This window comes from Acipenser ruthenus, chromosome 3, assembly GCF_902713425.1.
Source record: "Acipenser ruthenus chromosome 3, fAciRut3.2 maternal haplotype, whole genome shotgun sequence".
NCBI classification, from domain to species: domain Eukaryota; kingdom Metazoa; phylum Chordata; class Actinopteri; order Acipenseriformes; family Acipenseridae; genus Acipenser; species Acipenser ruthenus.
The window spans coordinates 76,971,973-77,116,151 of record NC_081191.1 but is presented as its reverse complement, the minus strand read 5'-3'; the positions used below and the strand labels follow the sequence as shown (position 1 = coordinate 77,116,151).

At 39.1% G+C, this 144,179-nt stretch overlaps 2 protein-coding genes across 4 annotated transcripts; both read right to left on the bottom strand.

Annotated features, from left to right (window-relative positions):
- Window positions 1-22,813: 22,813 nt before the first annotated feature.
- Window positions 22,814-99,564, bottom strand: LOC117394400 (chromodomain-helicase-DNA-binding protein 7-like). 3 transcript variants are annotated; one of them, XM_059017115.1, is made up of 39 exons: window positions 99,180-99,564; window positions 83,393-83,432; window positions 71,737-73,668; window positions 60,374-60,777; window positions 54,161-54,296; window positions 52,908-53,048; window positions 52,685-52,747; window positions 51,304-51,359; window positions 50,751-50,862; window positions 49,403-49,486; window positions 49,039-49,176; window positions 48,807-48,928; window positions 47,714-47,957; window positions 47,265-47,441; window positions 47,030-47,173; window positions 45,987-46,266; window positions 45,105-45,315; window positions 44,458-44,653; window positions 44,184-44,351; window positions 43,534-43,713; window positions 43,222-43,332; window positions 42,683-42,888; window positions 42,129-42,328; window positions 41,317-41,476; window positions 34,796-34,885; window positions 33,946-34,049; window positions 31,953-32,082; window positions 31,787-31,859; window positions 31,649-31,706; window positions 30,606-30,831; window positions 30,124-30,332; window positions 29,078-29,779; window positions 28,780-28,940; window positions 28,047-28,274; window positions 27,385-27,825; window positions 24,901-25,128; window positions 24,595-24,735; window positions 24,333-24,437; window positions 22,814-23,980 (listed from the first exon to the last, which is right to left on the bottom strand). In XM_059017115.1, exons 3-39 carry the CDS (start codon window positions 73,468-73,470, stop codon window positions 23,024-23,026), a joined length of 9,120 nt encoding a protein of 3,039 aa, XP_058873098.1. In that variant the 5' UTR covers window positions 73,471-73,668; window positions 83,393-83,432; window positions 99,180-99,564; the 3' UTR covers window positions 22,814-23,023. The 3 variants fall into 3 exon arrangements, with proteins under 3 accessions (XP_058873098.1, XP_033848525.3, XP_033848528.3); XM_033992634.3 differs by lacking the exon at window positions 83,393-83,432; XM_033992637.3 differs by lacking the exon at window positions 83,393-83,432 and having other exon boundaries at window positions 24,595-24,702; window positions 99,180-99,523.
- A 7,174-nt stretch (window positions 99,565-106,738) lies between these two features.
- LOC117394683 (ras-related protein Rab-2A) lies at window positions 106,739-143,943 on the bottom strand. Its single transcript, XM_033993117.3, has 8 exons — window positions 143,702-143,943; window positions 132,759-132,830; window positions 128,729-128,796; window positions 118,945-119,027; window positions 118,276-118,368; window positions 117,804-117,915; window positions 110,731-110,799; window positions 106,739-108,066 (listed from the first exon to the last, which is right to left on the bottom strand). The coding sequence occupies exons 1-8, from the start codon at window positions 143,745-143,747 to the stop codon at window positions 107,971-107,973; spliced, it is 639 nt and encodes a 212-aa protein (XP_033849008.1). The 5' UTR covers window positions 143,748-143,943; the 3' UTR covers window positions 106,739-107,970.
- Window positions 143,944-144,179: the final 236 nt, after the last annotated feature.

Sequence of the window (144,179 nt, the reverse complement as noted above, 5' to 3'; positions counted from 1 at the left end):
GCTATAAAATGTGTACATGCAGGCGGTGATGCAATGCGTTTCTAGATGTCAGGCATGATAATATATGTGTGTGTGTGTGTGTGTGTGTGTGTGCGTGTGTGTGAAATGGGAAAATTGCAAGGACCTTTCAGGAGTACCCCTGTTTGTTAATCTACAGGGATCACTGGCAGCACAGCTCATAGCCACCCTATCCCACCCCTCACAGCCTGGAGCGGGGGATGGGTGTGCAAGACATAATGAGTTCCTGGAAGGACAAGGAGAACCGTTATCCACAGGGAGCAGCTGTGTGTGTGTGTGTGTGTGAGCGCTGCTGTCTTGTTGCAGTTTGCAGTTTGTAGTTTATGATTTGCTGTTCACTGCCATCAATGTTGTATTGCATTCAGGGCCCAACAGCCACATCTCACAAAATGGTTTTAATTTTTATAGTACAGTTCCTGATGATAAATAACATACTGGAAATTACTGCATCATTCTGGTTAGCTCATGTTGCCATTTCAATGAATTATTCAGTGATTCAACTAACTCGTGTGGCCACATCTCCATTTTGTGAAAATGGCAGTTTGGCTCTGGGGTGCAGTATGTGTAGCTGTACTGTTATTATGTTGGAATTGTACTTTGGTGTTTATCAATTTGTCTTAATAGAATTAGCCAAATTGACCATTTGTTGTGCTGAAGAGCGCAATAGATTTCACCGTGGTACCTAATCACTCACTACCTGTGTTATAAGTCAATTAGACCAATGGTGAAAATCTGAGGAAATTATCAACATATATTCAGCAAATTATAATGGAACCCAGTGATTGTAGTGCAACTAATGGATTAAAAAAAAATACTATCACAAAAATAAAACTTGAGTATGTATCTATTTTTTACAGTCACTTGTGAAATATAGTTATGACTGAATGTATGTACAATGGCCTTCTGAAATCCAGGTGGTATTAATAAGGAATGTGTCTAAGTAAAGTCGTCCATCAAGGATAAAAATACAGTACAAAAGCAGTTCAGAATACAACGTATAAGATTCAATGAAAAAGATCTTACACATCACTACCACCACTCCATTGTTTCTACTCATTAGTGGCTCAAAGTTTATGTATAATAATGGTACCTGAATCTATTGACAGAAAATGTATTTTTTATATCTGGCATGCTTCCATCCGTACAAAAAATAATTCATGCTCCAAATTCTGACCCTTTCAAGTCACTGGAAAAGGCTCCTGTTACATCCTCTGGAAAGGCAAATAGTCACAAATATTGATTGTTGGTCATTAATTGCTGTAAATCCCACATTTACTCAAAAACATATTTGATACTCTGCAGTGTGGTGGGCTGTGTTTTAGCACAGGGTTTTTATTGTGGCTTAAAAAAATAGGTGTCTTATCCATGGGTGGCACTAAGTCAAGCTGTCCCAAATAGAAAAATTGGTGTCATGAAATAGGTTTTAAATATCACCCCATGATAGGTACCAGCAGTGAAGAGATAATATTCCTCCAATCATGTCCCTGCATCTTGCTGGTTTCAAAGGAGGTCTAGTCCCATACCGGCAGCTTGGTTCCCTAGCAGCAAAGGATATGAAATCAATCTCAGGGATGAGATAAACAAATACTTTTTAATGTGTATGTTCTAGAGATGCGGTCTCCAAAACTGCAATGTAGTTTTGTAGCGTGGACAGTAAAAGTAAGTTGAAGAGAAAAAAGAAGACCTAGTCCTTCAAAAAACATCATGTTCATCTGCATGAGCAAATGTTGTTGGGAAATGTAGTTAGAATGAAGTGTACTAGGATGTGGAAGAGCTTCCCTGCCATCTCAATGAGTTTGAGAAGGGATTAAGCTGTGGCTATACTACCTCTGAAACTGGGTTCTTCTGGAAGAGACAGGAACAGGGAAGTGAATCCTAAATCACTATCCCCCCTTACATTTCAAGTTCAGGTAGTTCATTTTAAAAGATGGGCTGATGGATAGACGCAGATGAACAGAAGCCATGTAAGCAAGCGTTTTCAAACCCCTTATTAAGGTGGTCAGTGTTGTCTATCGAAATTGCAGAGTAAAGAGCTTTGCAGATCAGTGAAATCCTAATGCAATGGTACACAGAGAAGAAGCTCTGAAAATACAGCTTTATAGGGTTGAAGGGCCTGCCAGTTGAATAGTGGCGTTCAATAGATTTTTTTTTTCACAGTAAGATTAGCACAGAAATTGCAGGAAGAATAGCCAGAAAGTACAACATGACAGAAAAGGTAATTGAACAACTGGCTAATTATGAACAAAGATAACAAAAAGGGTATGAATCTGTCCGTGGTTCTGTATAACACGAAAAATAAGGCCAAGTATAGTATCCCTAAAGATTTCAAGGTTGCAGGCTTGGGGACTAGGGATATCAACGCAAGGCGAAGACATCCAGAGTTGGATTCAGAATTAAAGGTAACAATAATGAATGTGCAATTCATTACACTAAAATGACACTGCAGTTACAGAGTTATTACTGATCCTCCTCTTATTATTGTTATTATCATTATTATTATTATTATTCAAAAAGCATAAAAAATTGCTTAAATTTCAAATTAAACTGCACATTTTCTTGTCAGTTTCTTTTAAAAGGGTATCCTTTACTGATGTTTTTTCATTGTTGGGTTTTTTGTTTTGTTTTTTGTTTTAAAGTATTCTCTTTTATTAATAAGTAAAAGTTTTGGGTTTCATTTGTTGTTGTGGTGTTGCTAGAAAGTGTATTTTGAGACGTGAAAGCCTGTTTAGCACGCATGTGGTACTTCAGATTAGCCTACGTTTGTGATACCGAAACTCAACTTGAGAGTAGATATGATAGAAAGTTTTTTTTTTTTAAATACATTTTCCATTCACAACAAGTTCTTCACTTTTAGTACTTTGCTCCATACTGCAGTTATATGGCTACATTTCTATTGAAACACTGACTGCACACATTGTGTTTCACACGCTCGAGTATATTATTAAATTTGTAAAGCAGGGAATAATTTACATATGCTAAGAGGGTCAAGACAGAGGAGTGTGATTAATGTGCGTTAAAAAAAAATAATCTCCAAAGAAATTAACGCGTTAATCGCAGAAGCTAACTGCGATTAGTTGACAGCCCTAATATATATATATATATATATATATATATATATATATATATATATATATATATATATATATATGTAGGAATTATTTTCCTTTAACTCACGGAAGCCTATCTATTTTTTATAATACATGGCTATTAGTATCTGTAATAAAAAAAAAGACAAAAAACAGGTGTTAAGGTTCAAATTGCACGTAAATTTAATTAATAATAATAACATACATTAAGTCAATATTAAAGAATCTTAAATATCATTTTCTTTTTGATCATTCAGGAACGGTGAATTAAACTGGGTAGATAATGAACTGCAAAAAATAACGTATCTTTAAGGAAAATGTGTTTCAATGGGGTATGCTTTTTTTTTTTTAATCAGTCGCTGTCAGAGTCGAAGATTTGTGTCGCTCGGTTGGTGAAGGATGATTGTAAATCTTCATAGAGACATGTTAGAAGTGCCTAAAAAACACAAATTGTGGGTGTTTTCGAGTGATTGAAATTTTGAAAGTCATTGACAGGAATGTTTTTAATTTCCCGTTCCTCTCCAGTTTCTCTGAATTACAAATGTACCAGCTTTACATAATTTTTTTTTTTTTGAGCATTAATGAACATTGCTCTACTGTGGGTGTTGTTGAGTGATTGAAAACAATACATTTTGTGTTTGAATTGAAAGTGGTCTCGAGGAGTCGAATGAGTCAAAAGTATATTTTCCTCAGATGAATGATGACGTTCTGACGTCACTACTGTGCTATTATGCCTTTTTTTCGAATGGCTCAGGATGCAAATATAGCCTTCATCCATGTATTTTATATATATATATATATATATATATATATATATATATATATATATATATATATATATATATAGAGAGAGAGAGAGAGAGAGAGAGAGAGAGAGAGAGAGAGAGAGAGAGAGAGAGAAGATAACCTTGAAAAAGACATCTTGTTGAAATGTTTGTTGAATAATTAATTTTAGCTTTACTACAAATTCTACCATTGAGAGTTTGTATAGTTGTGGATGAGGGCCTCTTTTGAAGCCATGTATGGCCTCTGTTTTAATCCCAGTAATGTTATGCAAGTACATAATATCCACTGGACACGTCAGCATTACATAGATTAAAAATAGAGCCATGTTTAGCACCAGCTTAAAGTATTTGAATACTGAACTACTGCCTAATCAAATCCCATTGTGAAAATGTATGTATATAATAATAGGTGTGTGGTCCAGTGGTTAAAGAAAAAGGGCTTATAACCCGGAGATCCCCGGTTCAAATCCCACCTCAGCCACTGACTCATTGTGTGACCCTGAGCAAGTCACTTAACCTCCTTGTGCTCGGTCTTTCGGGTGAGACGTAGTTGTAAGTGACTCTGCAGCTGATGCATAGTTCACACACCCTAGTCTCTGTAAGTCGCCTTGGATAAAGGCGTCTGCTAAATAAACAAATAATAATAATAATAGGTGAGAAATACAAGTAATTATAAACTAAATTAGTAGATTTTCTTTGATTGACACAACTAGTATAATAAATCACTATGGTGATGTCAGAACTACACAATTATGACTTTTTCCCATGGGCCAGGCAATCCACAAAAATGATCTGGTTCCAAATGATATAATGTAGTGTTATGCGACAGCCAATGTCCATGTATGAGGCTGCTTTATTATTATTAACAACATTATTTGTTTTCTTTTCATGATTAACCTTTTCAGTCCATTTTCATTGTAAAAAGGAAAAAGGTTGATGAAGAGAATACCGGTAAGTGGCTGAGATAGGTGGCCAAGTGTGATGTCACCGTTTTTTAATTGATTTGTTAAAGCCGATGATGTCAGCTGTACCAATTATGAGAATAAAGCACTGTAGAAACTCAATATGGTATGGTTACTGTTGAGAACTGTGTTTGTGTTGTGGCATAGAGCAGTAAGAACACACACTATGATTGGCCAAAAGCGCCTCAGCAATATAATATTTAGTAAGATTGTAGGAATTCTATACATTTGTGAAACAAAACTGTATAGAAAAAGAAAGACAGGCTTAGTTAATGTTTTCAATGGTTATCTGGCTGCATTTTGAGCATAATGAAAGCTTATCTCAAAAGTTAAAATGACCACCCACTTATGAATGTATAGTACCAGTAGCTACACTGAATTTAGTTTTATATAATATATTTAATAATATATTGGCACAGGGTTAACTAGCAATGCTTCTTCAAATTTTGTATGTGGAAATAAAACACAGACTTATTATCATCAGGCATGGATTACTTTTACTTAATTTGAATTGTTTAATTGTTACTTGTGAAAAAAAAGATATATTTTGAGAGTAGGTTCTATAGGTCCAGATTTTACTGTACTCCATTTAAAAATGTCTCTTTTACTAAAGACATTCGAAAGGTAAATTTTCAAGGGCGAACCAAAAAATGTGTAACACAAACAAACAGGAAGGTTTAGATAAACCATCTACTGCTTACATGTTCACTCAGTTGTGTTTCAGGAATGTGTGCTTCTTTACAGGACAACAGGTTTTCATTTTTTCAGATTTCCTGTAGAAGCAGGTTAAAAATTCGACAAGTGTCAGTCAGCATGCTCATGTGTTCACTGTGACACATGCGGTGCTCTTTTCCTGACATTCATCAGACAGGCCCTGGATTGATGCTGCGTCTTTTACACCTCAATGTCACACACAACGCAGCAGTCTCTTGGGGAAAATGAGGCAAGGTAGCATCTGACAGTTTTACATTCTTGCAGGTAGGAAAGGAGATCAGGGCTGCGACTGCTGATGTCTGAAAGGCTTTTCTCTTTGTCAAAAGCATCCATGATTAATCATGGCTCAAAACAATATCACAAGAATGTCTAGTCTCTATGTGAATGCCCAAAAGCAGTTGGGTTTCACCTAACTACGTCCAAACGGTGCAAGATATGGATCTGAAACCAAAAATGGGTTTCAAAATAAGACAGATTACAAACCATATCAATCTTAACTGGACATTCAGAGACCCAACATTTTTTTAAATATTTATAAGTGTTATTATATTTTTGTACCACACCTTAGAACGTAGTGAATGGTAAGACAGAGAAAATAACATCTACAGTATAAAGATAGACAAAGCTCTTAACCAGAGAGGCAAATTGCTTTAAACTGTGAGTCTATTCTGCTGTAACACAATGGACAGTAGATCTACTGAAGTGCAAAAAAGGTTTTCTCCATTCAAATCCCTGAATTCCATGGGAAACTCTAATTCTAAAACCACCCATGATGGTGACCAAGCATATCTGCTGTCACTGTACTGGATGTATGTCTGAACATTTTGTTTTTGCCATTTTAAAAAGATGTGATCAAAACACGGTACGTGGGTATGTGTATAGGAGTAAAAACACTTAACACAGATAGCGCATGTCAGTACTTTCTTCACTTGTTTTCCTGACACAGATAAACGTGACTGGAAGTAACCACAGAACACTATATTAGGAGAATTATTATGACTAGTTCCCCTTTTTGGTCTCAAAAAGTTTTACTTTTGCTGCTTATTTTTTTTTACATTTTAAATCAGGATACACAGATTTATTAAGTAACAACACTGTAGATAAATACTTCTTCCCTGGTGTGCCAGAATGTAGACCATTGGAGTGAAACTGAGCTACAACACATATTGATGTACAAAATACAACAAATAACCAAAGAAGTGATACAGATTGCTAGAGTTTATAAGAGGTAAGAAGTTTGTTCTAAGCACTATGCAATGTAATAGCCATCCTTCTTGTTATTCCCAAACTAAACTTATTCTGTCGTGAGGAGGGTGGCCTAGAAATGTGTTGATATTACTGGAATTATAATGAAACAACTTATGCAACAGCAGCAGCTACATACTGCAGAGCGTACACAAACAAACAAGCTGGTGAAACTAAACAGGCACATAGCCAGTTGCTTTCACAGTGTTACATCATGCACCCAGGCAGTTCCTGATGAGCGGTCTCACCAGGACTCGTCCCTTATCACTGCACAAGCCTACCACCATTAAGAACAAGTTCCCCAAGGAGAAATGTGTTTTTTTAACATTGTGGTATAATTAAAAAAACAAGCCTTATTACCATAGATTTGGTGAGATCATCTGATCCAGCTGTTTATTTACACAGGTCATCCACTATCATGTATCGGGGAACCATTTAAAATAATATAAAGAAATTGGAACGCTTTTTGTTATCCAGGCAACAATTACCAGTAATTGCAATTGTTAAAGGATATGTCATTTCACATTATTTCATTTTACCATCATTAACCTTTATTCTTAATCCTAATCTAAGATATGAATCCATGCCTAAATGATACAAATAAGGATGTATCCATATTACTTCACTTTGTGACAACTACTAATTGTACTTATTTGGCCCGCGCTGTTTTTAATAACAATGCTATTGGGGGATCAATACGTTTGAATCCCAGAGGTAAAAATAGAGCAGAAATGATGAGAATATACACTCTGTGTGAGTCCTGACGTGCTGTGGCACCCTGCCTTCTAAAGAGGAAACTGTTTTTCAAAAAGGCTTAGTGCGTGTCTAACAAATGACATACCCCACAAGTGAAACAATTCTTCAGCGCTTGGCATATAGAGCATACTTCATTTTCAAGATTAGATTAATAAAGCAGCAAAATAGGCCACTGCCTCATGGCTGAAACACTTGGCTTCTTACTATTTTAACCCTATAAAGTTTTTTTTTTATACAGATAGCATTTTATAACGTGGACGACCTATGAATTAGCTGCCATTTAACCCCCACTATCACTTCTGATAAGTCAACAAAATAGGCTGCTATAAATGTCATTTGATGAGCCATTGCTATTAATACACAGTAAATAGCTGCAAATTCCATGTGAGTGCCTCTCTGTTACAGCAGCTTTTTTGGGAGGCTCTATCAAATACTGCTACAAACAGCAGTGTCATTAGCTCCACCAGCAGCTCCACCTGGAGCCAAAATTAAAGTATTAATGGGATGACAGTTACCTTAGCAACCTTTTTCAGTGGAGTGAAAACAAACACATTTAAGTTTGGTTGTGTCCTAAGGGTAACCTGACTTACTTGTTATGTTTTTTTCCACAGGTGCAAAATGTTTAAAAGGTTACGGCGCGTATATTATTTTATTGAAATCAAAATAGTGTATGTCCAAAAAACCCTAAACTGCATAAAAAAAGATAGAGACAGATGGCAGGACTAGTACACCCTGCAAATTAAATTTCCAGGGTGGGGTTATTAAAATGACAATACATGGCAGAGAGCCCTCCCTTATCCTATGATGCAGTTCTTCTCTTATTTTATGAGTAATCCCTATTAATATTCTGCTCCTTACCACGGTAACAATACCATACATATAAGATGACAATAACAATATCTAAGATGCTATATCTTGTTATATTTGATCCAAATTAACAATGCAACATTTGTCAGGGTGACTCTGCTTTGCTGTTGCCCCTGATCATCTGACCCTGCTCAGAATGCTGTGCAGTATTTGCTGTAAATCTCATTAGTTTTGCTTATGTGCTGCTGTCAATAAACTCTATCCTGGTAGCTTAGCATTTTGCATGTCTTACCAAGGTACAGGTTAGACCTGAGCAGCTAGTTAATTAAAATAGTTGTGAGGCAAAGTGGAGCAGGGTTACGTCAAGAAACCTCTCAATGAAGTGGGGTATATCTTTCAGCAAGAATATTTTCAAGGCAATTTGCAGCTGTCCGCTATAGCAGGTCACATGGATCTATGAATATAAATCAAGATTGAACCAAGAAAAAATTGTTCTGGGAGGCAATCACATTTTCAACATTCAAATTTACATTAAAATAAATAAATAAATAAATAAATAAATAAATATGGTGTATTTATTTAGGTTAACATTGGGGTTTTAGAAGGTTGCCTAAGGATGCTACACTACTAAAATTAATTATCAGCCTCTGAGCACATCCTGGTGTAGGTCATGATGGGTCATCAGAACACATTACTGAAAATAATAATTTTTTGGAAAAAAAAATGTAATAATGAAAATCGTACGAAGTACAGATTCAGACTGGCTGGTGGAAATTCTGACAGCAATATACATGTACCAAGAAAAATTAGTTTTAGCTCTCCATCACCGTAACATTTTCACCCTGTAATGCACACTGTGTTGCAAATACTTTGTGTTTACAATCCACCCTCAATAAACAACACAATACATGCTGCCAGCCATGTCTTTAATATTGTGTTAGGTAAGGGAATACCATTCACAATACAATACAATATACAGGTAGATAATATATTTTGCACCTTACATAGACAGATGTACCCGCACAACATTGCGTTCAACAAGCTGGATTGACGCAAGAGGTATCATCAAAAATGGAAAGGTTAATATCCAAGGAACTGCAGCTCTTATTATGCAAGGTAATAAATCAAAAAGCCTATAGGTTAAAATTCTACTGTGACCCAAGATGTAATGACAGTATAAGAGCTGCATAGGAAATTAGTTTGAAGGGCTTTTGAAAAAAAATGATGTATAGCAGATAGGCAGATTAAAGACTTGGCTGTGGTTCTTAAAGCAAAAGCACCACTAACCTGCATGTGTCATTTCATCCTGTATGCATACAGCAATCTTACTTGCCTCCTTTTTATTGTGTTTGATTATTTGTTCAGTTTTCTGGTTCTACAGCTATGTCCAAAGGTTTTGCATCACCTAGAACTGAGACATAAAAAAATAAGAAAAAAACGATATGAACATAATTGAGATATTAACATCATGTAATCAAAGAAACTACAAAATGATATCGCTAAAGTCTACCAGAAACCATAATAGTAGCACAGTATTTAATGTCATTTGTTTCATTAACTTATATGGTAAACTACATTAGAGAGGGATTGCTCTTTTGTTTTGTTTTTTTTGTTTTTAGCAATTATACCCCCTACACAATTTGAAATGCTTACTTTGAATGTGCTACTGTTGCCATCCACTTCCTGATCAAGAGGACTCAAGACCTACCCTAAGAAATGGGTATTACTATGCTGCTAGGAAATGTCTGCCTGCACTTGCAGGGTGGCTGACCAGTATGCTCGGTGAAGTACTGAGGTGAACTAAACCCATCTGACCACCAGGAGCGCCTTCCTGATCACGTGACATCCCTAACGAATGCAGTAATGCTGTACACTGGATGAGCCACAGGGGACAAATCAGAAGAATCCTGCTGCAGTGTCATTAGTTTATATATCCTAAGGCAGCAATATTTAAACTAGAAAAAGTGTGTCATCCACCACAAGTGGGCAACTTGAAAATGCTGCTTTATTTGGCTCCTTAATGTTACAGTTATCAAATATACACTGCTTCTCAGCTAACTTAACCCCACTTCACACTTCACCTTACTCCCACATTTTCCTTTACCAGGCATATTCTTCTTTGAACAGTTAGGAAGTGCAGAACTTTAAATCATTCAAACGTTATTCTCCCTGAACTGTTAAACAATACAGGTTTTCTACTATGGTACTTAATATTTATTAGAAAATGGAGATTTCCTTTAACCTGGTTGGTCAATATGAGGTCCTTAATCTCTGGTAAAGGACCTCAAATGTTATCATTCAAACTATCCTGCCCAGTCTCCCGATTTCGACATGAGACTCCCGATGTAAGCGCTTGATCGCCCGTCTCTCGGTGAGACTTAAGAAACACCTGATAATGTAGATTGGCAATTGTAATACATTACCTCTGTGCTAAGAATCTCTTAATTTATGGGGCTCACATCATGAGATCCTAACAACCCCCCACCATAGCCCCCCTAGTATCGGCCTTTCCTCCCACGCTGCTACTAGCGTTGTGTAAATGCCCGCAAAAACTTACGTTGCAGCCTCTTTCCAGTGCAAATGAGAAGCAGACTTGCCCTGTAAAAAACTCTTAAGCAAAAACTAGCTACAATTTATTTCTATGTATATATTTATTTCATTTTAAATACACATTTAAAATTAATTATATAAATGAATTACTATATGTGTAAGACGTATTGTACAATAAAATGCTTATTGTCAGATGTGCGAACTGTGTATAATAAGTCTAGGTATAGTGACCCCACCCCTCCACCCCCTTTTAAGCCGGTTTTAAAGGCAACTAATACGGTTTAAAGGCATAATATGGACAGGGCCTAAGTCTGTTTCATCACTGTTTTATGCATTTAATCCAACTATTTAAATTTACAGTGTTGTGGCAAGATGGCGAGTGGCGTGACGTCAGGCAGGCCAGAAAGTAAACTAAGGCAAGGCAGCAAAGGTAGGTAAGGAGAACGAGACGCTCGGCTTTTAATAATAAATGAAATAATACACAAAACACTTTACAATACACAAAAGGGCTCTCTGGCCAAAATAAACCAACAAACAAATACCGTGTGGTACAGCGGTAGCAGTTGCTTCGGGTGTATTCTCTCGCTCTACAGTTCTCCCTTCTTTGGCTCAAAGGAAATGCCTCGATTAGCCTGGAGCGGGTTATTTTAAGCTGTAGCTGGAGCCTTAATAATGAATAAAACAATTACCTTAGGGTGACCATACGTCCCCGTTTTCCGGGACAGTCCCCGGATGAGGTGTCGTGCCCCCGGGCAAATAATGTCCCCGGAACGGTCCCGGTTCATGAAGCTCGTCCCCGAATAAACGTACTATTAATTTCTCGCATTGGTCTAATGTAATAATGTAAATGCGTTAGAGAGAAATATCCATGTTTCTATCATTAAAGTACACTCAACCGCTTTATTGATTCATCACTGACATTCCTAGTAACCAAACAGGTTTTGAGTTTAGTTGACGATCCAACCTCCGTTTAAAAATATAAATTAAAAAAAGTTACCGTGGGTTGATTGACAGAAATTCCCACTTTGTTGTGCTTCCATAACAGTCTCTCACCGGATTTGGTTTACAAAATATGCTCACCCTTAATTACCTTGTTGAGGCTCCACCCACATTCTCACAGATTTTAATTAAAAACAAACAATAAAACATGGCTTTTTCACCATCATAAATACAAATATATAAAAATACAAATCATAATACAGGGGTGGGGTGTACCCCGTCTCAAGTGTATAGCAAGTAAAGTTTAAAATCATGGAGAATAGTGTTTGCTGTCTGTGGCAATACAGTAACCACAATTCCAACTAGTCTCTGGTTTGAATGACAAGTTAAAGAAATCAAACAATTGGGTGCAGTCTGATTTCAGCAATGTTATCTCAGCATATTACAGTAACAGCACAGGACAGTGCTCTCTTCTCTAACAAAGCCAGGAAGGAGTCTTTGAATAACCTTTAAATACACTGTGAACAAGTTACTGAACAAATAGCACGATCAGCATTAACACATGTAGACTACTAGATATTTTTAATTACTAAAAATGTTGGGACCTAACGGTAGATTAAATACTGAACCTTACACAAATACACAAACCTGCACTCAAATCCTAAAGTTACCGGTACGTTTATTTATTTACGTGTTTTACAACCTGTTCGCAAACCATGTTTGCTTTTGTGTACCTGAGGTACCTGAACAGCTCCATGTAAGTAGAAGATTTTTTTTAGTGTTGAGTTATTATTTACGCTATTGGAAATACACAGGACGCGACATAGCCCACCACCGGGATATTGAAGCCTGAAGGCTACCAGAGCACACATGGCATTCTAAGCAAACTGCATTACTCATGGAATATTGAGGAAAATGTTTGTATTCATAAGCAACAGAAATTATCTAAAAGCAATAGAACCCTCATAAGAGGATTTTACCGTCTGGTAAGTCCCATCTCGTTATGTTAAATACCCTCGGGACATTTAACGGCACGAGGCATCTTGATGGTAAAGCCCTCTTCTTCGGGTTCTATTGCCTAATTATATCAACTTCAGCAAGCCAATTTGCTTCCTTTGAGCCAGAATAAATCTGTCAGCCAATGCATTCCACCAACAAAGTTCTACAATATTTTCCTCTGTCTTCCAGCTAACCTTGGCACTGGTCTTGCCAATCACTTACTGGTCAAAAAATGGGTCAGATGCACAATAGCAGGGTGCTTTAATTAAATAACTTTATAAAGCAAGTACTGTAGGACTGTAGTAATCAAATATGACAGTCATTATGCACTCAGTAGTAATATATGACCAAAGTTTGTTGGCTATAATATGCACCCTGTGTATAACACACATGACTGAGCTGCCTTGGGTTATATTTATTGTATAACACACCTATTAAAAACACCATAGTATACTGTATAGTGCTTGTGTGAGAGGTGGAGGTTGATGGTGGAGGTAAGCCCTAACCCTGGATCAGAGGACTAGTTCCTAACTGATCTTCTTGTGGCCCATAACCAACTCTCCCTGGGCCAAATTACCCACATACAGGGGAGTACCCAGTGGGTTGATACAGTAAAACTCGAGATGGTGCCCAGTCCCGCCGATCTCAACTAGTCCACATCGCGAGCTGGACGGCTAGCATCTGGTTGAACTGCTCAACATACCGTTGCTCTGTGGGTGAAGAGTGGTGGTGCGGGTCTTGTAGATCCCCAGCCTCTTGCACAGCTCCCCAAATACCTGGGACTCAAAGTTGCAGCCTTGGTCGCTGTGCAGCTCTTCTGGCATCCCGAACCGGCAGAACATGCCCTCCAGCAAGGAAGTATCAACGGTGGTTGCAAACTGATCTTGCAGGGCATAGGCCTCAGGTCACTTGGAGAAGTAGTCCATGGCAACCAGGACAAACTTGTTTCCTGCTGTGGACTTGGGAAAGGGGCAATGGCCACCCATTCCAGTGGTGCGCCCACTTGCTAGCGCTGAAGAGGGGCGCGTGACTGTCCAGGCGGGCCTTTCCGAGCAGTGCAGACGTCACATCTCCGGACATGCGTCTCTACGTCCCTCCGGCAGTGGCCCAAATAGCAGAAGGCCCTCAACCTCTGCAAGGTCTTTGTCACCCCGAAGTGTCCCGCTGCTGGTGCCCCATGCATGGCCTGTAACACCCGCTCCCTCAGGACAACGGGAACCACCACCTGCCAGTGGTCCGCAGACGAGGCCGGGTGGCGCCACAGACGGCAGAGGGTCCCGTCATGCAGGTTCAGCTTGTCCCACTGTCCTACAAGGCCCTTTACCTCCTTGGAGAGGGGTGCCACCTCTTCTTACGTCGGCCGCCGGCTTTCACTCAGTCTGGTCAAGATGGTGCCCAGTTCTGGGTCAGCTGCCTGCAATAACAGATTGGAAATAGGAGTGTTTAGCAGAGGAGAGAGTAGAAGAGACGGAGGAGAGGTGGGAGCGGTAGAGGTCTAGGGCAGTAGGGAGTTTGGTTTTCTTCCATTTCTTTTCAGCAGAGCGCAGTTCGGTTCTTGCCGAGCGGAGCACAGAGAGCAAGGGTTGGGGAGGGGAGGGGAGGGGCGGGCAGGTCGGGAGGTTAGGGAAAAGAGGGAGTCGAGGGAGGAGGTGAGGAAGGAGAAGAGGGTGGAGGTAGCAGAGTCTACAGAGAGTTGGGAGTCGATAGGGGGAGGTAAGAGAGAGCGGTGGAGTCAAGGAAAGAGGGGGAGAGAGAGCCGAGGTTATGGCGAGAGGTGACAGTGGGGGTAGGAAGAGAGGGGAGAGACAGAGAAAAAGAGATGAAATAGTGATCAGAGAGGTCCAGAGGGGTGACAGAGAGGGTGGAGGGGAAGCAGGCCCTGGAGAAGTTGTCCAGTTGACGACCAGCTTTGTGGGTAGGAGGGGATGGAGAGAGAGAGAAGTTGAAGGAGTGAAGGAGAGGAAGGAATCCGGCAGAGTGGGTGGGGTTGGAGAGATGAATATTGAAATATTCAGGGGTAGACAGAGAGAGGAGGGAGGACAGGAGATAGTCAAGTTCATTGAGAAAGTGAGTGAGAGTTCCAGGGGGATGGTACAGTACAATTAGCAGGAGTCGACAGGGAGAGGTTAGTTGGACAGCGTGAAATTCAAAGGTGTTAACAGAGAGTGAGGAGAGGGCAGAGGGAACAGAAAAGAGTAAGGAGGGAGAGAGGAGAAGACCAGTCCCACCTCCAAATCCAGTGAGATGCAGAGTATGGGACAGGGTGTGGAGAGAGGACAGGGCAGCAGGAGTTACAGTGTTATCAGGAGAGAGCCAGGTTTCAGTGAGAGCAAGGAAATCAAGAGAGAGGTGGGAGGCAAAGGCAGAGATGAAATCAGCTTTGTTAGCAGAGGAGTTCCAGAGGGCACCAGAGAGAGTGGGAGGGGGGAGAGGCAGAGGGATGAGATTAGAGGGGTAAGGGGAGCAGCGGTGGAATGAGGACAGAGGATGGGAGGGAGAGAACAGAACAGGGATGTGAGAGACAGTCATAGTCGGACAGGTGAGACAGGGAGGTGCAGTAGTAGTGGGAGGGTACAGATCTGTCTAGTAGTTGGCGTCTTCCAGAGCGCTGCTAGCTTCAGATTTTCTCCAACAGCCTCTCCTCGCAACCTCACTTTGCAAGGGAACTGGTTAACAGCTGCTAAACTGCGCTAAGACAATACTTAAGCAATACAATAGTTTCAATGCACTTCAATGGGATCTCACAACTACAAAAGCTGTGTGGAAACCGATCAAATTGCAAATCAACCTCTATTCAATTTAACCACACTCACCTGGTACTAATCACAACAGTGGATCACCCACTTAAAACACTACCTTAATATTATTATTATTTATTTCTTAGCAGACACCCTTATCCAGGGTGACTTACAATTGTTACAAGATATCACATTATTGTTTTTTTACATAAAATTACCCATTTATACAGTTGGTTTTTTTTACTGGAGCAATCTAGGTAAAGTACCTTGCTCAAGGGTACAGCAGCAGTTTCCCCCCCCCCACCAGGGATTGAACCCATGACCCTCTGCTCAAGAGTCCAGAGCCCTAACCACTACTCCACACTGCTGCCCTAAAAATGTTACTTAAATATAGCTAATGTAAAGAGTTGGAATGAGGCCTCAAGTAGCCACTTGGAGAGATTTGGAAAAGGTCCTCGCTCTGACTGCCATAGACCAAAGTAAAGGGAAAATATATTCAGGAAAATTCAAAGATTTTAAACAAAATAAGTAATAAGGAAAGTTCATAGGAATTAAGACAACACAGGGACTAAATAAAGATATCCTGAATTAAACAAATCAGTAATAAATAAGAAAATGTTAAAGTTAACTAAAATGAACTAAATTAAAGCTCTGATCTGCCTGCATTAAACACTTAAATGTTTTATACCAAAAGAACAGAGATGAAATCTGTTGGTGAAATCTGGGCCGATTCTATCTTGCATATTTCCTTCAGTTCAGACACATTGGATACACAATGCTTGGCTACAGCTTTTTCAAATCAGTCCAAAGCATTTCTATTGAATTGAGATCTGCTGATTACGAAGGCCATTCCAGAACTTTTCTTTGTTTTCTTCAAGAATTCCAGTTGACTCAGCCATATGCTTTGGGTGGCTGTCATGTTGGATGATCTGCCAATCAGCCTATGAGCAGATGGTATCATTGTACTTTGTAGAATGGTTTGATACATGGCTGCATTCAATCGATCTTCAATCACATCAATGTCTCCAGTCCCTGAACTACTAAAACAACCCATATCATAATTGAACTACCTCCATATTTAACTGTAGGTACAAGGTTTCTTCAGATTCCTGTTCATATTTCTTGGCTTATTTAAGAAGTTTTATGACATTTCTTTAAATGTTGTTTTCAGTGAGGTCTTCGTGCATACAAGTCTTCTGTGTTCCGAGTCCTTTGTATTGTTCTTTCATGCACTATTATGTCCGATGCTTCAACATTTTTCTTTAATTCCTTGGATTTGAATCTTGATTTATTTTTTTAGCTTAGCTCCTACCTGCTATGCCAGTACTTTTCTTTGGACGTCCACTTCCTTTAGCATATTTAAGTTCTGGTCACAAGTTAAAGCCTTGAGTTTGAGTCACCAACTGTCCCTAACTCAATGCACTTGATGTTCCTGCAAAACTGCCTTTTTGGCAGAGTGACTAGCCACAGCATACAATTATCACAGTGACAGATTAAACACCCTCTCAGTGGTTTCTGCCTCGCTTGGATGGATGTAAACCACAGCTGTGGTGTGACCTTAAAAGCAGCTGACATACTCAATAAGCACAGTTCAATATCGGCAGCATGACCTTAACAGAACTAAGCCCTAATGGGATGAACAGAGTGGTTCAGGTAATAGTTTGAATGTTAGTTTTGAGAGCCTTAGAATTTCAGTATCTCCCATATGATATTTATAATGCACATTTTTATTGCCTGCGTACAGTACCTTACACTTTTCTCTATTAAATGTCATTTGCCATGTGTCTGCCCAGTTCTGAATGCTGTCTAGATCATTTTGAACGACCTTTGCTGCTGCAACAGTGTTTGCCACTCCTCCTATTTTTGTGTCGTCTGCAAATTTAACAAGTTTGCTTACTATACCAGAATCTAAATCATTAATGTAGATTAGGAATAGCAGAGGCCCTAATACTGATCCCTGTGGTACACCCTTGGAAAGTAGTTAATAGGTTCTAATAGAAATGCTTGGAATTTCAACTTAGGGCTTTGAAAACTAAAAAAATGTGGGAATAAATATACAAATAGTATAATCATTCATGTAGGGCATGTTGCTTTATTTGAAAAAAAATACAGACACGTAATCTAAGTAATTACTTTAAGACTGCAAATCAGAGACACTCTAACTAGTTTTTCAACAAATGTTCCATAATCAAGGTAATTTATTCAGGAACTAAACAAACAGTAAGACTTAACACCTTTACTTCAAAAGAGGGTCACTTTGCCAACCCGATAGAGGTCCAGACTTTCTGGCCCCTCTGGGGTCCTGTGGGGGCTGATAAGACCAAAGTAAAGGGAAAATATATTCAGGACAATTCAAAGATTTCAAACAAAATAAGTAATAAGGAAAGTCCATAGGAATTAAGAAAAAGACTAAATAAAGATATCCTGAATCAAACAAATCTGTAATAAATAAGAAAATGTTAAGGTTAACTAAAATTAACTAAATTAAAGCTCTGATCTGCCTGCATTGAACACTGATTTTGTACCAAAAGAACAGAGATGTTATAAAAACATATACATAGACCAGATAAAGTACGAGTGATATGGCAAGTTATATTTCCCTTAAAAAGTGCTAAGCACTGATTTTAAAATAATTCTGAAATTCAGACACAAAGGAGACAGTGATGAACACCTTTAACACGAGGGCATGTCAACTCTGATATGAACTAGCCAATCAGAAACTTCCTCTAACCTCCTTTCTTCCAAAATAGCCACTAAAATTTGTGTTCAAAATGTCTTCCAAGCTGTTTAATTGCACCACTGCGAAAATATCTTAAATGAGAAACTACAAAAGAGTTACCATTGTATTTGTTGTAACTAAAGGTACCCATGGGCCATGGCTAAGTCATTTTTAGAGAATGTCGTAAATGTGATATCTTATAAGTTACTTTGTCAAATATTAGCAAAGAATATCTTAGATATGGAATCAGATATTTCAGGAATGGAGCATTGCCTTTTAAGAACCACAACTTCATGTGTGTTTCTTGTTTTGTTTAGTTTATGAGGAACTAGGGAAGAGTCCTCATTGTAATTGCATGCAATTTACAGTTAAGTGAAGTGACTCTGAGAAAATCTGTTATATGTAATTCTATAGAAGTTGCTTTGAGTAATTACTCGACTGCTATTATTGCTTGTTTTGTCATGTATGAATAAATCATTATAATTTAAAAACTAAATTGTCTCATTTGCAAGCTTACTCATAATATATAAAACATGCTGGAACTTGAATCAAAGGGGAATTAATAGCTTACTATTGGTTGTATCATATAAATCTGATGTTATCTGATGACAGCACAAGGGATTTGTATACTGTAATGAATACTAAAGGTTAAATTCCCTAATAATAATACAATTGAAATATAACATTTAGCTATAGCTATCCCCCCATTCATATAACATAACAAATTGACATCACAATATTTGTATCAATAATATACAATTTATACATTTTGGTCACTTTTCAGGTGTCTCTTAAATTTATTTTTTTAACCCAACTAAGAAGGTTTATCATTTTCAGTGGGGCCACAAGTTCACCGTTTAATTTCTATAACTGTGGGGCAAAGAAAAAATAACAAAATCCTAAAATGAATGAGACATACATTTAGACTACTACAACCCCCTACATAAAACTTTAACTGAATTAACTTTACTGGTGTGATAAGAGCTTTGAAATCTACCCCTGTATGTTTTTTATTGATTGTGGAGTACCGTACTAAATATGAACCAGTGCTTAATCTACATCTTTAGTGTATAGATCATTCCTGCCCCTTTTGGAATATAATAGATGGGCTTCAGTGAGTTACAGGAAAATAATTCCATCTAGGGTTTCTGTGATGCCATAAATTACAAGACCGAAGCAGCAAGCAGACCATTTTCCAAAGGTTTTAGCAGCAGGCAAAGAAATGACCCTTCCATCATTGAAATCTGCCTAGGAAGCTAAACAAATGTTAAAAAAGGAGGTTGTGTTTTTATTATATTTATAACATTTTACAGACACACAAATATACCGTAGATAAAATGGAGATGGTATTTTCAAAACTGGCTTAAGTCAACAACCTTCCTGAATATTTTAAACTATTTTTTAAATCACTGGGGTCACAGCACTGTTCAATAGATGTGACCCCGGAATAAAAAAAAATAAAAAATCTGCCCATGTGTAAATAAAGGAAATAGAATCAAGACGGTTTCTACAAATAGAAACCACAGTGCTGTAAATCAAAGGGAAAGCATGATCAATTATTGAGCCCCTGGTGTTGCATCCAGCCTGTGATGTAAAGGGCCCGACCTGTCAATCTCCTTTTTTTATTTTTTTTTACGTAAGGTCAAGCTATTGAAATCCAAAACCTCTCATGTCTGGGTTCAGTGCCGATAGCACAATAAGACTAATGCCCCTAACGTGGAATATGTAATTTGAAACCGAATAATTAAGTAACAGAAACCAGACAAGCTCTTGGGTGAGGCCTAACAGATTAATGCAAATGTCTGACTGAAAAAAGGGTCTCTCATTGATCCCACAGACAAGCGTAACTATTTACTGGAATTCAAAAAAAAAAAAAAAGTCACTTTGGAGGAGTCCGTCTGTGCATTTTTGTTAACATTATTTTCCAATATAATTTTTGAAGCAGAGGTACCTGCAATGAAAACATCATCATCACCTCATTAAGAAACTGCAAATTGAGGTCAAAGGCCAATGCCGCAGCAGCATGGAGACATAAGGCCATCCCTCACATTACAGAATGAGTAATGATGTCAGGAAGTACAACATGATGGCCTCACATTTCTATAACCCAACTATTAAAATAGGAGAATCTTTTCACACAGATTTTCCAGAAGGCTCTTGCAATTTGACAGACTGAGATTGCTTTGAAAGTTCTTTAATCCATTATTAAAATCAAATGCATCCGTGACTGGTCTCTTTAAAAGCCAGAAAATAATGGAAGCAGTAGAAGTTACACCACAACAATTTTAATATGCTGGTATTTCAGTGGTTAGATAAAATAAATTGGAAACCCCTTTCCATTACACATTCAATAGAACGATGACCATAATATAATATTCAAGTTTGAAATGCTGTGCAATAACACACGACTAGGTTAGTCAGTGACAGTGGTGTGTTACATAGCAATCATTGTGAACATCAGTTCCAAGTCTTGATAGCACTTGACAGATTCCAGCCAAAAAACAAAACCCTTCTGCTTGAAAAAGGCTGCTGCTCAGCACGTAGGCCTGTTGGTCTATCAGGACTCTAAGGTTAAAATCTGTCTGAAAGTGGCAAGGGGAGCACAGCCAATGCTCCTAAAGCGAATAAAGGTAGAAAATATCTTTTTTATATGGCAAGAATTTTAGGATGATGTGGGCATTAGATACTAAAACAAGTTCCCTAACAGCAATCTTATTGATGGTGAGGTTTCCAGATGTAGTTTTTGTTTGCATAATCCCCAACACAAAGCTAATGTATGAGTAAAGGTGAAGTTTGAGTTGGGTTATTTGCTACCCTTGTGACCATATGACGGATTGGAAATCTGACTAGAGAAAAAAGTCAGAGGTTAGATAACAGTATTTCCGCATGGAGCCCCACCTAGCTAGGCTTTTCACATGACACAAAAAAATGAAATATTCAAAGGCAATTAAACAGCAAAAAGAGGATTGTTCAATTCCAAATATCTGACAGTAGGAAGGAAAAAGCTTCTTTAGGATGGAAAAAAAAAGCTTTACAAACCAAGATGTCTCAAATCCATTAAAACAGGTTCAGAACAAGAAAAGTAAAAGCCAAAACGTTTATTCTGTAAGCACTTTATTCTGTGTGTAGGTAATCTTGTTTGACATATTTACATCACACATGCAGCCACATACCAAGTCACAAATCTGCAGGACTGTACAATGCTCCTCAACTAAAGTACTGCAGAACGGCTGTGGGCAGGTAATTATGCAAACCTTCCCTTTACAATAGACAGATTGCATCAGTGGTGGCTCCAGTGCAGCAACTTTACTTCTGTTAATAAAATCCAAACGCTTACACTACAAGCATATGGCATGGTTCAAAACTTTGGGATATCTGAAGAAAAAAATAAAATAAATCAAAACCATTTTTTTCAGTAACATTTTATTGTACAAAAGAAATCTATTCCCTTAAGGTATTTAGTATATGCAGGAAACAAAACAAAAAACAAACACATTTACTAGCCTGATGCTTAAAGCAGTATGAATAACCTGTAATATATTGCTCTTATGAAATTGTTTATTCCCTTGCCTGTGATGTGAAACTCTTATTTTCCTCACTTCTTGTCTCATACATACATGAAAAGGGGCATCAGAAATGCTTTTAACAAACACTACAGTTTATTACAAGAGGCTAGATCACAATGAGTTTCCAAGAAACCTACATAAAGACCACATACATTCTGATTTGGTTTCCTAGACGAATATCAAGAGTCACTTTTATTAAAAGCATCATTACTACAGTTGGCAGCAATTTACATCTCATCATACATGATAGTAAAATAAAATAGAACAAACAACATCACAAAGAAAGAAAAAAACAAACATTTACAAAGTCATGTCTGTAAACTTCAAGGCTAGATAGAATTGAGGTAATGGTGTTTAGCTTTGTGGCTAAAGTAACACAAGGCCTTTCATTAGGAGAAATGTACCTGATTTTTTTATTTATTTTTATTTTTTTATTATTATATAGTTTATACCAGTGCATTAACAATAATGAGACAAATTGACTGTAGTTTTTATCTTATGGTCACCCTTCAGGTGTGTTATTCTGAGAATAATCTAACATTCAACAGCTGCCTTAGTTATTGCTGCGCCTCCAGGTCGAGACCTTCACACTTCTGTTTAGATTGTCAGCGTGAAACTCAAGTCAGAGTCTGTAGGCATGATATGTATGAATTTCATCCTGATCTTCACAGCAAAAAAAAAGTTAAAAAAAAGTTAACTATACATCTTCATTTTCCTTTTCAGCAGCAGTTACTAATGCTGTTAAAACTGTACGCCACTGGATTAAATTGCTGCTCGTCAACATAATACCAATGGTAAGGGAAAAAACAGCAGAGCTTTATTATGACAATTTCCTAAAAGATTTTAAATTTCATTACTCTCCTAGGATAACAAGTAATGCACTGCACAATACTTAAGGACCAAGAAACAAGTTTAACATATGTGCAACAGGACTTCTCGTTTTTGCTACACTTGTTAGACAGCTTTTCTGTTCGTTTTTTTTTTTTTGCTTTTAAAAAAACGAAGATGCCAATAAAGCCAAAACATAAAAGTTTTGATATTTAATTGGCATGTAAACAGTAGGACTAACCAATTGTCAAAAAGTTTAAAACACTTCTTAAACAGAGAAGCAGGAGGAGTGGGAAGCTCATGCCTTTTTTTTATTCATCATTGACATCCTCTTCCATCTCCTCTGCACCGTCAAGCGAATCCACCTCACCCGGGCCCAACTCATCCTCCAGCACCGAGGAATCCGCAGTTTTGTTCTGGCTCTCATCCGTGTCACTGTCTTCCAGGGCGTTTACCCCATCTTCCTCCTTGGTACCAAGATTGGCATCCGTGTCGGCTTCTTTATCCTCGCTTCTACCACTTCCGCCCATAGCATTCTGCAGTCCAGCCAGTGTGGCCTGTGAGAACCCATGTAGGGAAAGCCCTCCCAGGCTGGGGGGCAGAAACATCGAGGGGTAGAAGAGACCAGGGGCCATAGTGGACAGCAGGAATGGGTTAAAGGCTAGAGGGCTGGTGGACATCGCAGCTGCTGCAGCAGCAACAGCAGCAGCATTAGCAGAGCTTTCGCGGTTTGTTTCACTGGAGACCTCACAAGACTTGTCAGATTCCTTATCTTCACTCTCTTCATCCTTCTCTTTGATCTTGGATGTCCCTTCCTCTGCCTCACCTGTTGTGGAGGCAGTGCTGGAAGCGGCTACTGCTGCAGCAGCCAGGTTGTTGTTGAAGAGCCCACCCAGTCCAAACATGTTGGGCAGCCCCGCCATGCCAGGTAGCATCAGCGGCAGCATGGCGGCTGCATGCTTAGCATCACCTCCCCCTCCCACAGAGGCTGTGGCAAGGCCAGACGGGAATCCCATGAGGCCGGCTAGTTGCAGGCTCTGCAGGTTTTGAAGGTTCTGCAAACTGGTGAGGTCCATCCCTGCGAATAGGCTGTTCATCAGTAGGGGGTTGATGCCTGAAGAGGAGGCTGTGGCAGCTGCAGCCGCAGCTGCGTGTGCCGCCGCCTTGGCAATTTCACTCTTTGGCCTTCTCCCTCTGCGACCTGTTCCTTCCTCTCGCATCACCGGTCCAGTAAGAAGGCGGTCATACATGGACTCTGGAAGGAAGCCCTGTGAAGAGGAGGAGAAAACACATTTAAAATGTACAGACAATAGTGGATAAATCATCCTGAACCTTCCTCTTCAGGAATTTCTCAACATTCTTGCAAGCTACAGGAGAGCGTCAGTTTGAAAAAAAAATGCATAATTGGTAATGTTTAAGGAATTCAAATACAATATAAAATAAACTTTACATATTAAAAGTGTTAATCTGGTACATTCCTACATGGTAACAGCAGCACACTATCCTATAGTTTCATTGACCCCAATTAGCACTTATCTTCGATCACCTAATGGAAACCTTAGGAAAAGTAGTTCAAGACTAGTGTTAAGGATCTGTGAAACTACCCCTATGTATACGCACCGACTGCTTAACGATATCTGTCCAGTCAGGTGCAATTACAAATTCTGGATTTTCTTCAAGCCACCTTGGTAGGTCTTTCATTGGAGGTGCCATAGCTCCACCCATCTACAAAAGAAATCGCATAAAACAAGTTAGTCTCCCAGCGTCTCAACAAATAAAATCACTCATTTACCCAGAGTAAGGGTATATGTATTTAATGCCTTCTTGGTGCAACAAATCTGAACTGCACCCAGTCTTCAGAAGGTGACCAGTCACTACATACCTTTTTTCCATTCCTGCGGTTTACTACAGGCACCCTCTCCTCTCCTGTCAGGGTGTTAATATCTATCTTATTGGGGTTTCGACACCGATGTCTCTTCTGCTTCGGCTTCTGAAACAGAGACATAAATAGATCTTCATTCTTCTGCAAGAGGCAAAGGTTTAAAGTTAAATTTAAAAACAAGTTGAAAGTTTTAAACTGCAGCAGAACAGATTTTAGGTCAGATGTTCACAATCCAAAATATAAGTTCTAATTAAAAACATGGACGATGCTCAGACATGCACAGGCATTTTTTTTTGGTTTACTTACTGGTAAATAACTTGGCATGTCAACAGTGTAAGTGGGGTGCTGCTTTAGCCATTCTACCAAGTCCTTGTTTTGGGGAGCATTTTCTCCCACCAGCCTGGTCCCATTTTCTAAGTTAATGACAGGTATATGAGCATTCGGGTCCAATTGACCAGGGGATGGAATGTTTCTCAGTGGTTGTGGTGGGGTCTGCACTCCCTCCTCTAAAGCTTTGGTCACTTCTACATCCTCCTGCAAAACAGGAAATAAATGGCTTAGTTTATTTGTATTCCTTTACCTCCCTCTAATGCCGCTCTGTCTCTTTGTGCTAACATTCAAGACCTCTCTTCTCAAACCCTTGCCTTCTGTTATCACCTGCATCAAACTAACCCACCTTTTGTGCGGACCCCTCTCTTCTAATCTAATTTTGTCCTGTCCTTATTCCCCCTCAATCCTCTATCTTGCCCAACCTCCTATTTCTCCTCCCACAAGTACTTCCTAATTTCCCCAACTGAAATGCATACAAGCCTTATTATATTCATGTATTGTACTGTTTTATAATAAGGGGTGTTAAGTACCACAATGTATTATACATTGGCATCCTACACTTTATAAGCATGTTAAATACAAGCATTTAGTTATTATTGGCCACCCATTAATATGACAAAGACCACAATTTCTGGTAGTAGTGTTGAAGAACGTTTTGGTAACAAGACAAAAGTAGTTGGATTCACATTTGAGAAAAGCACTTGAAGCAAACTACAAAAGGAAATAGCTACAGAACAGTATCAAAAATATGTCTAATACCAAAATCCACAAATCAGAGCAATAAAAACAGAACAAATTCAACTGAAAAGCTTGAAAGAAGTGTACATCCAAACAAAAATTACAGGTTCAGCAGGTAGGAGAATCGTCCGAGCAGCTAAAACAAAACAAGATTAGATTAACAGCCAAGGACTTAAAATAAAGATGAACCCTTAGCGGTCCATTTATTCAGCGTCTGTCAGGCGTGTCAGGTCCAATTCATTTTCACACGAGCAGTTTATTTTAGACGCGCTGTTTTTTTCACAGTAAAACAGGTTTTAAAGGCACTGCATATCAACAGGACACTCAGTACTGCATCTCCAGCCCCGCCCCACCCCTTGTTCGCTATATTTTTCAAATGCCTCAATAGTACATAAATAAAATTCTCTTGATCACTCGTTTTATCACCAAACTCCTCAATAATGCGATCCAAGTCGTCATTTTATTACTATAACATCTAAAAAAAGCTCTGCAAATGTCTGTGATATTCTTTGAGCGTTGGATGCGGAAGCAGCTATCTTGTTTGTTTATGTCTGTATTATCTATGTGGTGTCGGGGCTATCAGTATTCATGAGTTACGCCCTTTTTTTTGGCTTCTCTCGGCTCCTATCGGTCTCACTCGGCCATTGAATGGTTTTCTCGCCTTTTTCCGGAGAAAAAACAACTAGAGACCTGGTTTTTGCGTCTTTTTGATTATGTCGGACAGGGTCCAACATTGGACCGGAAAGGGAAAATTGCGATGTCGGACCAGGTCCGACATAGGACCGCAAAGGGTTAAGCAGCATTAGGCATAAAAGGAACTGTAAGAAGCATCAGGCATAAAAGGAACTGTACACAGAAGAGTTGTATGCATGTAGACCACGCTGCAAACCACTTAATTTGCCAAGAATTAACAGGAATCTGAAACAAACAATTTCTGGTCCAATGAGACAAATATAACTTTTCCCCCAAAAATGGACCACAGTGCTCGGAGGGAGTGTTTTGATCATGATATTGGGTGTTATCATGGGTGCAGTTCAGGGAATGGAGAAGTTCATGGAATTGAAGATCGAATTAATGCAGTATCAAAACATTCTATAGAAGTACAATGATACCATCTACTTGTAGGCTAAAATCGGCTGACAGTTTCTTCCAAAATGTCAACGACCCAAAGCATACGGCTCAGTCAACTCTGGAATTCTAAAGAAAACAAGAAAATAAGTTCTCGAATGGCCTTCACAAAATCACCAGATTTCAATCCAAAAGAAATGCTTTTGACATCTGAAAAAAAAGCAGAATCCACTGTGTAGCCAATCTGTCTGAGCAAGACAGAATGGCCCAGATTTTTCACCAACAAGATTCAACATACTGGTTAAGAATTCTCATAAATGTCATGCAAAATACTAAAGTAGAGATGCCAATACTTTTGTCAAACAAATACATTACATGAAAAGTTTCTTTTTTGATAGATAATTTGTAAATTAGTAGAAATTGTGTGTTTTGCTTTTTGTTATTAAAAAAGTGGTTAAAAAGTTTATTAAATGCTTGTCATTAATCTCTTGCCTTGAATTGGTATAGCATAGGGTGTCAACATTTCTGTCTTCGACTGTGTGTGTGTGTGTGTGTGTGTGTGTATAAAAAAATTAACTATTTAAGCTTCACAGGGAAACACTGCTGTCTATTAGTGTGTGGATTCAATATATTTTCCTTGGTTACTAAACTTACAGCACTTAATGATGCCCTCTTGTTGGCCATGAAAAGTAGATCAAGACCCTCAACATTTTTCCTGCGGCCTCTCCTCCTCTTCGTGGGTAGGTCCCCATCCAGGATGGAGCCATTCATCAGGGGTCTGGTGGGTGTGCCTGAAAAGCCAGCTTGCAGCAAATCCAATTGTGTTTTAAAGGCATCAGGAGTAGGGGTGGAGGCATTGGGCAACAGAAACTTGGAAGCAACAGCAGACAGATTTGAGGTAGAACCGGTTGCTTCTCGGAAGGCCTTTGATAAGTCCACAGCTTTGTCATGGTTCTCTGAGGCCACGTGGGACTCTCGTAGCTGGGCCACCATCTCCATCAGATTCCTCCTTTTTACAGCCCGCTCGGCCTCAATTTCAATCTTCCTCCTTCGTCGCCTGCGCTGCCGAGGAACAGGCATGCTCAGTGCATCTTCCTGCTCAAAAATAAATAAATAAATAAATAAATAAATAAATAAACTTGCCTAGACAATGCATCCTTTCATTTAAAAAAAAAAAAAGATTTATAATATGAAGCCAGTAAATGTATTCTGTCATTACTTTGAAAGTAAACAAAAGCAAGTATTAACATTGTTATTCTCAGCTCAAAACCCTGTTTGATAACATTTCTGTACAGAGAAGAGCATTTCAGTCTTGCCTTTGAAATCTGTGGAGACTGTGCGATGTCCTCACTGCCACTGTAACTGGCCTGGCCCACCATGGAGAGCTCAGCAAAGCTCCTCCTCTGCAAAGGGCTGTCTATAGCTGAGGGAGTGTAGCCAGGGAGCAGGCCTGGGAAATCAAACAGCTGACGCCTGTTAACAGGCCACTTCCCCTTCACCACTGTCTCGCAGACATTATCCAACCGATTGATCATTACCCGGTCCTGTACAGCAGAGGGGAAGATTAGAAAATCATTTTCAGTAATGAGCAGTGGAACATCTTCTGACAGTTGATAAATGAGTGCTGGGAACATTATACCAAAAATAGTCAAATAAGTTGGTCATATGAATGAAATTTGAATTTCACTCACTGTAGCTGCACTGCTGACTTCCTGTATTGTTTAATACACTAAAATGGCCTCCATCTGGGGGATACCTAATGAACAATTTCCTCACACCAAGTAGCGCAACAAGGAGTACAAACATGCAATTTCCTATTTACATCTTCTTTAAATTGTGTTTAGTCTATGCCCAAAGAAAAACAAGTTACAAGCAAAACAAGATCAATGTGTGCATACCAATTTCCACAAAAAAGGCAAGTTATTTGGGTTTCCAATTAAATAATGCATTACAGTCACATAACAAAAACATGGGCAACTAAGTTCATTTCACAGGCGATAAGGTGGCTTTTCAGTTTGTGGGACCTAAACAGTGAATACAGTAACTAACCTTAGGCCAGAAGGAAAAGGAGTACGATCTTTCGTGAAGAATTTGAGCCATCGAGGTTTCCCCATCCTCGGCGTAGAAACCATCTCGAGTCTCATCGCGAGCTGTGCTAAGGGATGCATTGCTCTCTTCATCAAAGTTCTTAACCTGGGAAGCCACACCAGCTGCAAAAGAAACCACGATAGTTAAATAAAACCACTACAATTCCAAAATTCCACACCCCACTATTTTGGCAGTAACTATTTAAAACAGACAGGATTTTTTTTTTAATCCAATATTGAAACCTAGTCATTTGAAATACCTTCAGCCTGGGAGGATTCCTCAGATTTATCATCATCCATCTTATCCTCATCTTCTTCAGAGCCCTTCTCAGAGAGGGATTTTGGCCCCAACTCTGCAAGTGCTTCTGGGTCCTCCGGGGCTGTCTCTGTTTCACACGTGACTCTCTCAAGAGCAGATTCTGAATCTTCAGAAAGCACCCCCTCTCCATTACTTGCTTTTTCATCCCCATTCTCCTTTTCCTCCTTTGCCTTTGGTGATCCTACTTCAGTTTTGTTCTCATCCAGTTCCTGCACCTCAGCCCCCTCTAGCTTTATGGGCTGGTCTTGGTCCTCTTCCTTTTTGCTCTGGGATGCAGGTGTAGATGGAGCCAGCAAAGGGGCCTGGCTGAGTAGGGGAGTGCCGCTAAACTGGCCACTGCTTTTGTTCTGAGCAAAGTTCTTGTGGGCCTTCAGGAAGGAAAGCTTAGGGTCGTTCAGGATATGGTAGTCTGTTCTGCTTACTCCATGCTTGCAGGCACCGATCAGCAAGTCCTTGTCGTGGCGGCCACTCTCCCACCACTCGGGAAGGTCCAGGCTGGCCTGGCACAACTTGAGCCGCTCTTCCAGCTCTGGGTGGGGAAGGACCTGCTCTCGTATCTTTCTCATGAGCTCAATACGGTACAGAGTCCTGGAGGCACGCTCCTCTGTGATAGGTTCAATGATGATTGTGGGATCTGGTGGCTCTGCAAAATGAGGCGAAAAAAGACAAGGTTAGTATTCTTTTTTAAATACTATTTAAATAATATTTCACTGTTCAGCATTAATTCTTCAGAAATGTAAACATATTAACCGCCCCCCACCACAAGCTTTTTGAAACAGACTAATGTAATAATTCACCTAGTACATGAATCAATGTAACTTCTCAGCCAACAAATTATCCTTTCGATTTCATTTCATAATGCATCTTCAATTGTTTCCATTTAAACAGACCCAGTGGTGTTTAGGAAAGAATGCATATCAATTCTAAATGTACCCCTTTAAAATAAAGGGGGGGTTCAGTGTAACATATCCAGTCCAGGAAACTTGCCTTCATCTGATTTCAGGGTCATACGACACACCCTTCTGCACATTGCCACAAAGGAGTAAAAGTACTTCTCCAAACTGTCATCAGTCTTCTTATCCAGTCGTGCAAAGGCTCGGAATTGGTTCCAATCAAACCGCTGCTTGTTTGCATCATACATAACACCAAATGTTGACACCACACGATAGAAATCAGATTCCTCTCTCCTGGTCCACCTGCAATACAAAGAAACAAAGTTAAAAATGGTGCTATCCAGAACAGTCAACCCCTAGCCCCGAATTTAAAGTCAACATTTTAATAATGGTTACTTTGCAGCAATTCAAAACCAATGGTATCAGTTAGTGGGGGGGGGGGGGGGGGGGGGGAGTTAACATTTCCACCTTTAATCTTTGACCTTAGATACGTCATTAACCAGCAGTTTTGTCCTGCTTTACATACACCTTGAAATTTTGCAAAACAGAACTTAAGCATTTAAAAAAAATTCTTACTTTTGACGCCTCTCTGTTATAATGGCTTCTCTCTCTGCTTCCAAGGCTCTCACTTCCTCCCTGGGGCGACGTCTCCGGCGGTCAGTCTTAGACATGGCTTCCTGTCTCATCTGCTCCCTCTTGTAGCTCCGCTGATAAGCTGTGATGAGGCGTCTCAGTCTAGTTGTCAGGGCTGAAGCACTGGGCCAGTACAATTTTCCCAATTCTGCATTTTCACCCGATTTGCCTGTTGAAAATAACATTTCCAAAAATTAGCAAAAGATTCTCCAAAAAGGTCTCTTATATCATTTTCCTTGCAGACCATTAGTTTTTCAGGCATATGAAGAATTAACCATGCTGCCAGTACAGCTGTAGGATTATTGCATTAGTAATAGGTACCCTTTGTTCAATGCACGTAGGAACTGCTGACGTAATCTTGGTTAAATATTATCCAAGGGAAGTACCACCATAGCATTTATTACAACCCCTCCAAAGGAGTACCAACAGCCCAAGGCTGACAATTGCATCACTGAATAGAATGCCTGGGGCTACAATAGAAATAGGTTAAGTAACCTTTGGATTTGTTAGGAACCATCACACACAGAACATTAAAACAACCAACCAAATTAAATTCAGAAACACCAATTGTTTACTTAGTGCCGACAGATTGTTCTAAAAATAGTAAGATAATGCCATTTATGTATTCACCTCATGGCATCCTGGTGGTTTTTTTTTATATATAAACAGGTCATCTACTGTTTTGTGAACTACACTGTACTGCTGTATTTGGTAAGTATGCTACAAATCTACAGCTGCATTCCCCCCCCTTCTCCCACTGATCAAATATATTGCTCACACATTGCAAAATACTTAGGAGACTGATCATTCAAGACTTCCTCCGAAACTTCCTTACTAGTATTACATTGTTAAGCAGTATCATGGTTATTTTAACATATGACACCTATTTTTTTTTAACTACAACCATTTTTATTGGATTACTCAGATGTCAACAACTTTGAATAATTGCCCACCACGATACACATTAATGTTATTTTCTCACTCACCGGCATTTTCAGCATCCATGGCTTCGTCTTTATCATCCAAAGGAGAGTTTGCAAATTCCTATAAAAAATGATAGAAGCGATTAGAAAGAAAAAACAAACTGTTTTTCACGTGTAGTTTCATAAATTAGCTACACTTACATCCATTTCATCCTTAAAGGGCATTCTGGCTGGCTTGTATTCTGGATCCTCATCTTCTCTGTCAAAGTCTCCCCTAAATTTTTAAAACCACAAAATTACACACTGAACAGACAAATCTTGCAAAAAAGATTTCTCAATGAATGAGTGCATTGCGGCACTTGCTTACCCATCAGCACCATCTGCTATCATGTCGGCTCCTCTCTGTTCTGCAGCGATGGCCTTGGCATCAGGCATCCCAACTCTCTCCAAAAAAGAGAGAGCTGGGTCAGCCCGCATAGAGTTGTACTTTTCATACCCTGGTAAAACAGCAAGAAGGAACCACTCACTGACTGCACTGCTGTCAACCTTTGTATATATTTATATACTTAATTATGAAATTATGTACGTGTGAATATTTGTATACTACAAGCCCCAATATGTAATGATATAAATATATAATTAGCTACACTACTTACTTGATGTGACAGCTTACAAGCAATATTTACAATTAAACCAGATGCTGTCATTTAGTCTTTTAGAGTTCTATAAACCTCAATAGCTGAGAGCACAACCTTGACTGCTCAATTAAAGGAACAAGAGAGCTTAAAATAGATGAGCTATGAAGTACTGCGATTTTAAAGGTCATCCATGGGACTACAAAGACATTTTTCTTAATTACTTATATTGATGGTACTGCATTCTAACAGCAGCTTAGCCTATAAATACTCACAACAAACATATTTCAAAAGCCAAGACCAATTTTTTTAATTCAAAATACAAAGTAATTGGGGGCTCTCGAGTGGTGCATCCAGTAAAAGCACTCGCGTAGAGTGCAGGATGTGCCCTATAGTCTGGATGTCGTGTGTCCGAGTCCAGGCTATTCCTTTGCCGACCGAGGACAGGAGCTCCCAGGGGGCGGCGCACAATTGGCCGAGCGTCGCCCGGGGGGGAAGGAGGGATAGAACGGCTAGGGTGTTCTCGGCTCACCGCGCACCAGCGACCCCTGTAGTCTGGCCGGGTGCCTGCGGGCTTGCCTGTAAGCTGCTCAGAGCTGCGTTGTCCTCTGACGCTGTAGCTCTGGGTGGCTGCATGGTGAGTCTGCAGTGTGAAAAAAAGCGGTTGGCTGACGGCACACGCTTCGGAGGATAGCGTGTGTTCGTCTTTGCTGCCCCCGAGCCAGCGCGGGGGTGGTAGTGGTGAGCTGAGCTAAACAAATAATTGGACACTATTAAAATTGGGGGAGAAAACAAAAACTAAATTGGCGACTACTTTATATAAAAAAAAAATTAAAAAAAAGCAATTTAGTGCATGAATTGTAACCCTCAACACGGATTTCAATACACTAGGCAAACAGAATTTAGACCTGCCCAAGTAGAACAGATTTAAAAAAAGGCAGATCCCAACAGCGCACTGTAGGAAAATGATTGCCATACTGGACCGATCTCAGCTGCGCCCATCAGCAACTAGGCCCTCGGTATCTTACCCCCCCCACCAGAACATCACATTTCAATTAGGATTTATACTGCGACACATTGTTTCTAACCGCTGTAGAGCCTGAAGCCAAACTGTAATCATGAAAGGGTTTATAAGCTATCACTCTTTCCTGTAGTCTGGCCGTGCCGCTGAGAATTCCTCCATGACCTCTAGTGAATTGGGATTATGATTAGGAACGGCTTGCTGTATGCATGTGTGTATTTTTTTATATATATATATATATATATATATATATATATATATATATATATATATAAAGTCTGCTACACATCGCAGCCCTTCAAAGTTAACAAGGCAGCTTTCCACTCCGGGGAATGGGGCAGGTCTTGATGCTGACATTTTGTGAAATACTGCTTGGAAGAAAGCCCACGAGGCACTTATACAGATTAATAGCAGAGGTTAAACCTACTATCCACTCTGACACAAGTTGGCAAGAAAGGTAGCAAGTGCACAAAAGCTAGAAGCAGGAAACTATGAGCAAAGTCCTCTGACAACCACAATTTATAAAAAGAAAAAAAAAAAGAAGTGTGCAAATTCCTTAGTCCAGAGTGTAGTTGATATTGGCATATCTGCAAAACTAGTTTCAAATGAAGATCTTAAACCATAATCCCTACAACATAAATCCTAAACAAAATCTATACCTCTATTCATCTATATTAGAATAAATAAAAATAGTTGTCACTTACCATGTTTAAAGACTCCAATAAGGAGAGATTTATCTGCTTCTTTATCCCACCAGTCAGCAGGCAGTTCAGCATGGAATGGCTGAGGAATCCAAACATCTATTTCACTGAAGCCAAAAATCAATAAAAACAAATCAATCAAGACAGATCACTTAATTTGCTGCCCACGTCTCTAAATGGCTCCATTATAAATGAACTTTAAACTAGTGAAGCCTTCTTCCACAAACATCTGTTATAAAATACATTGGCGTACTAATCTCTTATTCTAGTCTTTAAAACACACACATACATATACATATATTATGTGTGTATATATAATTGTAGCCAAGCATTCTGTATCCAATTTGCCTGAGCTGAAGGAAATATGCAAGACAGAATGGGCCCAGATTTCACCAAGATGTAACGTACTGATTAAGAATTATCGTCTAAAAATCGTAATAAAAGCAAAAAGGAGGACACATGAAATACTAAAAGCAGGGGTGCCAATACTTTCGTCATTAAGAAATATTTCAAATAAGTTTGCTTGTAAAGATTTGTTAAATTACTAGAAATTGTATATTTTGCTTTTTTTATTAAAGTGGTTAAAAGGTTTACTAAATGCTTATCCTTAATCTGTTATCTTGAACGATGGTATAATAAGCATAGGGTGCCAATACTTTTGTCTGCGACTGTATTTATGCATATATAAAAGCTTAAGATACATATAGATTTTTTTTTGTTTTATATAAAGATACATCCATTATTATTCTATACAGTATTAAATGCCAAGTCATTTCATGAAACAAAGCCATGCTTTCTTTTTTTATATTCATAAGTTTGAGGAGGAGGGGTGAAACACAATGAATCCACCAACCTTGAATCTGTGCCCTCTAAGATACTGTCTGCCTGGTCGCCGATAACTTCTTGCCTGAGATAGTACAGCATGCGGACTCGCAGCAGGACTCTGGGGAAGAGGGGGAGGGGGGAGAGAAGTTCTTAACTTTGGGACTGTTTGCCAACAGTAGCTTTTGGCATCTGCTGCAGTTCATCCATCATCCTGCCAAGGCTGATTAGCCATGCTGTATGGTAGGCTTGAAGCATGACAGATGGTGGCACATAATCACCTCTGTGTGGTGCTTTTCGCTGGCTTCCAACAGGTCTGCCTGGCAACCAGTTTGCACTGCACAGAGAGGAAGCGAGCAGAGCGGAGCCCAGGCGCATTTCATTTATTTCCACCTAATGCAGTTTGTGAATTTTGGCCAGGTCCTGCCAGCACCTCTAAAGTACAGAGTCAAGTTTGTAAACAAGCAAGCAGATGGCTGGCAGCAAGTGTTCTGCTTCATTATCTCGTAAAATGTCCTCAGCTGTTGCCTGATTCCATTTTTGGAAGCACATCAGAAGTTATAAAAAGACAGCTATGCAAAAAAGATAGACCCAGCCTTTATTGTCTTGCAAATAGCCTTCTCTATAAAATAGTGCTTGTTTTTCCCCTGTTAAATCTATTACTCAACAATGTCCGAGGACAAGACATGAAAGGGCCTGTGACTGAAACGCTGGGGTGGTCTGTCCTTCAAGTTTTGTGGAGAGAATTTTCTGAGATTTGAGGAAGCTCATATTACATCCCCCTGTAACATGCATGGCTATAGGCAGAGCAACAAGTCCCTTTCATAAGCACCAATTCTACTATAACCTCAAAACACACTAAACATATGAACACACAAACAAAAAAACAAACAAATTGCAATTTAAAATGGTTGTCTCTGTAAATAGCGTCAAAAGCGAGTACGTAGCGTCAACCATCGCTCACTCATAAAAGCGGGTATTAGTTTTAGATTCTCCTCTGGGATCTTCATGTGTAACGAAATTAATGCTATTACTATGTTAAAGCCATAATTTACGAAGCTGTGCCAAAACAAGTATCAAGACATTCCCTGTTAAAAACAACAGCACATTAAAACCACTACAAGTCTCAAAAAAACAAAAACAAAAAAACACAAACAAAAAACACAACAACACACACACACACACGTACGTTAGGATATTATCATAACCCTGGTTCTCTGAAATAGAAATGTAACCATTACCAAATGGGTATTAACCTCTTTAAAATACCCAAAACCTGAATAAGATATAACAAAGCTGCTCAGCAGAGCCTCTGACAGTCATGCCCATCCCCGAGGTATAAAGGACTGCTCGCACAGAACTCAGCGTAATTTTTCCTTCAAGCCTGCTGCAATCAAATCAGGGACACAGCGACCTTGAAGGTTAATGATTACATTTCTATTTCAGGTAACCAGGGTTATGATAATAACCGAACTTTCCCTTTCAAATACAAAACGTAACCATTACCAGACAGGTCAGTATTTCCAAACTGTCGCAAGGGCAAGATTGCTGCATGACCGGAATGCTACAAGGCTAAGCTGAGGCTGCCTTGTGCATTACCATTCGGAACCCCAATAACAAGACGCTAGGGCTAAAAAATTGAGGGAGAAACTCACTTATGCCTGCATGAGGATCTACGACTTAAGCCTGTAGAACCTAGTAAAGGTGGGCTACTCTCCCATACACCACTGCATTGCAAATGTCCCTGGAATAAAATCCATGAAGTTGCCATGCCCCTGTAGGAATGGGCAGTGAGCTTTCTGTAGGGGGCAAGTTGGCCAGCTCATAGGCAATTCTGACTGTCTGCTATCTATTTGGACAGCCCCTGCTTACATAGGGCTTGACCATGATTGCCTCCAAGTTTTCGTCCTGTCAACGTAGTACACCAGGGCCTGCACTGGTTAAAGTGTATGAAGCTGCAGCTCCCTGTCAGACTGGAAGAAAGCCTCCAATTCCACAGACTTGTTGACATGGAATGCCGAGACAGTCTTTGGCAAAAAGGCAGGAATGGTACGGCGCGTAACCCGTCCTGGCCTCTAAAAATTAAGCAGACTCTCGCCAAGGAGAAAGCCTTCATCTTGCTCACCCGCTTTGCTAAAGTGACAGTAAGCAACAGTCGCTTGAGCGACAAATATTTCAACTCGGCTAAATGCGTAAGCTCAAATGGAGGCTTCAAGGAGTGCATTGAGCACCATGTCTAACCTCCAGCAAGGAACAAAGTCCTTCATTAGCCACTGAACCCCTTTTAAAAATTGCCCCGCCAGGAAGCTGAGCTCCTGGGGAGGAGTCGTCAATTTTAACACGGCAAGCCGAATGACTGCCAGATAGGCTGTTAATGTAGGAGGGGGATTTCCCCGCCTCCTATTATGGAGAGCCAGAGGGGACAGCAGGCTTATTTCTGGGAGGAACAGATATCTCTGATCTCCTGCCCCCATCCCAAATGAGGCCAACACCTCGGGATGAAGCCTCCACTGAGGCACTGGGAACTTTCTTTAAGAGAAGGTCCGCCGCCCAATTTACTGCCTGCAGTGAGAGGAGGTTCTCGTGTGCCCAGAGCAAAAGCTTGCAGGCCATGCGATGGAGACTGGGCAACCTGAGTCCGCCTTCGTGGTTGAGTAAGCCACCACTGTTGTGTTGTCTGCACAGACAAGTACATGCCTCCCTTGAACCTTCTGCAACAAATGCTGCAACTGTCTGCAGTTCCAAAACATTTATGTTGAGTCTTCCACACCCGTGTGCCCCCCTGCCATTCCACACATCGCTCCAACCCAGGTTAGACGAGTTTGTGGTGACTATCTCCTTCTGGTGACATTGCCCAGTGCTATACTGAGGCGTAGATGGGCAGGCTGTTTCCACCAAGAGCGTGCCTTAGTCAGTGACAAGACACTGTCAATAGGCAGTCGCGGTTCAACGCGGGCTGTAAAACCCTGTTGTGGAACCAGGCAAAAGGCGCATGCAGAGGAGACCTAAAAGGTAGGGTCTGAGAAGCTGCTGCCATCAAGTACAGGAGTTTCTGGAACGCCATTACCGTGAGCACTCTGTTGAGCTGAAATAGATCTAAAATGAGGCGGCTCTGCCGTCCGACAGAGTGGACCTGGAGTACACTCCTAGATAGAAGGCCCTCTGAGAAGGCGTGAGCTGGCTCTTCGCATTGTTCACCGTAAGACCCAACCGTTGAAGGTGACTGGTGACAAGTTCTGTGTGAGCGTCTGCCTGAGACGGAGACTGGGAACAAATGAGCCTGTAGTCCAAGTAATGGAGTACTCGGATGGCTTTGAGTCTCAGTGGGGCCAGGATAGCCTTCCATGCACTTCAAAAAGGCACAGGGAGCTAGAGAGAGGCCAAAACGGCAAGACACGGAACTATTCTGCTGTTCCCTGAAAGGCGAACCACAGGTACTTTCTGTGCGCTGGTTTTATTGGGATGGAGAAATGGGCATCTTTGTGGTCCACCGTGTTGAGCCAGTCGCCTGGCCTCATTGACTGCATCAGCTATTGCATCATCAACATGTTGAACCACCTCCTACTCAGATACAAGTTGCCCTGTCTGAGGTAGAGGATTAGTCTGAAGCCACCATCCCGCTTGTGCACCAGGAAGTAACGAGTAGAACCCTTCCTCCAACTGCCACCTCCTGAGACACCACTGTGGCATCCTGCGGGTCAGTGACTGATGTTGGAGTCATGCCCTGAAAGGGAGGGGGACTGTGCTTGAACTGCAGAGAGTAGCTGGTTTGAATGGTAGTAAGCATCCAGATGTCCGTGGTGCATTGACACCAATTCTCCAGATAGCTCCCTGGAGAAGGGGCTCTGGGCCTGTGGCAGCAAACCCTTAGGGCCGCTGCTCATCTTGTGGTTTGGCCCAAGACTTTTGCCTCTGCGTCTGAACTTTATAGCCTCCGCGGCGAAGAACCGTGGGCCGGTTCTGAATACCACCTCTGGAAGCAGGTGCAGCCGGCTGTGCCAGTCCGAGGTTGCTGGGGCCATTAGTGCCAGTTTGCTGCTGTTTGGTGCACCAGAGGTGGTCGCTTTTTTGAAAGCAAGTGCACCAGCTAATTCATGGATTCCCGCCCGCACCAAAAGGTATGCCTTGGTGTAATAGGGGCATCCACAGAAGCGCTTTGTCCCCATCAGGCACGCGTGCCTGGGAAAGCATGCCTGCGTGTGGCTACCAGCGCAGCCAGTTTTCTACCCACCAACTGCCCGTTCAGTTTAGACAGACAGAGCAGGTTCTTATTGATCAGGCGCAACTCACCCAGTTGTTGTGGTGATGGCCTGTGGTTGTCAGAGAGGGACCTCAGCAAATGTGACTGGTAGGCTTCCAGAATGCTGTTAAACTTGACCAGCTGTGTGGCTAATGTACTGGCTGAACAGGCACGCTTAAGGATCACCTCCGAGACCCGACACTGCTAGTTGGGGCAGATAGCATCCTTGGATAGGAGCACTAAATTAGGCGCCTGTACCAATGCAGCAATAGAAGCCTCCACTGGCGGAAACTGGGCAAGACCCAGCTTCTCCGCATTGTGCACCCTATATAGGGTGTCCATAGACCAGGAAACAGCATGAGCTATAGCTGGGTGAAAAAGAGAATCCGGGTGCACTGGGGGAAGACGACAGGCTTGTCAAAGATTGACTGCCTTGCCTCACCTTCTGTAGACCAGGGCACCTGCAAGACTGCGTGCCCTCTTGATCAGTGGCAGAAGCTCTGCTGACAGGAGACATGCTGTCTGACTCCACGTCCTCAGACAGGAACGCCAGCTCCTGTTTGCCCACCTCCTCAGAGGCGGTAATGGAGAGCGCGTCAACCTGCTGCCAATCTGCACTCTTAGTCCCCTGGGAGCCCAAAGGGACAGGCGGTGCCTAACGTTCACAGTAACTCTGCATGGTCAAGTCCTTGGTGGGAAACTGCTGCCCAGAGCTTCTCGTTTTGCTCCGAGTTTGCCAATCGCTTGGAGGAGAAGGAGAGCCTGAGGCAGAGGAGTATGAAGACCATGAGGACAGCTTCCTGCGTGAGCTACTTTCCTGGGTGCGTCCTCCGCTCTCCCTTGGCAAAGAGCCATGGGGGGAGGACACAGCCACCTCTCTAACAGAGGGTGGTGGGGAAGAATGATGTGCAGGAGTGAGGGACACAGAGCGCTCTGTAGAGCTGCGGGAGAAACGTTTTTCCAGCATACGTTTGAAGAAATGTGCACAAAAAAAAAAAAAAAAAAAAAAAAAAAAACACAGAAACTGCGGCTCACCAGCCCTGGAATGCTTGCATGAAGAGTGCTATATAAGTGCATGCAAGTGAAATCTGTATTGTTGTTGTATTAGTATTATCATCCAAAAAACAACCCAGCATAAAAAAAAAAATCTGTTGCCCTATTTCTAGATTAATATTGTTGCCCCTTTTAGTTTTCTACTTAATTTATAATTCCAGCATTTACTGTTAAATTGTTTGAGCCAACTGCTAAAGTCACAATGGAGTCAGTTTATAGAACACCGACAACTCCATAAATGTTTTATATTAATCAGAGGGTATGAGCATTCAGTGTTTTAATGCAATTTAAACCACGTTAACCGTATATATAAAACACACACACACAGGCGTGTAACATTATGATACATGACATTTCTTTCGGGGACACGGTATGTCAAGTACCTGCAATATGATTCTTTTGTTACATCTCATATCACTGACTCACATCAATTGTGACAGACACTTCTTGCAAAGCAGGATTTTTTTCTGCACACACTTCCTCTGTTACCAGGGGAAGTCAGGAAGCAATCGGTGCAGTGCACAAACAAACAAACAAACTAGATGCCAACAAAAGCGAGGTGTATGAATACAAAAATAAATTTAAAAAAAAGAAATGTCAAGAAATAATTTAAATACAACTTTGTATATATTTAAGCAGCGCGATGAGTTAACGCAAGAAGGTTGGTTTGATTACCTGCAATGACTGTCTGAAGCGCAGTAGATCCAAAATTGTTTAGATGCAAAACGACCTGACAATTATTCAGCTTGGCAACAGGCAGAAATGGAATCTATACATATTAAGGAACAAAACTATACCAAAAAACCTTAAGTCTTGACGGGGAGGTGCAGTCAACTCAAAAGCAAAGGCTTTGAGTTTTGGCCCATGGACTAAAAGTTTCTATGCAAACGCAGACTGCATGCTCTCGAGTACTGTATATAACAATGGTGCAGCAGGGAATTAACACAAGCTAAAAAAATTAAATCTCCAAAGAAATTAGAGTTAAATCACAGAAGTTAACTACAGCCCTAGAAAATTCATAAAACAGAAAAAGTAACAAGTACTTCTCTGAACAGGCTCTCGTCATGTCAGTTCTTTAAAGGAAAAAATGGCGCAGAATTCTGTGCGCATAGTCCTTTATACCATCCGGGGTGGGCATGACTGCGTCACAGAGGCTCAGCTGAGCGAGCAGCTTTGTTACATCTTATTCCCGTTTCGGGTCTTGGAGGTTAATACCCATTCGGTAATGGTTACATTTCGTACTTGAAAAGGGAACTTACTTGTTACAATGGTGTTTCAGGTGCTTCTTGTAACTATCCTCCTGGAAGAGTGTGTCAGGATTGCAGGTTGCCAGCCAACCTGCCTTCTGTATGACAGGTTGAGCGGATTGCGTTTTAACTTTCTTTCCTTTGCGGCCTCTGGGCACTGGAGCAGACAGCCCTGTGGGTAGAGTAATTTATGAATGGCAGCACTTAAGACACACTCCTTCCAGCCATTAACTTGCAAGTATCAGACATTAAAACATCCACTTTGTGAAATAGTATCCCGATTATACCTCGCCACCTACCACTGCTACAGGAGTTAATGAAAACATACCTAAACCACTACATAACTAAAAAAAACAAAAAAAATAAAACAAAACACATATTCATTATATGATCATTCTGCACCATAAATGTCTGTCATGATTTGAGTCGCTGCTGGTACCTAGGTTTTTTTTTATGACTTGAGGCAACAGACAAGTGTAATGGTTAGTTATGGTTGTTTATGTAATTAGTTATGGTTATTTAATTAATTTAATAGTGGTTTGTGTGCCACAAAATACAATTCTTACATTATGCAGTGGATCAAGTGCACATAAAACATTACATTCAGTCACTGTCTACACCCTTTATTTGCACTATTAAATCTCTAACCTTATATGAAACAGGCTGTGCATCTACAAATCAGACACTGAAAAATATACAATTGTGACTTTTCAAAGTAAATTAGAATTCTTAAATTGTTGTGGAAAGATCATGAAACATCTGACATGTTGTATGCTGTGTGTGCAGCATGATGTCTGTGGAATGCTAATTGTGTTCTGGCGTACCCGAGTGGTTCTGGAGTGCTCTGGTCTGCCCATCTTCAGTAGGGGTGATCAGGTCCCAAATGAAGCTTTTGATGTTTTCATCTCCCTTGTAATGATTAAGGCAGTAGACAAGGACAGCACGGCAGATGGTTTCTACATCTTGTTCTGTCAACTGCCTTTTAAACCGCCCATGAGACAGGATATCACTCCATCTTCCCCAGCTAGAAGGGGAGAAAATTAAGGATTTAGTTTCACCTTTTGAAGGACGTTCCAAAGGCTAATCTAGGCAATTCAACCATTTTGATTTCCAATGTTGCAACAAAATAGACCTTCAGGAGAATTTGTTTTATCACCTACATTTTACCTTGGTAAATTACAAAAAGATAAAAAAAAAAAATTCTGCATTTACCAAAATTAAAATGGTCTATCAGCTTTTCTATTTAATCCACTAGACAGAAAAAACTGGTCTACAATTAAAGACACAGGCAATATCCATTACTCTTTCTGAATAATCAATTTAGCATAACGTTTTCCTTTGCACCATATTAAAACTGAACCAAAGCATGACCACTCACCCATAGACAAGCAGGTTCTTCTCTACCCTGAAACACTCACTCCTTGGGTATCCCTGGGATTTGTCCTGAGGTCGACGTGGTTTCAAACTGGGCTTTTCCTCAGAGTCACTCTCCAGTTCTGAAAATTCCATCATGTCCTCCTCCTTGATCGAACTGAAGTGTCTGGTTTGTTTCCTGATTCTGGGTGTATCTATCACCAGGTTGTTCTGAAGCAAAAAAATTTAGATTAGATTTAGATTAAAAACAATCTTTATCAAAAGTATTTGTTTGTTTGACTTCACACTTTTATAAGAACTAAACTAACCTGAGGGGCAATATACAGTATATGGTCCACCTGCATCATATTAAAGTGAATATAGAATGGAGGAGCATTCCTTATACTTGTGTTTAAAAAAAAAAAAAAAAAAAAAAATAATCTATGGATAAAAAGAGTTTTCCAATTTAAAAATACAAGGAACACCTATATTGGAGCTTCGAGATGATGCTTAAGACAAGTTCCCAAGTCAAATGCATTTATTTGGGGGGGATTTAACACTTACCCTTCCATGTATTGCTTCCATATCCAACTCTGCCTTTTTAGCCCATTTTTGCCAGAAGTCAGGATCTTCTAAAGAAATATCTGTTCGGTTTCCAGCCGCTACAAAGCTTGCCTAAGGGATTTGAGGGAATGTATACAATTAGCATAAGTGTTACGAGTGCATTAGTTAATGATAGCCACCTAACAACATATTTACTAAGACTTCTGTAACAGCTGCACGCTGTTGATCACAGCTAATTAGGGACATGCAGTCGCACTCAATGTATTGCTCACTAACAGACATGCCATTTCTTATGCTTCATAAATCGTTTACCTTTGCAAAAGTGGATCCTTTTCCCTCAGACTCTATAGTAATGGTCTGTGTTCGCCTCTTGAGGATCTGATCAATGTCTTCTTCACAGAATTTGGAACCTTCATCCTCCTCATCCATCAAGGCACCATAGGCTCCTTTGCGAAGAAGATCTTCTATCTCCTTTTTCGAAAGCTGCTGCATCTGAAAATGTAAGTGCATTTAAAAAAAAGGGACCCACTCCCGACAAATGGGTAAATGTACAGCCTCTGAACTACATCACATCTAGAACAATCCGTTTAAAATTCTGTTTGATTTCCTTTAAAGAAAGGAGTCTCAAAGTGAGGCTTTTATTTTTGTCCTCAGTAAAATGATACTCAAAGTCACTTGACACATTCAGTACTTACTATTTTAAACCAAATCCCTAATTTTGTTTGTTTGGTTATGTAATGGCTTAGTCATTTAGTGAAGTCCCAATTGCATTACTGTCAAACAGCCACTGCTTCGACACTGTGCAGAGAGGTTGTTGGATGTGCAAGGGTATCAGTGAAATCGTTTTAAAACCACAAAAGGCACAAGATTAAGATAACATGAGTCTGAAAAGCCTAACCACAGATGACCAACATTATTGTTTTTATTAAGTAAAAGTCTTTTTATACTGCGAATGTACATACCCCATTAGCAGAATTCTCTCTCCCACTCATGGACTGGAGGACAGCTTTATCCAGACCCAGTTTTAAACTGGCCTTGTCAAACATTTCCCTTTCATAGGAATTCCTGGTTATCAAACGATATATCTTTACAGCTTTCCTCTGCCCGATTCTGTGGCATCGTGCCTGAGCCTGGAAGCAAGGGGGGGAGGGGGGTGCATAGACTTGTTAAATAAAAAAAAAACAAAAGAGATCACATTTCTTAGCTAGTTGTACTGAACATGATGTTAAATCATACCTGCAAGTCGTTTTGAGGGTTCCAGTCTGAATCAAAAATAATGCAGGTATCTGCAGCAGTTAAGTTAATACCCAAACCTCCTGCTCTTGTACACAACAGGAAGACAAATCTGTCAGAATCTGGTTTGGAAAACCTGTCTATAGCTGCCTGTCGAAGGTTACCCCTCACTCGACCGTCAATGCGCTCATATGGGTACCTAGAAATAAATGTCAGATTTAAACAAAGACAAAAGACTACATGCAATATGGTTTCTTCACAGAACAAACTATGCAGCTCTGTGGAGCTATGATCTAAGAGTTAGGAAAATTTACCTACTGTAGACAACTATAATTAACTTGCAATATACAATTTAAAAGTTTTCAGGAGGAGAAATAAATAGCTTACTTATTTTCACATTATTTAGCTGTACTGAAATTGAGCTTCTCTAGGGTTATTCAAATAAAATGTTCCTCGACATCAGAATGCAGAAAATGCTATGATGCAAAGTTAAGCTGAATTGAAAGACAGTTTGTCTGTGCGGAACATAATTAATATTCTAAGTTGGTATATTCTCAATGGCAGATGAACAAAGGTTAACCAAAGCATATTGGCTTTTTTTGTGCATGTTTGTGTGGGACAGGGGGTGATTGCTTGTTGCCAAGTCATACCTTCTCTGAATGAGGTAGTCCTCCAAAATGTCCAGGCAGCGCACCATCTGGGAGAAGACAAGCACCCTGTGGCCACCAGCCTTCAATTTTGGCAGCAGCTTGTCAATCAGCACTAGCTTTCCAGCAGCCTGGACCATTGCCTGGAGGTGAAAATCTGGATAGTCGGTATGATGAGTCTCCCTGAACTCATCCAGAATTTTCTCTTCAGCACCTGCAAGACAACATTTGCGGATTCGTTTTTTAGATAAACCATTTTCATCAACCCTTCAACCATGCTCACACAATTCATACCCATTAACAGTACAACTTAATAGTCTTTGTGGCTTCCCCCCAAACATTAAATAGGCACAAAACTGAACAACCTCTCTCAGTAGTTCTTCCTATGATTTCACATCAAGATGTAATCAAAAAGGCTACGCAAGTGCTGGGAAGTTCACAACACCCCAAAAACCTAACAATTAGGTTTAGTTCAACTAGTATTAAATCATTATATAGTGCTATATTTAGTCATACTAAAAAAAAATATTTCAAGAGACAAGTCTTTGAACTACAAGTTTGTTTTCAACATTGAATTGTTTATTTTATTTTGTATTTCTAAATACAAAAACTGCCATTTAAAGTGGCATTTAAATGAGAAAACATTTCTCATCCTGTCCGTATTTTACTCTACATTTAAGGCACTATGAGAATCTATCATACAATTACTGTGTTTCATATATTAAATATACCACTGAAAAGTTCAAAACTGTAACTGGTAAAATATAGTATTATGAAATAAATATGCTGAACACACAAATAATAAAACAAAAGAAAACCAACTCACAGCTACTTGTCTAGAGAGATTGACTAATTAAAAAATAAAAATAGAAAAAAGGCACATACCTTTAATAAGGTAAGGGTGGTTACAGCACTTCCTAAGTTCCATCATAGTGTTTAAAAGGTTAGGTATGTTAGCATTCCCACCACCACCGCTACCACCACCAGGTCCCCCTTTTGAAAGGAAGGCAAAATTCTTCTCCAGAATGGCACGGTAGTATTTCTTCTGAATGTTAGTCAGCTCCACCTCAATGATTGTTTCTTCCTTTGGTGCCAAGTTCTTTTCCACATCCTCCTTTAGGCGTCTCAACATCATTGGTTTCAAAATAGCCTGGAGTTTTTGCACCTGTAAGAAATGCATTTCAATGGCCATTCTCTAGTACAATCAGCAAAAGACAGTAACCAATACTACCAAAAAAGGGCCAGATACAGTTTACTCACATTATCGCCTACATATCCCATTCGATAGCTGTGATGTCCTTTTCACTTATTGCCTTAAACTTTTCACTAAAGTGCTTATTGTATACAGCTACATATACCTTCATGATTGGCTGTGTAGAAATTCCTACCACCTCTTCCTGTCACAAATATATATAGTTTATCTTCCTGTCACATGACTAATTTCCTCTTTCTTTGAAGGCACTACCAGAATCTTATAATTACTGGCAGTGTTGCACATCTTAAAACACACTGATGAAAAATTCAACACAGTGTCAAACTCTGGAAATAAAATAAAGTAAAAATGATATTATAATAAGATATTTTGAAATAAAACTGATTGAACAAGTTTATTCGCTATCAGGACCTATACTGGATAAGGGCGTCTGCTAAGAAATAAATAATAATAATACTTCCATAACACTTGTGATTAACCCTGGATTACCAACTCTGAACGCATTACTCTGTATATTTGACACGTAGTATAAAGTGCATTGAACACTTAAATGTCAAAAGCATCTCATTTTCTAATCTTTACTTCTTAAATCCAAGGTTACTGCTATGTTTTACTCATCTCCCATCCTACAAGGGTACTACACACCAGCTCTTCATAAAACTTCCCACTTAAAAAACACACTGAAGCAGGCAGGAGTAAGCAAAACCTCAAGTACCTGTTCCTCAGTTTTCAAATCTCCAAACTCCTGCATGAAAGTGGTTTCTGAAGGGAATCGTTCAGGTTCTAAGAAATTCAGCAGGCTGAAGAGCTCTTCCACAGTGTTCTGCAAAGGAGTTCCAGTCAGCAAAACCTTGTGCTCCTACATAAAAATGAGAGAAAATATGAATGAGTACCTCAGCAGCTAGAAGTGAAACAACTGGGTGTACTGTTTCCAAGGTGTAAATACTAACCATGTCCATCATTTTCAGCCCCTCTAGCAGCTTGCAATTCCTGTTCTTTAGTCTGTGGGCCTCATCAATGACAACACAGCGCCACTGAATGTTCCGCAGTTCTGGGCAGTCAGTCAGTATCATTTCAAAAGTGGTGATGACAGCATGGAATTTGTAGGCTCCCTTTATTACACGACCCTGAAGGAAACATTTTGAAATAGTAAGAAAAATCCAGCATGGTTTACAGGAAGACCAACTTGTTCATAATTGATACATGTCACTTTAGAATTACATATACAGAGACAACCGAGTTCATAGGGGACCAACATTTGCACATTAGGTAAACGTTCACAGCTAAATGTATTGTCTGCACTGCAGCCCAGTTTCAGTAACCACACTCCTGGGATGCCAAACTTAAGAGTTCAATAACTAGCACTGAACATAGATTGTTAACCAAGAAGCCACCTTACCTGTGAATCCCTGAAGTTCATTTCGTAAGTTTGTATCATCCGTCGGCTAGCTTGGCTGCCATGGTAGACAATCACATTCAATTCTGTCCATGTATGAAATTCCCTCTCCCAGTTAGGAATGGTTGATAGTGGTGCAATAATCAGGAAAGGGCTGTGAATTCCCTTCAGAAATATCTCATGTAGAAATGTGATGGACTGGATTGTTTTTCCCAAACCCATTTCATCTGCCAAAATGCAGTTACGTCTAAAATGTAAACAAGGATAAAATCAAGAAATACCAAAAATATCCAAAAGACAACTGGACTACTTTCCAAAGTACTATACTGCAATTAATTTAAATGCATTGTTATGTAGGTAAATACATACATTTAATACCTTTGATGAAAAAGGAACATTAACCATTAGCAGTCCATTTATTCAGCGCGTCAGGTCCAATTTATTTTCACACACGCAGTTTATTTTAGACGTGCTGTTTAAAAGTATTTTTTCACAGTACAACTGGTTTAAAAGGTACTGCATATCAACAGAACACTCAGTACTGCATCTCCAGCCCCGCCCCATCCCTTGTTCGCTGTATTTCACATACCTCTTCATAGTAGTGCATACCGATAAATCATCTCGATCACTCGTTTTAATCACCAAACTCCTCAATAATGCGATCCAATTCATTATTGTATTACTATAACATCTAAAAAAAGCTCTGCAAATGTCTGATATTCTTTGAGTGCTGGATGCAGAAGCAGCTATCTTGTTTGCTTATGTCTGTGTTATCTATGTGGTGCCGGGGCTATCTGTATTCATGAGATATGCCCCCCCCCCCTTTTTTTCGACTTCTCTCGGCTCATATTGGTCTCTCTAGGCCATTGAATGGTTTTCTCGGCTTTTTCCGGAGAAAAACGACTAGAGACCTTTTTTTTTTATGTCTTTTTGATGATGTCGGACAGGATGTCGGAAAGGGAAAATTGCAAAGTTGGACTAGGTCCGACATAGGACCGCAAAGGGTTAAATATGAAATAAATAAAAAGACTACTGGTTAATTATCCACAAAATTAAAATGTTGAGTAGTAAAAGTAAAAAAAAAAGTTATACATACGCGTTGTACCAATTGAAGAGCAGCCAGTTGACTCCCTCCAGCTGGTATTCCCTGAGTGAGTTACCATTTTTATATTCCCTGGAACTTTCGGATTTCTGCCAGTCATTAGTAGGAGGTCGCTCCTGTTTTAAATAAAGCAATTCCCATGAGTGGTTTTCCAGTGACCCATAACATGGCTTTTTTCCCATATTTAAAAAAAAAAAAAAAATCTCTGTGCAGTGCCAATTCTTACCACACGTGTCTGTTTAGGTTCTCTGGCCATCCGTTTCTCAAATTCCTCAATCTTAGCCTGGTCGATGTCTTGCTTCAGTTCCCAAGTGCTGTCTTCATAAGGAAGTGAACACCACTTCACCAGATAGTGAGAGACTGTCTGTTCGGGGAGAAAACAGGAAACAAAGTTACACCATCTCACCGGCAGATATAGCAATGCTTTACCAATTAATCACCTTCAATTAGACAAGTTAAGACTGGGGCGCTTGTGTTTTACAGTAGATTCTCAACTCCCTGGCCAGGGATAGTCAAATGACATTAACACTGCACTCAAGAAAAGACAACTTGACAAGCGTATAGTAATAAATGTAAGTTTGAGGAGCTACCTCTCCATTATCATCAGTGCTTTCAGATACATCCAGTATTCTATCTGCTTCTACATAGTCCGGATTGAAATGCTCATCTTCCATCTGAAAATAAAGAAAACCAAAATGTCAAAGAATTTATGACAGTAAAACTCACATTAAAGTGCTACAATTCTGAAGGATTAGTCCCCATGAGGAAATATTCTTCAGGCTTTGTGAACTGGACCTCAATTGTGCGAGACCTTTTATACAGTGAGAGAATTTAACAATACTTTAAATGGTGTGAAATTACTCTCCACCAGTGAGCAATAAAAAGGGCTTTCCAAAACGCAATGCATTTCGGCTGCTTGCCGTTTTTCAAAAGTACAACGTGCACCGTGGCTTGCATATACAATTTTGGACAATCAGATCTAATGGAATGTCAATTTGCTCAGTCTGTCTATGCTTAAGTGAGGCAGAGGTTTAAATGAGCTGATGTTGAGCACAATCAATCTTATTTAAAAAATGACAGCATGTAACTTAATTTTAAACTGCCCTTTTGATCATACCCAAACACTTATGTTGAACACAGCCTTTCAGAATGCAAGTATACTTAAAGCTGCAAAAAGTAAAACTGAAAATAAAACTATTCAGCTTATCAGTAGGCAAGTAAAAACTGTTCTCTGTCCATGACCACTGTATTTTAAGTTAGTCTGGTACTATTTGTTTCAACAGACTGGAAAAACCTTGATCGTGCAAGCATGTATGCAATACAAGTTAACCTGTTTAGATGAATAAATCAATTTTCCCTCCCAATTTAAAACGTAACCACTTCCCATTTGAAAATGGGCAATTCAAGATAGAACCTTTAATAACAGATAGTTATTAAAGGGGCAGCAGTGTAGAGTAGTGGTTAGGGCTCTGGACTCTTGACCGGAGGGTCATGGGTTCAATCCCAGGTGGGGGACACTGCTGTTGTAACCCTGAGCAAGGTACTTTACCTAGATTGCTCCAGTAAAAACCCAACTGTATAAATGGGTAATTGTATGTAAAAATGTGTAAAAAATAATGTAATTGTACGTAAAAATAAAAGTGATATCTTGTAACAATTGTAAGTTGCCTTGGATAAGGGCATCTGCTAAGAAATAAATAATAACAACTTGTTTAATCATGTGCCAGTAGTAGGAGAAAAGTAGGTCACAAATAGGAACTACATTTTTGTAACACTTGTCCATAGAGGCTGTATCAGAATTGGTAAAAAATTTAAGTGTGACACGATATACTTGTCACCAAGAGTTATGAACATTATGAACAAAGTAGACTGAACTAATTAAATAAAAAAAATAAAAAAATCAAGGCCGTGAATTGTTTTTTGAAGAAGTGTGCCAACCTCACTGAGGAACTTGAGGGTCTGCTTGGCTCTGAATCTTTTGATCTTCTGATGGATTCTTTTGTCTTTCTCCAGCTCTTCCAAATCAGCCCATCGACAATGAAGGTATGAGCTAAAATTACAAGGTGGTCAGTTTTATACAACATGGTCCATTATTTTAAAAAATAATAATAATAATAATAATAATAATAATAATAATAATAATAATAATAATAATAATAATCTAGTAAATGAATGTTAACACATTTGTTATTCTAACTAAGACAAGAATGCTGACTTCTAACAAATGCTAATATGAAAAAATACAAACCATGAAAACATGAATTCATATTATTCCCAGAAGCTATAGTAGCATTACTAAACTACTGTGCTTTAATATCAGCCTCCAAATATCAATTAAGTAATTCACAAATCCTAGTGTTTTTAAAGAAGAGAATCATTTTCTGTAGTAACTTTTTTACATTTTCAATTATAATCTCATATAATTCCCTTATCTAGTCCTTCATTTCCATTTTGACAAATAACATTGTTCACAAGCGTGTACTTTACTCACAAATTTTTGAATTTGACATAAAATTCCTCGACATCCACCTCTTCCCCAGACTCCAACTGTAAAAAAGAATTATTTACAGGTTAGGTTTCTAAAAAAAGAGCCATCTGTCATTGTTATTAACCCCCCATTTAATAAGGGCAAGAACAAGCTTGAATGTTACTAATGTCGATTTAAAGAACTCAAACGATCCACTTTCTGGCAGGGAATTTTTATTTTGTGTAATACCACGACATAAAGCTACCAATCCCAACCACTTTGCTCTCTATGTCAACTGAGTCATGAATCATTTTAACTCCTCCTCAACCACACGCAGCTCCATTCACAATAACCTGACCCGGAGCCTGGCTATCTGCCAAAACCACAGTGTTAAGCAGACGCCAAACGTACCATTTCCTCAGGCAGCAGCCAATTTGCAGCTGTACTACTTAAAGCCACAAGTATTATTTTTGGCTGGCTCATTCTAGGCTGATTCTAAACGACGTTTCCAAGGAACAAAACTAAAATTAATGCTGTTTGTCTACATAATAAAAAGGTCAATAATAAATTGCTATGTACACTTTTCTAAAGAAACTGTCTACTGGCTTGGACATAATTGTGTGGTTAGACTCATGTTAGCTTGCAAGTGCCATCAATTAACTTAGGTTTAACCCTTTGTGGTCCTATGTCAGACCCTGTCCGACATCATCAAAAAGACGCAAAAAAAACAGGTCTCTAGTTGTTTTTTCTCCGGAAAAAGCCGAGAAAACCATTCAATGGCCGAGTGAGATCGATAGGAGCTGAGAGAAGCCGAAAAAAAAAAGGGGCGTTCTTATGAATACAGATAGCCCCGGCATCACATAGATAACACAGACATAAACAAGATAACTGCTTCTGCATCCAGCGCTCAAAGAATATCACAGACATTTGCAGAGCTTTTTGTTAGATGTTATAGTAATAAAATAATGACTTAGATCGCATTATTGAGGAGTCTGGTGATAAAACGAGTGATCAGGAGAGGATTTATCGGTATGCACTACTATCAAGAGGTACGTGAAAAAAACAGCGAACGAGGGGTGGGGCGGGGCTGGAGATGCAGTACTGAGTGTCCTGTTGATATGCAGTGCCTTTTAAACCTGTTTTACTGTGAAAAAAATACTTTTAAAACAGCACGTCTAAAATAAACTGCGCATGTGAAAATAAATTGGACCTGACGCGCCTGAGACACGCTGAATAAATGGACCGCAAAGGGTTAATGTTTCAATTTGGAGGGGGAAGTACTGTGACACTTACTTTAAGCACCAACACCCTGAACTTTCAGTCGACAGCACAAGCAAAAAGGCACACAACCAAAATAAGAAATCGGAAGGGCCTACACCGTCACATCTAAAGCAAACATATTCACCTGTTTCTTTCCCATGTGCACACTCATGATTTTTTCTACCACAGGACCATCATCAGGAACCTCCTGAAACAGAAGACATTAAAAAAAAAAAAAGAAGTGTTTCCAACCAAAAAGTACAAATCCTGCAAACTTTTTTTTTTTTTTGAGAGATATATATTTGGCATTCAAAATGATGCCATGATGAGTTTTAAAATGTCAGCCAGTGTATGGGATGAGCACTGACCTGCGACTCTGACTGCAAAGTATTTGATGGAGATTTTCTTCCTGTAGCATCATCCACATCCTCCGCTTCATCATCAGAGATTTTGAACTCCAATTCTTCTGTGTACCGCTTTCTTTTAACCTGCCTACTGGAACGCCTCTTCTGCAAAGATAAGTAAAGGTTACCACAACTCACACTCTTGTGCAAACAACCTCCGGTATATTACACATTTACATTCAAATACATGTTGAAAATTAGTTAAACCCTCATCCTGTATGAAAATTAATTCAGCCACCATGTCATGCACAACAACGCTTGTGAAGGGAGAGTGAATGCAGATACAACACTTTGTTAACCCTATATTCCAGCAAAGAGGCAATATGAATTGCATGAATAACCGGTTATACTAATTTTTGGTGCCTTTATATTTGGGAAAGAAGAAGATCAGGGCAAGTCAAAACATTACATTTGACTGGAACCAGTATGTTAATATCAAAAAGGAGGGCTGAAACTGATGGAGGCTATATTTTGAAAGGTTTCCAAATCTGACACTGACCACCAGCAGACAAATCTCTGCTGTTCCTGTTGCAAGCAATGTCAATTGCTTAAAAATGACCTTGTTCTAATGCCCTCTTTAATAGGGCAAATACTATTATGACTGTAAAAGGCTGTGACATCTTATGACAAATTCAATTATTCATCAAAAAAAGGAAAGAAAACAAAGGGTATTTTTTATGTTAGATTGATCAAATAATGGCAGTGTTAATATGCATCACTATCAGTACTGGAAAAATAAAAATCATGTACATTTCCTTTTTAAAAATTAGATCTTTCCCCTCCATACCATCTATTAGCATGCTCCTTGAGATATCTGCATATTCCAAACTGAAGTACACTACACTATACAAGCAAATAACAAAAAGAAGACATTTGACACGAGAAATACTACCGTTTATGAATTTTAAATTCTTACTTCCTACTCCAACATAGAACAGCCTTTAACCTAGGTTACTCTAAAATTAGGACACAATATCCCAGAGCACACACATTCTGCTTTAGGAGACCACCACCATATAAAAAAACGCCTGATTTTCCTGGTCCCAATTACACAATGCAAATGGCTCCTGTCTGTAAAGAATACTTCAGATGGTCCCAAAGGCTGCTATGATAGAGTGGTTTCACTGCATCTGAAATTTAAAAGTCTAACAGGTAGAGTAATAGCCCAGTTCTGTCACTTGCCTTATTCCCCAAAGCCTGTAAGATTAAGTGTTTACCTGAATGCCCATATCATCCTCCTCCTCCTCTGGTGATGGAAGGGGTGATTTTTCCAAGTCTGAATTATCTAAGGATTCCCGCTTACGTTTTCCTTCCTTTTTCTTTGTAGTGCTTGTCTCTGGATCGGCTTTGTTGCTAAAAAAAAAAAAAAAAGCCGCCATGGTGACTTATGAATGATACATATAATGTTATCAGTAGAACTTTGGACAGAAAGATTTAGGTTGGATTGTTCTTGGAGAGTGGGATTGAGTTTCTATAACACATGAAGCCAACATTTTACTCTGGGGATTCATATACCTGGTGACAGTGATAGATAGGAGGTGCCAGTACATACATCACACTTATCCAATTGTGAGAATTTAATTTTAACCACCAATTGAGTGTTGTTCTGTCACTTATATTTTCGTTTGTACAGTAGATATAGTTGGTGCAGGCCATGGTGATTCATTTTTTCATATTGGCTTTACAGCTGTGGTGAGATGACGCATGTTACCAATGCACTTGTGAGCACGACCATCTCAGTGCTGAAATGGAAATGTATTTTAAAGTTTGTTTATTTTAAATATTCAAGCAGGAAATGGCCCTCAGATGCAGCATCTGGTTTAAAGAGGCGTCGTGTTAGCAGCAGTGGTGCAGAGTTACAATATACCATTGGAACAGACACAGAATGCAAACATAAAACAAGAATCAAATCGTTAGCTATACTACAGAATGTATACAAAGTCTGCACAACTTGTTTTGAGGCTATATTGATGTAAATGAACAGTAGGATGTCCACGTTGCAAAAATAGTCCATCAAGTTTTCTGCTTAGGAAAAGGGGGCACAGAGCAAAAAACAAGTTCTTAGAATTTCAGTTGACAGAGCAACCCGATTGGCTAGAGATGCACAAAGGATTTATAATAAAGTTTACAGTATGATGTAGAAAGGTCCACTGCCAACATGACATGTGCAGTGTCCTGCCACATATGATATGAGGCTTCCAAAATGAATAATGCTCCAACCTGCTTGCACATAGCAGGCACTGTTGTAGATATTGTAAGTAGAGTTGTTGGCATCTCGCCACATTACGCCTTATATGCAGTGAAGAATGTAATCCAATTATCTCTAATCTCCTTAAATTTACTGAACTATATTTACATGGCTGGTATTAAATGCAGCTCATCGTGGGGAGTGAAGGACTTTATATGGCTCCTTAACCTACTCTAAAAAGTAGATGCAAACTAGGTTTATTTCACAAGATTTTTTTTTTTTAAGCAAAGTATAATATTCACTATAATAAAGCAATACACAAGGAGCACTTTGCTTCCAGCAAACAGTACAGTAACCTCACAGAATAGGAGATCATGAGGTGAAAAACTGGAACAGAATGTGCTGTACCATTTTGAGAGGTCTCTGAAAATAATGCACAGTATGCAAAAAAAAAAAAAAGTGTATACATTTAAAAAACTGTAGATCACCCAAGAGTCTTTGGAACTGTCTGATTGCTTGAGGAACATGACAATGTACTACTAAATGGCTAATGTAACAAGATGTAATGTTTACATGTACTTGTATGTAATCATTAAAACTAGAAATGCATGACCACCAAATAATGCTCTTGGGCATTTTATAGTCTTAAACTTTGGTACCCTTATTGTTGTATGCCAGTCGTTAATTTTTTATTAGGATTCAAGAAAGGGATTTCTTAAAGTATGCAGACCATTGGGCAAATCGAAGTTTAGCGCTCAATTGTTTTAAAAGGACATGCTCTAAATCACTTGTTCTAAAGCACTTCTACTCAAAAACAGATTCAAATGTATCAAGTTAAAACATTTAGCTTACCTTCTTGGTGCAGCTACAAAAAGGTTTAACATTTTTGTGCAGCAACATTTCCCCTCAGCTTTCCTGAAGTTTATACCACACATGGCTAAAAGCCACCCCCACTATGATGCTCCACTTCCAGCATTTATTTCCGCTCTTACTGCCACAAATTATACAATACTATAGCTGAGCTCTGGGCCCCTTTTCTTTCATCTACATGCCAAGAGCAATCAGATTACCCTGGTAACCAGTGGTCACATGACCAGCACCTGCTCTTTTGGCTAGATGCCACTGACTAAAGCCATCTGCTTCCCTCAATCATCTTTCAAACATTCTCAACACCTGCAACAGAGCATGTTGTGGTTCTTTTATTAAATCACTGCCAACACAGGTCACAAAACTTTACATATCTACTTTTTTTCTTGAAATGGGGGGAATAAAAAAAAATAACACAGCAAGACCATCAAGGAACAGAGCTGCCAGGTTCCAGGTTCAAATGCTTTTGATTGCTGATCTCTATAAATCATAGACTACAGAGAACAATTTAATTTAGAGCACCCAAGGCACATCAACTACCGCTACGAACTACGGGTAACAGATTTAAGGTCTTGTGGAAAGACATATCTAGAGTGCCTGATGAAATATCAGGGGAGAGGCGCAGGGCTGATTTTCCCCTTACAGTGGAAATCTAATTGTTATACAAGGCATTTTGGTAAACTAATCATTTACACCATGTACCGTATCTTAGTGATTACTAAAACTCTGGGTTTTCCCCCTTAAAAAAAAAAACAACACCCAAACATGCTGCAAAACATTCCTACACTTTAAGCGAAATGCTTGCAGTTAGTCATTGCTTGAACCACATGAGAAAAAAATAAAATGAAACACAAATCAGCATTCTGGGTTGCTTCACCAGGTGAAGTTAGGATCACACAATCTTTTGACCACAATTTTCACTTTCAGATGAAATGCCACTGGATGTTTCTGAGCTGCAGGATTGAAGGCTGTAGCAACACACTGCATGGGTAGAGCTAGTGTATAGTAAGGGAGTGGGTAACATGTGGTTTGGGTTACTAGAACACCTGCTGCGACAGTGAGTCACCCTCAGCACTACTATACATTCACCAACTGCCAGCAAAGATGTTCTTCAATACTCTATGCAGTCTCAGAATTGCATTATCTTTAGTATTTACATGTCTATCAGTGAAGATTTAATTAGTCATAACTTTACTGTACTTCTGCAGTCAATGGTGTTGCTTGTGCTTTTACAGTAGATCCATTTATCAGGTGGGTTTTTGCGTGTGCGCAACATCGCTTGCTCAGATTGACAAACAGACTAATAGGAGCAACCTCAAGGTCATTCTGTAGGGAAAATCTAAGGCTGCACTCACACTGGGTCCATTTCAAAACAGACTCGGTCTAGTTTGTTTCGTTTGAAACAATGTATCAATGTGCTTGCTGTTCACACTTACCTGCGAGCAATGGGACATACTTTGTTTGGATGAGAGCTAAAGTTGGTTCATTTTTTTCAGGACCGAGTTAATTTGTGTTCACAATGCGGTTTGCAAGTGCCCTCAGTTCGTTTATATCAGGGTTTCTCAAACTCAGTTCTGGGGACCCCCTGTGGCTGCTGGTTTTCATTCCAACCAAGCTCTCAATTACTTAAGTAGACCCTTAATTTAACTAATAATTTCCTTAATTAGACCTTTTTACTTGTTCTCAGCTCTTGAACAGCTGCAGTTCAAGTTACTTATCAAATGTTATAGCTAACTTGAAATATGCAACTGTCCCCAGGACCAAGTTTGAGAAGCCCTGGTTTATATGGTGTGTGAACCGGATGTTTACAATATCCTACAAGGCATATTGAAAGATGGCAGCTATTGATGTATTGCTCCTGTTTTTAATACAGCATGTTTCTGATGACATATTACTGTGCAAGAAAGCACTGGGGGAGCACTTCGCTAATTTAATGAATACATGTATTGAATGCCTGCAATAGGAGAATGCAGTTTAAGCAATTCTGTACGGTTCTCCTAATGTCAGCATTTAAACAAAGTAATTTGAGAAAAGACTGAATATATATTTTACTACATTTGTGAGTTTTGTCCAGTTCGGCTTGGATTTTGGCATCTGAATTTTCTACCACAGATTCAGTTTCTTGCACTGTCCACGTAGTTTAGGATTACCAGATTTCCACAGAGAAACAGGGATTTTCATTTTACCGATGCTGTAGCGACTCTAAAGCCATAAACAAAAATAACAGTATATAAAATAACACAATAGTTTAAAAATTAAACATCGGGTGAATTTATTGCAGATAATTACTCCATTTTCCTTATATAGTCATCTAGTCACAACATTGTTAAATATACAAAAAGACAGATTTAAAAAATAGATCAGCTATAACCATTTAAATATATGATTTACACAATCAGAATGATTCAACTAATTATCCATAAGATTGTTTATTTTATTTTTGAATGGCGCTAACACACAACCTAATACATACTTTGCTATTAACTTGCTGAGCATGCAGTTTTGTACTTTAAATAAAGACAATAGCAAAACCGGGTCAATTAACAATTTTACTGTTTCTGACTGGGACAAAAAATTAAGGCTGAAAACTGTGAATCTCAATTGTCCCAGGATGTCTGGTAACCCTAATGTAGTTCCGAGACACTTAGTTTTTTGCTCTACTTGTTTCCTCAGAATATGAACTAAACTGCAAAATGTTTACTTCCTAGTCAGGTTACCTCGAATAGTTTATTTCCTATGTGCAAAAGGACAGAGTCCAGCTGCGTTTGCCAAACGGACAGAGACCATCTCTTTAGGTGAACTAAGTACAGTTCTTTTTCCCCCCCAAGCGGACTTTGTTGTTCACACTTCACACCAAACGTACTGAACCGTAACAAGTGCAGACCAAACCATCTAAAAACAGACCCGGTGTGAACACAGCCTAACAGTGCATCTCACATTGCAAAACACCTACTGGGATATTCAACAACTTCAGAATTGGGAAATCTGAGTTAACAGATACAAACCACTTTGGCGTTTGAAACTATCCTGGCATATTCTGCAAATCCGATGCACACATGCAAATATATTGTGTAAATGTTATCCAGTTAATACAGGTATAAATATTAGCAAACAGATATTTATATGACTTGCCAAAAAAAAAAAGGTAAATAAGGTGTACAAAAGATGGAGTGCTTTGTATACATGATTTGATCAAGAAATTGTACTTTATTTACTGAAGTGCTTCACTATTTAAATGACCGGGGATAACATTTGGGAAGCAGATGTCTGCAACAATTTAATATTACACCGATTAGATTAGAATTTTTACTTTCATAGTGCTACTTCATATCTTGGTGATCCTCTTTAAGTACATAGATAGACTGATAAGTTGACCAACTAGATCGAACCACAAAGTAAAGATGTCACAATCCATATGCCCCTTCACGGGCATGTGGATTGTTATAGAAGTAAAACTGCTAACCTAAAATGCTTCCTGACTAGCTTTAATTTTAAACGCTTTATTACAACAGAAATCCTAAATTAGATTCAGATGTATGAAATGTTTTGGGCCTCTGGGAGACATTGGTACAAATTTTAAAATCATGAACATCTGTTCACAGTTTGTATGATTTGTTTTGATTATATCTCAAATACAGTATCAGTTGTCCAGGAGTACTTGGTCTAGAGCCTTCTGGTTCCAATATGACCCAGTTCATTAAAAGGAACTCCAATGGAGGAGTTGTAATTACCTGTTCAACAAGGCAGCCATTTAGTTGGCCCATTAATTTTTTTAAAATTAATTTATTTCTTTAAAATTAGTAGCACAGACTGTGAAGTCATAGATGCTGTAAGCGTGGTATACTGGAAGGCAGAAATATTTAAGCCCTGCTAGAAGCAAAAGGAAACCCATGGCCTAGAGTGTGAACCACAAAAGGCAAAATAATGGACGGGATATAACATTTGTCAAATGGACTAGTATTACTCTAATGTGGTACAGGTCATTGTTTTCATTGTTTTTAGTTGCATGATGACAAAGTGAAGATGGTTAAGCTAATCCAATCACCACCTCTTCTAAATGCAGAACAGAAAAACACAGACATTTTGCTTTCTACTTAAAATAAAAAAAATAGGTTCACTACAAATACAAGAGTTGGATTAACTTATTTAAAAGGGGTCAGGCAAACCGTTTTCCCCATTATATTTAAACCAGTCAACTAATAAGCACTGCATCATGCTGGCTGGCATGCTAAGAATATGCAAGACAGTCCACATATTTTACTGTAAATATAGGGCAGTTTCACATCTTACCCAGTGTACATATTTGTACTTCAGAAAGCTTTTGCTAACAATACAGGCATGCATTAATGAATGATATCAAGTGAGGTTGACATACCTGGCTTTCTTGGTGCTCTTGGGTTTTGGGGTGGTCACTTTCACTTTCTTCTCCTTGGGTTCTTTTGGTGTTTTGGGTGTTTTAGGCGTTTTAGGAGTCTTGGGTTCCTTGGGCTTTTTAGGTTCCTTAGGCTCTTTCTTCTCCTTTGGCTTTTTCTTCTTCTTCTCTGGAGAGCCATCTGGGCTCATCAGAGGGTCGAGTCCTTCCTGGAGAGTCTCCTCTCCAGTGTATTTAGTGATTTCTCCAGTGCTGACACGATTGACTTTTTTCTTCTTTTTCTTCTTCTGCTGCTTCTGCTCCAGATCAGTCTGCTGCTCTTCACAGTTCACCAGCGGAGAGTTCTGGCCGGAAACCTGTGTCATGTCTGATGCTGGTGTCTTGACTGATGGATCTGATGGAGAAGGCTGATGAGAGGAAACAGATAACCAAAATGATTATATATACAGTGGTTACTTGTATCACAGCAATTATTATTATTATATTTAATTTTTTTTAAATATTATATCATGCTTCAGCTAAAGTAAGTATGACTATGATCCAGGGGTCAAATTCCAAACATTCAATTAATGTTACAAAATGGATGTAGTGTTAAGCACTTTTGGATCTGTAACAGTAAGTCAAAAGTTCAAATCGCCAGCCTTTAAACTTATATTTCCACACCAGCAGATGCCAAGTCTTCGGGAGAGCATTTCACCTTGGTTAAACTAAAGACTACCAAAAGGGAACAGTGTTTGGAGCTTGTTTCTACAGATGAGACCATAAATGTTCCCAAAGGCTAACTGTACTGCAGAAAAAGTTAACACTATGCAGGGCCTGAATTGATCCATTGAAAATAAGTCTACCTTTAGTTTATTCTGAATGTTAAATCTGAAATGTACCCGATTTCTTAAATGCCTTCATACCTACTGTACTTTAAATGCAATAAAATATGCATACAGTAAGCATTGACTATTTTAAAATACAACATAAAAGAATGGTTTCGGTGAACTTAACTAAAACAGCAAAAAAAAAAGTGCAAACAAGCACCACAACCTGACTAAAACGTACACACAGTACACGCACTATATTTTATTGCTTGGATTTCGGATATTTCAATTCTGGCTGTACTCACAGAGCCTTCATTTGCCTGTGAAAATGAGCAGAGCAGGGAATGAATGCACTCACACTCCAGCCGTGTGGAATACAAAATCATACCCACTGCTCAAAGTTGGATGTCCATCGACTTGATACTGTAGGTACTTAGTAGAGAAGCCAACCTCTTAATGTCATAACCTCAGCTGTACTGCAAGTGTACCTAAACCCAAAACAATTTTCCTCAATGCACTAGTACAAGACAGACACTCCAAAAAGTAGGTCATCACAACTTCTGTGCAGCCACAGCATGTAGAATACACCACATTCAAATCTTGTAATGAATGTCCACACAAGTTTCACCAAATTCAGTTGAGTGGCTCCCATGATATAAAAATATAGTTGTATCATTAGTCTGGGTCAGCAAGAACTCTGAACATCCACCTTACAGAACATAAACCAACCCTCACCTCTACTCAACGTATTCCTTTCCCAACAAATTACTTCTCTATATTTAAATCCTGCAGGCTGATCTGTTTCTACACATTTGCTACTGCAGAACAGGTTTACTTGAGCAACACGATTGCGGAATGTGTAGCCTAAATTGTGCAAAAATATAAGAGTAGAGGATCAGGTTGTTCTTACTAATAAATACATTTATATGATTGGGTAATATGTCTTGCAATGTAACCTTTTAAAAACCACATAATTGTGGTTTAAAATACACATTTCCTGTAAACAGCTATTTAGACAACCAAGTACACTTTGACAATGACTTGCTCCTCAAATACATTAGCTTTAAAACAAAAAACAAAAAAAAAACTCAGCAGCAGATTAGGCACAAAGATATTTTAGTGCAGAATTTAAAAGCATACAAAAGGTTATCCAAACAAGGCATTATGTGGACGTGTTTCTCCCAGACCGATGCAGAATTGCTAAATTAAACACTGTTCCAGTAATCAAGGGCTTGTTAACTTAGTCAGTAGCTAATCATGACATGTCATAAGACAAAACATTAATCCTGTCTCCTGAATATTCTTTTCATCATTCCGCTCAAGCCACAAAGCTATCAGCTTTCCATACAAGGATTGAAACTCTACTACAGTATGCCTGGCAGCAACTTTAGTTAAATTTAAGTAGTAAAGTGCAAGAAATTTAGAAAATTCTGATAAATAAAACCTTGTAATACCACGGCTGTAATACAAAAAAAAAAAAAAGTTATGTATAGTAGGTTTTACCATATATTCCGATAGTCCTATACTCCTTTCACACAGACGAGTTATGACAGCTCAGAACCGGTGTCCTAGGAAAGAAGTTGATCGGGAAATAAGTTGATAAAACTCTAGAATTTAAAAGGGAGGTTCCATTGTTTCTAATGTCTACGAGCTTAGCCCAGAATATAAGTGAATCGAGCCCAGGAAATAAGTTGATCGGATATATTAAACAAATAATTTTAAATTAATTTTGTAAATATAATTTATATAAATGAGTAGATCGGATGTCTGACAGTATGACGCTAGATAAGGGAATGTGAATATCAATGTAATATATATTGACAACAAATACATAATTTAAAATGAAATTTTTAAGTAGCCTGTGATATTACTGTGTATTTCTGTTTGTGTAACAAACGTTAACTAGCAAAATGTGCTACATATTTAACGTTATTTTGCATTTCTGGAGGTGTTCTTGTTTTGGGAAGCACTACTGTATGGACAGGTCTGCGATTACTAACTAGGCCTCAGTGCACTTCAATCACGACGTACTTGAAAAGTGTTGCTTATCCAGTATTATTATTATTATTATTATTATTATTATGTGCTTTGTTTCATTTATTTTTACATACAGTACTTTGTATAATTAGAACAGAAAATGAACAGGAGACTGGTTATCATGCTTGCATTTCAATTACAAGTTTGGGAAGAAAACACATGAATTGGATAAAAACTAGAGTTAACGTCTTTACTAAACCGTGCTAAATACCTGTAGTTCAATACCAACCAAGATAGCTATTGTAAGAAAGAGATCATACAGTATAAGTAGGCTACTATATCAGCATGATTTTAAAAATGGTAAATTCCTGTAGTGCACAACCATGTAAGACATATAACGATAAAGATACAGTACATTGAACTAAAGTGATTTATCACGATTTAAAATCATGTAGATATACACATATATACTGTATGATGACTTCCTCACAAATCTTCTTAGTACTACTATATATTACTGCAAGGAATACAACTGTCACGTTTACGAAGAATACAGCATTTATGTTAATGTATTGAGTGCAAACATGAGTTATTTTTTATTTATTTTTTTATTTAATTCCCAACTTTCGTCTGGCTATTTGTGGTTAATTTTCTTCACCCGATCCCAATTTAAAAACCACAACCCTAAACTTAGAAACCTTTTTTAAATAAACATAATTGTATGTGTAACAATAAATGTTAATGCTAAAGACATGCAGACAAAACAATATAATGTATATACAATTACAGCTATACTAATATTAAAATGTAAAAATACGACCTTGTCATACCAATATGGATGCAGCAGGTCATTAGATTATATTACTGAAACATTAATTTTGATTAAAGATTGACAACATTGACATGTAAAATCATTTAATATATAAATAAATCTCTGCGATCACACAAACTACATCTGACAATGAACCATAAAGACAGGAGTTTAAAACAATTTACCATATAACGAGTCAAAAAACACATTTTAAAAGTTCATACGAAGAGACAGTGGCACAAACACACACCAACATACAGTCTTGCAAATAAAATGGTCAGATACAAATAAGCCACGCAGTGAACCTCCCCTTTAATCAAACTGTTGCCCTGCCTTACTTTTGCATTACTGTGCTTGCGCAATCAATTTATTTCCAACGACACTGGCATTGATGCAGCATTTGTCTGTGTGAATTGCCTATACCGTCACAGAGCCGTCGTATTTAGATCTGTCATATTTTATGCAGTCTCTGAACCATCTTAACTGCCTGTGTGAAGTGCTATAGTGGGCGTAGACTGAAAGTCAACATCCCACATGACTGTATACCAGACATGTTGGGTCTTTGTCACCTGTGTTCCATACCTTCATTTTTTTTCAAATACAATGACTGATCAAGAACAAAAGTAGTTAAGGAATTGTTAATTTTACAGGCTGACTACGAGGTGAATTCACAAATAGAAGTGACTCTGCTTTTGCCTGAAGAGCTGGGCTCTTTCTTTTAAATATATTGTATAACCTTCTTTGCAATAGAATACATGGACTACATTGTGCCTGTAACAACACTTAACAGGTTGTTACAATGTATAATAACTGAATTAAAAGCAAACGAAAGGCAGCCAAATTTACTTCGACAAACGACGGTGCCATTTAGTTTTGTGATCGGATTACGGTGGTATTATATCAGCATAGATTGCACAATTTCGTGCTGTGTGAATGGGTATTTTAATTTTTTTTTTTTTTTTATAAAATGTCCGACACGGCTCAGTAGCGAGATTGTGTGTGAAAGGGGTATTTGTTACTTATGGTTTTTTAAAAAAAATAATAAATAATAATTGAAATATTCTGAAACATGCATGGAGTGACAAACAAAATGTGGTCATAAGTGACATTTCTTTGGGCAGCACAATAATCAAGTGACCAAGAGACTGCTATAGCACCAAATCAGTAATATTTACCTGTGGTTTTGTAAAATTGCTCACAAAGGGTAATTGTTTCTTGAACGATACTGACAATCCAACTTTACAAATAGAATACCTGTGTGTGCTAAATGAAGTCAATATTACAAATTGTTAGGTCAATCACAATATGGCAGCCATATTATGTTACAGGTTAAAGTGAAGGATACCTTTAGATTCTGCCCCGAGTATGAATTTGTAGGGCCCTATGAAACCTGCATTAATGAGAACACAGACGGAATCAAAAGAATAACGTGGTATCCAATGCAGTACAGCACTAAGCTTGAAATTACTTATTTGAAGGCAAAATGTGAAACTTGAAATCTGCACACATTTTTTCAGTACAGGCAGTCGTAGCTACTGTGCTGCAGGGCGGGCGGGCATACAGCGGTTTATTTTTTTTCACTACACTGCATGCAAAGTTACCTCACTAGTAACAGCCTTTCAGAATGTTAAAAAGGCCTTTTACAAAAGGAAAATCCTCAGCTAAAAAAGTGTGATGTTCTGCAAATGTTGTCAACATAATTGTTAGGCTACTTAATTGTTATCACTAACATATTTGATTTAAAAAACAATGGAAACACCAAATTACTTCTGGTGTAACTGAACATTAAAAGATTCTCATGTTGGGTTCTTTGACTCCATATCCTTAAGCAACAAGCAGAATTCTGGAGCAGGACAACTCCTTTCTCACATGCACTCATCAACAGGCGTCACTCTACAATACTAGACAGGAACCATACATCAACCATACATATAATACAGAATGTAGAGGATTGATGGATTTGTGGCTTGTGTATTCAACATAAACCAATGCATTGGGGCATAGCGAGAATTTGCAGTGTACTCTCAAATGCCTAGGCATTTAGTAACTTTGCTCACTTTAATAACATTAAGTCTCCTGAACAAAAGGATTCTTACCCAAGTCGTCTGGCTCAAAAATGATAGAGAAATAACACCACAACAGAATTGTACCCAGGCACAGTAGATCAGCAGTCTGTGTGCAGAGCACAAATCTGTCACTGCAGATGTTTACTGATCAGGAGCAGGGATTGTCAGGCACTGGTCACAGGGGACCCATGAGGCTACTGCAGGACTGCATTCCCAAGCAGGAGACTGAAACTACTGTAGAATCTACAGCAGAGAAGAGACTAAAGCACTGCAATCTACTCCTTTATAAAATCAGACGCTCGATAAACATTTTTATATGTACTGTAAAAGAATGTGCCAAAGCCCCCAAAACACTGCTCTAGTCCCAATTTGGTTGTCTAAACTATTTGAATTAGAAATGATGTTGAGATCCTTACTAAAAATAAGTTTAATAGTACCTTACACAGAACTGCAGAATGCAATACATAAAGCCAGTTATATTTCAGGCATTGTTTTAACAGCAGAGCTCTGTCAAATGTGAAGGTCCTTTGGGGGAGGAGGGTGTACAAGGTTACTGAACGTCAATACAGTAGTTACACATACAATACACACCACAGTAAACCCTAGAGGGCAAAAATGTGTCACTCAAATGATAAAATGCGTCATCCACTTTAAACAATTAAGCATTCTACATACTTTGATTAACAAAACAAAAGTGGGAGCAAGGTAAAAGTAGATTACATATGTTTTCTTCTTTTGGATAATTGACTTAAATAGAGCAATGAAACGGTCACTTTGCAATAAAAGAGTGCCTCCATGTAATTACAAAACTGCAAGTGCTTGACCATTTACAATTTGGGGTTGCTTTGAGTGCACAAATATACAATACAGTAGGTTAAATACGATTAACATTCTATTAAAACCATTTTTCAAAATGTAGGCTTGGTGGCACACTTCATCTGGGGGAGGCGGGGGGGGGGGGGGGGTCTTGTACAGTAACTGTTCACTACATTTAACAAGTGTTGACAGTCCCAGTTATTTCAATCCATTTATGGCTTTAGGTTTCCATTTTTTTTTTGTGACCAGCGATTACAAATATCAGATGTCACAGTTAACAGATACTGTAGAGCCCAGAAACACATAACCTTGGCTGTGCAGTCATTGTCTTTTGGAAGGGTATAATTAAAAGATCAAAAAAAAAAAAAAAAAAAATTACTTAAATCTTAATATGCCCTGTTTCATCCTACTGTACACTACATTAAATACCAGCAGCTATCCCAAACAAAAGGATATACTGGTACAAGTATGTGTGCATCCTGATAAATTAATTGAGAATTAGCATATTCAAGCATGTTACATTCATGTGAAAAAAAGCCAAGGTTGCATGTTGTTTTCAAAAAAACCTATCAACTGTGCAGAGAATGTAGATGAAAATCCCCTTTGATGTCTCCACAAACACTTTAGATGCTACCCTTAAGGAGCATGAGGCTCTACAGGCCAAATTCATTAGACCTAAAAACCTACCCACCCCCTCCTCATCTGAAATCCCATTCCATTGGGGGCAGGGCTTACTGAAATTCACTGGCCAGAGCTGGTCAGGTGACAGCAGAGCCCACTGAATCAGCATGCTACCGGGGCCTTGTATCTGTATGCAAATGCAGTTTACTGGCTCAAGCCATCCCCAGAGGACAATGAATGGCACAAATTACTTTCTCCCAAATCAACATATAACACCTGAGGTGAGGGGGATCACCAAGACCATGTTTCCCTTCAATGCCACTTGTACAACTCAAATCCATCTTTTCAAACAAAGCAACTTGTTGGCCAAAGGGCACACAGACTCAAAGTCCTATCTCATAACATCCCTCCTACAAGAAATCATGCATTCCCTTTGTTTTATAGAGGGGGGGAGAGGAAGAGAGGGGTTGGACTTAGAATCTGAATGTACCCTGAGGGTAGAACAGTCCAGAGACCAAACACAACCTCACACTAAAGGCCAAAAGCATTTTCTACATCGACTGTTCCACAGAGCCAATGATAATGTTAAAAGAGGACTTGCATTTTATTGTACATGAAAAGCACAAACCGTATAGAATGCTAGCTTCTGGGTCCCCAAACACCCAATGTTATATTCACTACGTCCCAAAGGGCTGTGCAAGGGTCAATAAGCAGCATCTGGAAGCCAAGTAATAAAGTGCACAGACCATTTTAGGGAGGGGAAAAAAAAAAATCTGTAACACCGACAGACCAAAGCTGCCCTATTCAATTTCTAATCATGCAGTCAACCACATTCAATTTACATTTTAAACAAATAAAATACACAAATCTAAAATTAGCTAGAATACTGCAGTCACTTACTAGTTTGCTCAAGTTCATCCTAGTATGTCCCCTGATTTCTCAGATGGATGCACAGTATTTGCTGGTGGTGGAGCTGGGATTCGCTAGCACTAGGATCTCATGCTCCTGCTCCCTCCACAAGCCACAAGACTGACAGGCCTGGGAGGTTCCAGAGAGCTTGTGGTCAGTCTAGAGCAGTGTCCAATTCCCCAAACAAAACATGAATAAAGTTCCATAACCAGCGGTACTTCGCACCCCTTTCACAAAAGGAAACAAGGACAGCCTCCTTAGTAGTCAATGACAGTCTGTGCGCCATTTAACACCCATTGTGAGGAGAATTCATTTGTACAACGACAGAACCATGTTTTTTTGGGGGGGATGTGAACAGCTTCTTGGATCAAATTATAAAATCCACCTACAAACACATGTACAAAAAACAAACAAACAAACAAAAAAAAAACTCCCCACCAATGTCCTTTCTCAATTTTCAAATACTCTGGTCAGGTGGAAATTGTTTTGAAACTTTGTTTCTTATGCATCTATTTTAACTGGTCAAAAAGAAAATGTTGTAAAAGCATACCATATGAGACATATGGGAGTATTAGAACCCTTCCCCAACCGCCCATATTCTTTCAAATCCTGGTGAAAACTGTACACAAGTAAGCTCAGGATTTGAATTGGTTTTCCCAATTTAAAACTTGCTTCAAAAAGGCAAAATGTCCTACATGGAAACTCAAACACATCTAAAAACACACATTACAAGAAAGCATTATCTGAAAAATTACTGACTCTGCAGGAAGTAAATGTTTGTGTAGCTTAATTAGCAACCATCTTTGGTATGAGAGCAGCATACGTTTTGTGCAGTTGGAAACTCTGGCTTCTGACATGGGTTAAAAAAAAAAAAAACAGAAAACCAGACACAGCTGCTTCAGATGTGACAATTATGGAATTGTCTGGTGTTTCTCCCATATAGGCCTATGTTTATTTTATTTATTTATTTATTTTTAAATCAAGCCAAAATAATCACAGGGTGGTCTATGAAGGCTGGGCCTGGCGAGAATGGTAGAACGCAGTGTGCATAAACACCAAGAACAGCACACCGCTTGTCTGAATACACAATACAGCGTTTACATGTGCAGACCAACCAAAATGGCCTAGTAGTGGGTAGCATTGCCATTGGATAAGGGGTTTATTGTGGTGGGTCCCATCTTGGAAGATTGATTCAACAGCTGTGCCAGATTTAAATAAGAAATCTACATTGCAGTATGCTTGTATAGTAGTGCAGTAGTGCAATGGGAATGACCCTTGTACTAGGGATGGCCATTTTAATGATCGTACACACACAATTTACTAAGCTATTACACAGTACTTTATATCAACGTACCACTGGCAAAAAAATATGCTTACATAATACTAAAATTCAAATATGTAAAAAAAAAAAAGAAAATTAAGTACTATGACATTGCTTTAATAAGTAGCTCTATTAACAGGAAGTATAATACAGGTACAATATGCATTAAACCCAATTTAAGAATAAATTTGCTAACAGCAATTAAAAGGTAACTACAAAATATAAATAAAATGTTTACATTGAGAATCCTATATTAAATCCGGTACATACCTCCCATTGCTGGTATACATTCTGCTACATGAAGCCTTACATATAACGTAGTACAGAGTAGACGTTAAATCATTGCATGTGATGAACTAAAAATCATCATCGTAACAAGTTAACTATAAAACCTGTTTTCTTTTATTGTATTTATCCTGTCCAACAGTGTTAACAGTCAATGTATGCATCGATCATTTCAAAATACCACATTATATGATTTTGTAAAATAACTTGTTGTCTCTTGTAGTAAATTCAATTTGTTTTAATACATGCAAGGGTGCATTCCAACCTCCTCTGTTACCACCAGTATTGGTATCCCCCTGCACAACACATTATTTTTGGTCAGGAGCATGAGTAATTTAGGGCCATAGAAAGGAATAATGATTTATTTAATACTTATAGTAATACGTTGTGCTGCAGCGACATGCTTAGCATGGTTAATGGGTCTGTTCAGACCAATTATATTTGTTGCAATACAAGATGGAGTATACAACTGGTAATTTCCTAATCTATTACTTGAATAAACAAACATTTACACGTGCCCATCCCTACCTTATACACAAGTTAAGTGGAAATAAACAGCAGCATGGAAGACAAGCTAACAGCATCACTGAACATGCATGGTGATTGAAAACCCGTTTTTCTATCCCCTCCCTAAGCCTCCTTACCAACAGACACATCACTTTTTACACCATTGACTTTAAAATGAGTCCTCAGGGGGCTGGGCAACTACCTAGAGGGGAAAAAGATGGCGACAGCAAGAGTGAACGAGCGCAAGATAAATTCGACATGCTTGGGGGCTGCAAAGTCAATCCCCACTGAGCTGGAGAAAAGAGAGTTCCCCTTCAGCAAGGGAAAGCAGGATTGGGAATTTGTTGTTTACTTTCAAGAAAGATAGCAAAATATTCAAACAAGTCGCAATTAAACTTATGTAAAAATAGGACACTTGCAAAACTAAAGCTACATTGAAGTTAGAAAAGTTTTGGAATCCCCATACTAAACTAAACTGGGTAAGGTCTTCAAAACACATACATTAGCTACACAACTTCAATAAACTTACTTAAAATGTACAATAGAAAATGAGAACTACACACAATGGAGTATGCCCCCAAAAAAGAAATCACTACCATCATACTCTGAGCATTAAACAGTACTTCTGATTCGCAACATAATACTTATAGAAAATAATCTTTAAATACAAGTAAACTGTATAAAATACATACTGCTTCAAGTAGAGTTTGAGAATTTAAATGTGTGCTTTAAGCAGCTATTTCTGCCTACTTAAAATGCACAGCTGCTACATTGTCAAGGAACCTGGTGAGACCACCTATAGTCGCTACAGTATGCACCAACTCCCCATGCAAGTATTGCACTTGGGTTAAAATCACTCTAAGCAGTTCCTAAGACTTCATCAAGCCTTTAGTACAATATTTTAATTGGTTCAACAGTACACTGTTGTGGATCGATGTCACACACACACACTATACCAGGGGTCTCCAATCCTGGTCCTGGAGAGCAACAGGGTCTTCTGGTTTTTGTTTCAACCAATCTGTTACTTAATTGCATCAATTATTGGCTTAATTAGTCATGATTAACAGATGTTCTTTAGCCATTGATGATGTAAAGACACCTAGAAAACCTGCAGGATTGGGGATCTCCAGGACCAGGGTTGGAGAACCCTGCACTATACAATAGAATGACCCTGAAGTTTTAGCTAAAAAATAAATTAAATAAAACTAAATAAAAAAAACCCTACCCTTTTACAAGCTACTCACCTGTTGAACAGGCACTTTCTGAGGCGTAGGTGGTGACTTGTGTTGCTGTGCCCACGGCTGGTGGTGAGACTGCGGGGGAGGAGAGTTCTGGTGATGCATGATCAGGTGCGGTTGCTGCTGCATGGGTGGGCATGTTGGCAGCTGCTGCTTCTGAAAAGGCAGTGGTGGCAGCAACGGTTGTCCTGGATGATGTGGCTGCTGGGGGGGTCCAGCAAGCAGACGCAGTTCTTGGATCCCTGGCGGCTCAGCATGGTTCCCCCCAATCCCTCCAGCGGGTCGCAGACCCCCAGCCATGTCTCTTTGGCTGGGCGACAAGCCCATATAGGGCTGTGAGGGAGGTGGCTGCTGCAGGCCTCTGGGGCCAATGTTCCTCTGGGCCAGCCCTATTGCTCCCGGAGGCTGGTGAGGCATGTTGGGGTAACCCCCAACCTCCATCACCATGCCTGCACTCCCCGGTCTGACCTGTTGCGGGGGAGGCGTTCCAGCAGGGTTGCACAATGCCTTCATGGGGGACATGTGAGGGGGAGAACCATAGGATCCCTGAGGCTGCTGCTGTGGAGCTGGCTGCGGCTGCTGCTGCTGGGTGGGGTGCATAGGCTGGGAATTGATTTGGTTGACTTGAATTGACTGTTGGTGCATGAGCCCCTGGGAGGTGCTTGATGGAAAACCGACGGCAGTATTGGGGTAGCGTCCCTGGGTCATGGGGGTGTTGTTACTGGTAAGGCCAATGTTGGGACTCATCCCTGTATTGTTCACTAATCCCTGATTGAGGTTGCTATACGGAGAGTAAGGAGAATACTGCCCTGAGTTGTTTACAGTGGGGGACGGGACCGCCTGGTTCCGCGAATTGAAGCTCAAGCTTTGCTGGGGTCTCCCTGCCGTTACAACTTGCTGTTGCTGCTGTGGTTGTGAGGGGCTGGGGGAGAAGCGAGGGCTATGGGCCACAGATTCTGGGTGGAGGTTGCCCTGAGTTGGGCGGTGGTGGAACTGCTGCGGTTGCTGCTGTTGTACTGGGTGGCGCATAGGCGGGCCGACGAGGTTCGGGTTTTGCTGCGGGGACATGTGGCTCAAGAAGTGATTGGCCTGAGGTCCTCTGCCTGCCTCCTGCTGTGGGCCCTGAGAGAATGGGTTGATCCTGGGAGGAGTGGGTGTCTGGCTGTGTGGCTGCATGGAGTAATCCCCACGGGCCATGTAAGCACCCATCTGTTGAACATGGCCAGAAGGGGCCGACTGCTGAGGCGGTTGCTGCTGAAAAGGGGCTCTGACCTGCTCAGGAACTTGAACGGCCCTAGGTCCCCAGAGAGAACCACTGTCTACAAAGGGCTGGCCATGTCTCTCTCCCTGAAGGCCAGGGTAGACACCCATCTGACCCCCACCTCCATGAGAGACTGGTGGGGGAGGGTTGTGATACTGCGAATGAGGAGAGGACATCCCGTTCCCAGGTGCGTTTGACAGCATCCGACCTCCTTGCTGCTCCATCAAGTGCATTTTCTGCTGCTCATACTGACTGAAGTGGTCAAAGTGGCTCAGTTTGGGCTGGCCTTGGCCAGGTGGTGGCTGTGGCGGGTGGTGGAGGGACGACGGCAGAGACCCGTAGCCCTGGTCAATGGGCAACTGAGGTCCCAGTGGGTTGACCTGGCTTTCTGGAAAGCCGCACTCACCAAGGCCCTCCAACCCCTCACTGAACAGATTCCCATCGTCCCCAAATAAGCTCATCATCCCAGGGTCAGCCATCCTTCCTTCCTTCCTTCCTTCTCAGCCCGCAGCTTCCCCCTGCGGTGCTGCTGCTACAAAAGAGCTAGTCTGTGCTTCCTCCACTGAGGCGTATGTCCTCAAAGCTTTTAATCTTTTAACTAATCTCCCGCATGTCACTCCATATTTCCTTAATTCTGTCAGACAATGCAGCGTCAGGCAAAAGTCAGCTTACGGGACCTGGGGAGAGAAATGGAGAAAAACAAAGAAAAAAAGAATAAATGAAACTGCAGAGAATTGGAGCAATGAACAAATGTGACCCACACCCAATCTACTGCAAGACCTTTATTCTAAGGATATGTATATTAGCCAGCAATTTAAATACGCAAAATGCCTTGAAACTACACTTGTTTTGCAGTAAAAGTTAGTTCAACTGTTTTTTCCTCCCCCTTTCACCCAACCCCCATCCACTCAGCTTTTAAACAATAGGTTACTCACAACACATGCAGGCACCAACCCCAAATTAATTCATTCTTTACAATCCCTGGCAATTCATTCATGGATGGAAAAGAACAAAAGAACCCAAAGTACGGCAGCAGCAGCAGCTGCCACACCAGGCAGGCAGATGTACGAATACAGGCAGGCAGCCCATCTGCTGAACTAAAGCCCTGAAAATGCTCTAGTTACCAGTGTGTCCTTAACCTCATCATCCCTTGAGCAGCATAATCAGATGAGCAAGCAGCAGTATCTAGGTCTATGAAACAGGACTAAACTAAGTGGACCAGAGGATTGAGTGTCCAACAGGAAGCAGCACTGCTCTACACTCCCAACGGGGACGCAGGAATGTGTCGTCCTTACTTCACTTGCATTTCAACTTCTTATACAACAAAGTGCAAGGAGAATACACCTCCCCCACTTTGCCATTTCTTTTAAACCCACTACACCGCAGCTATGAGGAAAGAATCTGATTGGCCGCACTTTCAATTACAGGCGTATGATACAGAGTGTGCCATGGTACCTACACTCGTCAGATCACAGCGCTAACAAGCAGGAAGTCCTGTAGGAGTTTAAGTAGTCATACCACTTCCTAAAACCAGTAAGTCAGATCCAATTGCCATTTAAATACATCATTTTTTGTTTTACATTTAGATTTTTTAAAACAATATTACTTATGTATGTAGCACATAGTATTTAGCCTACTGATTCTGCTACACTTCTAGGTTTTCAGCTGACCGTTTGCCTAATTTCTTTTTAAAATGACATATGTGGCTCCATGTCCATTGCACTTGAGATCCATTCCAGATTTTCTCAGTTTTGATGAGGAAGTTCAGTCACTGGGTTCATCCCCCACCCAGAGGTAAACTGATTACTGAGTGACGTAGCAGGCTCCTTGTGTGACTAAGTGCAAGCCTACTCCAGCTGCAGTCCCTGGAACACTACTCCTTTAATACATTATGAGCCACACAAAGCAAAACAGGAAAACCATTTACTACTGCAGCTCTACAGCGGTGGAGTCAGGGCCATTACAGTGTGATCCAATGGCTGATGGGAGCACAGCAGCTTTACGTTTTACACAATTGCTCATCATTTGTTTCCTGAAACTTGGTGACAGCAGAACGGTTTATGCATTTAAAAAAAAAAAAAAAAACACACAACACACGTTCATAATTTTTGTTTTGCAATTAGTAATTTGACATAGCAACTTTACAACTATGAGGTAGAGACTTTCTTTTTTGTAGTTTGTCATGGATACAAGCAGTCAAGTCACCATTTAAAGACACATGCATAACTTTGCTACAGGCATAACAAATGTCTTATTCAGATAACTTGCACTGGGTATCAAAGCATGGGGAACATTCTATGAATAACCTCCACAGATAAATACTCAATCTACTTCTATTTTTTTTTTTATCCAAATTATGCATTTTTTAAAATGAACCGTGCTTCTGAAATGCTGCATACAGATTTACTAAACAATAGGCCTATATCCTGATCTGTTTTAATGACTGAAAACAAAACAGGTTCAAAACAGCAAAAGAAAAAACAAATAATCATTGCTCTAAAGTTGTTTATTACTGCATTACCTTATTCTACAGGTTTTTACCCCTTTGATTAAATATATAAATAGGATATAGGATATAGGTCTTCAGTTATGGTTATGGGTCCATTATTTGCCTACAAAAACCTCAGCACCATCAGCAGTGCATTTTCATTTGCTTCCGTGAGGGACAGCTGTGAATCCACTGGAGATGCACCAGTTTGATTCCCCGTGTAATCTGAATACTAAATGCATCATCTGTGCCGTGCCGTCTTTCAATACCTTTTATAGTCTCCTAACTGATAATCCGTGGAAATTTGAGAATACACCAATTATATACAAAAAGCCAAATTCTATCAATGGGGAGTGCTCTACAATGAGAAAGCATTCAATTAAATTGAAAGACTGTAAAACAAAAAGCAAGACCTTTTTGAATGCTCAACTGTTTTAAAACACAGTACTGTATCATAAGTGAAAAGGACTGGCTTTATCAATCATGCTTGATGAGCATACTGCATGAATTCATTTTAAATCTGGTATTTATGGGCAGTTATGGAGCATTAAGCAAATCAGGTCTGACCTGTATAGTGTTCATGCAATACTATTACAATTAATTAATGTGGTAGTGTTCAACTACGTCATCACATGAAGCTAAATGCGGTGACCTTTTTACAACATATGTTGTAAAACATCAAAACTTTACTTAAGAATGAATGAGGAAGAGTTTAAAGCACTGTCTAAACTGCAAAACAGAACAGTCATGTAAATAAATATAACACCATCGTCTTAACTTCGACCCATTGGTATCCATCGTATGTCAGTTTATCCTGGCATGTTAGAGCTCAAATGGAGTAGACCATTGCTACAGTACTAAACAAATCTTAATCCAACATGCAAGAATCCCAAACTGATCTTTTATTCCAAATCAACCCGACATGAAAAGTTAAATCAGATCCTCAGGTGTTTTCTTTTTTTTCTTTAATCAATTTTGCTTTGCCGCATGGTTGCTTAACAAGCCAAAAAATTTTTTTGACAACCTATATTCACAACAGACAGGCCTGCGTTACTCCTTTTTTCAAACGATCAATATCGTTTCCAGCTTTGTTGCAACATAAAATTATTTTCGTTTTGGAAGCAGTTACACAGCGCGTGTTTTTTATTAAGACAAGAGTTGACTTCACTGCAGAGGTGGCATCCCGTGCGTACAGACCGTGATGTTGACAGTGTGTGCTTATATGATCTTTTTTGTTTTTTTATTTGGGGTCCAGGGGCCAGGTTTGTTACAGCCGAAGGCTCGTTATAAATGAAGGGCGTTATAGCGAGGGTGTAGTGTATCTCTCACTACCGACTCAAGAAGGAAACTGCAAAGTGAGAAGGCTGTCCGACGGTTTATTGATAATGAGTGTTGATTTTCATACTGAAATTGCTTCTAGATTGAAACCGTGAATTCTCTCCCTCAAATTATCCATCTGTAGAAGATGTTTTATATCAAATACAATTTTTCAAGGCCTGGTCAAAGAGACTCAAAACAACTCCTCTGAAAAGGTTAAATCTTTTTATACATGTCTCTCAGCCTAGTCGTCAGCAAGTTTTGTACTTCTGTTCAGTAACCACCTGTTATCTTCACCTTGTTCAATTGGTCTAAGGTTGACAAATAACCAGTTATAAAAATGACAACACCACATGACAAGCTAGTTGGATTGTGCTTTTCAATATCTGCTTTCAAGGACCACACCTACATCAGATTTAGATGGAAAACAAAGTCACAGTTTATACCTCAAACAGTAGCGTATATTACTGGGGCTGATAGCTAATTTTTTTTCACTATTCCATTTAGAACTGGTTCACAAAGCAAGCATTCTCTACAATCATACAAACAATAAATGCTTTGTACTGCTAGGCTAGCGACTAGGAGAAGACACAGCACAGCTAAAAGGACAAACCACCATTAAAATAATGGAGGGAGATGAGGTGAAGGAGGAGGGTGGTGGTGGTGGGTAGAGATAATGTACAGAGGGAAGGAGGGAGGTTAGTTATATTATTGCTATCAACCATCAAATGTTCTCCTGGAAATTACATTCTCTAAAAAGCAGACTAAACCACATCCAAGACAGGGGTGTGCAATTCATATCGCCCGAGACAACAAGTTTTGCCGTTATACGTTTTATTAATTTATTTTTCCTATGTTCATTCTGTTGCTAGAAAAACACTCCGGGTATATTTCTAGAGTGTCAAGTTTCTAAAAAATGAATTGCGGAAGTCTAGTACATACACACAAACATTTAAAAGTGTTTACGTCCTACCACTATAGAGGCTGTGTGGTCCCGTAGTTAAAGAAAAGGGCTTGTAACCAGGACGTCCCCAGTTCAAATCCCACCTCAGTCACTTAACCTCCTTGTGCTCCGTCTTTCGGGTGAGACGTAATTGTAAGCGACTCTGCAGCTGATGCATAGTTCACACACCCTAGTCTCCAAGTCATCTTGGATAAAGGCATCTGCTAAATAATAATAATAATAATAATAATAATAATAATAATAATAATAATAATAATAATAATAATAATAATAATAATAATAATAATAATAATAATAATAACCTATTGGTTAAAAGCAGTGTGGAGTAGTGGTTAAGGCGCTGGACTCTTGACCGCAGGGTCGTGGGTTCAATCCCAGGTGGGGTACACTGCTGCTGTACCCTTGAGCAAGGTACTTTACCTAGATTGCTCCAGTAAAAACCCAACTTTATAAATGGGTAATTGTATTTAAAAATAATGTGTAAAAAATAATATAATTTTATGTAAAAATGTGATATCTTGTAATAATTGTAAGTTGCCCTGGATAAGAGCATCTGCTAAGAAAATAAATAATAATAATAAAAAGAAACCCAGAAATGGCTGCCAAGAGTGTCTCTGGCAAGGTACAGACTAATCTTTTAAACTTAAGATATTTATGTTTTTTGTAAATTAGCAAGTAAGTGATACTGCTTCACTACTACAGGGGTCGCTGGTGCACGGTGAGCCGAGGACACCCTGGCCGACCTTACCCTCCCTCCCCCCAGACGACGCTCGGGCAATGTTGTGCGCCGCCCCCTGGGAGCTCCTGTCCACAGTCGGCTGTGGAATAGCCTGGACTCGAACCGGCGACGTCCAGGCTATAGAGCGCATCCTGCACTCCACGCAGAGCGCCTTCACCGGATGCGTCACTCGGGAGCCCTACAATATTTTATTTTTAAATAAAACACATACTGTAAATCTCATGGCAGTGTGTATTTATTTTTCAGTGAGAGTAGTGCAAGGAAAGAATTTTGCCCTCCCATAAAAAAAAGAAAAAAGAAAATGTAAAAACCCATCAGGGTATGAAACCAGGATCACCCTGCTGCAGCAGTGTTCCAGATAGCCACCATAGGACAAGATGTTAGGAGACAAAATAGCTGTAAAGTGTTGTACGCTGTTTAAAAAATTAGTATACAATAGAATAAATATTTTGCCTTTGCAGAATTTGATGGAGCCTACTGTAAATATTGCGTGCAATTTGTTAGAAAAACTGTAAAAATGCAGAGAAACTTGACAGGTTATACACAAGTCCTTTAAAAATCTGGGGTTCAGCAATTACAGCAAGAAAAATCAGAATTCCACAAAGCAGCAGTGTGGCGGAGTGTCCCGCTCCTGTGTATTATTATTTGTATTTTTGTTTGCGGTGCGGATAAAAGCGCTGCGTCTTTTATTATATATTTAAAAACCCTGTAAGGATGCATGGCTGATCAGCTACTGATTATTTAACTAGCTGACAGTCATGCATCCTTACCAAACGCGTGCAGACTCTGGCCGAGGGGTAATAAGATAATTAACAACTAGTTAATCCCTCGGCCAGAATATATAAACCTGCAGCTCTCTGCACTCGGGGTGGAGTGTACAGAGGAGAGTACGGGAAAACACGGGAGAGCGAGCAAAAACAATTGCTATATTTAATATACTTGTTGCTGTTTATTTGTTTGGCCAACACGCCTTTTTGTTTTGTTGTTTGTTTAAATATTTTATTTTTTGTTTTGTTTATTAATAAATACGCTGAGTGCCGTTGCACTCAGCTTCAACCGCCCATCCATTGTTTTGGTTTCTACTTCCTGGTCCGTGACGTCACCACTGCGAGCCAGACTGTCACAAGCAGTAATAGTTGGCAATGATTTAATATCTGTGATGCAACAAACTGAAACACCTGTACATCAGGAGGTGAATTCAGCTTAGAGAAAGTGTGGGGAAAAAACAGACAGAAGCTATTTTTATATTTGAAGAACTCCAAGCAGCACTCCAGATAAGGTTTGGGGTGGGAGTAACTTACCCTTAATTTTAACACTGACAGAAATGTATTTTCAGGGAGTAAAATGCAACATTACCTTGGAATCTCGATAAATATTGTACAGTCTTTAATGGTAATGGGGTAGACGTTAAAAAAAGCCTTTCATTTTAACTGCAATGTTACTTTTAACTGCTGTACAAAAACTTAGTATTAAAATAAAAATCAGAGATAACAGCTATTATTCACTTTATTGACCACAACCAATATGACTTTGAAGATAAGCACAGAAATAAAAAACATATATATGAAGATAAGCACAGAAACATAACTTACATTTGACATTAAATTCTTAAACTCAGTGAACATGTTAAAGCTTCAATATAACGCCATACAGATGAATAAAATAAGGAACTGCATTAATAAAAGTTAGCGGTTGCCTCAGACGATGGTTCCAGGTGGATTTGTAGCTGAACTGGAGTGTTTATGCTTCAACCTGTGTAGCTTAAAATTTCTTATTCTTACTGCGATTGGCTGCAAAGACAACAGGGTTAACCAGAGATTGGATAATGTTTGTTGGGTTGGTTTTTCTTGTGTAGTTTCCTAGTAACTGAAGACCTTGTTTTCTGGAAGATGTAGTTGTTAGTGGAAGTTTTAGGGGAGGCATACAAGCTGTGCAGCAAGATTGCTATGAGTAAATTTAATGTGTATTTATTTTTTTAATGCATAAAAAACAGCAGGTATACAGCTTATCTGGACCACTGACTCCAAAGTATTGCTTATTATAGTTGTACTCTTAGTACATTACTTAAATTTACTAGCAAATGTGTTCCAAATAGCACTGAAAGGAACATTTCCTTAAAATGTTATACATTTGTTGAGGTGGGGTCACAAGGAACCTTTTGTTTATCTTGAATTTAGTGAACCAGTCAAGCTTCAAGGCTAGATCTGCCCCTGTTAAATCACCAATTGATTGACTATGTTCACTGTTAAATAAAACCCAAATTTATATTCTACTTTGGGTGTGTTTTGTGAGACAGGGAGGGGGGGCAAGTAGATTTTTAAGAAGGACAAGTAGATTTTTCTAGTATTTTGTCCCTTGGACAAGAAGTTTTTTTCAAAAATTGCACATCCCTGCTAGAGCCCAATGGCAGCATGCTGAGACACTGAAAAACACCACCAAGCACAACGGATTACTCTCATTAACACCCATGCTTTTGTATGCACCAACTGTAGTCGTTGGCGATTAAACAACTGATCTGGCAATTTCCTACATTTAGCATTTAAAAGCTGGTTTCGAAAAAGAGAAAGAAAAAGCCAATTGCATAAGCATTATCCTGTTGGCTGGTTATGGGATCGCTCCCTGTCTACGCTATCCCATGAAGGGGCCCCTGTTCAAATAGGCTCTTACACCAGCAGCATTCCATTCCCCCCCCCCCCCCCCCCCCCCCTTCTTCCAAGCTCTGACTGCAGCTGAATATAGTTTCTGTTCCTCTTTGCGAGCACAGCATGTGTGATTGGGAGCAACTTATCCATCATGAATAAACTTGAGCACAAAGACAGGCCGAGTGTCGCAGGATACAAAAGGGCAAAAGGTCACAGTGGTGGAGCTACAGGGTTTGTAGAGGGCTTGGGTTGTTTTATGCATGGCTGCCTCATTTATTTACTTTTTTTGTGCATGAAAAAACACCAACTGTGAAGACATGCAGTTTATATAGTCTGCTACTTGGGTAGGACAGATGTCTTACCCACCAACAATCCTTTTTCATTTCCAAATTCCTGTTAAGGAATTAAAAGTACACATGGTTCTCAGAATCAATAAATATTAAAAACAAGTAAAAACAGCAGAATGTTGAGTCAATGACACCATGTCCTATCAGCGGGTGTCATTACAGCCACCTGTCTGAAAACCAGCTCGAAACCTGTTACAGGTCCGTTACCACAGGCACGTGAATCACACACCAAGAAATCAACTATATGGGATGACACAGGGTACACGGGTATCCTGGTTACCCGCTCCTCGTGATATTACCTGAATCCATTTTCAGGATTCGATTCCTCTTCGAATCCCTTTTTGCTAAAATCGAACGTCTCAATTTTCTACGATCTGTTGTAGCACAGCCACTCGACTTGACCCGCTAGACCTGTGGTTTTCAACCTGTGGTACGCGTACCTTTACTGGTATGCGACAGGCTTGCCACTGGTGCGTGCCAACAGCTCTTTATGATGATATGATTCCTCAAAACACAATGCTCTGTCAATCACACCATCGTGTATCAATCTGTTTGTACCACTGAAGCACAGAGAAATGAGAAATTAGAATGCAGAGCTCCAGACTGCTATTAAAATGGTTAGAAAAGCAAGAATTAAAAAAAAAAAAAAAAAAAAAAAAAAAAGACGCAACTTTCAAGGGTTAGGCACAAAAATCTCGCTTTAAAAAAAAGTGTTAATATTTATAAATGCGAGATGACGTCGGTCTGATAGATAGATATAGTCTTCGTTTCCACCAACAGATAACTTCCTTGAAAATGTCTACGGCAGTCATTATTTTCATTCCTTGGCTGTACAATATGTGCATTCGACAGGAGAATACTTTCATGCAGAGTTGGTATTTTAACATGCATGTTCAGATACATTTCAAAATAAGCGGCACCTGACCTCTGGCACATGGCATAGACACTTTTGTACAGTGAACCTGTCCCCCGATGTCATGCTTTACCCCTAAATAATTAAACAAGCATCAGCAGGTATGTATTAGTGCAATCTCCCAAAGTGACGGGTGAGCAATGAAGAGGGGTTTAAAGTGGCATGAACCTTGTCTGGATATTTGCAAACAAGACCAGGAGTAAATCTCACCAGTTTCCCAGAGCCTCCATAAGTGCTATGCTACAAAGTTTGAAATTTAAGGCGGTGGCTTATTTATGAAAACACTTAAAATATCCAAGTTCTGTACACGTCATCTACAGTATCATTCCTCCTCAAACTGAACCATCCATTCTTGCAGTAGCAGCAGATGCACAACTTTTTAAAAGGACTACTAACCAGTGACTACAATCCATGTGCTTACCTGTTAGCTTTACTGGCACCTCTTATTGTGGTGAGAATCTGTTGGTTCTTCACATGTTTGTTTATTATATTAAATTCAGGATATGCAAACAACTTCAAAAATACCAAAGAAACTGCTGCATCCTGGTACATTTTCAACAGAAGAAAATAGGGACCAGTGATAATACTGCTTGTGGTAATACGAGGTAAAAGGATTTAAAAAAAAAACATTAGTTTGCACTGTAATGAGGATTATTTTCTGTTTCTGTTTTGTAATCCTTGTATAAAAATCACCCATGTGAAAATCTGCTGTTTTTTTAGAAACCCACACATATGACATGATAGAATAACACCAAGCTTATCAGATTCTTGCTTCCTGACTTTTTGTCTGAAGAAATAATACAAGCGTGTGGTTTTTAGCTCTACAGTGCAGCTTATTTTGGTGCACAGCAGCCTTGAAAAGGTGTGGGGGGGGCTGGGGGGCTCATCATGCTTGGATTCAACTGAGAACACATTTCTGGATAACAAAATAAAAATGGCAGCTGTAAGTTTACAGATGAACAAAAAGCATCCAATCAGATTAGTCACTCACCAAAATGCTGGAGTGAAATTTGATCCCCTGCATCTAGACCCTGCAAAAAAAGGGGGGTTTAAAAGCTGCCCCTCGGGCTCTAAAGCAGTATTCAAATATACTTCCATCCAGCGAACCATCGTAAATAAAATAGAACAGGTCAATTCAGATAACTTGGACAATTCTAAACTTAAGTGTACGATGGACTGAATTTTTTACTTAACCCTTAGGGCAGGTGTTCAAACTTTCTTACCCGAGGCCCACCTGTTCAGCTGCATTAGGCACTGCAGCCAACTATTAGCACTCCTTGGGAAAATGTCAAATTAAAAACATTTCATACGTTTAAACCTGTAACATTATAAATAAACCTAAACTGTCCTTTATTCATTTTAATAAATATTGTGAAAGATGGAATTCACATAGAATATGCACTAAGTTAAAATATTAAAACACTAAGTTTAGTAAATAAAATTGCAAAAACTAAAAGACGTTTTTCAGACCTTTAAATTGGGTACCTTTGCATAATTGAAATTTTTAGAAATGCAGTTATTTTTTAGTCAAACAAGAAAGTGCATGTCTTATTCCCATTTATAAATACCTGAACAGGAATCACTTGAGTAAAACCAGTACAACGTGCACAAAAACATAACTCTTAAATCCTAATTTCTGAACACTAACTAAAAACGTCCAGCCGTTACCTCACGCTGAACTGTCATGCACAAAAAAGACGAATGCGCACAACAGAGAAGGAAACAAGAGCCTTACATAAGTTACTTTTTTCGGCACTACTCTGTACAACGAAATACAACTTGCGAGATCACATTTCAGTTGGCTTGCAACCCCCTCCCCGAAAAAAAAAAGGAGCGAAGCTGCGGCACTTAACCAAAAAGAAAGATTTATTCAGTTATCTGCAGCGAAATTTGAATCAGTTAAAAAAAAAATATTATTTTCCAACCAAACGTATTTAGCGTTATTTTAAGACTGAACGAGCCAGTAATTAATAAAATAGCAGTATATCCAAACATTTTAATAAATCAATTACCTGTATGTAACAAGATTTATGAGTTTGATTAAAACCATGATTTTTGATAATGTGTTTTACTTGTCCAAATTCTTGGCTGAGAGGGTCAACATGTATGTGCTTTCTGCCTGCGCTGTGAGCAATATAATATATCTATTACTTTTTGAAAAGTACCGAATATTTAAATTGAGCGAATATCCTAACATTAAAATCCTGTGTTCATCCCAGCACTATATTTTTTATATTATTTATATATATATATATATATATATATATATATATATATATATATATATATATATATATATATATATATATATATATATATACACACACATACATATACACACACACACATACACACACACACACACTACTGGTCAAAAGTTTTAGAACATCCCCATTTTTCCAGTTTTTATTGAAATTTAAGCAGTTCAAGTCCAGTGAATAACCTGAAATGGTACAAAGGTAAGCGTTAAACTGCCAGAGGTTAAAAAAATAAAAGTTTAGGTTACCAAAAACTGAAAAATAATGTACATTTCAGAGTTATACAAAAAGGCCTTTTTCAGGGAACAAGCAATGGGTTAACAACTTACAGCTGTTCTGCAGCAATGGAAGTAAACTAAGCCTTGAAAGTTGATGCTAACAATTCCTACAGGTGTCCCAACTTTTGTTGATTACTTACAAACCCTCTGTCTGTATAAAAGCAGTGTTGGAACAGACTGTGTTACTACACCCTCTTAAGCATTATTTGGACAGTATTGTACTGCAGGAAGTAGTATATTGCTCTCATAATGGCGAGAAAAAGGCAATTAACAAAGGAAGACAGACAGACCATTATAAACCTTAAAAGTGTAGGTCTTTCCTTTAGAGAAATTGCAAAGAAAGCCAAGGTGTCAGTGAGTACAGTTTCCTACACCATCAAAAGGCACTTGGAAACTGGAGGAAACTCTGACAGGAAGAGGTCTGGCAGACCCAAAGCCACAACAGAATCAGAAGACAAGTTTCTGAGAGTCAACAGCTTGCGTGATAGGCGGCTCACAGGACAACAGCTTCAAGCACAGCTTAACACTGGTTGAAGTAAGCAAGTCTCAGTTTCAACTGTGAAGAGAAGACTTCGAGCTGCAGGTTTGACAGGTCGAGTGGCAGTAAGAAAGCCATTGCTAAGATGGCAAAATAAGAAAAAGAGGCTTGCCTGGGCCATGAAGCACCGCCAGTGGACTACTGAAGACTGGAAGAAGGTCTTATGGACCGATGAATCAAAATTTGAAATCTTCGGTTCATCACGCAGGGTTTTTGTACGCCGTCGAGTAGGCGAAAGGATGGTTCTTCGGTGTGCGACACCAACTGTCAAACATGGAGGAGGAAGCGTGATGGTCTGGGGCTCTTGTGCTGGATTCAGAGTCGACGACTTGCACAGAGCGAGTGGCACCCTGAACCAAAACTGCTACCACAGCATTTTGCAGCGCCATGCAATACCCTCTGGTATACGCCTAGTTGGTCAGGGGTTCATCCTACAGCAAGATAATGACCCAAAACATACCTCCAGGCTATGTCACAACTACCTTAGAAGAAAAGCACAAGACGGTAGGCTTCAAATCATGGAATGGCCAGCACAGTCTCCAGACTTAAACCCCATCGAGCTGGTTTGGGATGAACTGGACAGAAGGGTGAAAGCAAAGTAACCTACAAGTGCAACACATTTGTGGGAACTTCTGCAACAGTGTTGGGAAGAACTTTCCGAACAATATTTGATTTCCATTGTAGAAAGAATGCCACGAGTGTGTTCGGCTGTTATATCTGCAAAAGGTGGCTACTTTGATGAGTCAAAAATTTAGATTAAATTTTGTTAAAAAAACGATTCCATGATTTCTTTTTTATATCTCCAATTGTTTATTTGTTCTATGCTTTAATTTCAGAGTACATTGAGACATTAAACTGTGTAAATTTCAATAAAAACTGGAAAAATGGAGGTGTTCTAAAACTTTTGACCGGTAGGGTATACATATATACAGTACTGTGCAAAAGTTGTAGGCAGGTGTGAAAAAATGCTGTAAAGTAAGAATGCTTTCAAAAATAGACATGTTAATAGATTATATTTATCAATTAACTAAATGCAAAGTGAGTGAACAGAAGAAAAATCTAAATCAAATCCATATTTGGTGTGATCACCCTTTGCCTTCAAAACAGCATCAATTCTTCTAGGTACACTTGCACAGTCAGGGATTTTGTAGGCATACAGTCAGGTGTATGATTAAACAATTATACCAAACAGATGCTAATGATCATCAATTCAATATGTAGGTTGAAACACAACCATTAACTGAAACAGAAACAGCTGTGTAGGAGGAATAAAACTGGGTGAGGAACAGCCAAACTCAGCTAACAAGGTGAGGTTGCTGAAGACAGTTTACTGTCAAAAGTCATACACCATGGCAAGACTGAGCAGAGCAACAAGACACAAGGTAGTTATACTGCATCAGCAAGGTCTCTCCCAGGCAGAAATTTCAAGGCAGACAGGGGTTTCCAGATGTGCTGTCCAAGCTCTTTTGAAGAAGCACAAAGAAACGGGCAACGTTGAGGACCGTAGACGCAGTGGTCGGCCAAGGAAACTTACTGCAGCAGATGAAAGACACATCATGCTTACTTCCCTTCGCAATCGGAAGATGTCCAGCAGTGCCATCAGCTCAGAATTGGCAGAAAACAGTGGGACCCTGGTACACCCATCTACTGTCCGGAGAAGTCTGGTCAGAAGTGGCCTTCATGGAAGACTTGAGGCCAAAAAGCCATACCTCCGACGTGGAAACAAGGCCAAGCGACTCAACTATGCACGAAAACACAGGAACTGGGGTGCAGAAAAATGGCAGCAGGTGCTCTGGACTGATGAGTCAAAATGTGAAATATTTGGCTGTAGCAGAAGGCAGTTTGTTCGCCGAAGGGCTGGAGAGCGGTACACGAATGAGTGTCTGCAGGCAACAGTGAAGCATGGTGGAGGTTCCTTGCAAGTTTGGGGCTGCATTTCTGCAAATGGAATTGGGGATTTGGTCAGAATTAAAGGGTGGTCACATGAAATATTGATTTGATGTAGATTTTTCTTCTGTTCACTCACTTTGCATTTTGTTAATTGATAAATATAAACTATTAACATGTCTATTTTTGAAAGCATTCTTACTTTACAGCATTTTTTCACACCTGCCTAAAACTTTTGCACAGTACTGATGTGTATATATACACACACACACACACAATGTGCCCCGCCCCTGTGTGCATTTCTGTGTTATATGTTGCGTGTGGTGTGTAAATGTTTGTGTATAGATATTGCTGCAAGGGGTATAAATGGGTGTGTGTAGCGCAAGTTATTTAAAATGTATAATTTTATTTAGGCACGGGAATTGCACTTCACGTGCATTTAAAGTATTTAATATGTGAGCATAGGGTTGCACGTAATTAGGTCACGTACTGGGATTCAAGTGAATAATTAATTAGTAATTGAATCCCGGCACAACAGTATATATGGATGCACAAAGCACTCACCTCGGGGTTCGAGAGTGTTAGAGAGTGGAGAACAGGTGAGAGAGAAAGGAGAGTAAATAACAGTTGCTATTACGTGCTGGAGAACCAGCACGGTACTTGTTTGTGTCTGTTCGTCCACTCGTTTGTCTGTCTGTTTATTGTCTGTTCGTTTTGGCTACTGTGCCGTTTTATTTTTACAAAGTGTTTGTTTGTTCAAACCTTTTATTTTTCCGTACTTAATAAACAGCCCAACAGCGCTTTCATTCATTATTTTCACTCGCAGCGCTGTGTGTTCATTTCTGGTCTGACGTCATCCCACTCTGTCACACGTGGTGTCAGAGCGGGATAACAGCGCCTTCAAGACGCAGGCCAGAAACGGTACTGCGGGTGATTTAAAAAGAACCACAGGACTGTTTAAAAAAAAATAATAAAAAAAACTGGGAAAACGCAGCCGGAAGCAGCAACAGCAGAGCAAAGGGGAAAGGAAGAAGCATGGCTGTGGTGTTTCGCCCATGGCAAAACCTGTCACACCACCATGCACTGCTCTGTCCATGTGGCTCTTCAGGAATTGTCAGGAAAGATGGGATGGGGGGGGGGGGGGGGGGGGACACTGAGGAGTGGTTCCGCCAGAAGGCTAGGAAGCCAGGACCCGACCGGCTGTCATTGCCGTTGTGATCCCTCTGCGAGGGTAAGCATTACTTTGCCTCCTGTCCCTTCCACAGTTATGAGGAGGAGGAGGAGGAGGATCACAGTCGTCCTACGCCTGAGTGGGAGGACCGCGAGCGTCCAGCACCCAGACGGGGGGACCGCAGGAATACAAAGTGCCAAGAGGCAGCTGTTCCCATCTCCACCAGCAGAAAAATGCCTGCTGTCGCCATCTCCACCAGCAGAGGAAGAATGCCTGCTGTCGCCATCTCCACCAGCAGAGGAAGAATGCCTGCTGGTTTCCCCTTCCGAGACAGAGGGAGAACCGCACCTGTCCCCTGTAAGTGAGGGAGAGTCGGACCAGTCCCTTGCAAGAGAGGGAGAGCCGCACCAGTCCCCTGCAACAGGGAGAGACTACACGCTGCTCCCACCTCCACCGCTTCCGCCACTAGGAGCAGAGCAGCAGGAGCTGCCTCTGCCTCCACCATCTCCACCAGGAGCAGAGCAGCAGGAGCTGCCTGCCTCCACCACCAGGCGCAGAGCAGGAGCTGCCTCTGCCTCCACCACCTTTGCCACCAGGATGAGAGCAGCAGGAGCTGCCTCTTCCTCTGCCACCTTCGCCACCAGGAGGACAGCAGCAGGAGCTGCCTCTGCCACCTCCACCAGCAGAGGATGAATACCTGCTGGTTCCGCCTTCCCCAACGCGGGAGGACTGCTTGCCGCTCCCACCTCCACCACAAGAGGAGCAGCAGCTCAGTTTGCCATCGCCCGGGGATGCCTGCCTCGCTTCGCCTGGGGCTGCCTGTTGCTCTGCATCGCAGCAGGAAGTACTGTGGCCGGAACCCCATCAATGGGAGCTGCCGGCCACGAAGAAGGGGGGGGGGGGGGGGGGGGGGGGGGAGGTCCGGAGACCACCAACCCATGCAGCAGTTTCGCTGCCGGAGATCGTGGGGGAGGTCAGGAGACCTGCTCCCACTGCAGCACTTGCGCTGCCAGAAGTACTGTGGCCGGAGCCTCACAAGGGGGGGGGGGGGGGGGGGTGATCTGCCGGCTATGAAGAATTGGGAGGTTGGGGGACCACCTGCCCCCGCAGCTTTTCCGCTGCCAGAACTGCCCCGGCTGAAGGAGTCAGCCCGGGAGCTGTCAGCTGTTATGATGACAGCATTGCCAGTAGCAACCTGGCTACTGGCAACATTGCTGCCCATGAACCCCTTGAAGTCCCTGTTCTTGGCCCGGGACTTCGAGCGAGACTGAGGATTTTAAGGGGGGAGGTGGCCATTGAGGCCATGTGTGCTGCGCACAAGGGGATATGTGGCAATGTGCCCTGCCCCTGTGTGCACTTCTGTGTTATATGTTGCATGTGGTGTGTAAATGTTGGTGTATAGATATTGCTGCATGGGATATAAATGGGTGTGTGTTGCACAAGTTATTTAAAATATATAATTGTATTTAGGCACAGGGATTGCACTTCACTTCACGTGCAATTAAAGTATTTCATATGTGAGCACGGGGTTGCACAGAATTAGTTCACGTGCTGGGATTCAAGTGAATAATTAATTAGTAATTGAATCCCGGCACAACAGTATATATAGATGCACAAAGCACTCACTCGGGGTTGTGTGTTCGAGTGTGGATAACAGGTGAGAGAGAAAGGAGAGTGCAAACAACAATTGCTACTACTTTATTGTCTGTTCGTTTTGGCTACTGTGCCGTTTTATTTTACAAAGTGTTTGTTCAAACCTTTTATTTTTCTGTACTTAATAAACAGCGCTTTGATTCATTATTTTCACTTGCAGTGCTGTGTGTTCATGGTCTGACATCATCACTGATAGATAGATAGATCTACCTCGCTATAACGCGGGTCTCGGAACACACACAATGAGCGTTATAACTAGGCTTGCTACTATTCGATTTTTAATTTTTTGCCAAATTGACGATTAATATCGACGTTTATTTTTGAAAGAATGTACTGTTTTTTTCAATCTTTATTTTTCAATTCAAGCAGAGCATGGGTGAAATCGACCTTTAGGATTAAATAAAGAACCCAGACTTTTTATGCCATTGAGAAACATATCATTTAGGGAAACCCCATTATCATATTCAACATTCTAATTGAAATAACATTTGGTCATATCAAAGCTATACCTTGTAAAGCCTTTTATAGCATACATTTACAAGTAAAAATAATATGCACAGAACAAAACATTAGATAGTTGAACAGAACTAACTTCCACATATTATTTTGAGCTCTGCCCCTCTCCTACTTCAGCACACAGTCACTGGAGGCAAGGCAGACGGGCCCGCTTCGTCCTGCCGCGGAGACTTCTCGTCAATCAGGGTTTGTGCACAATGCTCGTTAAGTATTTTCCTCTTCCGCCCCATTTTCAAGTCAAACTCGTAACTGTAACCGTATAATAGCAAAACCTAACCTACACCTTAACACGCTAATTTCAAAGTAGGCGCTTTGAATAACAGGCGCTGTAGCTGGCAAATGAAAGTGCACACAGTCTTGACGACTGACAGTCATTTCAACGAATGACAGCATTCTAGCACTGCTTCAGCCAACGAGATCTGTCAGAGCAGGATGAAACGACTGAGAGTGAAACTACACTAGCCTATTAAGGGACCACTGAGTTGACTGCCAGCGACCCCTAGCCTTTCAGAGCGGAACGGAGACAGGACAGACAGACTAGAGATGATTTGTAAATTATTTTAGTCATTTAAACGATTCAGAGCGGAACAGAGACGATGAAACATACAAAATATACGCCAACACTAATAATTGATTTCGAAAACTGAGCACCGTCCGCCCCTCCCATCTCCATCTCGTGTAATCCAGAGACAAACCTTTAATTTCTTCATTCGCCATCTCGACATCAAAGCACTGTATAGCGTAAGCTGTATTGAAAGAAATGTCTCCACCCCTTGCTGTTTGGGATTTTTTTATTAAATGCCCAGACAACCAAAAAAAAAAAAAAACACAACAACCAGTCTCTGGAGTCACTTGACAAGAATACGTTCATATTGTTATTGTTATTAGTAGTATTATTTTTAGTAGTAAAATGTGACTGTAACCAGCTTGGTTACCATTTTTTGCTTCTCAAAAATAGCCTGCGTCTTAAATTCGAGTTCAGTATAATGATGCGTGTATTAAAAAAGAGCCTACAAAAGACACGACTACCCGAGTACACAAACAGCAACGTGACTGACTGCCAAGAAAAGACAACAAAGGCATTTGCCCGAATACACAAGCGTGACTTACTGCTGAGAAAAAAACAAACAAAGCTTCCGGAGGAATTCAAAGAGAAACGTTTACAATTTCAGCATTTCTAACACACAGTACCAGCTTGGACAGATCGGAAATGCTGAGGTGGTTGCTGGGTTACATGTTGCCGTGGAGTGTTGTGCCGTGCTTGCTGTTGTGATGCTGTAAGTGAGTGGTGGTGTGTGTACAACAGAGACGCCATCTTAAGTATTATACAGTGTGCAGCACAATAAACAAGCTCTGTGGTTAATCTACAATAACACGGTTTCGTGTCAGTTTTGTATGACACAAAAGCGCAATTGAGGTTGCGTCTTTGTGAATGCATATTTTACGTTTTATTTTTTCCTCAAAACGAAGGTGGTAAATTTGGACTGCGTCGTAAATTTGAGGGCGTCTTAAATTTGAAGGAATATGGTATACATGATACTGCACACATATATGAAAAGCTCAAGCGTGTCTTATGCCAGAGTAACTGGGCCGGAGCGAATTCTCAGTACATGTTTCAACTGTCAATGCCCTAGTCCAGATCACATGGATATCGTTCTGCTGCAAATGGAAATCAACAGAAACAATTTCAAATAATTTTCACCCCAGTAGTGCTCACTGTGATGCCCAAAAGTCCTGTTACAGGATTTTGCTTTGAGCAGTTTAAGGGCACTTTCACATTTAGTTCGTTTGACCCTTTGATGCAGATTGAAGTGCGGTTCGGTTCTCTTGCAGTGATATGTGAAACCGGAAAGAACCACGAAATCGCACTTTGCTCCGTTTCAACTTTTTGCAATGTGAAACAAAAACATGGAAACGAACCACTCCAAAACAGCAAAGCAAATCGCGTAAGTGACGAACTTCAGCAAGCACCAAGGAAGGGGTCTCCCGTTGTCGCACATACGCAACGCACGGCTTGTCAAAAAACACACACATACAGACAAGAACACCATAAAATATCACATGTACAGAACAGCACATCACAAACTCAAAAATACTATGGGGCTGATTTACTAACTGACACAATGCGGGGCTATTCAATAAAATTATTCTAATAGTGTTTGAGATTTAATTACTATTGCAGTAAGCGTGTTCTTTAAGCGATAGAGCCCATCGATGCGGGCTCTACCGTGTGGTAGATGACTGACTGGAGTTATGCGTCCCGAGCCGTAAGCGAGGGTGCTAACGAAAGTAAACGTAGAGAGGGATCTATCGCTATTAGAAAACAATTTCTTTATTTTCTCTTTTATAAAAAAAAACAAAACAACAACTTTAAAACCTACATTTACCTTGAACTTCTGATATTTCGCCGGGTAACCTTCCACTGAAGAAAATAGTCCAACATAATTAGAATTGAAAAACGACACGTAGAGAAAACGTTATTATTATTTAAATTATTATTATTTGGTTAACATTTATTTATTGGGGTCTTACTCTTTTCTTATCATAATTTATCTGAACATGTACAATTGTTGAATAGTCCGTGTAGTATTGAGTCTGAATCGAAACTTGTTGTTGGAGGCGGGGCATCATTCAAGTCGGCAGGGAGTGGATTGGCTGGTGTGGAAAGAACTGAAACAGAGTTGGCAGTTTGACTCACTGGTTTTGAGGGAGGGTTTGTTTGGTTCCAGCTGATGACAGAATTGTGGACCAATCGTGTCTTTCATGTTTATTTGCTGTCCAGTGCTTTGAATTGAGCCTTAATTACGGTGTCCTGTCACAGACATGATTTCCCTCGTCTCTAGACCAGCGTCAGAAAGTATGTTTAAGTAGCTTTTTATGTTATCAGATTAGTTGTAGATTAGAATGTTAAGGCTAAAAGCCGGTATTTATGCGCAGATTGATTTAAAATTTAATTCACAGTTAAGCACTTCAACATTCCAGCGGGCACCTATGCAAAATAGAAGCCTGCTAGATTTGGAAGCTGATTGGCTGGTCGCACTCAATTGTTTTCTAATTAAGCATAGTAAAACTGTCACAAGCAAAGAAAAGTATGACATTTTTGAATAACGATATAGCACATTTATTATATAACAAGTCTGGCTTTATTATAATCGTGTACATTTGCAGAGAAAACATTGTATCAAGATAAAGCGGTACAGTCTGTACAGGCATTAGTCACTTGCATTTGCACTGCTCTACCTGATTTTAGTGAACCACCTCCTGTATCTCCCCACACTGTCAACATACAACATTTGCAACAAGCTGTTATCAATAACAGCTAAATTGCTGTTGGTTGAACGTACAATGTACATTTTCAGAATCATGATTGTCACTGGCATTTCCTCCAGAAGAACGGTGTTTTTCCAACAAATACTTAACGCTCTTTCGGCATGTTATGTTTCTTCGGCAAAGATTTGACATGGTAAGCACCAAATAAAACCAGTAACAGCACAACCACATCAAGTAAATTATTCTCCATGTTGGGCATAATGGCAAGTTTTTCCAGAGAACTTCCGCTCTCTTAAATCAGCAAGAGAGCAGAGTGCGTTTGGAAAAAAAAGTGCAATGTGAAACCAACAGAACTCTAGTCTGGATGAAGCTGCAAGTGAACCAAACAAGTAAATTTGAATGCACTTTAAAAGAAACTCAAGTTCGCTTCATTTTCTGGTGTGAAACAAACTTGAAAAAAAAAATGTGTTAGTTTGCAATTGAACCACGATTCGAATCACTGGCAGTGAACTAGATGTGAAAGTGCCCCAAGAACCGGATCCCTCAGCATTTTAAAGCTCCATAAGATTACAGTAGCTCCACTGATTAGAAGGGGCTATAATAAAGACAAGAAAAAGGGGGAAAAAACAGTCCTATAATCTCCTGCTCTTAAACGAGAACAGGACATTGATACATGTTTGTTAATTTAAACAAATTGTCACAGGACAGTAAAACATCAACAGACATTTATTTTGACTAGGAGAGGGAACTTAATATAATACAGTGAAATTGAGGAAAACACCAGTATGCGTCAGTATTTGCCACTGCACAAAAACTGTCAACAGCATATTGATTCAATTAGCTTGTAATGAAGTACTGTAGTCCTAAAAGAAGCTGCCTTATATAGTATTCTGTAGACACTGTATACGGAAAAGAGTAACAATCGTATTAGATTAGATTAACCTTCACACAACTAACCAGTAGCCTAAACAGCAAAATGGTATGATTGTATATTATGGGTGGGCTAGTGTTATATAACCTATGGCTGATCAAGGTACAGGCACAAGCAGTTTCTCCAGGCTTAGTTTAGGCCTCAGACGGAGACACTCATGACCTTCAGATACAAAGCGTTGCCACACCAAGCATGTTTACTGTTGATGTTCTGTAGATAAACTGTTGCAGACATTCTAACAATTCTTAAAGTATTGGACAACATCACAAAAATGAAAAAGATAACCTATACATAGTTTTATTTATTTTAAATGTGCCAATGTTCATTATGGCAAAACTTAGCAATTAATGTACCCTATGTACACCTGTGTGTTCATAAAGGTAGCAAGCCCTTAATATCCAATAAACTGCAATTACTGTTTTTTTTTTTTTTATAAATTTAGTCATTGTCAATTATTTTTATTATTTTCTCCCAATTTGGAATCGCCAATTATTTTATTATGCTCAGCTCACCGCTACCACCCCTGCGCTGATTCGGGAGGGCGAAGACGAACACACACTGTCCTCCAAAGCGCGTTGCCATCAGCCGACCGCTTTTTTTCAGCCACCCAACCATGCAGCCACCCAAGAGCTACAGCGTCGGAGGACAACGCAGCTCTCGGGCAGCTTACAGGCAAGCCCGCAGCCGCCCGGCCAGTCTACAGGGGTCGCTGGTGTGCGATGAGCCAAGAACACCCTGGCCGACCTACCCCTCCCTCCCCCCGGGCGGCGCTCGGCCAATTGAGCGCCGCCCCCTTGAAGCTCCCGTCCTCGGTCGGCAAAGGAATAGCCTGGACTCGAACTCACGACATCCAGACTATAGAGCGCATCCTGCACTCCACGTGGAGTGCCTTTACTGGATGCGCCACTCGGGAGCCCCCGCAATTACTGTATTCTGATCATGAAAGGTCACGCAATACCAGAATTACTTGAATTCCAATGCTACGTAGAGATGCTTCCAAAACAGCATCCTTGTCTGGTGAATAAAAGCATAATTTGTATTATAAACACTTTCTAGGAAATATCTTTAGGGTACACAACCCTTGAAAAACGGACAGAAGTGTATAGAGACTCAAGACTGTATGGTTACAATTATCCTACAGTACAGAGTCCAGCAGTGTAACAAATGTGTACAGCAGTAGTACATACAGGTACATGTATGTTTTCATACATGTATTTTTATCCTCGTCATGTGTAAGTTTCAGAGATGAATTTACTAAAACTTGTTCTAAAGAATAATGAGTTATTCTGCATTGCATTATTTTTTTTTATTTTTTTTTATTGCAAAGACAAAACCACAAAATATTACCCAAATTAAGAATCACTAACCTAAAACAGAATCTTACTAGAATATACACAACAATGTAGTGCCTGTACTGAAATACTACCCGAGAGGCTCAACACTTACTACTGCAACTAGCATTGGGTCAGACCCAGGTACTGGGTATAGACAATTTCTTCACCATGTTCAAGCTACAATAAATCTTTAAAATATAACTGATAAATAAATAAAAACAGTTTCATGGCCTACTCCATTTAAAAGTTACACTGATGTAGTTACCAGACTTGATGCACAAGCTTAACTGACTGGGAAAACAGTAACCCATTGCCTGCCCTACATTTGGAGTTTCCTGTTTCTAATTTTTTTTTACTAGTTGGAGACTGCTGGTGCAGTGACATAAGTGCAATTTATGAAAATATGGTGATTTTAAAAAAAATATTCTAGTTACAGGGGGAAAACATTTTTTCGGCAAGGTGCCCAATATGCTTTTTATGAAATGCAAGTTACAGAAATTATTACAGAAATCAATGCTATTTTTTGCATAAATTGACTAATTCCAGAAATAACTGGCTTCTAAGAAGAAACTGAAAACACTGGCAACCTGTAGTGCTACACAAAACTGTGCACCATGGTGGCATAACATGTCAAGGCCCATCAACCAAAGTTGCAGTAACTTTAAAAGCAACTAAAAACTCAAGTAAACAATTGAGTAAATTCTTTCTGATATGTGTTTCTCTATTTTTTTTTTTTTTTTGCAAATAAGCTAGTCAAAGAAGCCCTCACTAACTGGAAGAAAAGTACAAACACATGCCATTCAAAAATTGGTTATAAAGTATTTGTTAATAATGCGTTTTTACTAGCGCTCCTACTGTATCCACGTCTTTAAAAAAATGAGTAAATCTGCAGAGGTAGCTTTTGAGCTTAACTGCGTATACATTGTTATAATGTGAATCTGGTAACTTTGCTGTAAAGTTAAAGGATAGCACAGTATATAACTTAAGTGTGTGGGGGGACATTACATGAAAATGAATGGTTCAGATAGAAACCAAATACAGTATGTGCAAAGCGTCTCAGATCCATCTAATTGAGCCCCTTTATTAAATCTTTGCTGAGAGTGGCCCGAGTCAAATTAAAGCTGCCATCTTAGGTTAAGACTTGAAAGCCTTTCCTTTGTGTATCACTCAGGGGAAGAAAACACTGACCAAGTACTCGTGGAGATGCTCCAATGCTAGCGGGCATTCTGAGCTATGGCGTGTAAAACTGCTTCACCTTATTTTAAACATCATCTTCTAACACAATAACGGTTTGGATTCGTAGTTTAACTAAGTCTTAAAAAAATATTTAAATGCGAACACGGTAGCAGTGCATAACACTTGTAATTAGAAACAACAACGTAACGTGGCTGGGTGCATAACCACCGTTCGTCTTTGAAACGGTTTTAAAGTTTCAATAAAAAGAAAAAAATACATGAGCCAACATGTTATATATCAATTCTGTTAACGTGTGGTGAATAATTTAATTAATTACAAGTACAAATTCAAAAAGCCTGCAACACAGATCTAAACTTTACCCAAAATAACAATACGGATTTAAAAAGACCGTCTCACTTTCAGGAAACATGATATACATATATATTAAACACACCAAAAATAAAAGGCACCGGGCAAAATAAACGTTATCTTGGATATCAATTGTATATTTTGCTATTGTTTGTACGAACTAGTTATCATCAGACCATCACAACAGGACCTGTGAAAATCCTAAAACGTGACCCCCTTAAACTTATCACAATTTTCCTTAAGTTAAACTTCACTTTTTAATATGCCCACGTACTTTTGTTTTAAACAATCAGCAGTGTGTTTTTAGGTCCTCTCAAATCCCATCAGGATAAATGACCGCATTTTAATGATGGCTGCTCTCATTGCCTGCAGCAAATCCTTTCCGTTTGAATCCCACAATCACCTCTGTCTCACTGACCGCCTCGCTGCTCCTCCAGGATAACTAATAACCACCTGGCACGTTTTACTCACAAACGGATTACTCGTTTTCACTGGAGAATCTCAGAGATAAGTTTTTATCACTTATTGCAAATAGATTTGTATTTGTATATTTTTTTTTAATACAAATGGACCGTCCAGTGATTGTACTTAATTTAAAACGTATAGCTTATTAAAATAAAACTAACAGATCCCTACTGACCGCCTGGCCTCAAACAACCTTTCCCGTAGTATATTCTCTTTTGCCTTTCCCACAACGAGTTTATTTGGCCCTTGAAGACTTCCTACCCAGCCCCAACCTGCAGTGGCTGTGTATGTGTGGATAGACTATAACGTGTGTTTAATTTTCTATACGGTTTTACTATTTAAATATTACATAGTGGAAGGCGAATCTCCCATCCACTGACTCACCTCTGCTTACTCTCTCCAGCCCACCTCGTGTTTCGCTTCACATTGAACTAGCTACCCCCCGTTTCTTTATCTTTCATATCCCCCTCCCTCCTAAATCGTTATACTTCGGTTTAAATGGATAACTTTGTTAAAGTTCGCACACAGCCTTTTGCTTTTCTCTTTACAAAAATAACCCCTTTGCTATAGCGACTTGATTACGAAGGCATACCGTTCAAAACAAACAGCTACAAGTCGAAATATCACTGCACTTGTTAAATGTAAATACATAATGACTTCTACTCTAAATAAAGTCTTCGTTCACTACACTCATTTTTTTTTGTAACAGTAGAGTTGCCCTGTTTGTTCTCTATTCTCGATTGTTCAGCTTTACTTCACAGTTCTCAGGAGCACTTATCGTTTTCTCAGTTAAAAACTAAATTAAACAATTTCCTTGGTTATCTCTTCAACCATTCTTATCAGAAAACACAAGATCCCATGCACACTCAAATTGCCATTCAACCTTAAACACAGGGCGAACCCGCATCGAAAAAAAAAAGAAACTCACTTACCCTGTTAGTTTAGGTCAGTTTAGGGTTGTCTCAAATTAAGTCTCGTTAGTGTGTGTTTCCAGCAGCAGTATACCTTTTTTTCAATTTATTTTATTTATAAATGTACAAATTCAGTGGTTGTTATTAGTTTCAGTGTCTCCGTGTCCCGTCCTCGCTGACTCTCTCTCCTTTGTGTTAATTTCACTCTATTCAAATTTAATCCGATCGATCCCGGCGGCCGCGTTCTCGACTCCTCTCCTCGAGACACTCGCTCACCTTCCACAAACAGTGGGGCGCGTTCACGTCTTACTCGTCGCTCACGTGCGTGCGCGCGCGTGAATGACCTCAGGCTCTGACGCAATTGCGTTATTATTGTCATAATAAGATGCACGGACACGAGAACCGCAAAGAGGCTCCTATCCGGTCATTTGCTCGCTGCTACTGGTGGTGAGAGATCACAGTAACCTCACAAAGCTTTGTGTATGCGTGTTGTTGTTTTTAAAGGTCTTTATCTCATTGTGAGTGGCTGGATCAGTTTATAGAGAAGATTCAACAATGTCATTTTGTCCAAATGAATGGGCAATTTTATATTAATACCAAACTTTTTCCCACAATGACGTAGGGGACCGCTGAAATACAAAAACTACCTGAACATTGAACATGTGGTAGTATTATACATAAATAATTTATTATTCAAATAAAATAAATAAATAAAACATATTTGCACCAACACACTTAGTTTAAAGATTTAAAAAGGTACATAAGTAGCTTTTCTGTAGGTTTAAATTATTTCTTCTACATCCAGTCAATTAGAAACTTTTGCTGAAAAGAAAAAAAGAAATACCCAGGCATATTTAAACTATAAAATACCATTCCTTGGGCCCTATTTACTGTACCAATGTTACAAAACTGAGTAACAACTGCTTAAGAGAATTAAGAAACCTTGGATGATATTACTGCATTTAGGTGTTTGGATCTAGTTCTGTAAAATTAAAATATATTTTTTCTTTTTTTCTTGTGGTTACATCGTAGCATTTGATTTGTAACAGTCTCTCGACAATGTAGCATAGATAGACATATGTATTACTGTATATTAATTAACAAGTGGTTTTCCATCTGTTCAGAAATATCCATGTCCCTGTGAATGACTTAATGCAGAACATTTACAAATTTAAATGTTTTATAATGTGTTTGGATATTGCCAGAATATTTTTATTATTATCTTAAAACAGAATTCACTACTTGTTGTGTAAACGGCCATGTTTACATTACAAGAATATATCCAACCTGTTTAGGTTATTATCATAACCCCCCGATTCCCTGGAATAGAAATGTAACCATTACCATATGGGTAGTTACCACCTAAAGACCCGAAACCTGAATAAGATATATCAAAGTTGTTCAATGAGCCTGTAACTGAGTCATGGCCCGCCCCAGAGGACATAAAAACACTGACCTCAACGTCATTTTTTCTTCAAGTCTGCTGCAATCATGGATGCAGCGACCTTGAAGGTTAATGGTTACATTTCTATTTCAGAGAACCAGGATTATGATAATAACCTAACGTTCCCTTTCAAGAACGAATTGTAACCATTATGTTATGGGTAAGTGTACCAAAGCTGTCGCAAGGGCAATATTACAGAACGACTGGAATGCTACAAGGCTAAGCCGAGAGGCTGTCTTGTGCGTTAGCATATGGAACCCCAGTAACAAGTAGCTAGGGTGAAAAATTTGAAAGATAAACTCACCTCTATGCTGTACTTTAAGGCTGACTGAGAAGCCACCCTTAACACTCTAGTTCCAAAACCAGGGTTTTGAGGATCCACATTAAGTCTGTAGAATCTGGACTCCTCGGGAAAAGGCTGTCCCAATTAAACGAGAGGCAGCTGAGATTACCTTAGTGACACTTTTGTTTCTTAATGAAAAGAAAAACAATGAAATCACATCACATTACGATTAAATGTTATATATATATATAATAAAAATACGAGTCAATGTTTTTTTTTAATATTTTTTATTCCTAAACAGAATGAATCGAAAAATAATGAAATCACATCTCATCACAAGGCGAGGCACCTGCGATGCTGACGCGGCAACTTTCATTGCAACAGCAGCCAAGAGTAATCATGTACTCACTGCACTGTGCTACCGACCTGTCTTGCTCTGAAAAGCGATCTCTGTTCATCATTTGGAAATACTGTGTCCTAATTAAACGAAGTGACGCCCCAATTAAACAACATAAATAGCATTGGGAAGAATCGTCTCACAGAGTTGCATCCCATTTAAGCAGAAATCCCAATTATCAGTATCCCGATTAGGCGGTGCCGACTGTAAATATATGGGGAGTAGCCCACACAGCTGAATTGCAAATGTCCTTGACAGATGCACCCTGGAATAAAGCCCATGAAGTTGCCATGCCCCTGGTGGAATGGACAGTGAGCTTTTCTGGAGGGGGCAAGTTGGCCAGCTCATAGGCAGTCCTGACTGTGTCCACAATCCACTTGAACAGCCTCTGCTTAGACAGGGCTTGACAATGGGACAGCCCCTAGCAGACAAAAAATTGTTCGGACTGCTTCCAACTTTTCATCCTGTCAATGTAGTATGCCAACTGGGCAGAGCGTATGGAGCTGTTGCTGTCAGACTGGAAACGAGGCAGATGGAAAGCTTCCAATTCCACAGACTGGTTGACATGGAATGCCCAGATCATCCTCTGCATATAAGGCAGGATTGGTAAGAAGCATAACCTTTGTCCTGGCCTCTGTAAAAATTAAGCAGGCTTTTGCAATGGAGAATGTCTGCATCTCACTCACGCACTTTGCGGAGGTGATAGCAAGCAAGAAAGCAGGTTTGAGCGATAACTATTGAAAAATGGACAGTATGTCCTCCTGTGGCCAGTCTGCACTTGTAGCCCCCTGGGGCCCCAAGGGGACAGGCGGGGCATGCAGAACTAAACATAATTCTGTGAGAACAGTTCTTTGGTGAGAAACAGCTGCCCAGAGCTTTTCCATCTGCTGAGTCCACCGATCGTTTAGAACGGCTACTCTTCTTCTTCCTCTTTGGGGGAGGAGAGGTAGAGGAAGACCGTGAAGACGGTTCCCTGCGTGGGCTACTTTCCTGGGGGCATCATCGATTCTCCCTTTGCACAGAGTCATGGGGTGAGGACGCAGCCACCAAACTAACAGAGGCTGATGGGTAAGAGCGCTCTTTAGAGCTGTGGGAGAGACGTTTCCAGCGTGCGCTTACAGAAATGTGCGCAAAACTCGCAGAAATTACGGTTCACCAGTGCCTACTTGGTGTGCTCTGGCCCCAGGCAGAAAGAGCATCTGCCGTGCTTGTCCTCAACAGGCAGACTAGCCTTGCATGTGTCGCAGGGATAAAACCTAGGCATGATGCAAGAAGCAAGCAATGCAGTGTACAGTATACAGATGTACAGGTGCTGCCTCAATCTGCTTATAGGTAGCAACCGGGCGGGTCAAGACCCAAACAAGACCGGTTTGGTACCGGACTGGGGGTCATGTAGGACCAGGTAGAAATCGAGTCAGTATGGTATGGTACTGGGTCGGAACTGGGACAGTGACTTTAGCATCGGGTCGGTACGGTACCAAAATAGTACCTTTGACACTGTTGATCACTCTATTCTACTATCATCTCTTGCTGACCTGGGGATCTCTGTCACTGATCTGGCCTGGTTCTCCTCCTACCTCTCCAACCGCACTTACCAGGTAACCTGGCGTGGAGCAACCTCCGCACCTCACCCTCTCTTAACTGGAGTCCCCCAAGGGTCAGTCTTGGGTCCTCTCCTGTTCTCTCTCTACACCCGCTCCCTGGGCCCCCTCATCGCATCCTATGGTTTCTCGTACCATTTCTATGCTGATGATGCTCAGATTTTCCTCTCCTTCCCCACCTCTCTACCTGTCTGTCTGCTATTTCCTCCTGGATGCACTCGCATCACCTCAAACTCAACCTCTCTAAATCTGACCTCCTTTTCTTTCCCTCCTCCTCCCCCTCCTCTGATCTCTCTATCTCTGTTCCTCTGGAATCTACCACACTCTCTCCCTCTTCCTCCGCTAAGAACCTTGGAGTCACCCTGGACCCCTGCCTCTCTTATTCCCAGCACATCTCCACTCTGGCACGCACTTGCCGATTCTTCCTGAGCAACATCCGAAGAATCCGACCCTTCCTCACCAACTATGCTACCCAGCTCCTGGTCCAGGCCCTGGTACTCTCCCGCCTAGACTACTGCAACTCCCTCCTGGCTGGCCTCCCTGCGTCCGCCACCCATCCGCTCCAGCTCATCCAGAACTCTGCCTCGCTTCGCCCACGCAACTCCACTACTCCGCTCGCTCCACTGGCCCCCGATCACCGCTCGCATCCAGTTCAAGACTTGTACTAGCCTACAGATGCCTCCAGACCCTCATCTCTCCCTACACCCCCACTCGACCTCTCCGCTCCGCCTGCACTAGAAGACTGGCTCTACCTCCGCTACGCTCCCCTGCCTCCAGAGCCCGCGCCTTCTCCACCCTTGCTCCGCAGTGGTGGAATGACCTTTCTACAGATGTCAGGACTGCCCAGTCCCTGACCACATTCCGGCGCCTCCTTAAGACTCACCTCTTCAAACAGCACCTGTAGAACTCCTGTTTGTATCCTGGGACACTATCACCCTTCATTTAAATGTGCTTTATTTTGCTCTTATCTGCCCCCTATTTTACTGCATTTAATCCTGTACATCAGAATAATAATCTGCCAAGTGTTTAACCTGTAGTATTTTGTATTTAATCATATCCTGATGTAACTATCACTATTTAATCATATCCTGATGTAACTATCACTATTATCTGCTGTATTATTGAATTGTGGTTTGTCACACTTGAACAAAAGTTATTGTATTTCTTGCTCTTATTGTATTACTTGTATTGTAACACTTGAAATGTATTTGCTTACGATTGTAAGTCGCCCTGGATAAGGGCGTCTGCTAAGAAATAAATAATAATAATAATAATAATAGCACAGTGCGATCATTATCATGAAAAGTATGATACACACACATATATATATATATATATATATATATATAAAAATAAATTTAATGGACAGTCTACAATAACTGACCATCCCATATTGATGATTACCAACTCCTATTCCTTTTGAGGAAAGGAGACTGTTTTCCAGGAGGACCCATCACGGTTCAGACAATACCATGTGAGTGGTCAGTATTTTGGCAGCACCTTGTCCATCATGAAAATGACTTACAACAGGTATATGCAGCTAAATTACAGAATAACAGACTGGTGTAAGTGGAAATGGCACCGAAAAATATATTTTGAATATTTTGCTCTTTATCATCTAGGATCAAAAAGTCACACGACCATACAATATTACAGGTAATTATACTTGATGAGAGCAAGAACTCTGTGACTTACAATTAGTATAAATATATGATTTTGTAGTTAAACACTCTTTCTCCATCAACAATATGAAAAACGTATTTAACAATAAAAATATGAAGTCTATCTCAAATGGTTTCTGTTATGCAAGTTGTTTTTCTTGAGAAGCCATGTACAAACATGTATGCAATCAACACTGGCAGTGCAGCACATGAAGAGGGTTATGGTACCCATGAAGACATTAGTAGTGTATACCGAAGCGAAAGTGTACATAGCGTGTACTAGGAAATAAGTCTTCCTCATATATAGAACATGGGATGAAGTAAAGTTTTTTTTTTTTATTCTTGCAAAGGATACGATTGTCTTAAGTCAATGTGACCTCTAGTTTTAGCATTTAAATCGCAAGTACCATGGACTTTTGAGGCTATGCTGTGAACTGAAGCCTTTGTGACATTTGTTTATTGAAAACTTTACCGTGTCTAGTTATCACATGATAACAGGATTTGGAATAAAGAAAGTGAAAAGATGAGATTCCACTTGTCATTTAATATCGCTTTGTCCAACTATATTTCCATTATCTTCCCCCATCCAGCACCTATAAGTAGAACACTAACTTTTTAACTGCTTTAAAACTTTCAGAAACACTCCAGCAGCAGACCCTGTGGTTATAAACGTGCGGTTGGTTATACACTTGTGGTTGGTTTCACAGTCACAGATTAGCACTAATCTTGGCCTACTTTACCTAAAATACCATTAGTTAGTTCAAGATTAGTGATAATAGGGGTCTGTAAAGCCAGCCATTAAACAGCAGTGAAATATCCCCAAACCATTTATTTAGCCTAGATAACATCTCATGTGTATTGTTGTCCATGATTACTACTGTATTTCATCATAACAATGTACTTATTTAAGCACTATTACTCAAATTCATTAAATAAATTTAAAAGGATGGGGATACAATTTTATTTCAACAGAAGGTTAACAACATACCTGGACATTTACGCCTATACAAGACCAAAGCTCTGAAGCAGACATATTTATCAGGAAGTACAAAACTCTATATTGGGATTTTAAAATTATGTGAAAAATGTATGTTCACATAACATGAGCATGTATAAGCATTGTACTTATTTTATCATTGTTTTTTACTTTTCCAATACTATATTTGAAACAGATTTTAAGTCAAAGTCATTTTCATATGCCTTGTTTCCAGACACAATAAAACACAAAAGTCCAGCTAAAATTCAACTTAACCTAACCTGAACAGTTTGGTATTTTGAAACCCAGTTATTTTGGTTCCAGATCCATATCTCATACTACTTGGATCTAGTTTTGGTCAGGCGCATGGAAACAAGGCAATAAATACTGTTGCAGGAAGTCTTTCCAGGAGTTAAATGTTTGCAAGACTTCTTTCTAATGCAATTACTTTGAGCAATATAGATTAACAAGAATTGGAATCTTAAATCAACAAGACTCACCCCCAGGAGGATTTCAATTAAATTAGTACTCAATATCAAGAAATAGAATCCAGTACGATGTTACATTGAACAAGGTGTAATTGGTTTAAGGCATCTTGGCTCTTTACCAAGAATAATACCCCCTTGAGCATTCATAGAAAACTGAAATAAATGCATCTCACTACTGAAACTGAAATTGTGACATAACTCCTTTAAATTCTTATTACAGATGTCATCATATCCAAGTGGTCTGGCAACTTGCACACGAGTGACACTGGAGAATTTTTTGCCTTTAGGCAGCCAAAACAGTTTAAGACTTGGATTAAGGTAGAATCACCAGATCATTTTACTTTCGGCAAATGCAATTTTCAGTGAGGCCAAGGTTGTTTTAAACAGCTGAAACTAAATAAATGTTATGCTACATACATAAAAGTACATAATATCTAAATGCGTACATTGCAACAATATAGGATGGACATTTCTGAGTTTAAAAGTATAATCCAGTAATACCAATCATGCTTAAAAATAAACACTTACATTACTTTTACATCTTAATTTATGTGATGACACAATGAAAATGTATTTATACAGATGTCTGGATAACAATCACTACACTGGAGGCAAAAAAGTTTCTCTAGGAAATGTGCTTTTTTTTTTTTTCTTAGTTACAGTATACAAAAAATATATGCCACAATTTTTAATTTTCACAGACATCAAAATGAATATATATCAGTTAGAATCTGTTTAACCACAGGGAATTTATTTTTAATTGTTGTAACATTTCATTTTAAGAAGAACCAACACAGCAAATAAAGTTGAGGGTCACAAAGGTACTCCAGTTTCAGCTTTTATCACACCCCTTTCACAATAAACGAGATGTTTACCACATACCTACAAACACCTTTACACAACTACTCAGACAAGTTAGAGTTGATGTGTACTGAAATGAACTGACAAATAAAACTAGTGCAAACCATGCGCATTTTATCTAATAATAATAATAATAATAATAATAATAATAATAATAATAATAATAATAATAAAGTATCCACATTATTATTAATCCCTCATTCATTTTCTCTTTTGCTGTACCACTTTAGATTTAAGTTTTTTTTTTGTTTTTTTTTTAAGGCAAACAGCTGGTCCATTTCTGGATAGGAGGTGATTCATTTCTGAAGAGGAGGTGGTTAAATAGTTCGGAAAACACAACTTTTGGCATTAAAATAGAATAAACAATAATGAGCCAATATCGCTATACAATGAGGAGTTTAGGGGTTTACTGGGGAATTAAGTAAAAGGTAAATAGGAGGGACAAAAAAAAAACAGGTCAAACAGGATTAAAATGGTGTCAAAGCAGGTTTGGACTATAGCAATACTGTTGCAGTTTCAAGCTCTAATTGTACAGTACAGAATGTAAGCAAATTCAGTAAATAATTCTAGCTTGGTAGGTATACACCAAAGCGTGTAATTATAACTATATATACAGAAAGCGAATGACAAATACAGAATTAAAACAGTCCTCCTTTCTTTTTTGTCTTCATCAAATGGCTGACAACTCTTAACACACTTCTATATTAAGCTTCAGGTAACCATAATAGCTGGGGATTTACCCACACAAACTGATTAAAATACTAAGATGACTTTGTAGTGTTTTTAATACAATTCAGTTTGAAGTCAAAAGGGCACAATAAACAAACATCAAATAAAAAAAAAAAATATACAATTTACCTAGAAATTAAATGTAAATAGATATGAATACAATTCTCAAAATCTTGTTGTTTTTAAGTGAAAGCTAGCCATTTCTGCTGGAGCCCAGATGGACTTCAAAGTTTTACAGGGATTGTGAAAGACTTGGGCTTTTCTCTTGACAAACAGCCATCTAGTAAATGAGTCGATTTTGCAGGTTGGGCTGGAGTGGGGAGGTTAAGAAAAGGTTAGTAGGCCCAACCAATCAGATACAGTTATGGGGCCTCAGCAACAGCCTCCACCTGCCTGTTGTCCTCCCTGGTTGCCTGCAAGTGTTGCATTGGTGGCAGCATGCTGGGGTCCGATCTTAATTCCATTTGCCTGGAAGTAAATGAAAGAAAGTGGAATTTAGTACAAGTGTTTAACATAGGACAAAGTCCGGTATGAAAAAACTAATATTAAAATGAAATCCTGAAACACGCAGATGCCATTTGTACAGGGTGTAATAAAGTCACTTGGCTGGTGATGATGGGCACTGTAAACAGATGGAATCCTTAATCCTTCGTTATAAATCCCACTTTCTTTCTTTCACTAAAATGATAGTTTAGAGATTAATTACAGAAAGTGAAAATAATACTTTTCAATCAATTATATATAGAGGGAAAAAAAGAAAAGAAATTACAGGTGTCCAATCCTAATCTCTATAGGCTCAATTTAATTTAATACTTTGGTATATGCCATACAAGTATTCCATGTCATCAATAATTTCAGCAATCCCTAAAGACATGGCAGCCTGCCATGAACTCACACACAGTGCAGTCTTTTCATTCATCAAACACACATATATCCCAAGTCTTACTCCCTCGAGTGGATTTCAGCTAAAATACAGCAGTTTGAGAAAGTAGCACAGTAGTTTCCGTGACTAAGCTCTTAAGGAAACTCTGCATCTGTCAATCTCAGATTTACAGTGTTTGGCAGGGGTTCCACTAGCCTGGGGGTTTCTGGCTTGAGTGCTATATTGACATCAGCTGATGTGGTTTTGACTTTGAGCCTTGCTTACAGTTAAAGGAGGGTTAGTGACTTTTCATAGCACTCTGCATTCAAACATCTGGGAGGCTGAATATGTTTAGTATTGTTCTATCTTAACATACTGAAAGACAAACTACCTGACAAATTAATTATTTAAAAAAAAAATTATATATATACACACACTATATATATATATATATATATATATATATATATATATATATATATATATATATATATATACACACATATATATATATATATATATACACACACACACACACACACACACACACAGTCACCTCCAATTATTGGCACCCTTGATAAAGATGAGCAAAAAAGACTGTATAAAATAAATATCAGTACTGAGCTATATTGTAATTTTCCAACATGTGGAATACATTCGACTTTATTAATGATTCAATGGAATCAACCAAAATTACACATCTCTCTAATTATAAATTCATTTCCAAAAAAAATGAAGTGTCACAATTATTGGCACCCTTGTTTTCAGTACTTTAGTATGTGTGCTTGGGGTCATCGTCTTGCTGGAAGATCCACTTGCGGCCAAGTTTCAGCCTCCTGGCAGAGGCAACCAGGTTTTTGGCTAAAATGTCCTGGTACTGGGTAGAGTTCATGATGCCGTTGACCTTAACAAGGGCCCAGGACCAGTGGAAGCAAAACAGCCCCATAACATCAAAGATCCACCACCATATTTTACAGTAGGTATGAGGTTCTTTTCTGCACATGCATCCTTCTTTCGACACCAAACCCACCACTGGTGTGCGTGGCCAAAGAGCTCCAACTGTGGCCCTTGGATTTCCCTTTGCCTCCTGAACCCTGCCTCACTGTGTGTGGGGGCAAGATACACCAGGCAAGTTTACCACTGTTCCAGTGGTTTTGAACTTCTTAATTATTGCCCTAATAGTGGTAAGTGGTATATTTAGTTTTTTAGCTATTGTTTTGTACCCATTGCCTGATTTATGAAGGTCAACAACCATTTGTCTCTCTTCATTTGTGAGTTCTTTGCCTTTCCCCATGGTGATGGATGACAAATGGATTTCATATGCGTGTTACCTCATTTTTATACCCTAGTGAAACAGGAAGCGATGGAAGGCCACAATACAGTTCCTTAAGACTGAGATGAAGTTAAAAAGAAGTAGAATGTTAATGCAGATTTAATTTTGTTTGATTTTATTTATAAGAATCTTTAGGGGTGCCAATAATTCTGACACCTATCTTTTTGAGAACATTTTTTATTACTTGTTAATAAAAAAACTCTGAGAAATTGTATTAGAATAAAAGAATATGGTTTTCCCATATATTGGAGCATAAAATATAGCTCATTACCTGTGTTGTTTATTTTATACAGCCTTTTTTGCTCATCTTTATCAAGGGTGCCAATAATTTTGGAGGTGACTGTGTATGTGTGTGTGTGTGTATATATATATATATATATATATATATATATATATATATATATATATATATATATATAATGAGAGAGAGAGAGAGAGAGAGAGAGAGAGAGAGAGAGAGAGAGAGAGAGAGAGAGAGAGAGGAGAGAATTTTATTCCTGTGGAAAACTAAATCATAGGCTTCCCAAAATGTAGATGTCAACAATAACACATTTAAAACACGTCCAATAGGATATTGACTCTGCTGACCTTGATATTTATTTTTAAATGACATAGCTACTGTATATGTACAGAAAGACAGTGGTTCAATACATTTCCAGTGCTTTTGACAAGGGCATTTTATAGTTTCGCCCAGTGTGCCAATGATGGGAGACCTAGACATCCAGGCTAAATCCAAAATCCATTTTAGTGGTTAGAGGTATCTTCATGAATATTTAGACAATGATTTTAAACACATTTTCACACCAGTAGTATTGTCTTCCCTTAAAAAGCCTAAGAAGACCAATCCAATTTAATGAATTAATTTGGTTTGTGCAATTTAGGAGGCTCTGCAACACATTCAGATACCTAAACAGGCAACTGTAGTAAGTAATCATACCTCGTTATTAATATCAAAGACACCTTCTTGAATCTTCTCATAAATCTCCTTGGCTGTGTTAATAAATGCCTAAAATGCAAAGAGGAAAGATTATTATTAACAAAGACAGATCGGCCAGCAAGAACAGCTGAAAAGTGTGAGCTTCTGAAGTACTTCATATTATGGTCAAGAAAGGCACGGACAGTAAGGCATACCCTTGTCTGACCAGTCATGCCAACTTCCTACTGCAAGTTTATGTGGTGCCACCGCATGAAGAATTCCCATGAAGAAGTCACAGTTTCATCACCTGACAAACGAGCTTGAGAAATAAATCCAGTCCAGCTTAGTATGGCAGGTATGGTAACAGTTGAATATGGTTAAATACAATGCATAATACAGTATTGAAAAAAAAACACTTATTACAAGCACTTTAATTATTAAATTAGGATACCATTTGAAAAAGAAAGTAAGTAGACCAATTACTGTACAACAGACATCCTCTGCTTTGCGCGATGACGCACATGAAGATTTATGATAGCCTCTTTTCCCTGAGCCCTTGTGCTTATTCTTACTTACTCCAATGGAAGAAACAGTGCAGTTCATCAAGAAAAATAAATGGGGCTTCTCAGTCCTACCCTGGAAGCATTTAAGTGCTGAACTTGCCACCAGAGCTTTGTTTCCTAATTAACAGGACTGATATGTTTTCACCTATAAAGGCTTACCGCTCCCTAGAGTAATCAATCTACTGCAGCTCAATTACTGTACCACGCAGTGCGCAGTCAGTGAAGGAGACTTGAACGACTGCGGCAGGTGCAGGAAGATATGAATATGCATAAACTCTAAGTGGGAGATCGAAACATCATACAGGGTCAGGAGGATTCACAGCAAACTAATGAGATGAATTAATCACGGAGGGTGTTCAAGGCACTTCCAGAAACGAACACATTTTCAAACAGTTTCAGGTTTTAAGTATGTGAAACTGGCTTTCAGCCAATGCTCAATTGATTCATTCTTCTTTCAGACTAAAGTGTTAACACACACCAAAGAGGGAATCCCTAACAAATAGTACACCTGTTATCAAAAGAGCTATTTAAACCAAATCAGTTTAACCCTACTGCAGTACATGTCATATTCCTGCAAGGCTGGAATTTTCTCCAGGGAATACTCAGTTCACACATTCACCAGATCATTAAACAGCACAGTGTTTCAATAAACAAGTACTTAACTGGGACAAGCGACATAAACCTGTGCTTTGTATTATGTAAAAGATCTTGATTATGACCCTAATTATGATAGCACGTTACACAACTGAGACTTTTGGCACACTCTGAACCATTAATCACCAAAAGGGAGGATACATTTGTGTAATGTGGAACGACTTTAAAACAAATACAAAACTAACCTTACTAGTACACAGTTCCGTTTGTAAAATGTTACATTGTGAAGTCAAGTAATGCTGCATCTTGTCAGGGCAACTAACATTACATCCTGTCAGTGAACTCTCAGTAAACTCACAAACACCATCACATGGCGGTGGTTTATATTATAAATAGGGTTTGGTGGTGTAAAAATAAAAGGAATGTTTATTTGTTTGTAAAATAGTGTGTGCTAGATATGACAGGGGAGGGGGATTAAACTTCCCTCCCTGCCTAACTGAAAAGAAATGTGCAGCAGGTGGCCAGGTGTCAATTGCATAATTGATGATCAATTAACGCTGGTCATCTGCCTTTAAAAAGGGCCTGGAAAACCAAGCCCTTTGTTGTTCTTTGTTTGGTGTTTATGCTGTCTTCTGCAAGCCTGGAGTCAAAGGAGAACAACCCTCATGACTGCATGTATAACCGATCGGGTTGTAGACCGGGATAACTACCTTTAAAACGTACGGGAATGGCAATCCCACAAAAGTTTATTTAGTGTACGCAGGAAGAAAGTTCCTGAAGCGGGACCTCCCTTTTAGTGGGAGTATCGCTCTGCCTGAGCTTGGCCACATTTTATTTTCTAGTTGTTTTTGTACAGTGTTTGTTTTGTAATTATGTACACAGTGTTTGTGTGTGTTCTCCCGCACTAGTACCCTAGTGGTAACCACCAAACACTGCAATGACTTGCAACCCGTGTTTGTAAATAAAACCTGGACGGCTGAGCGGCGTTTCAACTGCAAACCTTGCGTCTCTAATATCTTGGCGGATACTCGCACTGTGTTATTATTATGAAATAAAAACACAGTGAGGTCTAGTTTAATGATCAACAGTACTACAGAGTATAAAATAGTGAAATGTGGTTAAAGTGATTTTTTTTTTTTTTTTTTAAAACCTTGGGGGGTGGGGGGGAGAATCCCATCTTTATATTGGTATCCTTCTAATTGAGCAGTTACTTCAAACAATCTTCAATACATGTATTAGCAGGGAAATGTATCTTCAGTTAAACACTTGTGTATTTGTCAAGGTAAACTGCTGAGGCAATTCCTTATGTAATTTAATATACTGGACTCCAAAAGTTGGCTTTAATAACATATAGATTTGTATTGTAAACGAAACAAGCCAACCATAGTGCAGCATAGTTTCCTGTTTTGTACCTTATTTATAAATTCCAACCTAGATGCTTTCAAATTCCCAGGGGGGTTGGGGGTCGTCTACCCATAGCTACTGCAATCAAACATAAATACTGCTGCTGCTTTATTATTATTATTATTATTATATTCAACGTGTAACAAGCATAAACAAAAACACACAAGTATAAAAATGCACCTATTGAATGTTGATTTTTTGTTATGTTTTTCTATAAAATAAATAGTGTGATAAAGATTTTTTTCTTATTTAAAACATGTATATCAACACCCCTAATCCTTTCTCTCTGTAGTGCTTGGCACATATGTACTATAAAATACAACATTTGACATGGATGATAATTTGAGAACACATAATTTAAAATGGCTAAGCCACCCCCTACCCAGGCTTGAAAAGTAAGTCAGACTTGAATAGTTTCCCCAAGTCCTACTTTAAATATTGCAACTAGACCCATTTCCAGGTCTGACTTCAAGTCCGACTTGGGAGATCAGTCTAGTTCACATGCTTATTGCAACCGGCCCCTGCTTAAGTTACCACGTGCAAACGTGTTCATTACACAAAACTTCAGTTTTTTTTCTTTTTAATGTATAAAAAGAGGTTTAATTCAAGGTCTGCCAATCTGTGCAACAATATTTACACTTTTCTAGTCTATTATTCTGAGCTGCCTTTTTATTTCCTCGGTAGGACGGGGGGCTCATGCCACCCATGAATTCCATAGCTTCTTTAAATACCGATGTATTGAATAATATATGCTAATTAGCAAATTGGTCTAGCCAATAGTAATTAAAATAAGAAATTATACTAGTAAGCCACGGTTCACCAGGCAACGTATAAATATAAAAAAGTAGAAAGCAAGGTCTGTTACAAATTACAGTTTTAAGAACCATTCTGACTTGTTACATCTCAGACTACAGCGCCATGAGCAACTTCATTTATTTAACGTTATCCTGCCATCTAGTGGGTCCAGAAGCCATTACAAGGTAACAATAAGATCAAATGTCAAGTCTGCATTATGTATTTGATGTTTAACCCTTTGTAGTCCATTTATTCAGGGCCTGTCAGGTGTGTCGGGTCCAATTTATTTTCACATGCGCAGTTTAAAATTAATTTTATTCACAGTAAAACAGGTTTAAAAGGCACTGCATATCAATGTGACACTCAGTACTGCATCTCAACTCAACTGGTGGGGCAGCAGTGTGGAGTAGTGGTTAGGGCTCTGGACCCAGTAGGTCGTGGGTTCAATCCCAGATGGGGGACACTGCTGCTGTGCCCTTGAGTAAGGTACTTTACCTAGATTGCTCCAGTAAAAACCCAACTGTATAAATGGGTAATTGTATGTAAAAATAATGTGATATCTTGTAACAATTGTAAGTCGCCCTGGATAAGGGGGTCTACTAAGAAATAAATAATAATCTCCAGCCCTGCCCCACTCCTTGTTCGCTTTATTTATCACATATCTCTTCATAGTCGTGCATACTTATAAATCATCTGCTGATCACTCGTTTTATCACCAATAATGCGATCCAAGTCATTATTTTATTACTATATCATCTCAAAAAGCTTCGCAAAATTCTGTGATATTCTTTGAGCGCTGGATGCGGAAGCAGCTATCTTGTTTGTTTATGTCCGTGTTAGGGAGTATGTATTGCTCAGATCTGCCGCCTCTTTCTTTTGGCTTCTCTCTGCTTCTATCGGGCTCACTCGGCCATTGAAAGCTTTTCTCTGCTTTTTCTGGAGAAAAAACGACTAGAGACCTGTGCTTGACGTCTTTTTGATGATGTCGAATCGGGACCGACATCGGACCGGAAAGGAAAAATTGTAATGTCGGACCTGGTCCGACATAGGACCGCAAAGGGTTAAATTATGTTAATTGTGTTTAAGTCAATATTTGATTTCATACAATAGAACATTGCTTTTTCATTTCAGCTAGAGCAGAACAGAGGCCTATAGATTCTCAAAATTGTTAATGTAAGCCAGGTTCCTTGAAAACAAAAAAGCACTTTAGCAAACAATGCACCTTCTGTGAGGTAAATAGAAATACTTTTAAGTTCTCACATTCAACAATAAAAATGTATTAATAATATGGACGCAGGACAATACAGTACACCATGTTTATTTCACACATGCATCATCATAAGATTAGGGGTTTTTAGATGTGGAGGCAGGATTTCCACAAAGCTTTTTAAGCATTAAAATGAGTTGCCCAAACTAAATAATTGATTGAGATCTTATTTTACAAATGGTTCTGATACTGCCCTCTCAGCAGTTCAGGTGTGTAACTCCTCTCTGGACTGAGTGCGGTTCTGAGCATGTAAAATACATGTCCCAAAACAAGGATGTGTTAGTACAATGGAAAGACAGTCCTCACAAATTACATCCACAAACTTAAATAGCCCACCCACCACGCAAAAAAAAAAAAAAAAAAAAAAAAGCTAAACATTCAGATGTAGAACAGCAGTTTTTAAGCTCTTTCTCAGCATATCTAAATCTATCTATCTCTCTCAGACTTGTTGTCGAGTCCTCAAACCTAGAGTCCGAGTGAGTCATCAGGGTCTGAGTCACTATCAAGAGTCCGAGCCACGAGTCCTTGACTTCGAGTCGGAGTCCTTGTATGTGAAATAAACTCAAATCAATTTTCATTAAAACTAGTGGTAGTAGTGGGGGAACAGTTTATCTAACGGACGTTGTCCGATATCCCTCAGGAAAAATGCACAAATAATAAAAAATAAAATACAAAAAAAATGATTTATCTATTTTTTCTAGCTAGATTCTATTTGCATGCCTTTTTCAACTTGTCTGTCCCTATCTTCTTTTATTTTGGAATTGGAATACTGTTTGAATGTACCTGAAGTTTATAGATAAGCTTCAAGTTCAAGTTTGTGGATTTGTTTTTCACTTTGATGGAAGCCGTGATCTGGACTATAGAGCCGGTGTTGTGTTAGAAAGTGGTACGTCGTCAGAATGTGGTATGCGTACAACAACTTGACTCATGTAATGGCAGAATGTGGTACGATGTCATATTTTGGTACATGTCCAATCAATTGCGATCTGATGGATGTTTTCCTATTGTCAAAAAGAGGTACATTTACCATTAATTAAATTAAATTATACATCGTTTTTTTACAAACTTAAAGTAAAAAAAAAAAAAAAAAAAATGTACAAGACCCAATGTTTTGCACATGATAAATATTTGCATACTAGTTTCTTAATAGTGGTAAAAATGATACATTACATTAACAACAATGTAAAAGACTGGAAAATATGATAAATTCAATGTAAAAAAAAAAAAAGCAAAAGACCAAAAACAGCATGTACCAGATTTGAATGGGCGCTTCTATGCTTTTTTAGCGGAAGTTGTTTAGGCATGCCTGTGCAAGCACTGTGCGCCGAGTACCACTTTTTAACGCGTACCTGAAAATAACACTACACCAGTAAGAAATTAAAGTTACTTTCACCTCTGACTGTAGCATCTACTTTGACTTCAATTCGTGTAAGAATCTGCCAATCTGATTTAGACATTGCTGGAACTGTGTATTATGTGTATTATATATATATATATATTATATATATTACACACACACACACACTGTGTTTTTAAATAGTAAATTCAGTACTATTTTTATTATTTTTATATAATGTTAACTTTCCTTGCATTTGCACTTTATTAACTAACACAATGATACATTTACGAGATTGTGCTTCAGTTCACTTGATTTCAGATCATGCATTTTTTCATCTTTTCTTTTATACACAAACATATTATATTTATGTATTTCCCCTTTGTGTAGGTTCATAATGGAATAAAAACATGAAGTTCACACAGCCAGATTTCTAGGTATTGTTAATGTGTATTTCCCGCATCCATAATAAATTCATTTTGGTAAATGAAGTGGTATTAAGTTATTCTATCAATCAATCCTTCTGTCATATCAGTCTGATATTCCCGTTTGACGGTAGGCAATTTTCGATTTGAGACTTTAGTGCCTAGTTTTACATTGAATTTGCCAGGTGAATTCACTGACGTTGCTTGCAAACAGTGATGGCGTGTGCTGGGAACGAGTGGAGATTAGAAGCAAAGCACAGAATATTTAAATCACACAGCGACTTTCTGATATGAATTAAGAAGCTCTAATAGTATGATTATAACTTATATGATTTATTATTTTTTTATTCGTTTGTTTTCAGTAAACTCAAAATTATTAAGGTGACCAATGTTCTATTGTTTTCAGTGTGAACTAAATTATATTCCAGAGATAAACAGAGCTAACCGGTGATTGAATAACGTTTTGTTGGGTAGGTTTTTATTGTACACAAGTTTCCTAGTAACTGTAATATTACTTGTGTAATAGAAAATAAAAAAAGGACTTGTCGTTAATATCTCTGAGTCACGGAGCCCAAATGTTCAAGTCCGAGTCACACAAGGTTGAGTCAGAGTCTTCTGACTCGAGTCCTACAAGATATTATTTTTCTCTCTCTCTCCTTATGCAATACACTATATTTGTATTTGTCAGTAAATGTTATGAAATGATTTACCTCTTCTACATTTGAAGCTGTTTTAGCAGAAGTTTCCATAAAGATAAGTCCATGTTCTCTGGCAAATGCCTCCCCTTCTTCCTTCTTCACCTCTCGCCGAGACTCTAAGTCACTGAAATAGTTAATAGCATGCATGAGCTAATTAAGCAAAACAGGATTTTATGACTTATGAAAAAAAATAGAAACGGTATAACATTAAATTGGTTTCTTTTTTACTCACTACAGTTATAAATACCTTATTAGGTACTGGGGTGTAATATACAAGATTTATACACACTATATGTGTAAAAGTATCCCCCATTGACTGGATTTGACAATAAAATAGAAATATCTGTAGTTCCATTTCTAAGCACCAGGTTAAAATATTGTCAGCTACGCTCAATCATATGTCTACCACAGTTGGATATCAAACTGATTTTAAAATACATAAAAGTTAATTAATGAAATGAATGAGTTCTGTCAAACAAATTACCTCTTATTTCCAATAAGCATGATTACCATGTTGGAATTGGAATGTTGGCGTGCATCTTCTAACCAGGTTGTCAAATGGTTGAAAGTGTCCCTTCTATTAAACGAGAGTTAGAAAAAAAAAAAAGAAATTAAGGATCATAAAGAAATTAACATTGTGAGGTCCAACCTTCACTGATAGAGGGTGAAAAACATTTAGTCAAGCATGCAAGTTATTTATTTATTATTTTAATTTTCACAAGATACCTAAACATGTACAGTAACAAACATAAATCTATCACAATCTTTAAAATAAACCAGATTTTGTTTAACATTTTCCAGATAAATAATATTGTTTAACCAGTACTTTGCTAAATGCGTTTTAGAAGAGTATGTGTTATTTCTATCTAGTAGACTTAAATGTACATATTAAAAACTAACAGATGTTAACATGTACTTAAGCATTTTGTAAAGCATCAATAATTATTTTAGAAACACAAAACACATATCTTACTTGCCAGCCCAGTAAATGGCTTACTGGGTAAGAATTAAGAAATCATTTTAAAAGGCCGCTTTTTAAAAAAATAAGTTGGTATATATTTATAGGTTGAAACTATAATCTTATTTATTATTATTACCTTACCAGCTAATTCTTACCTAGAACCTAGAGCAACATACAAATCACATTTCTTACCTTGTGATATCATAAACTAAGAGAGCTCCAGCTGCACCTCTGTAGTAGGACCTAGTGATGGAACGGAAAGACTCCTGACCAGCCTGGAAGAAAAAAAACACACACACCATCAATGTGCAGAAAGGCACAGAAAAAATAAATAAATAAATAAATTCACCAGCTAAATGTGTATTTTTCCTACAGGTTGCAAAACAAGAACTTGTTCTTTAACCTTTCAACAAATGCAGATGCATGCTCCTCACTAACGCTAAAGAAGGGTAGTAATGCGTGAAGGCTACTGTTGTGAGATGTCATTTACTCTCCACAAAACAACCTCTCAACTCTCCCAGGCAATCCTTGACAACCCAATTTACTGAATGGCCTTATAATACACGCATCATTATCACAGCACAGAATGGACTCCTAGCAACTACACTCTGTAGGAGCCTGTGAAAGGAAACAAATAACCCAGAGCTCCACATTTAAATTCAATAACCCACTCCCCGGGCAGCTGTTGACATTAGAATAAATAAAGCCCATTCTAAATAAATGATGAATGACACTTTTATGCCCACCAGCTGCCAGAGTAAAGGTTGCTGGAAGGCCAAAGAAGCAGATTTGGCATGTTACATTATGTACAGTAGCCATCATTCAGATATATATATATATATATATATATATATATATATATATATATATATATAATTTCCCCCGTCTGATTTTCTGCATTTTTGCATATTATTGACACTGAATGTTATAAGATCGTCAACCAAAACCTAATATTAGATAAAAAGGGACCCTGAGTGAACAAATAACACAAAAATATGATACATATTTCATGTAACTAATTGCCCCCTTAGACTCAATAACTGGTTACACCACCTTTAGCAGCAATAACTGCAACCAAACGCTTCCTGTAGTTATTGATTAGTCTCTCACAGCGCGGTGGAGGAATTTTGGCCCACTCCTCCATGCAGAACTGCTTCAACTCAGTGACATTTGTGGGTTTTCGAGCATGAACTGCTTGTTTCAGGTCCTGCCACAACATCTCAATGGGGTTTGGTCTGGACTTTGACTAGGCTATTCCAAAACTTTAAATTTCTTGTTCTTCAACCATTCTGATGTAGACTTGCTTGTGTGTTTCGGATCATTGTCTTGCTGCATGACCCAGCTGCGCTTCAGCTCACAGACGGATGGCCTGACATTCTCCTGTAGAATTCTCTGATACAGAGCAGAATTCATGGTTCCTTCAATGATGGAACAGCAAAGCAAACCACCATGCTTGACCGTTGGTATGAGGTTCTTACTGTGGAATGCAGTGTTTGGTTTTTGTCAGACATAACAGGGCCCATGTTGGCCAAAAAGCTCCACTTTTGACTCATCTGTTCATAGAACACTGTTAAAGAACTCTTGAGGATCATCCAGGTGCTTTTTGGCAAACTTGAGACGAGCATTCATGTTCTTCTTCGTGAGCAATGGTTTCTGCCTTGCTACTCTGCCATGAATCCCATTTTTGCCCAGTGTCTTTCTGATGGTGGAGTCATGAACACTGATCTTAGCCGAGGCGAGAGAGGCCTACAGATCCCTGGATGTTGTCCTAGGGTTCTTTGTGACTTCCTGGAAGATTTTACGCCTTGCTCTTGGAGAGATTTTGGCAGGACGGCCACTCCTGGGAAGATTCACTACTGTCCAAAACTTTCTCCATTTGGACAATATGGCTCGGACTGTGGTTCGGTGGAGCCCCAGAGCCTTAGAAATGGCTTTGTAACCCTTTCCAGACTGATAGGCATCAACAACTTTTTTCAGGAGGTCTTCAGGAAATTCTTTTGTTCGTGGCATGATGTGCCTCTAGAACCTGTGTGCTGACAACTTCACTCCGATGATAAAAGCCAAAGTTAGTCAGATTTATATTGGGCAGGGCTGGCCCAAATCAGGCCTGGTTGTTAACCAAAGTACTCAAACAGCTGACCCTAATTATCCCTTTAATTGGGTTGAGTTAACTAGGGGAGGGCAATAACTTTTTCACACCTGAAGATTGCATGTTTGATTACCTTGCACACCAAACAAATGAAAGAAGCACCAAACTTTGGTGTCATTTTTTTCTCTCCGACTCCCTCTATATACTACTACAACCCACAAAAAAAAAAATATCATCTGACCAAATACAATGTGAAAAATGTGCAAAAATGCAGAAAATCAGGACAGGGGGCAAATACTTTTTCACTATACACACACACACACACACACACACACATAGTGCCTATAGAAAGTCTACACCCCCTTACAAATTTTTCACCTTTTGTTGCTTTATAGCCTGGGATTAAAATGCATTAAAATAATATATTTTTTTTCCCATTTATCTACACATCCTACCCCACAACTTCCAAGTGAAAAATATTCTAGAAATTTGTAGAAAATTAATTAAAAAGATAAAAACTGAAATAGCTTGGATGGATAAGTGTCCACCCCCCTTGTAATAGCAATCCTAAATTAGCTCAGGTGTAACCAATCGCCTTCAAAATCACACACCAAGTTAAGTGGCCTCCACCTGTGTTAAATTGTAGTGATTCACATGATTTCAGGATAAATTCAACAGTTCCTGTAGGTTCCCTCTGCTGGGTAGTGCAGTTGAAAGCAAAAACTCAACTATGAGCACCAAGGCGTCTTCAAAAGAACTCCGGGACAAAGTTGTTGAAAGGCACAGATCAGGGGATGGGTATAAAAAATATCAAAGGCCTGAATATCCCTTGGAGCACGGTCAAGACGATTAAGAAGTGGAAGGTGTATGGCACCACCAAGACCCTGCCTAGATCAGGCCGTCCCTCCAAATGGGTGACTGAGCAAGAAGGAGACTGAACAGAGAGGCTACCAAGAGGCCAATAGCAACTTTGCAAGAGCTACAGGCTTTTATGGCCAAGACTGGTGAAAGTGTGCATGTGACAACAATATCCCAAGCACTCCACAAATCTGGCCTGTATGGTAGGGTGGCAAGAAGGAAGCCATTACTCAAGAAAGTCCACCTTGAATCCCGTTTGAAGTATGCAAAAAAACACTCAGGAGATTCTGTAGCCATGTGGCAAAAAGTTTTGTGGTCTGACAAAACTAAAATGGAACTTTTTGGCCTAAATGCAAAGCGTTATTTTTGGCGCAAACCCAACACAGCGCATCACCCAAAGAACACCATCCCTACTGTGAAGCATGGTGGTGGCAGCATCATGTTATGGGGATGTTTCTCATCGGCAGGGACTGGGGCACGTGTCAGGATAGAAGTGAAAATGAATGGAGCAAAATAAAGAGAAGTCCTTGAGGAAAACCTGCTGCCCTCTGCAAGAAAGCTGAAACTGGGACGGAAGTTCACCTTTCAGCATGACAACGACCCAAAGCACAAAGCTACACTGGAGTGGCTAAGAAACAAAAACGTAAATGTCCTTGAGTGGCCCAGTCAGAGCCCCGACCTAAATCCAATTGAAAATCTGTGGCATGACATGAAGATTGCTGTCCAGCAACGCTCCCCAAGGAACTTGACAAAGCTTGAACAGTTTTGTAAAGAAGGTCAAATATTGCCAAATCCAGGTGTGCAAAGTTGGTAGAGACCTATCCCAACAGACTCACAGCTGTAATTGCTCCCAAAGGTGCTTCCACCAAGTATTAACTCAGGGGGGTGGAGACTTATCCAATTAACTTTCAGTTTTGCATTTAATATATAATTTCTCAATAAAAAGTTTTTCCCCCTTAACAGTGTGGAGTATGGTGTGTAGACTTTCTATAGGCACTGATTTTATATATATATAAACACAAGAAGATATGATCTGTTTTCAAACCCCCAACGACCACTGCTTCTGTGACATGTCTTTGATGGATATTACTAATGCACTGAAAAACTCACTCAGGAAAGTACAGAAGCAGATGTTGCATAAAATCTGAAATGCAGATGTATTAACATATTACTAATATTTTGTTGCTTATTATTTTGGTAAAGATACCTGTTCTTGTATTCACACATTTAAAACTGCCACTTCATCACTATACAACAGTAATGACCTGGAAGACTTCTTGACATGATTAAACAAACTTTGTTAACTTGTTAATGAAATAGCCTGTCAAACTACCTCATGTGTCTGGCTTAAGTACTAAAACAAAAAAAAAAGCAATCACTTTGCTGACCTTGGATAAACCATTTTTCTTAATGCATAGAAAGTCATCAGCTTTGAAAGCATATTGCTACTAGTAGCTAAAAACATACCCAGATTGGCCAGAGTAAAAGACCATTTGCATGAAGCACTAAGGCTCAAAGCCGAACCACTTTCATAGTTTTAATTTTACAGTTGTAGAGAGTTGATGTTTTCAGGGTTGGTTTTTTTACTTGTTCACTTAAAATCACCTTCTGTTTCATTTCACTGTCTGTCAGTGGAAGAACTTTCTCCTGTGGATGTGTGTGGAGTACAGTCATTTGTTATTTACTGATCTCTGTGTCTGAGGCAGGCAGGAGTTCTGCAACTGTACATGGATTTCCCAGAGGTCATTTTTAAGCTGATTAGGTTTATTTTTAGTCATATGAAAAAATGTCTTGTGTTATTAAAAATTACATTAATTATATTGAAATCCACATTAGTTATGTCAGAATTCGAACTGTAGCCTACTTACAAATAAATAAATAAATAAAATTAAGATTTGGGAGCATCATCATAATACAGGTTCTTCGTGTGACATCTAGCACTGTTGTATCTAGATATGAAAATAAACCAGGGTTTGCCAGGTAAGAAACAAAAGTAGTTTAAAAAGTATAAACTTTAGCTGCATTAATTAGTTCCTGTTGAAAATACTGCCCATTGACTCGAGAGATAATGTTTTAATGCTAGTAAAAAACAGAAATGCATTAAATAAGTGAAAATAATCTTGATACAATTAAGGAATAGGTATAAACTGTAAATATATTTGTATTTGTAGTGTAAAATAGAGTGAAAATAAACAGAGGACTACAAAAGCTTTTGTAAACAATACACTGAAGCTACCAGTACGAGTCTATTAAATTACAATGAAGACTCAGGCACACTGAACTCGTAAATCTGTGTTTGTATTGGGTAAAATAGTTAATTTCCTTACAGTATTTAAACTAGAAACATTTTACAGTATGTTCATATACTATTCCTGCTTTTCAATGCGCTACTTACAGTATATGTGCAAAATACCTGTATCAATAAACATGTTGGTACAGTTAACACAAATACTTAACTAGATACAAATACAACCCAGAGCAAGGGAAGTATTTTGCACCATGCTGATTTGATAAAATTACAGTAAAACAGTGTGCAATCTATTAGAGTGAATGAACTTAAATCAACAGACACACTTGTATTGATTTATATATATTTATATATTATATATATATATATATATATATATATATATATATATATATATATATTATATTATATTATATTACATTATATATATATATATATATATATATATATATAATGTGTTGAAGTTTAAATGCAATGGTTAATGCATACCTAAGCTACCACTGAATGTATTTATACAAGCAGTTACATTTTACTCTCCAAAAATTACATTACAGTCTTCAAATGTGTCTTTAATGGTATACAAACACCTATTATCATTGAAGGATGATATGTATGTTACCAGCACCACCTTTGACACAAGACAAAGATGTACCTTTTGATTTATTATTAATTTACAGCTGCCACAATTGTGCGGTATTCCTTATCCATCAAGCTTTACATGTCACATATTAGTTATGTTCATCTTAGAGTGCAGGAGGCACAACGATATTGTACATGGAATGCTTCCTAGTGGAACTGAAGGGTACCACAAAGCAAAAAACAATGTTTATTTGAACTCAAGTTACGTTGCTTCTATAACAAGCATGTCCATGATCCCACGTCACACTGTAAATGAAATATTACATCCTCATGACCTGTATCCATTTGTGATGGGCTGCCTACCCCTATATATATATATATATATATATATATATATATATATATATATATATATATATATATATATATATATATATATATATATATACACACACACACACATATACACACACACACACACACACATACAGTGCCTTGCAAAAAGTATTCAGACCCCTGACCAATTCTCTTATATTACTGAATTACAAATGGTACATTGAAATTTCGTTCTGTTTGATATTTTATTTTAAAACACTGAAACTCAAAATCAATTATTGTAAGGTGACATTGGTTTAATGTTGGGAAATATTTTTAAGAAAAATAAAAAACTGAAATATCATGCTTGCATAAGTATTCAACCCCCACACATTAATATTTGGTAGAGCCACCTTTTGCTGCAATAACAGCTTTAAGTCTTTTGGGGTAAGTATGTACCAGCTTTGCACACAGTGTCGGAGTAATTTTGGCCCATTCTTCTTGGCAGATTTGCTCCAGGTTGTTCAGGTTGGTTGGACGACGCTTGTGGACCGCAATTTTCAAATAGTGCCACAGATTCGAATGGGATTGAGATCAGGACTTTGACTGGGCCACTGTAGGACATTCACCTTTTTGTTCTTGAGCCACTCCAATGTTGCTTTGGCCTTGTGCTTGGGATCATTGTCCTGCTGAAAGGTGAATTTCCTCCCAAGCTTCAGTTTTTAGCGGACTGAAGCAGGTTCTCTTGCAGTATTTCCCTGTATTTTGCTCCATCCATTCTTCCTTCAATTTTAACAAGATGCCCAGTCCCTGCTGATGAGAAGCATCCCCACAGCATGATGCTGCCACCACCATACTTCACTGTAGGGATGGTGTGTCTTGAGGCATGGGCAGTGTTAGGTTTGCGCCACACATAGCGCTTTGAGTTTTGGCCAAAAAGCTATATCTTGGTCTCATCTGACCACAAAACCTTTTCCCACATCGCAGCTGGGTCACTCTCATGCTTTCTGGCCAAACATGCTTTCAGATGGTACTTTTTGAGTAACGGCTTCTTTCTTGCCACCCTCCCATACAGGCCAGTGTTATGCAGAGCTCTTGATATGGTTGACTGGTGCACCATTACTCCACTCCCAGCCACTGAACTCTGTAGCTCCTTCAAAGTGATTGTTTGCCTCTCTGTGGCTTCTCTCATAAGTCTCCTTGTTTGAGCGCCGAGTTTTGAGGGACAGCCTTTTCTTGGCAGTGCCTGGGTGGTGTGATGCAGCTTCCACTTCCTGATTATTGATCCAACTGTGCTCACTGGGATATCCAAACACTTGGATATTATTTTGTACCCTTTCCCTAATCTATGCATTTGTATTACTTTATCTCTAACTTCTGTAGAATGCTCTTTGGTCTTCATTTTCCTTCAGATTCTCAACCTGACCAATGACCCTTCAACAGTGGGGTTTTTATCCAGAAAATGTGACAGCAACTTTAATGGTTCACAGGTGGAGGCCAATGGTAAGGTAATTGTGTCCTCGTTAGGGCAATTTCTTTCATTGGTGTAAACTGGGAGCTTCCACAGCACAGGGGTTGAATACTTATACAAGCAAGATATTTCAGTTTATTTTTCTTAAAAATATTTCCCAACATAATAAAACCAATGTCACCTTACAATAATTGATTTTGAGTTTCAGTGTTTTAAAATAAAATATCAAACAGAAATTTCAATGTACCATTTGTAATTCAGTAATATGAGAGAATTGGTCAGGGGTCTGAATACTTTTGCAAGGCACTGTATATATATATAAAATTAGGGCTGCTCCAATTAACAGATTAACCACCAGACTGATTAATCAACTAAATAGATGATTGCAGATTAATTTAAAAATCAGGCTTTTTTTTTTTTTGTTTGGGCATTTTGAACTCCATTTCCCAACATCCCCTGCTGAGAAAAAATGTGTGCGAGAAGGCTTCCCACGTCAGTTCGTATCTGGTTTGTTGTACACACTCCTTATATCTTCTGCAACGTCCAGAACGATCCTCAATGTCTGCTGACAGCTTCGAAAAATATGTCTGCATTTACTACAATCAAAGCAGACTTTATTCATTTTAAAACTGTGTTGGTGAAAGGGGAGTTTTTATGTTTAAGTTGGGTGTACAAAGTTCATTTCAACGGAGTTCACTGTGCAGTGCAGCATTTATTTTTCACGATTCGTTCATTTGGCCTGGCCTGGTTTCAGGCGAGTAAATGTCTTTTACTAGTGTCACAAGCTGCGACTATAACGTTTTGTTTTATTGATGTTAGTTCTGTTAACATTACAATACTGTTCAAATTGTTTATGTATACTGATTTTTACTAGTTTATATTGTGGAACATGGGTAGGAAAGTTGTTTTGACCGATCTTTACTTGTTTCATGGTCCTGAATTTTTTTTTCTTCTTTTTTTTTTTTTTTTTTTTAATGCTGAAAATCCGGAAGCCCTAAATATAATGTAAAAAATAAATAAAATAAAGGTTGTTCATATGGAGCCATAAGTGTTATATACGGTATGTTTGCATCAAAGACAAAAATAGAAAAAAAAATACTCAGTTCTTGTAAATTATATTTTGCTATTAAACTCTTTCATGGATTGATGTTTTTCTGTGAAAATGTGTTACATGTACTGAAATAAAAACACTTTTAAAATGACCAAATTCCCATTGGGCTTATGTTATTTTAGATTCTATTGATTTTTTATGTATTAATATGCAGGACAGCCACTATAAGATCATTACCTTTAGTGACAGCACTAACATATATATATATATATATATATTGTGTTTGTGTGCGGACGGACGAAAGCCGTCCGACGGTATTATTTATTATTTGAGACTGGCGAAAACCCGGTCTTATAATATGTAGTCGGTGTGGGTGGGGTTAAAATCCCCATTCCGGTAAACCTCGTGGGAATGTGGCTGGAGCCTTAATAAGGTAATTATTTGAACAAAAAGGAACCACTCCAGGCTCATTAGGAATGAGTCGGAGTAGAGAACGGGAGCAAGGAGGTAAAAGCCAATAGTAGAATGGAAACAAATTTTATACGTTGGCACAAAATCAGCAGAATACTTGTTTTTCTAGTAGGATTATTATTTGTCTGTTTTGTTTGGCCAACTTGTTTTGTTTAAATATTTCATTTATTAAATAGCTGAGCAAGCAACGCTTTTCATATCTCAGTACTGCCTCTCGTGTCTATCTTCTGGGTCTGTGACATCATCCACCAGCCAGCTTGTGACACCATTATATTTACATTTAATGATGTAAGGTTGACAGACAGATGCCTTTATAACACATTAGATTCTAGCTGTGCTAGTATTTCAAGTTTCATAACAACTGAATAAGTTGTTCTCTTGTAAAATAGTCTTACTTACATACACAACATACATTTCCATAAATATTATCTCATGTTATTAAAAGAAGTCCAAAAATGTTTTCCAAATTTATTAAGGTGTATCTCTAATTTTTACTGAGATATTTCAATACAAAAATGTTGTAAATTGCCAACTCTAAACTTCGTTGTTAAGGGTGTAGATTATATACGGTCTAGTATGTTTTTCAATTGCAGCAAGTCAGAAAATGTAGTACAATGGGTAGATATGTCTACAACTGTTTTACAAGTCATAATTACATGTAGGTACAGCACAAATAAATACTACATTTTATGGAAAAAAACAGATGACAGAACGGTCATTGATATACACATAGCTTATCAATAAACCTTGGAATATATCAACTATGTTTCAACAATCCCTGACAACCTAAACCCTACTGTTTTATGTAGTATTGGGGCTAGTATTGTCAGTATATAGCAAGGGTAAAACAAAAACAGCTTCTTTAAATTCAACAAATAGTTAAACTATACTTACAGTATCCCAAATTTGAAGTTTGATCTGTTTTCCATCAATAGTGATCATCCGTGCACCAAATTCAACACCTATTGAATAAAATGTTGGTCAAAATTTGCATAGAATTACATTTTATATCTGAAAAAAAAAAAAAACACACCACAATTGTATCATTTTCTTAAAATTACATATCAAACTACTTACATATAGCAAGTTAAGAGGTCTGTATATGGGCACCCGCAGAAAACATTACAATGGTAAACATAGTTGCACTATGGTGTAGAATTATTCACCCAACATATTCACTGTATGCTCTTTGTACATAATTTTCTGTGTCAGTCTTCACACGCTGGTTAAAGATTACCTGTAGCCTCCAACATGTCATTTCTCTTAGTTCAGCTGGTACAATTCAGTGTAACCCTTAATTAAGGCTGCCACATTTAAATGTTTACTACTAATAAACGTTGATAAACTTTATTAAAGATTTGTTTAATAAAATGTTACACCCGTTTGCTCATTTTCTACATTCTGTATGCAGCAAATCACGTAAATGAAATTATGCTAAGCCCCCCTCCCCATTTATTTATTTATTTATTTTTATAAATGTAGTCGTTGCCAATTTTTTATTTATTTATTTATTTTTTATTATTTTCTCCCCAATTTGGAATGGCCAATTATTTTTAGGTTCAGCTCACCGCTACCACCCCTGCGCTGACTCGGGAGGGTGAAGACGAACACACGGGAGCAAAGCAAAAGACACGAATACAGCACGACTACATAAAAAAAAAAAGAAAAAAAAACAACAACCTGTAGCTAGTCATGAAAATATACTGTCTGCTTTCGCTCCTTTTTTGGAGATGAAATAAAATAAATAAAACAAAATAAATAGTCTGGATACACCACACACAAAAAAAAATGATCATGTATAAAGGGTTTCACAGCCTCGCAAACAATGACAATCTTATGCACAAATGTGAGAATCCATTGCACGTCCGTGAGTCTCTCAAAATTGTGAAAAACCGTGAGTTTCATAGGTAAACCTTGAGACTTGCTGAATGCAAACATACCCCCGTATGCAACAGCACAGTCACATCACACTTTTCATGGAGTAAAGTTATGCAGTAAACCTGTAATATATAGTAACGGCAAACTGTTGTATACTTTTGTGCTTTGTTGCTTTGTCTGAGATGTGTTCTTGAGATCATACTGAGAAAAAATAAATTAAAAATCGGTGCACAGAAATATATACTTTTTGTAACTTTACAACTGTCAGATCATGTGCAAGACATTGTTGAACAATATGCTTTAGTAAATTACATTTGACGTTACTGTAATGCGCCAATACAAGTTAAACCATTTGGGAACTGCTATTTTTTATTAAAATAATTTGTAAACTATTTTGTAGCCTATTTGATAAGTGTTTCACACATGGTGCATTTAAATCAACGTGGGTTCTATTTCGCAGAGAGATTCAGGTCACCCCCATCACGGTAATTTTTTCCTCATCGCTCTCAGATCAGGTGACACAGGTTGAAACGTCATTAAAGAAAATAGTGGGTTATGGCAAAGATGCAGCTCTCCTTTCTTGTAAAGGTAAAGTAAACGGTTCTGTATTTTGACGTTTGTTGTGGGGGGAGGGGGCTAATGGTAAATTGTGCAAGTTTCAAACTGAAATCTTATTCAGGGATATATTTCCATTCGGTAATAAAAATACTATTAACTAAAAGGCTCAAAACTATAGATTGTGCGTGTCCCTTGTTAGTAGCTGCCAGTCTGGTTTTCATTCAACAGTTTCCTTCAGATTTCGTAACAGTTTTTGTAGATTCTGTATTCGGCCGAATCTTTCGAGATAGATTCGGTATTTCGGCCAAATCCCCAAAACTTGGATTCGGTGCATCTCTAATTTTTATACATGTATCTCTAAGCAGAATACATAATAAAAAATACATTAAAAAAAATGAAAAGTTTGTATGGTTTCTGAAGTACTTTATAACGTTCCCTAGAGTGTTCTGAAAAAAGGGCACCTTTTCCAAGATGCTACTGTAAAAAATAGATTTTTTAGTGAATTTTTATAGGAAGAGAGTCAACTACAGCCAAAAAAACGCCTGGTCCTGGGGGAGCATCCCACTGAAAAATACTTGGTCCTGAAAGGGTTAATCTGGCCCTCTGAATCATTGCTCTAGTGGATGTGAGAAATACCACATTCATTTCTTGCTAATGTACTTCTTACATCCACTAGCGCAGCGTTTCTCAACCCTGGTCCCGAGGGCCCACTCCGTCTGCTGGTTTTCATTCCAACCGAGCTCTTAGTTACTTAACTAGACCCTTAATTGAACTGACAATTTGCTTAATTTGACCTTTCTAACTGTTTTCAGTTCCTAAAACAGTTGTAGATTTCAAGTTAGCTATAACATTTTATAAGTAACTCTGCAACTGTTCAACAGCTGAAAGTAATTCAATGTCTAATTAGGCAAATTATCAGTTCAATCAAGGATCTAGTTAAGTAATTGAGAGCTCAGTTAGAATGAAAACCAGCAGACACCGTGGGCCCCCAAGCCCAGGGTTGAGAAACACTACGCTAGAGGCCAGGCTAATGGTTACTAGTGCACCAGCTAAGATTTCCGTTACATGAGAGAAGATGTTAAAACTTCATGCTGATCTGAACTCGGCTCTCGCCAAGATAAGCACTAACTAAGATGTAGCTTTACAGTAAACTAATGTGATCCATCTGCATCTCCGTCCATTTGCGTTCCATCTGATGATGTAGATATCCTTCTGCCTGGTGTTGACGGCTGAAGTGTAATGCTGGCTCCAGGGATCAGCTTATTTTGCCTCCCCAGCACATCAGCACACACAACGACTGCGATGCTGGTTCCAGCACATCAGCATGACAACCATCTGGATTGAGCTAAGTAAGGTACATCTCTGGGGTCTTCAAGTGGGCACCTTCCGTCCGTGGGTGTTCTGTCGACTAGCCCACGACACCTCAAGAGGGCTCGACAGTGATTCTGGCATCCCAGCATCACCCCCCTCCATCCCCCCACTCAACTCAGCACAGCTTACTTACCTCTACATCAGCATTGCTTTCTTTCTATTGTGCTTGAGATCCCCAGCCAGAATCTTTCCGTCTCAACCACAGCCAGTTGCTGCTCCTCTCTGCTGCTTCAGATAAGTTCTTCACTGTGTGACGCAACTCTTGGCCACTGAACCCGACATCTCTGAGAAATCGGGTTGTAGAATGTGCTACAAATCCTCAACAACCCACCTCCACTGGGTAATCCCGGAATCTCCACCTTCACTGTTCCACTTCAGCATCTAGTTGAGCACACCGAAGTTTCTTCCTCTCATACGCCTCATCTACAGCATCCTCCTATGGCACTGTTAAGTCTACCAGATGAACAAGGCGTGCTGATCCAGACCACAAGACAATGTCTGGTCGAAGGTTAGTGGTGGCAATCTCAGGTGTAAAAAATAAGCCGTTGACCAGCATCTGCCAGCATTTTCCAGTCTCTAGCAGCTTCCAGTTGTCCTGGGCGAGGCTTGGTTTTAACACCTTTTCTTGGTGGTTGCTCTCCTGGACGAAGCAATATTGTCTTTTGTGTGTAATGCTTTGATGGAACTGGTGGCAACTTACTGGTTATGTTACGCTTGTCTTCCAATGCCAAGGCCAAACATCGCAGCACCTGGTCATGGCGCCAAGTAAACCGTCCTTGGCTAAGACCCACCTTACATCCTGTCAAAATGTGCCTTAATGTTCCAGGTGATGAACACAAAGGACATGGGTGATCCTCACCCACCCAGAGGTTTAGGTTCTGTGGTCTACTTAAGAAAGAACACAGGTTTGAGCGCCTGACTGACACAGAATTATATAAAAAATGGACTACTGTGATCTGAGTGATCCATCACTGTCAAGTGTTTGGAAAAAGCCCTACAATGAGCCCAGAAGCATATCTGTAACTCAATTCGAACATTAGACAGAAGTTGTTTTTATTTATTTATTGGAAATCATGTGCAAATAAAAGCATGAAAAGAAGAAACTAAAATCTCTTACCGATAGTAAGGTCATGGACTGGTTGAAACCTCTTATCTGTGAACTGTAATAATAAGCATGACTTCCCCACTCCTGAAAAACAAAAATAGAATTAGATTAATATTGGCAAGATATTTCATGTTAAAAATAATAAATAACATTTCCTGCCCCCTCTAGCACAATTTGCAGGCAGTGACAGGTACACCAAGTCGAATGTGTCAACTAAGAGATGAGAAGTACAAATAAATGAACAAGAATGGGAGTCTTTGTGAACAGAAAGTTACTGGATCCCCGATAACATACTCTTATGGGCATGTCATTTCAGATGGTTGATAAGGATGACAAAAAATCAGTATCATTCACATATCCATAAGGTAAAAACATGTGGCAGTGAAAAGGTTAATTTCTTCTGAACACCAACGAAATTATATTGAGAGAATCAGACTATAGCCTGTAAAGATTACACAGGCAGCAGTGTGGAGTAGTGGTAAGGGCTCTGGACTCTTGATCGGAGGGTCGTGGGTTCAATCCCAGGTGAGGGACACTGCTGCTGTACCCTTAAGCAAGGTACTTTACCTAGATTGCTCCAGTAAAAACCCAACTGTATAAATGGGTAATTGTATGTAAAAATAGTGTAAAAAATAATGTAATTGTATGTAAAAATAATGTGATATCTTGTAACAATTGTAAGTTGCCCTGGATAAGGGCGTCTGCTAAGAAATAAATAATAATAATAATAATAATTATTATTATTATTAAAAAGTAGTGCTCTGTGTCATTAGTATAGCCTAAGGTTGAAACACTGTGGCAGTGAACGGGTTCATTTTCATTGGCCAATACCAGCATTGAAACTATTAAAAGCAATGAATGTAGACCAAACATTAAGAGTAATATTCAGAAGCAACTTCAAAAGTCACATGACATCAATATGGCAGCCATATTACTTTCGGTGACAGTTCAAAGTCATAGTCATTAACACAATTAGCATGCATGCTTTATTTAACCCTGCAAATATTAAGTCGATTTACTCAAATGGTTTCCAATACTGTGGCGGCGGCAGCAGCTATGCAAAAAGCTTTTTCTTTTTTTTCTTGGAAGGCACCCATGATCAAACAAGGTAGTACATATACATATACATATATATATATACATATATATATATATATATATATATATACACATATATATATATATATGTCAGAAGCCAATATCTCAAAACATTAGCTCTTGATCATCTGAAAAATAAAAGGTCACATTACCCCAATATAGTGCCCATCTTAGGTCAAAGTGAAGGGTGCTGTTAGATTTTGCTCAAGGAGTTACCATAAATATGAAACTGACAGTTTATATGGTTACACCAGGATTTACACAAACCGATCAATTTGCAATTCAGTCCTTTACCTCAAGATGTCTGTGTAGCAAATTCAATCAACTATCAAGAAATTAACACCTTAACTACTACCAAACCAAAAAAATGTAATCTAATAAATGGACAATATACCATTGATGTGCAGCTCAAGCTACTAAATTCATTATCTCTAATCTAATACCTTGACATTTTTAATGCAAGTACCATTCTCTTTTCTTTAAAATGGAAGGCCATAATCATACTTTAAAAGATAACAATCTAAATTATTTGAAGATTAGCACTTTTCTAACCACACAAACCACGCATTAGGTAAGTGTGGACTACTATAAAGTACAGTAATTAGAACAGATACAATGCCCAGCACTGTAAATCTGCGTCTACATTTGCAATCGTCTCTGTGGATGACGTGAAGCACTCATACTGCGCAGATGTACACAAATCAAACTTTAATGAGTGAAGGAATAGATCCATTAATTTAGTCTATCTGTGTTCAATTACATTACAAACAAACGGTAGTGTAATTGACAAGTTGAAAAAGCATTCAATCAGGGTGGTTCAAATCAGGTCACCAGGTCAGTAAACGCGATCTTCAATTTTAATATGGCCAGTAGATTTTACCATCAAGTAGCCACACCGGTGACTAAGCATTTACAGGCTATACAACAGAACTTCGGTTCTGTAATAAAGGCTTTCTGCTTCACTGTCAGAATCTGCACCGCCCTGTTGATCTTGCAGAGCCAATCCTTTCGTGCAACCAGCCCCCTTTTCTTGTTTCTATAGTAACGTGCACCAGCCAGTCAAGTTAGGGTAGAACAGCGGAAATTATCATTCCAAATTCATTCCGCGTTGTCTGCAGTTCAGAAGAGACGGCTATTGCCAACTTAAGAAACTAACAAAACTTGAAAAGCCAGTAGATTCCCCTCACCCCAACAAGGGACGAAGGAAGTGTTGAGGTGTCTGTGCTGCCTTACGGCACAGACAGGGGGGGTTTAAAATAACTACACAGCTTTTAAAAAAATTCTCTGTGATTCAGGAGTGCTGCAGCGCTACAGGCCATTGAGTTTCCCTGACTTGCTCGGTTGATCAACTTGGACAGCATGGAAAAAAAAAAAAAACACACACCTCAAAATATCTTACCCTAAATAAAATGTCAAAGAAACTGAAGCAACAGTCAAATCTATTTGCATTTGGATTTGGAAAATCTACATATGGCCAACTTCATGAAAAAGAGAATGTAACCGAAAATGAGGATGAGGATTTTCTTATATTGTTGTCTTCCCTGGCATTTGATTACTATAGTTCTATTTCCTGGTATTTTATGTGTATAGTCCCCTGGCATTTTATGTATATACTTCACTCACATTTTATGCACACAGAAAATAGTTCCCTGGCATTTAATGTAAAAAATTACCTGGTATTTAATGTATATAGTTCCCTACCATTTTATGCACAGAATATAGTTATACACAGAATAGAGTTAGTTCTCTGGCACATCGACTGTATAGTTCCCATCCCAAAATTTTAAAGATAATAAAAAAAAACACCCATTACATGAAAACAAAGCATGCAGAAGCAATGTGTGTGCAACATGTACATGTCTCCTCATATTGTCCCTGTTTGAAAATGTTGGCCACCAGCATGCAAAGTGATTTGTCCCACCCTGCCTACAATACAAGTGGATCAGGTTTGACTGTAGAGAGACACCGTTGTTCATGGAGCTGCACAAATTTCCATATTTGGGAAATACAGCCAGTGCATTCTGCCAATTCTACAAATTAAAATATTGCTGCCAATTTTATTTTGAGTAAACAGCCCATTGAATACAGCTGTAAACCATGTTTCCAAATGTGACGATAACTCAAGTGTACTGCATGTTACAGGTGCATATTAACTGTAAAATAGAATAGGTGACGTGCTACTGAAATCCAATTTGTGTATGTCAAAACTTCAATTGGAAAGTTGTGTCTTATCGAGTGATGGTGGCGAAAGATTTGGGTCACTGCAAATGTTGCCATTCCAGAAACACTACATGTATGTAAAGTCAGTACCTCACTGGTACAGATAATCAGAGTTGTGAGATTTGACAGTCCAGCCCTTTTAGAATGTTGCAAACATGTCAGCAAAGCTAGAGTACACTAAAAACCACTTTTCCATAGTACAGTCTTGTGGGAGGAATAAAATTATTTTCAGGCAAGGCTCTCGGGGACACGGGTATCCTTTATGCACGCATGATGTGTCGGGACTCTCAGGTTTGCAGTTGTCTGCATCCCCGGAACGCATCTGTCTGTCTGACATGGGCAGCCACACCGCAGATTATTATTGTTATTACTTTATTTAAATCATGCAGGTAACACAGCTACATTGTGTGAAGGGCAAGCTTCAGAATGTTGGGGAGGTCAAACATTGGGTTGTACAGTAGTTCCCTCTGTGGAGAACTGGAAAACATGGACACATGTACGTCTTGGAACGGAGCAGACTGAAGGACTGAACACTATACTGAGTTGTGACCCTTTTTTTTTTTTTTTTACTAAAATCCATTTTAGGCATTTGTGGATTCTATTGCTATGCCTTTTAGAAAGAAAATATTTTCCTATTGTTAAATTGTCAAAACTTTAATATATGAAATACTACGAATAATTGTGTACCATAACATTAAGACTGTATGGTTTTCAGCCTTAAGCAGTAACATTGTTAAATCATCACGGCTTTGCTATTGTATTCACATTTTTTATAAATACACAACTGTAGCAGTGTGCTCAGCAAGTTTACATCAGAGTAATGTATTATTAAATAAACTTATGGATTACTTGTTTAATAATTCTGATTGTGTTTAATATATATGTGGTCCAGTGGTTAAAGAAGGGGCTTGTAACCAGGAGGTCCCCGGTTCAAATCCCACCTCAGCCACTGACTCATTGTGTGACCCTGAGCAAGTCACTTAACCTCCTTGTGCTCTGTCTTTCAGGTGAGACGTAATTGTAAGTGACTCTGCAGCTGATGCATAGTTCACACACCTTAGTCTCTGTAAGTCGCCTTGGATAAAGGCGTCTGCTAAATAAACAAATAATAATAATAATCTCCCTTTTCTCTCCAAAAATCTCAAATGGGCTGTAGCCAGTCAGCTGATGAAACACAGATAACAATCTGCTTGAATCTCTACAGTCTGGCTTCCGGCTGCATCACAGTAGTGAAACTGCTCTGCTCCGGATTGTGAATGATCTCCTGTCGATGCTGGTGCTCCCTCTGTGCTTGACCTCCTTGACCTAACAGCTGCTTTTGACACCATAGATCATGCCATTCTTTTTGACCGCCTTCAGAAGTATGCTGGAATCTCTGGAATCTGTCTCTCCTGGATGTCCGCTTACCTATCCGGATGCATGCAGTCTGTTTTCTATGCTGGATGCAGTGGTGTTGCAAACCTAGTCATTTGTGGTGTCCCCCAAGGATTTGTTCTTGGGCCCCTTCTCCAATATCTACATGCTTCCCTTGGGTTACCTCATCCGCCAACACAGCCTCATTTTTCATTCCTATGCTGACGACACCCAGCTCTATATAAAACTCGACCCTGGAAGCCCCTCTGCCATGGTCCGGCTCTCGGCTTGCATTCAAGACATCGAGGCCCGGATGTCTGCCAATTTTCTTAAACTGAACACTAGCAAATCTGAACTCCTTCTAGTAGGATCTAAAACTCAACTTATAAATCTCAACATATCTGCCCTTAACCTCGGAAACTGTCTGCTGCTGCCTTCCCCCACAGTACGAAGCCTAGGTGTACTTCTAGACAACCTCAACCTCTCCTTTGATGCCCACATCTCCTCCGTGGTCAAATCTTCCTTCTACTATCTTCGAAACATCTCCAAAGTCCGTCCCTACATTTCTCTCCAGGATTCGGAGATACTTTGTCATGCATTTGTCTCCTCTCGACTCGACTACTGCAACTCTCTATATGGTGGTCTCCCGGCACGCACCATAAACCGACTGCAGCTAGTTCAGAATGCCACTGCCAGGATTCTTACCAGATATAAAAAAGTGATCACATCATCCCCCGTCTTGCCCAGCTGCACTGGCTACCTGTAAAGTTCAGGATTACTTTCAAAACTCTCCTGCTCACCTACAATGCCCTTCATCACACAGGTCCAGAGTACCTCTTCAACCTGCTGACCCACTATGTCCCTACCCGCAAGCTGAGGTCCTCCGACTCTGGCCTGCTTGTTATCCCCAGGCAAAAGTACACCACACTTCATGGCTCCGACTCTTTGGAACTCTCTCCCAGCTTTGGAGCGTGATGCTCCCACTGTCGCTCGCTTTAAATCAACTCTCAAGACACACCTGTTCTCTCTTGCTTTCCATGCTCTTTAAGCCTGATATCTGCTATTTGCTGCTACTAGTTCATGTATTATGCACTTTTCACTGTATTTAATGTATTATGTATTGTTTTTTACTGTATAGCACGTATTATGCATTTCTCTGGATTCTTATGGATTCTATTGTCTTTACTGCATCTTGTAAAGCGCTTTGTGATGGTGGTCCACATGAAAGGCGCTATATAAAATAAAGATTGAGATTGCTTGATGACTCATAACAGAACACTCATGATATTATGTAGCTGTATTAAGAGCATTAGATAAACAAGATTATGAACCTGAAAAATAAACTACACAGTGAGAAAGGGTAACTAACACATAATTAGTTTGATGACATTGATATAAAGCAACTTGAGCTTCTTTCATCAGTGGAGGCACATGTTTCGATTAAGGTTTATACTGAAGTAAACAATTCTTATTAAAAGTACTAGACATGCTTTTTGTAAAGGTCATGGGGGGGGGGGGGAATCAAACAATGTTACAAATAGGGGTGCACTGACAATTGGAGCAGAATCAGCATTATAGATTAATAATAAATACAGTACCATTATCAGTAATACAGTAGATATTTCTTTATGTAATGGTAACTGATTACGCAAGTTTAAATTACTTCTGTAGAATAACTGCAATGATCCGCAAAGCAGACTTTCAGTCCCATTCTGAACAGGCACGACTGTGGCCGGAGAAAAGCTTTTTTTTGTAAGAGAAACTAGCTGTACTAAGAAGGTTCTACATACTGCATTAGGTTCTTTTTTTATCATTTTGTTAAAAGTATACAAGCTGTGTGCTGAACCATATGCTTAGTAGATATTGGTCAGCACTTACTGAATTAATATTTATTTTAATAATACTTTTTTTCAGAGGCAGTTTAAATATAATACTTTATACCCACACATGTATAGAGGTCTATGGTTTTCAGGGAAGCTACTGTAGCTTTCATAGGCCTATATATAGTTCTGAGAATTTAAAATCTGTAGTACAACGATAGTCTCCTTAACAAATGCACTATGGCTAAGTATAAATTGTGCTTTACAGCATACACCTCACAAAAAAATATTGTTCAGCCCAATTAAAATCAGTGGCAGTGGCATACAAGGATGACTAACCATTGATAAATCTATCAGTATCATAAAAAAGGCATCTTGCTCTAGGACAAGTAAGCTGATATTTTGATAAACAAAATTGCTTACTGCTTTGACTTTAAAACAAAATTGTAGAATAAACATTTAAGATATCACCATACCTCTGGGTCTTCCTTATGAACGGTTTTCCACAGCAACAGCTGTTGCTAAGGTACAGTGGCACTGATATGTTGATGTGGGAAAGAAAGCCTTTAAATGTACAGACAAAACATGTTGAGAACTAATTAAATAATGGACAGAGGACTGGCTGAAATATACAACTGTTATTTTTATTTCTAAGCTAGGAGGCCATTGATCTCAAACAAATGTATTAATTATACAATTATTTCAACTATCAACAAATATAACCCATGGTCAGCTTCACTGTGTTCAATGTTTTCTTGCTGGAAAATATCTACAAATTGTATTTGAAGATGCAAAACCAAAATTAGACTTAGAAATGATCTGCCTGATAAAGGACCATGGTAATTTCCATAGATTTAGGGCTGCAAGAGTAAGAAAACACTGCAGTACAGTGACTGAGTGAAATAAGGGTGTTGTATGCCAAAAGAAAAATGTATTTAAAAATCCTCCAAAAAATCTAACAAATGGAAGTTTCTGATGGGTGAAAAGATGTTTCAGAAAAAACAGGATCTTGAAGTATTTTTCTGAAAATGTATGTAAAATAACAGGTCTAGTCATAAATGTTTAAACGGTGGAAGTATAAGATTCAAATAAATGCCGAGGCAGTTTTACTTGAAGTTATACACAAATAATCTTTTTACAGCTCTTCCTAAAGAGCTAATTGGCAGGCCTTTCCCCCCCCCCCCCCCCTCTGGCTGATGCCACTTAAACTTAATATAATTACCACCTTGAGAAAAGGGAGAGGCAAACTTTTGGGGGGGAAACTGTAAAAGCGGCAACAATCAGTGGCACTGTGCATCTGACATCACAATACCTGGAAAAATGAAAAATGAATGCGATCGCCCTGCTCTACCGGAGAAAAAAAAAAATGTAACTTCACTGTGGGTCCATGACATCCTCAAGAAAAGAAAAAGGTATGGCGAATATCATCAGCTGATACAGGAGCTCCGGTTTGATGAAGGCATATTTCATACCTACTTAATGTTGTAATATACAACTCTGGAAAATTTGAACTCAGAACCACAAGCTTTGCCTCCATTATTTTGCCTTGTCCTGTGTGAATGCCTCTTTAGAGTATTAAAATACACAGGTTGCCATAAAGCCAATGACCTATGATTACTATTGTGCCAAATTGTTTGCCAATAGGTAAAGAGAGCAGTATACTCAGAGATAGGACCCTGCCTTCTTTATAAGAATTAAAGTCTATAAAAATATATATAAATATATATTTAAAAAAAAAAAACTCAAACTGGGGTTTAAAGTGCAGAATATTAATAGTGAAACTGACATATTTCCAACTTGCATCACTTTTTCATGTACCAAGGTACAATATGTTAGCTTACAAGATGGCAATAAGACAAATCTGGATTTTCTTAATCAGGCTGAATATAACTGAATATCAAGTTTCAGGTAACAAAATGTGTTAATTTTCCACTAATACTGAGTGGCCTGAATGAGTGAAGAACATACTGTCATTACAGCCACTGCCTTGGCCCTATATATACCCGCACAGATTTCTCGAGTAAAAAAGTGCAGTTCTATGGTAAACCCAGCAGATACTTTGAAAATAAAAATTCATGGAATACAGTTGTCTCCGCGTATAGGAACACCTCCTAAGAGAACACTTCGCCTAAGAGAACACCATTCTAGTGAGACTGATTTTTCCCATTGTAAATGATCCACCTAAAAGGAACAGGAACTTCGCTTAAAAGAACACCTTTTGGCAGCGCTAGCGAGTCATTCACAACCGATACAGTTCTGTTTTGTAACCTGATAACTCATCATCATCAAATTTAAATTCAAATGGTTTACTCAATCTTTTCAAACGTAAGTTGTCATCTCGAGAGTGTCTTGAGGCCCACTGATTGGTTTATTAAATCTTTCCAGAACAGCAGTCATATCATTGCCTCGTTTTGTATTCTGATTTCCACGAGTGAACTTCGTTACAAAATGGTATGTAAACAAACGTCAAAAAGAGCCACTGTGTCTCTTGCTACAAAAAGCTGGAAATTGTTTGAGCTCCTGAAAAAAACCTGAATCAGACACAAGTCGCCGAGCAACTTGGTGTTTTCCGTTCTGTTAAATCATTTTGTGCAGGTCTTGAATATTGCTCCTGCACAGGTATTCATAATTAATCTAGAGCTGCTGCTGCATTTAACGTGTATAGGGGTGCTCTGTGTTAGTTTGACAGCTAGTTTATTAACGTTAGTTTGTCTGTTACTTTATTATAGTTTATTAACACACTTGCCTATTGCTTTTCTGTTACTTATTCTATTAATTTGACATACTGATGCACATTCATCATGACAAGTAATAAATACTAATGTATTTATTGATTGTGTCTGGTGGGCATCTCTGTCGTAAAAAACACTTTGCTTGCTTCCCGAGATGGAGACTACTGTATTATATATTTATTTCTGTACAGGAATGGAATTTGTATTTTTGTGGCTAAACTATACTGCTAGTCAAAAGAAAACTGCATTGACTGCGAAAATTTAACACATTCTTTACAACTATGGACATAGTAGGGTATTGGTATATACAACTTCTGCTTCCATAAATATGACGTTAAAAAGGCGCAGTATGGGTTTCGCTACCTTAAATCAGGTTAAGTGGTTCAGTTTCCCCATTTTTATGGGTTTCTTTTCCCCCCCCCATTTCTCATTGCACTACTAATAACATGTTTCCTACTGTACGTTACATTATCTTATATAGGGGTCCAGTTAGTAGACACTGCTGTGCTATTATGCTTTCCATAAAGCAGGACAGAACAGCATGTGCATTTCCATTTGAAAAGGGACTACACCTCTCTCCATATTGTGGACCAGCATGAAATAAATTATGGGTTGTACTACTGCATGGTATTGTACTTTTCAAAGTAAAGAAAATGTATTTGGGAAGCTGAGGTGAAAGGTTAATAAAGGAGAAATTAGATTGGAGTACATCTCAGGGTCTACAGCAATTGAACAAATTTAAAAACCATAAAGGACAAGTTTAACATTGAAAATATCTTACTGTACAGACTGTACTGTTGAGAAAACACAAATTACTTTAATTGAAAAGTTTTAAAAAATATATATAATAATAATAATAATAATAATAAATGAATTCTACAGGGGTGCCCTGACAGTTTTACAGCCCGATCAGTAAACAATTGTATCTTATCCCCTATTAACTCAAGTGTATTGTGTAACAGAGCAGCTGCTGTGTATATGACATTTTGTGCAGTTATACATACATAGTCAACTAAATGGGTGCATTAGGCACGTAATTAGTGAAACATTAAAACCAAAAAATTAATGAGATGTCATCTAATGATACCGTCTATACAGAATAGCTGACAGTCTCACAATGAGAGTTTTGTTAAAGGCCTTGACTAGTGGAATTGGACTAACACAGCTGTTCATGGATAATGCACACAAATTTCAGTATTCTTGTCTGTGAAACTGGCAGCTATGCTGGATATAATCATCACACAGGCCTACACAATATACAGCCCACATTGACAAACCAGGACTGACATGCATACTGAATGCATACTTGCAATTTTACAAAGGACAACCCCCTTTCGGCATTGTAAATATACTAATACGTAGTTGTTTTTCGTCATATAGAAAAAATAAACCCTAATACGTTTTTAAGGAGGCCTAATAACCAGGTTCATCTTCTCAGAAGCCATTTTCAAAAAGGGTATGCTGTACGATAAATAATCAGCACCACGTCGCAGTTATACACCCAAATCTACTATGATGACTTTTGACTAAACAACTCTGTCAAACATCTTTGAAATCCCAACATAGCGTGCATCCTTTGTAACTAATTTCTGAAAAACAAACAAACCCTCCCCTCCCACCACAGCCCAGAGCGAGCGCCTCTGCCTTTACCACGTCATTGACTCCAACACTGCGGAAATACGAGAGATACGTACCATTGAATCTATAACACCGAAATACAGTGACTGCTTACCCGTATCACCAATAATGATGTATTTGAAGAGATACGCATACGCCATGGCTGGAGATATGCTGTAGCTAACTGTGTTAGACTCTGTAGTATCTCTATTTATGTCTTATTAAGCTTTTAAAATGTCTGTATTCTTCGTAGCTCTCCGGTTTGCTGGTCTCTTTCTCCCCACGACGAAGGAACAATAAACACCTCTGCTCTCCGGCTGTACGTCACACGCTCCACCTCCGCCACGCACGCACAACACGCTGCTGTGCCCGGAAGTGCTGAAATCCAATTTCACACACAACCCAAGATCAACGTTCTGCTTGAAGCTGACAAGCTTTTAAAAGATAACAAACTCTCAGTAATATTTGTTATACAGTGGAAACTTATGTTTCTCACACAACGTAAGTCACTGAGGTTTGGCAGTTTTATTTGTAACGGAGTCACTTCTTTGTATACACTTCCCAAAACAAATTAAACCTTGCCTATACAGCCC

Excerpts from the sequence above, each read along its gene's own strand:
- LOC117394683 (XM_033993117.3), bottom strand. The coding sequence starts at position 143,747 with ATGGCGTATGCGTATCTCTTCAAATACATCATTATTGGTGATACGG. Across the intron at positions 132,831-143,701 it reads CATCATTATTGGTGATACGG|GAGTGGGGAAGTCATGCTTA; the intron begins GTAAGCAGTCAC and ends TTTGTTTTTCAG. Across the intron at positions 128,797-132,758 it reads AGTCCATGACCTTACTATCG|GTGTTGAATTTGGTGCACGG; the intron begins GTAAGAGATTTT and ends TTTATTCAATAG.
- LOC117394400 (XM_059017115.1), bottom strand. The coding sequence starts at position 73,470 with ATGGCTGACCCTGGGATGATGAGCTTATTTGGGGACGATGGGAATCTG. Across the intron at positions 31,707-31,786 it reads CCTTTAAGGATGAAATGGAT|GAATTTGCAAACTCTCCTTT; the intron begins GTAAGTGTAGCT and ends CATTTTTTATAG. Across the intron at positions 29,780-30,123 it reads GACCCTGAAATCAGATGAAG|AGCCACCAGATCCCACAATC; the intron begins GCAAGTTTCCTG and ends CTCATTTTGCAG.